Genomic DNA, 144,179 nt, shown 5'->3' with positions numbered 1-144,179 from the left:
CATCAAATATTTGTTATTACTTGCACAGATAATGACACAATTAAAATAAACAGACATTCCATTAACACATACAACGGAACAGCATGAGACTTATCAATTTTGAAATTAATGAAGTTGGATCATACGGGCTTGATTCTAAATGGTCTTTGCAAAACAAAATCCTTTTGAAATGTTAAGCTTGCTTGTCTCAAAAAAAAAATTAGAAATGAAAGCAATTAACAGAGCAATCATGAGCATATCGACTCCAAAGGAAACCCATCTGAATTCCAACGTAAGTGTGCATAAGATTGCAACGTTACAATGCAGACTGGTTAGCTCTCTCTCGCTCTCGCTCTGTGTGTGTGTGTGTGTGTGTGTGTGTGTGTGTGTGTGTGTGTGTGTGTGTGAAGATACTTGTTCTATATCTTACTATGGCCACACCGAGGTCATTGAGTCTGTTCCCAAATCTGTTCATTACAAACTAGAGTTTGGGCTGATTTCTTTTAATTTGTTTAGCCAGCTTTTCTCATTAAATTCCTTCATGTCCGACGGCCATAATGGAAATGTCTCCTCGGCCATATTTATGGCACCCCAACTAGTTGCAAAAGTTCAAGGGCTGTAATTGAAATTCTGCTGAAAAGGTGCAGCCAGGAAAAAAAAAAAGCATTAGAGACTAAACTGAGAGGGCCCTGAATTTACATAGGTTCTAAATTCAATCCCCAGCATTTCCAGGTTGAGCAGACAAAAATCCCTGCCGGAAACCTTGGAGAGCTGCTGCCAGTCAGTGTGGACCTAAATGGATGAATAGTCTGACTCAGTATTAAGCTGTTTTCTAGAACACCCGTTCTGAAACAACTGAGGATGCAATCCTAACCTGTGCTGGTACAGCCAGGCTGTTGTGGCCTGTGTTGTGTCCTACAAAGGTTGGGAGGCTGTTGATGGTCATCTTGTGATATTTTCCACCTTACCTTTTGTAATACCCCAGCCTGCCCTATGGGGCTACTCAGATCTACACCAGCTATTTAGCTGGCACAAATCCGAACAGCCTATGTATGGTTGCCCAGCCCAAGAGTGGGAGTTAGGAATGGCATGCATTTCCACTGCCAATTCCACCCCCTCCCAAGCCCAGTCCTCCCCCATTCTGCTCTACCCTGCCCAGAAACACCCACTCTCCACCTTTAGAATGCCCTCCTGCCACCCTCTCCCACTCACTGCACCAGCCGGTGCAAATCTACCTTCCTCAGGTTCAGGAACTGGATCCAGCCTGGGTAAGCTAGTGCTGGTGTCTGCACTGGCCCAGCCAATTCCCGTATCAGTGCAAACATGCTTGATGGGACATTGGTGGGTGACACTCAAGGGGCCTGAGCCAGCACAAGTCATCATTTGAATTGGGCTGCCGATTGGCTCCCAGTTTGTTTCCAGGGTTGCTCTCACCTGGAAAATCTTAAAGATCCTTGGTTCAGGGTACCTGAGTACCATCTGCCCATTCATTAAAATCTGCATCAGGGACCTTGCTTCAATTTCCCTTTCCATTTGAGGTAAAGCAACAGGCTCCCCGGAACAGGACACTTTCCTGGTTTCAAAACTCCCCTCCAGGGGAAGGATAATGTGCTCCCTTGATGAGTGTTTGCAGCAACAAGTGAAGATGATTTGATTTCAGATGGCATTTGGGGCCCTTTGAGGTTTATGGTTTTTTCCATTTATGTTTTTTTTTTCCCCTGCACAGAACTATATTTATTTGTATTCATTTTTATTAAAATATGTTGTGTTTTTCTTTTCTTTTTTACTACTGTTGTTATTTGGCTGTAAACCAACCTGAAGGTGCTTCAGGCCAATGTGGAAGAGTATAAATATTTGAATGAATAAATAAATGAGAAATGCAGACTTAAATACCTGCCTGTCTTAACCATTCTCAAACAGTCTGTCCCTTTGTCACACTGTAGTCACTAATAAATAGATACATTGTTTACACTAATTTATAATAATTTACTACTACGACTCCTATTTTTATCACTTTTATTATTATTATTATTAAAAATCAAAGGTTTCGTCATGCTCCGGCACTAGGAAACTGAGCTCAGGGTGGTGATTTGCAGATGAAAAACAGAAGTTATGTAAATTACAGCTTTCCAATTTTGCCTCCTTATTTAGAGTTAGTGAAAATGGGGAGGGGGAGATTTCAGAGATCTTGGAGGGAGCAGGTGAGGCTCCCCCCATGGATGGCTATGCTGCTTCCCACTAAGTGGGGGCAGATGCACTTTTTAAGGGGAGCGCAACTGTCCCTTTTAATCCCAGTATAGCATCTTCCCCCCCCCCCCCATCCCTGTGACTGCTTCCATGTGCTTCTTTTTAGACTGCAAATCCCTTTGGGACAGGAGTTCTGTTTTTGTTATGGTAGTTAATTTCTTTGACAACAGTAACTGTTTTGCAAACTGTTTTGTGTGGCAAGTCAGAATATGGCGTGCCCTCTGCATCTGCAGGTCCCGTATCAGTGGATTTAACCATCCGCAGATACAGAAGTGCCACAGAGATGCCTCCAGATAAGGGCCTTACCTGGACCCTCTGGAGGCCTCTTCTGGGTCACACTGGGTCCATGACCCATTCTAAAATGGGTCACACTCCCTCAAAATGGCCCACAGAAGCACCCAGAAAGTGACTTCTTGCAGATGCAAATTCAAACCCAATAACCAAAAAAACACATCGAAGCAACTGCACCTTCTGAGGTCTGCTGAAGGGGCAATAAAAAAAGCACAAACCTAGGTCTGCTGAGGGCAATAGAATGGGTTCCCAGCCTACCACAACCCAGAAGAAGCTTCCAGAGGCACCAGATAAGACATTGAGGCAAGCATTGGGTGCTGAACTTCAATAAGAATAGGCCTTCAGTTTGGCTGTACTTGTCGTAAGAGGCGACTAAACAGCCACCGGGTAGATGGGACTCGTCAGCCTGGGAAGGTAGTTCATCTGAGAGAAGGAAAACTCTGATCCCAAACCTCCACTGCCTTGTGGCTACATCCAGTTATGGAAAAGGCTTCAGGAGTCAACCTTGAGGCAAAATCCGGAGCCGGAGTCCCTGAGGCAGTTCATGGCTGAACACAGTCACATTCTGGCAACTCCTGCAACGCTGCTGGAACCAACCGTATTGGCCTCTGCCTTTCCATTGGACCATTTCAGCGACATGGAGAGAGGGGATTTTCTGCATGGGTAACAGTCTATCCTCCATATCTACTTTACCCAGGCTTTGCGCACTGGAGAGGACACTCTGTTCCAGAACCACTATTCAGAGTGCGATACCATAGTCTTCCAAGACTGAAGGATGCCAACAGGTGGTTTCCAGTACCAAGCCCATGCAGATAAGGGGAGAGCCCACTGTATAAACATTCTTAAGGGTTATCATTGTAAAATGTAATTGAGCTCCTTGTTTCTCCTCTTTCTCTCTTCCATTGCCCTAATGGCATATCTGATTCCTTCACTGATCTTCCTTTTCCCACAAAAACAAAAGCCAAAACACAAAAACAGACCAAAACAACCTGCACATGTGACTCAACAAGCCAAACTTTCCCACCCTTCCCATCAAGTATGGGGACCTTTCAGACAATAAAGGAACTTCCTTTTTTCTGCCTACCTGGGATGACAAAGAGGAAAGGGAGGGGTTGTCAAGTGCCTGAAGAGCAGCCACAAATGACTGGTGGACCGTAAGCTGTGCTAACATGCAGGCTACCATGCAGTCTTTCTCAAACAGTGGGTTGGGACCCACTACGTGGATTGAGAGCCAATTTCAAGTGGGTCCCCATTCATTTCAATGTGTAATTTATTTTTAATATATTAGGCTTGATGCTACCATGGTATGTGACTGCATTTGGGGAAATATTACAGATCTTTTAATAGGCTATGATGCAGGCCCATAGCCAGGATTCTAGAGGTGGGGGGCGACTATTTTTTCAAGGGAGGCAATGATGTCAGGTATCTCTACTGGTGGGCAAAATGAAAGGATAAGTCTGGAGAAACATCAAATACCCGAAACTCCCCCAAATTTCATGAAGAGAAAATAATGTGGGTCTTTTTTGAAAGATACATTCATTATCTGTAAAGCAATGTAATAATAATTTGCATAGAATAAATGCATCTCTGCATGCCAGGTAAAATGTATTGCCCACATAGAAATAACATGCAACATATCCTTTCATTTACACACCAGTGCAATACACAGGCCTGCAACCCTGCAAAAGTAAAACATATCACTGGGATGCAGGTAGTATTTACCTATCTAACACCTATATAGCGCATATCTAGCACCTATCTAGCGCCTATTTAACACCTATATAGCACCTATACAATGCCTATCTAGTGTAGTGCCTATACACCTATCTAGCACCTATAGAGCACCTATCTAATGCCTATCTAGCACCTAACCAGCGCCTATCTAGCACCTATCTAACACCTATATAGAGCCTATCTAGCACCTATTTAACACCTATATAGCACCTATCTAGCACCTATCTAAAGCCTATCTAGTGCCTATATAACACCTATTTAGTACCTATATAGCACCTATCTAGGCCCTATCTAGCATCTACATAACGCCTATCTAACGCCTATCTAGCACCTATTTAACACCTACATAGCTTTCCCAGCAGGAATCCTCCCAGCTTTCTGAGAGTTGAACCTCCTTAGAACCAGGGGTGGATCCAGTGTCTGTTTGGGAAGGGGCCATGAGCACTACCTTCAGAGCCCAGGTCGGTAGACCTGGGCTCTCGACTTGGAGCCCAGGTCTACCAGCTGGGTAGAACTTCCTGTGCACAAAAAAATGTTGCAAAAAGGGCTTCAAATCACCCCCAACTGACACCAGATTAAACAAAGAGGACAGATTTGGAAAAATTGCTAGGGGGGTAAACTGCTGGCTCGGGGGGGGCAAAGCCCCCCCACTCCCCTAGCTATGGCCCTGCTATTATATATATGCTTTGAGTAATGATAGTCAATGGGGCTTACTCCTGGGTAAGTGTGGATAGGATTGCAGCCTTCGGGATGTTTGGGTAACTTTTGGGTAACAGATCAGAAACTGCTTGGGAGAGTTAGGTGGGTTCTTTATTTTCAATAAATTTTTAAACATATACTTTTCGTAAACTTTTAATTTACTTACTTATTTTGATTTTATTTTGTCATGCAGGGATGTTAACAATTTTCCTGCTTGATGATGTCACTTTCCAGCTATAACATCACTTCCTGATTAATGACATCACTTCCAGTGGGTCCCGATAGATTGTCATTCTAAAAAGTGAGTCCCTGTGCTTAAAAAGTTTCAGAACCACTGCATTAGAGAAACTGTGCCTATAAATGCATCTAATCCACACAATTTATTCCGGCATCAAAGTCTTGGCTTTCTAGTTGTGGACTTTGGATGTTTTTGAGCAGATTTCTGCTTTTTACAGCCCCTGATGCTCATTTAGGATCAAAGGTTTTTCAGTGCTATGACAGAGAATGGTCACGGCCTCGATGGCAATAATGAACCATTTCTTCTTGCAGGCCAACTCAGTCATTCGCATACTAGTCTGCCGCTTGCCTGGTTTTGGCATTTGGATTTTGCTGAATTAATCATTGGACTTGGCTGGTATGCAGTGGGCCAAGACAGATGGGATTTTAGATTTAATCCCAAATATAGATGCAAACCAGTGCAGGATATATCTGATGTCCTCAGTATTCACAAAGTGGTAATCAAGAATAGCTTACTAACAAGCTGGATGGTGGTTTGGGAATCTGTGTGCTCCAGTGACTTAGCCTCATTTGTTATTTGTTTTCTAGGTGGACATGTTTCCTCGGAACCCTCCTCTGATAAGGAGAACTCTTTGGGGTTCTTTGCACTAAAGGCTGAATGGAATTTCTTAGAGAGAGCACCAGGGTGGTGTAGTGATTCTGGAGTTAGAAGATCCAGGAAGATCCAGTTTCAAATCCACACTCAGCCATGAAGCTTCCAGGGCTTTCAGCTTCAGCCAGTCTCTCTCTCTCTCTCTCTCTCTCTCTCTCTCTCTCTCTCTCTCTCTCTCTCTCTCAACTTCACCTACCTCACAAGATTGTTGTGAGGATAAATGGAGGGAACTAACCATGTACCCCACCCTGAGCTCCTGGGAGGAAAGGTGGCATTGAAATGTGAAAAAATAAATGAAAAAAATAAATTAGAAATGCTTAGTGATTCCATTGTGGGGCTTCCTTGTGTGCTTTCAGGTGTCCAAAAGGTCATGTTGAAACAATGTGACCTCATTCATTGTGTTGGGAATAAGCCTTACTCTGCTCCACTTCATTGGCTGCCACTCTCAGGGAAGGCGAAGGACCTGAAATGTAGTAACATCCCATCTCTGTGGTTGGTGGCAGCCACAAAGTCTGGAGGAGAGGTTCTCCTGCCGCATGAGAAGGGATTGGAACAGATGGCTGGAGTGGTTTCTTCCACTTCTTGGATTCCACAACAGAGCTGGGTTCCCTGCCATGAATATTCCTTCTCACATACACCCTGCCTCTTTCCTGGTATATTCTAGCTGTGCTCTGACAAGGTACCCCTTGCCAATACATGTCATTTTAAGCTTTTGCCATCTGTTCTGGCCCCCAGTTACAAATTCACGATGAACACAGAACAGCTGAAATTCCTAAAAAGGGTTTAAATGTATGTACAGCTATGAGTTGGACATGTAGTTCAAAAACTGGGGTGTATTTTCTTTATCCCATAAAGCAGTGGTTCTTAAAACTGTCTCCGCTCCCTTGACCTCCTGGGCCATTGGCCATGGCTCCCCATTAGGGCTACAATCCTATACATTGTATAGGGTGGCAGGTTTTTCACGAGGATTCCACAGTTCCGCTGGCTGGTTTCTGTGGCTCCCTGAGCAGCCATGGCTCACAGACTGTGAACCACTGCCATAAAGCGATACATCCAAGAGAGTTGTTCTGTTGTTCTATTTTTTTTTTCCTAATCTCAACAAGAAAGTGGGTAAATCCTGAACAAAAAACGTTCTGGTTTCCTTTGTTCCCAGACAATATTTTCGATGGCAAACCTGCAGACTTGAAGCAGGTTTAGAAAAGCATTTTAATAAAGTTAGTGAGAGATGCTCAACACAACCCTGTAACAGCAAGATTTGGAGTGCTTTCATATATTCCTCAAGTAGCCTACATGAAAGCAGTTCAATTTTCTCCCTGCAGCCTGTCTCCGAGACCAGCATTTACTATACTCCTGTTCTCAGGTTAATCGCCAACTGCTTGAGTGGCCAGATTCTGCTTGCTCCCAGTGCTATTATATTTATTTATTCATTTCGTTACAAGCACCCATCTCGGGAGCTGCGTCTCAAGCATGAAATTGTCACTTGTGCTTAGGAATGGTGCAGAATCCTGTGCGCTATTGCTGCCATCCAGCCCCATGACTGTTTCTCAATGCAAGATAATGATGTCTTATGTAATGAGAGATAATCATGGGGTGCGTTATTGCAAACTCTCCATGGGTGTTCATATTTCTTGCTTCACATTCTAATTTGACAAAAAAAAAAAAAAAAACACTCACACTTCCCCACTGTTATGTGCTGGTCCTTGGAATCTATCAAAAGCCTTGCAAAGCGTGCTGTTTTTTTCCCCCAGCCCTTTTTGCAAGAGGCATAAGCGGCGATTGTGGAGTCTCTGGCCACTCACTCCCCTTGCTCTACTACATCACCCCCACCCCACACTCCTGCTTGCTTCCCAGATCCCCCAGGCACCCCCCAAGCCTCCCGGAGCAAGGGAAGCAAGTGGCCAGAGACTTTGTTCCCTGCTGCCCCTTTTGCAAAGAATGTCATTTTTTCCCCGGTCTTTTTTGCAAGAGACGCTTGTGGTGATCGTGGGGGGGGGGGGGGAATTGTGCAGGCAGGCAACCAGACTATTGCCACTAGTCAGCCTGCAGCCCAGTGAAATTGCTACCCCACACCCCCCCCAGCTACATCACTGGCCTGAGGCAATCCCCTCAGTTGGCCTCATGGATGGGCCGGACCTGATTATAACTGCTCCATTTGGCTCTCTCTCTCTCTCTCTCCCTTTCTAAAGATACCTGCCAATTTCTAATTGGTTCATTATTACCTAAGCCTGAAAGTTTGTTTGACTTAAGCCGTGAAGGTCTGAGGCCTGTATCAAACAAGAGCCATTTTTGCTCTACCCTCTCCAGTGTTTTTCACACTGCACCATTCCCCAAAATCTTCTATGCCTTTTGTAGTTTCAAACTCTTTTTAACTAATAACTTGAGCCCTCTTTGCCCTCTTCGGTATTATTACGAGTATTTCAAGGAATGCAGCCACCATTAAAATGAAAAGAGGATGTGGGTGGGGTTTTTTTGGTAGCTAATTCTGGCCAGAGGGGGGGCTTGAAACTGTGATCCTTATAGAGCAGAGGAAATTCTTTGAAACCTGCTGTGATAGCTTGTCCCTTTAAGCTCCTTTAGGAAGGGTTACCTGTTCATGAAGGTACTACTTCAAAGGAAGGCACAGGGACACCACTCGTGTAATGTCCAGGGTCTCTCTGAAGACAGCTGCAAATCTCTTTCTCCTATCTGGGCATGTACTGGAACAATGGAAAGCAATGGCATAGAGGGAAAAATAAAACTTTCCTTGGTACTGAGCATTGCATGTCTGTAGAAGGCTGTTATTTTAAAACTTGAGATGGACTGGCATATGTGTTCTTCTCTTTGGAAAATACCCCAGATTTTCCTTTTGGCTAAACATGTAAAGAAATTGAAAAACAAGAGGAAAGCTTCCAAAGCTGCTTTGGGAAATAGCTGCTTTCTCTTTTTAAAATGACTCCTCCTTCTCAACCTAAATGAAAAAAAAAACACTATTTTTCTTTGGCACCTTTTGAAGATTTTCTTTGTTTAGTCTTCTAAAGATTGATGGCAAGGATGGATCCCTTGCTTGTGAGCTAAACTTTAAGAAAAAATATTATCCACCCTAACTGGGTTAAAGGCCAGGTAAGATTAGAACTAGGGGCAATGGGAATGGCATGGCTGTTATTGAATTCAGGAGACATGTGTTTTCCTTGTCTCTTCCTGATAATGACTAGTAATCCAAAACATATTAGGACAAGGCAGGTAGTTCTCCCCCCCCCCCCCCGCCCCAAGGCTTTGGAACAGTGAGATCTAGATCAGTGCCTCCCAAACTTCGGTACCTTAAGGAGGGTAGCAACCTGACCAGGGACACATAGTGGTATTAATATGGCACTTCCAAGTTTTGCTGCTGCTGTCACCACTGAACATTGGTGGCATGTTCAGCAGTGAAACACAGAAGTACTGTACCAACTACACTATAGGTCCCCAGTCAGGTCACTACCCTCCTTAAGGGGGTAGCATCCCTGAAACACTGTGCACTCATACCTTGGGGGGTCACAACCCCCAGTTTGGGAAACACTGATCTAGACCCTCTGAAGGGACCCCAATGCTATGCTCCAACACCCAAGCTTTGGAAAGCACATTAACACACCAGTCACTCCCACAGCACCCTGGAGCCAGGCAGTCCACGGGTCTCACCCTGTTCTCTATCAGTACATGCTATGCTTCGCCATTGGGCCCTGCACCCCTGGCTGGCTTACTAGTCAGCGGTGAAAAGCAGTGGCAGCAGGACTTTGAAAATGGGCACAAATGTGGTTTAAAGACCAAATGCTCTTATGTCTATAAAATATTCCAAAGCCCAAGCCTATGCATGTCTACTCAGAAATAAGTCCCATTATAGTCATAAGAACATAAGTCCAGCTTCCTGTATCTCACAGTGGCCCACCAAATGCTTCAGGGAGCACACAAGACAACACGCAACCTGAGTCCTAGTGCCCTCCCCGGCATCCGGTCCATATCTTGTTGATAGGGCTTACTCCCAGGTAAGTGTGGATAGGATTCAGCCCCAGTCTCACTCACATACGCATACAAACAAATAGCAGCAGTGGAAGAACAGACATTGGGAACTGGGACTGTCCTTGGAAAGTTAAAGATAGATGGAGCTTAGCTTGATAAATTAACACAAGTCTTGGTTACAGACAGATGAAAATATTCTAACAGGATCTTTGAAGGACTTTTATTATTGTTTTAAATGTTTTTAATAGTTTTTATTAGGAAATTATGGCAATGCTGTTTTGCTTTTAATCACATTTGGGGGAGAAATTATCCTAGCAGGTTTATTATAAAAACAAAACCAGGAAGCTACGATAGATGCCTTTAAAGTAGTTAAAATAAATCAGGAAACATCATGTGTTGGTACTTCCTCAGCTGCTCAATCAAGAACAATCCCTGAAAATGGCCAGGCAGCTGTCTACCCCTCTCCTGATGACTATGGTGGACTAAAGCCATTTGCACATCATGTTATACAGTACATGCATACACGCGGTTTTGTGTGGACTGGCAGCACATGCATTCACTTTACACTTGAACTCAAGGGTACATCCTGCAAGTGTAGGGTACAGCTTGAGTACATTTCTGTACATAGAATGTACATGCAAACTATGTCATGTGTGAATAACCTTGTGACTGTGCAGAGAAAGCTCCCGCAGTCCCTATTTGCTGCTCCCGCCCACCCCGGTAAACAGTGTCCCGGTTTTGCCTTTGGGGTGGGTACAATGAGTTCAGTGGTGCATAATTCAGACTGGTTGGCAACCTTCAGTCTCGAAAGACTATGGTATAAGCCTACAGCACCAGGTATTCCCAGGCGATCTCCCATCCAAGTACTAACCAGGCCTGACCCTGCTTAGCTTCCGAGATCAGTCAAGATCAGGCATGTGCAGGGTAACAGTTGCAGCAGCCAAAAGTATTGGCCTGCAGTGGAAGAGAGGCATGTCAAGGCATCCTGTTTTACCAAATCCTATGCCTATTTACTTCTGATTAAACATGCATACAATCAGACTGCAAGCATTCACTCTATTAAACATGCTTAATTGCAAATTATGTATAATGGACAGCTTACTAATACACTCTGATTCTGAAACCAGTGCAGGACAAACCTTTGCAGAGTAAATGAGAACAGCATATTGCAAGCAGACAAAGGCCTGCAGCTATGTGCAATGAAGTAAGGGAGGGAGCTCTGTGATCTTTGTTGTACACAATTTACCCTCGTTTGGTCTGTGAAATGCTGGAGGTAGTCAAAGACAGAGAGACAGAGTCCCTTTACCTTAATATCTGTACAGATATGGGAATGCTGGCGAGTATAGTCTGGCATGCACAAGTGAGAACATTTGCACCTAAGCATGCCAAATGGCAACTAGGACATTCTATCTTGAAGCTGCAGTTGGGTGCTCCATCTCCTATCAATCAACTCCAATTCTGGGGACACTGATCAATCATTAAGGTTCATTACTGTCCTCCTACCAGATCACCAACCCTGATCAGGCACATCTGTAAGGCAAATCGGTTAACAATGGTGCTGAGTTCAGGTTTCTCACCAGGTTCCCCTGCAATGAGCATGATCTGCTATATTCCACTCAGCAGGCAGGACTATAGAGCCAGAAAGGTGAATTTACAGCTAGCTCCCTGATTCAATTTTCAAAGGGAAAGCCTGAGTGCTGAAATCTCCAATAGTTCTGCTGGCAGTAATTCCTTTTCATGAAGCTAACAGGGCTTGGAGCATTTCCCCTGTTCTTAGGGTGGTCCAGTTTAGATACCTTTGAAGAACCCCTGCTCTAGCGACTCACTTTGTTGTCTTGGAATGTTTTGCATAGAAAAGCCCCCTCTCCACCCACCCCCTGTGCTCACACCTTGCACCCACAGTGAATCCTCCTCTGTGCTGCGTTCCATGTCTGTCTTCATCACTCAAGGTAGAATTGTTTTTGGCTGTACAAATAGAGGGATGCCACAGCTATCCATCAAGCATATGTGTGCGGCATTAAGGAGCAGAACTCTGTACTGGCGAAACTGTGCTGAGTTTCTCTAATGTAACCCACCTGGCTCCATTATAAAACAGAAATATAGGCAATGTTTGATTGGAAGGACTGATGAAGTTGGAAAACACTGGGAGAAGCTGGGAGCCCTAAGGACCCCTTTCCTAAATCATGCCTGTTGTGACTGTTAAATGGATTGGTCCAAGCTTCTGTGACTTACCTGTAGAGTTCTACAGATAAGGACTGGCCAAAATTTGATTATTCTCATTGGCAGTAGTAACCACCGAGACTGCGCATTAGCCAAAATCACCACCAGTCCCTGCCCATCAATCAAGAAGGGAAGAGAATTCCTGCCTTTATCTTCAGGTTCTCCAGCACTGGAAAAGCTCATTGCAGCTGAGTGGCACCAGACACAGGCATGCATATATAGATCAGGCCTTTGAAGACCATCATGATTATGCAGACATAAAGAAAATATTAGTAAAATAATATTACTATTGATGTCAGATATTAGTTAAATATTAAATATTAGTAAAAGAAGCGTGTTTTAAAGAAAATAAAATATTTCTTTATGTAATTAATCTGTGGAACTCCTTGCCACAGGATGTGGTAATGGCACCTGGCCGAGATGGCTTTCAAAGGGGATTGGACAGGTTTCTAGAAGAAAAGTCCATCACAGGATGCAGACTGTGATGGGTATATGCAACGTCCTGGTTTTAGAAATAGGCTACCTCAGAATACCAGATGCAAGGGAATGGCAACAGGATGCAAGTATCATCTGTTGGGCCACTGTGTGATACAAGAAGCTTGAACCATGCAAGGAGTCGATGGGATGGGACAGAAACAAAGAGATCTATTTATCCATTGAGTATGGTCATGATCTTGGCATGTATGAGTTGCTCTCTCCGATTTTCGTAAGAACACATGAAGAGCCCCATCGGGTCAGGTCAAAGGCCCAACTACTCCCAAATCAAGTGTCTTTGCCAGGGTACCGGATGCCTCACAGCAAAGTCCTGTGCTGATCCCCCATAAACTTACCAGTGGCAGCTCTTCCTCCCCCCTCCCATCCAATAAAAGCATCACTTAGAGGTCTAGGATAGTACAGGTGCCTATGAGGGATGTGTTGGCAACCTTCAGTCTCGAAAGACTATGTTATCGCGCTCTGAATGGTGGTTCTGGAACAGCGTCTAGTGTGGCTGAAAAGGCCGATTCGGGAGTGACAATCTCTTCCACAACGGGAGCAAGTGCAGTCTGTCCCTGGTCTGTCTCCCTGGCTATGGGCCTTCCTTCTTTGCCTCTTTGCCTCAGTCTGTTGGCCAAGTGTCTCTTCAAACTGGGAAAGGCCATGCTGCACAGCCTGCCTCCAAGCGGGCCGCTCAGAGGCCAGAGTTTCCCACTTGTTGAGGTCCACTCCTAAGGCCTTCAGATCCCTCTTGCAAATGTCCTTGTATCACAGCTGTGGTCTACCTGTGGGGCACTTTCCTTGCACGAGTTCTCCATAGAGGAGATCCTTTGGGATCCGGCCATCATCCATTCTCACGACATGACCGAGCCAACGCAGGCATCTCTGTTTGACACAACATGACACAGGTCATGGTTCAGGATGTGGACTCACCTCCCTGCGTTACAATCTCTGTGCATGAACTGGAGGTTGTCCATGACTTTGTATACCTTGGCTCAACGATCTCCGACACTCTTTCTCTCGATACCGAGCTAAACAAACGCATCGGTAAAGCAGCTACCACGTTTTCCAGACTCACAAAGAGAGTCTGGTCCAACAAGAAGCTGACAGAACATACCAAGATCCAGGTCTACAGAGCTTGCGTCCTGAGTACACTTCTGTACTGCAGCGAGTCATGGACTCTTCGCTCACAACAGGAGAGGAAACTGAACGCTTTCCACATGCGCTGCCTCCGACGCATCCTCGGCATCACCTGGCAGGACAAAGTTCCAAACAACACAGTCCTGGAACGTGCTGAAATCCCTAGCATGTATGCACTGCTGAAACAGAGACGCCTGCGTTGGCTGGGTCATGTCGTGAGAATGGATGATGGCCTATGGGGGATACACCCCTTTAAATGGGGTGCCAAGTTCAGACATGGCATGACCAGCTCATACCATTGCACCCACCAGCACTGGGCAGTTCAGAGCCATGGAATCCTTCTGATGGATGTGAGCCTTCAATCAATGCCCAGCATGGTGAACTCTGCCACCACTCCAGCTGAAATCTTCCCTGTTATGGATTCCCAAAAGCCCTCTCTGTGCCTGTATCTTTGAGACCTGCCTAGCAAAGTGTCCCTCCACTTTGCTTTCCTCATCAGATCTAATTATTAGGTAGGGACAATAGCAAGATTAGGAATACAATGGCCCTTCCCTTACATTTCAATTTCTATTATTCTGCCTACAGCCAAGCCAGCATTCTCGCCAGAAATAGCCCATTGTGTTTGATCAGATTGCCATTTCATTAGTATCACTGGGCTTCTGTTATCATAATAAATTGGGAGTGCCCTTTCCGCATGTCGGGTTCTTTCAAGTGCTTTGGTTAAGGAAATATTGAATATCATTTCCCCTCTTTCTGATTCATTTCCCTTTCTGCCAACTCCCTGGGGGAACAAAAATAAAATAAAAGGTAGACTCTTTGCTTAATTTCCCCTTGAGTGAGATGTCTTAGCCAAAGGATGGACCCCCCCCCCCCCACTTATTCTCAGGTAGTTTTAATTACAATTTTTAAAAAGCATTTTTAGTGGGATAAATGTGGTCCTTAGGCTACAATGATAAGGCAGCAGTTCCTACTTCCAGCTTTGCAGGGCTCATCAAAGCGACACTTGAAGAAATGAATCTTCTTCATCCTCATACACAACTGGGGTCCATATGCACAAAGAAGTTTATTCGAGAGCTCCTTTCAATTTGAGTGCTACCGTTCTATTTATTTTGGCCCATTCAGAGGGTCCCAATTAGTTTCTAAAAACCCATTTGTTTACTTTCTTTAATTAAAAAAAAAAATCTACTCAAACTTGTTTATCACCTCTAGGACTGCAACCAGAGGCATAACTCGGGTGAAGCCTGAGGGGCACCTGCCGCAGGCAGTACGCCAAAGGAGGGGGTGCATGACTGCCCGTCAGGCTCCGCCCTTGTTAAGGAGGAGGTACTGGTGGTTCCAAACAACACAGTCCTGGAACGTGCTGGAATCCCTAGCATGTATGCACTGCTGAAACAGAGACGCCTGCATTGGCTCGGTCATGTCGTGAGAATGGATGATGGCCAGATCCCAAAGGATCTCCTCTATGGAGAACTCGTGCAAGGAAAGCACCCTACAGGTAGACCACAGCTGCGATACAAGGACATCTGCAAGAGGGATCTGAAGGCCTTAGGAGTGGACCTCAACAGATGAGAAACCCTGGCCTCTGAGCGGCCCGCTTGGAGGCAGGCTGTGCAGCATGGCCTTTCCCAGTTTGAAGAGACACTTGGCCAACAGACTGAGGCAAAGAGGCAAAGAAGGAAGGCCCATAGCCAGGGAGACAGACCAGGGACAGACTGCACTTGCTCCCAGTGTGGAAGGGATTGTCACTCCCGAATCGGCCTTTTCAGCCACACTAGATGCTGTTCCAGAACCACCATTCAGAGCGCGATACCAGAGTCTTTCAAGACTGAAGGTTGCCAACAAAAACTGGTGGCTTCACACCACCTTTCCTTCTCTTTCAAAGGGGAGCTTCTGCAGGAGAAGGAACAGGGGGGCAACAGCACTGCAGAAAGCACCTCCTCCTTTGGTGAGAGCCCAGCAGTGACTCCTACAAGGAGTGCAACTGCAGTTGCTTCCAGGTTCTCCCTGGAGGAGGAAGCACTGGTGGTTTTGCACCCCTGTTCCTCCATGGTGTCATGTGACGTCGTGACAACACTGTTCAAAGTGCCAGGGCTACAATGCATAGCTGCCTCAAGGCAGGCACCATCTTTAGTAGCTGCTTGACCCTGGGATACAGCATCAATGTGGGTTAAAAAATGGCCACTACCTCACAGGTCCTTCCTTCATAAGAAAGTGCCAAGACCTCTCAGACATCCCCAAATTAAATCAGCATCACCTAACTCATTGTAGAACTAGAAATGGGTGAAAACTTTTATTTTTCCATGGATTCCAGTGTTTTCCAAAGTTAGAAGTGCAGAAAGCGGTGTTACATGTGTTTATCAAAATTTGCATTATAATTATAAATTATAATCACTTCAAAAGTGTACTAGGTAGGTGATATAGGTGGTATAGGGTCTGCAGATGCAGCCACCGTCATTACCCATACAGCCCCCATTAAATAATAAATAAAAACCAAATAAACCAAATAAAACAGTTTTCTTTTTTGCAGATTTCTGGGGGTTTTTTTGTTTTCTTTTTTCACAAAAATGAGAAGTGCAGAAAGCAGTGTTAAGTGTTTTTATTTTACTATCACTGTTTTCACCCACCTCTGTATATAACATAGGAAGGAAAAGGAGGAGGTTGGCTAGAACTGAGAGTAGGCCCCATCTTTCACATAGTGTACACATGTATATACTCACACACACACTGCAGGATGGGGAAAAGGAAAAAAAAAAAGTAATTTTCTGGGTCCATAATTTTCTAGGCCATATTTCTTAGAAATAGGGAAGTAAGGCAATCCTATGCATGTCTACTCAGAAATAAGTCCCATTGGGTTTAATGAGACTCACTCCCAGGTAAGTGGATTGCAGTCTTAGTAGCAGTAACAGTTATCCTGCACATGCCCGATCTCGTCTGATCTCGGAAGCTAAGCAGGGTCAGGCCTGGTTAGTATTTGGATGGGAGACTGCCTGGGACTACTGGGTGCTATAGGCTTATACCATAGTCTTTCGAGACTGAAGGTTGCCCACTCACCAGGACAAACTGAATTTAGTTTATATCCATCGCTATGACAGTGTTCTCCTCAGGCAGTCGTTGAGGGCCCATGAGACATGGGAGGATCTACTCCCAGTTCTTGCATTGCCCCATTTAGTCACAACAACACAACTTTCTTGGCTGAGAGGGTCACTCTCTTGCCACCTCTCCAGGCTGTCCCACCCAGAAATGGAAGTTCTCTCCCAGGCATTCTTCCATCTTCGTGGAGATCTCCGGGGGCAATCTCCCATTTGGGGACAGGAAGAATGGAGGAGAGGGTATATCAATATCACTGCCTCCTCCTGCTCTTCTCCCTGTGTGCAAGTGGAAGCCTACCTCATATTGAACTTTGAAGGACATTCACAAGGGAGACAGGCACACTGGGAACTTTGCAAAGGGTTCCTCAGACCCAGAACCAACACTGTCCATCACACAAGATCTTCCAAGAAGGCAAAAACAGGGACAAAATAGATAGTGATTTTCCAGGGAAAGGAACCAGAAAACAGAGACTGTGCCTGGCAAATAGGAAAAGATTTAGCACCTGTCACCCTTGTCTTTGCAGGAGTGCTGCTTCCATGTCTGATACCATTTAAAAAATACAAGTTGCCATACGGTGTGGACTTATTCAGAATTTATGTCTCTTTAACAGATATTTCTTTAAGGTTGTGTAATTAATAGAGAAAGAGACCTAAACTTCAGCTAGAGATAGATTTCAGATGATGAGCGGAAAGGCTGTTTAACACATCAGAAGAATTTGCAGCTTTTTATATATAATCTTTGAAAAGAAATGCATTTATTAATAGGGAGTTCAGAAAGATCTAGCTATCAAAAACCAGGGGATGGTTTTATTTCCTGAAACTAAAAATCACAGACTTCCCCCCCCCCCCCAAAAAAAAAAAATCATATTGAAAAAAAGCTCTTCAGATGTTGGGGAGGGAGGGAGAAGGAATCCAATTTAATGAGGGTGAAAAGTTTACGAAATTAAGGGCAGAGGCCTAAAAAGGACTTGCAAGGGACATGAAGACCTCAGTGACAAAGGCAGAATACATACCTAATCCACAGGAAATGAAGTGATGTAGTGGAAACCAAAAGCAGTGCCTTATTAGGATTTGATAATCCTTCCTTTGGGATTCTTAATTACACAGGGTAGTTCAAAGCTGGGTGTACATCTAGCAAGACAAAAAAAGGAAAAGAGTGCTGCAAATATAAAAAATAATTTGTTTTGCCTTTGGTGTTTGCTGCTATCCCAAGGGAGGAGGGAGAGGGGCGCAAGCAGGATTTCTTTTTTTACTCATTAAGTTGCAAATTCATCACCTCATTTATTCCAGAGTAGTTCCAGTGTGTTTGCTAGGATTACTCAGGGACAGATTTACCCTGAGGTACCCTAGGCATGCACCTTAATATTTTAGAGACCTTGAGACGTTTGATGTTTGAAAAAAGAAAAGGCAAAATAATCCTCCTTAATGAGTAGATGTTTGTAAGAATAATATGGAAAGGAGAGGCCCTTACTGACAAGTGGGTTTTTTTTCATTCTTTTGAACTAAGAACTCTCATCTTCCTTGACAATTGCCAAGTTATTCTTGAATTTATGCATGATTTCTGTGGATGAGAATTAGGGACAGAGTGCAACTCAGGGGTCGATCATCCTATAGTGGTACCAGGGGATTTACAGCCAGGACACATGTGTCCTGGTCAAATGTGTGCCAGGCATTGACATCCCTAGACACATCTGAGTCACATCTGTTTTGTGTGTGTGTGTGTGTCATTTGCATCCCACTATAACTGGGCAACAAACAATTATAGCTAGGTAACACACCCCATGTTATACATCCTAAGCCTCTTATCCCAGGCCTAACCATAATCCTACCTTTACATTTTAAAAATAAAAAAGTACATCTAATATAAATATACCTATATTGGGACACAAATGTCTAGGATTCAAAAAGGAGGTAAACAAATGTCCAATATTGGGACACATTTGACCAGGCCACTGTTGTCCAGAATGCAATGGGCCTGTCACTTCCTATGGCACATAGAAGGTTCCAGATTTGCTCCTGGTATAGCCAGGTAAGGCTTTGAAATACCACTCTAAAACTCCTACCAGTCAGTGTTCAGAACATTGAGCTGGATAGACCAAAAGTCTGACTCAGACAATGCAGCAACTTTATATGTTCAACTCCTTCAGTGGAGCACTTTCCATAATGCTAGGTTGTTTACCCTGTATTGAATCACATGCCCCCCCCAACAAGGTTTTCATTATCGTTCCCATCATGAACACAAGCTATGAAGTTGTGGAGCACTCCTAAGGCCACCAGTTCTATCACTGCCAGGAAAGATACATGTTGTTGTGATAGAATTCCATAATATCACATCAGCCACACCATTCAGCATGAAGAATGATGCACTTGGTATCATTTTTATTTTTAAAAAAAATAATTATGCACCAATTTTCAAAAGTTCACAAAATGGTTTACATAGCAAAATAAATATTTTCCTATTTCAAAGGGGTTCATGCTGTACAAAAGATGCTGAAGAGACCAGAGCAAACAGCTAGAAGAAAAGATGCTGTGTTTGGGTGAAGAGGGACAGTTACTTTCCCCCTGCTAAATTGATTTGAAAGGTACAACCTTACTCAGCTAGCAGGATGAAACCACTTGTAGCGTTTTAGGAGATAGCCATAGTGTAGGAGTTGTCCTAGAATCAAATCAGAATCTCGCTTCATGTGGTTGGGGACTTAGACCTGGGCTATAGACATGTTATGTTTTATCTGCTTTTAAATTATGTTTTTAGGGCTGGGGATAAGAATAGGCCCTCAGTTTGGCTGTACTTGTCGTAAGAGGCGACTAAACAGCCACCGGGTAGATGGGACTCGTCAACCTGGGAAGGCAGCTCATCTGAGAGAAGGAAAACTCTGATCCCAAACCTCCACTGCCTTGTGGCTACATCCATTATGGAAAAGGCTTCAGGAGTCAACCTTGAGGCAAAATCCGGAGCCGGAGTCCCTGAGGTAGTTCATGGCTGAACACAGTCACGTTCTGGCAACTCCTGCAGCGCCGCTGGAACCAACTGTATTGGCTTCTGCCTTTCCATTTGACCATTTCAGTGTCGTGGAGAAGGGGGATTTGCTGCATGGGTAACAGTCTATCCTCCATATCTACTTTATCCAGGCTTCGCGCACTGGAGAGGACACTCTGTTCCTGAACCACCATTCAGAGCGCGATACCATAGTCTTCCGAGACTGAAGGATGCCAACAAGAAGAAACCTTGTTTTGTAAGCCTCCTTGAGTCCCTTCAGGGAGAAAGACGGGGTAAAAATAAAGTATAATAATAATAATAATAATAATAATAATAATAATAATAATAATAATAATAATAATAATAATAATAGGCCCTGATGCAAAAATTAAGCCTGGAGAAACCATTTGGACATGTTTGCTGAATTTTATGGTTGTCTGAGTCATCTTAAGAGTCCACACTGCAGCTTACAATATTAACAAAAATAAAAAATAAAACCATAGAATCACAATATCAAGAAAACAAGCAATAAGCAACAGACCAAAGGCTGCAATCCTATCCACACTTACCTGGGAGTAAACCCCACTGACTATAATGAGATTTACTTCTGAGTAGACATGCCTAGGATTGGGCTCTCAGTCAATAAGACCCAGGCATTCACTAAAAGATGAACAGGTCTTGCTGAGGGAGAGTCAACATGGCTTCTGTAAGGGTAAGTCTTGCCTCACGAACCTTATAGAATTCTTTGAAAAGGTCAACAGGCATGTGGATGTGAGAGAACCCATGGACATTATATATCTGGACTTTGAGAAGGCGTTTGACATGGTCCCTCACCAAAGGCTACTGAAAAAACTCCACAGTCAGGGAATTAGAGGACAGGTCCTCTCATGGATTGAGAACTGGTTGGAGGCCAGGAAACAGAGAGTGGGTGTCAATGGGCAATTTTCACAATGGAGAGAGGTGAAAAGCGGTGTGCCCCAAGGATCTGTCCTGGGACCGGTGCTTTTCAATCTCTTCATAAATGACCTGGAGACAGGGTTGAGCAGTGAAGTGGCTAAGTTTGCAGACGACACCAAACTTTTCCAAGTGGTAAAGACCAGAAGTGATTGTGAGGAGCTCCAGAAGGATCTCTCCAGACTGGCAGAATGGGCAGCAAAATGGCAGATGCGCTTCAATGTCAGTAAGTGTAAAGTCATGCACATTGGGGCAAAAAATCAAAACTTTAGATATAGGCTGATGGGTTCTGAGCTGTCTGTGACAGATCAGGAGAAAGATCTTGGGGTGGTGGTGGACAGGTCGATGAAAGTGTGGACCCGATGTGCGGCGGCAGTGAAGAAGGCCAATTCTATGCTTGGGATCATTAGGAAGGGTATTGAGAACAAAACGGCTAGTATTATAATGCCGTTGTACAAATCTATGGTAAGGCCACACCTGGAGTATTGTGTCCAGTTCTGGTCGCCGTATCTCAAAAAAGACATAGTGGAAATGGAAAATGTGCAAAAGAGAGCGACTAAGGTGATTACTGGGCTGGGGCACCTTCCTTATGAGGAAAGGCTACGGCGTTTGGGCCTCTTCAGCCTAGAAAAGAGACGCCTGAGGGGGGACATGATTGAGACATACAAAATTATGCAGGGGATGGACAGAGTGGATAGGGAGATGCTCTTTACACTCTCACATAATACCAGAACCAGGGGACATCCACTAAAATTGAGTGTTGGGCGGGTTAGGACAGACAAAAGAAAATATTTCTTTACTCAGCGTGTGGTCGGTCTGTGGAACTCCTTGCCACAGGATGTGGTGCTGGCGTCTAGCCTAGACGCCTTTAAAAGGGGATTGGACAAGTTTCTGGAGGAAAAATCCATTATGGGGTACAAGCCATGATGTGTATGCGCAACCTCCTGATTTTAGAAATGGGTTATGTCAGAATGCCAGATGCAAGGGAGGGCACAAGGATGAGGTCTCTTGTTATCTGGTGTGCTCCCTGGGGCATTTGGTGGGCCGCTGTGAGATACAGGAAGCTGGACTAGATGGGCCTATGGCCTGATCCAGTGGGGCTGTTCTTATAAAAGGCAAAAGGAACTATTTATAAGAGTTTTAGAAAATTAATAAAAAGTATTAGCCTTGGTTCTAAATATTAATAATGCCAATGCTTTGCAAATGTGCCTGACAAATCTCCCACAGACTGTGTGGGAGAGGGGAGAACCACAGAAATTGCCCGGAAGTGTCACCACTCATTTCATCTGCAGAGGTGGGGACACTCAAAGAAGAGTGTCAGAAACAGATCTCAACGATCAGGCAGGTTTAAACATTATCTCAATACAGCACTGCAGAAATCTAGAAGGACCACTGGGGTATTATTTCAGATCATAGTTTCCTTGCCTGATGGTTTTGAAATTTGCATCTTTCTATTCCAGCAGTGGTGGTTGGCAACCTTCAGTCTCGAAAGACTATGGTATAAGCCTACAGCACCTGGTATTCCCAGGCAGTCTCCCATCCAAGCACTAACCAGGCCTGACCCCGCTTAGCTTCCAAGATCAGACGAGATCAGGCATCTGCAGGGTAACAGTTGCAGGCCATCATGCTAACAAGCAGGAACTATATGAATGGGTAGAGACACTAGGGTGATGATGGGTCAGGCGAAATAAAGAATTGTGAGTCTGCAGGTGGCTTTGTCTACCCATAGGGTGGTGTTGAGCTGCATTGCAGGATGTCTAAATAGCCATGGAAGGTGACAGAACATTTGGGGTGTGACAGGACACCACATCCTACAACAAGAGGCCAAAGCAATCACTTTTCAAGATGTTAAAGACTGCAGGTCAGTGTGTATGTGTGTTAAAAGCGCTCATACTTTTTGTTTTTGCTTTTCCCCTTCACCTCATTTCTTTCATCACCTCTACCTCTTATTGCTTTTCAGAAACAAATGGAAACAGCCCTTGTCTCAAAATTGCCTGATAAGTCATGTCATGGCTTCTAGTGCTCAGTGGATGTTACCGTATATACTTGACACAACTATATGGACTGTGATGGGTCAGGTAAATCCAAAGTGGAGTTGCTGTAGCTACGCCAGCCACTTCTCCTCTTACCACGCTTGTTTACTCAGAAGGAAGCCTCACTGAATTTAATTGGACTTCCTCCCAAGGAAGTGTGCATAGGAGGACTGCTGCCTTAATGAACCCATTCAGCCCATCTTCCACTTAAAGGCATTGCAAGACTCGTTTCTATCCTTGCTTGAGAGGCCTCAAAATGGGGAACCATCATTTCTCCAAAGGGCTATCTACGCAAACAGCAAAAGGATGTCCTGAATGTTCTCCCATAATCAGGACCAATCTACAAAGCTAAACTCTGAAGTACAGTGACATGGCTGGAGTGGATTATCAAAGTCAACGTGCCTATGAGATTGCATGATATACGACATCTCCATGGCCCCAGAATGGGAGGCCAGAAATTAGACACGTACCTCTTTGTGCAACATGTTTTTTTCAAGAATTGCTTAAATAGCTATCTAAACTTGAAGGGCTGTCTTCCCTGACATAGTTCAACCTGTACCCTAAGATCTTTTTTTTTTTTGGGGGGGGGGGGGGACTTTTGCCAGTAGCTTAGCTACAAGGGGTGGCGTAGTAAGTATTGAAGATGCCGCAACATGCTGTGTAAGCGGCTTGTACCATTTGCCATTGAAGCCATGCTGGGCAGCAACGGCACATCTCTCCATTGTCTGATGCAGGCACAATCCACTCCACACACAGCAGTTATTCAGTTGTTATATTTATTTGCTCTGAGTTCCAAAGCCGGGACGCAGCTCAGACTCCCTGAGTTCTAACTCTCTGAGGGCCCAATCCTATCCAACTTTCCAGCACCAGTGCAGCCAAAATGCAGCCCCAATGTAGGGAACAAATGTTCCTGTACCTTGAGGAGGCCTCTGTGACTGCCTCCCCACCACAGGATGCAGTGTACACCCCATTGGCACAGCTGCACCAGTACTGGAAAGTTGGATAGGATTTGGCACTGAACCAACTCATCATCAAAACAACTTAGAACTCCTCCTTTGAGAAGGAGAATCCCAACCCCCAGACCCAGCATGTACTGGGAAAAAGGAGAGTCAACATACATACAGACATTCCAAAGTTGCTCAGAAGTAGCGCTACCCAAGGAGTTCTGCACAACCAGGAGATTTGCCCTCTCCAACTAGGTACACCCACCATATTCTTTGCAATCAACCCGCTGGTTTCTGGTCAGACATACAGTAACAAGTTCCCCCATGCAATAGATCTCAAATGGAATTGTAATTAGTCCATGGACAAGTATCCATCTGGCCCCTTAATGCTCATAATTAGGAGGCACTCAGAATTCTCTCAGTGCCATTGCCTAGTTGTGTAGAGAGCTTAGGCTGCTGATCTATTCAGTGATTCATTAAAACAAAACCCCCCCAAAAAAAACATAAAGCGGATGAACATGAATATAGATAGAAAAATCTTCTTTCAGGGTGAAAGACAAGAGCCTGCCACTGTTTAGAACAATGAGAATTTTAAATCACAGCGAAATGCATTTTACCTTCATCCCCATTCTGGGAGTTGTTTGCAGCTGTTAGTATAACAGACTACCTCTTTGAGATGAGATCTCTGTTTGAAAGCAGCTGTCCTGGGGCTCCAAAAGGAGGACATTAAACAGGCATCCAAGCAACATTCAATGGCAACATTAGCCCAAAGAGCTCTGGGATCCATCACTGAGAATATTCCAGGAAAGAAAGCTGCCTTTCAGACTCCTGTGCTTTAAGGAACGTGTGAACAGTGCAGAATCAAGAGGAATTTTATCAGGAGTACAGAGCATGGGTGAAACAGAGCTATGGAAGAGCGGTGATGGGTGGAATGGGGCAGAGAGAGGGCACAATAAGGCAAAGGAACGGCAGAAACAGCCGGAAAGGTCTCCAGAGCCTAGGTCTACTGGGCTTCCCATTATGGAGTGCAGGTCTACTCACCTGGTAAAGCTGGACTCCCAATCAGTCCAGACTTCATCTTTCAATTTACAAAAGGCCAGCTGAGATTCCAGGAAACTTCTGAACCCCTTCCATTGGCTCCTGGGTCCCATTTTGACCATGGACCCAGGGACAATTTATCATCTGAACCCCCCCCCCCCACAGAGCCTGGCAGGAACCCATCTGAATCTTATATGGGCAGTTTTCTAAGAACATTCTCCAGGTGTCCCTTCCTCCAGAAGTTAGGTTGGTGGTAACCAAAGATTCTGGTTGGTGGTAACCAGAGATGGAACCTGTATTCTATTGTATTTCAGTGGGAATTATATATTATTAGTCTACTTGAGTATTGAATCCTAATATCCTTGTTCACAGTCCTCCATGGATATGTTTCCCACTCCCTTCCCAAATGAGAGTTTGGAAGGAAGGAGCAAAAGTCATGCAGCATGGTTGGTTTGCTTTTTACTGTTAAACAGCTGCAAAAAAAAGGGGTCTCCACAGGTTGGGACAATGACAGGGTCCAAGGGGCCTTTAACCCTACCCCTTACTGAGGTCATAAGAACATAAGAACAGCCCCACTGGATCAGGCCATAGGCCCATCTAGTCCAGCTTCCTGTATCTCACAGCGGCCCACCAAATGCCCCAGGGAGCACACCAGATAATGAGACCTGCATCCTGGTGCCCTCCCTTGCACTGGCCTTCTGACATAGCCCATTTCTAAAATCAGGAGGTTTCACTTAAACATCATGACTTGTAACCTGTAATGGATTTTTCCTCCAGAAACTTGTCCAATCCCCTTTTAAAGGCATCCAGGCCAGATGCCTGGAGTTCCACAGACCAACCACACGCTGAGTAAAGAAATATTTTCTTTTGTCTGTCCTAACTCTCCCAACACTCAATTTTAGTGGATGTCCCCTGGTTCTGGTGTTATGGGAGAGTGTAAAGAGCATCTCTCTATCCACTTTATCCTTTCCATGCATAATTTTGTATGTCTCAATCATGTCCCCCCTCAGGCGTCTCTTTTCTAGGCTGAAGAGGCCCAAACGCCTTCCCTCGTAAGGAAGGTGCCCCAGCCCCGTAATCATCTTAGTCACTCTCTTTTGCATCTTTTCCATTACCACTATGTCTTTTTTGAGATACGGCTACCAGAACTGGACACAATACTCCAGGTGTGTCCGTACCATAGATTTGTACAGTGGCCTTCTTCACTGTCGCAGCATATTGAGTCGACACTTTCATCGAGCTGTCCACCACCGCCCCAAGATCTTTCTCCTGATCTGTCACAGACAGCTCAAAACCCATTAGCCTATATGTGAAGTTTTGATTTCTTGTCCCAATGTGCATGATTTTACACTTACTTACATTGAAACGCATCTGCCATTTTGCTGCCCATTCAGCCAGTTTGGAGAGATGCTTCTGGAGCTCCTCACAATCACTTCTGGTCTTTACTACTCAGGAAAGTTTAGTGTTGTCTGCAAAAGCCACCTAGCTCCTCAACCCTGTCTCCAGGTCATTTATGAAGAAGTTGAAAAGCACCGGTCCCAGGACAGATCCTTGGGGCACTCCGCTTTTCGCTTCTCTCCATTGTGAAAATTGCCCATTGACACCCACTCTCTGTTTCCTGGTCTTCAACCAGTTCTCAATCCATGAGAAAACCTGTCCTCTAATTCCCTGACTGTGGAGTTTTTTTAGTAGCCTTTGGTGAGGGACCATGTCGAACACCTTCTGAAAGTCCAGATACATAATGTCCACGTGTTCTCCCACATCCACATGCCTGTTGACCTTTTCAAAGAATTCTATAAGATTCGTGAGGCAAGACTTACCCTTACAGAAGCCATGCTGATTCTCTCTCAGCAAGGCTTGTTCATCTGTGTTTTGAGATTCTATCTTTGATGTGGCATTCCACCATCTTACCCAGTATAGGTGTTAGGCTGACCGGCCTATAGTTTCCCAGGTCCCCCCTCCTTCCCTTTTTCAAAATCAATGTTACATTTGCTATCCTTCAATCCTCTGGCACTGTGGCCATTTTGAGGGACAAGTTGCATACCTTAGTCAAGAGATCTGCAACTTCATTCTTCAATTCCTTACTAACTCTTGGGTGGATGCCATCAGGGCCTGGTGACTTATTGATCTTTAATTTATCAATTAGGTCTGAAACATCTTCTCTTTTAAACTCTATCTGACATAATTCCTTGGTCAGGAGGGGCCGTTCAGGCAGCGGTATCTGCCCAAGGTCTTCTGCCGTGAAGACAGATACAAAGAACTCATTTAATTTCTCTGCCATCTCTAAGTCTCCTTTTATCTCCCCTTTCCCTCCCTCACCATCCAGAGGGCCAACAGCTTCTCTGGCAGGTTTCCTGCTTCTAACATATTTGAAGAAGCTTTTATTGTTCCCCTTAACATAGATGGCCATGTGTTCCTCATAGTCTCTCTTGGCCCCCCGTATCACCTTCTTACATTTCTTTTGCCACATTTTATGTTCCTTTTTATTCTCCTCATTAGGGCAAGACTTCCATTTATGGAAGGAAGCTTCCTTGCCCTTTACGGCCTCTCTAACTTGGCTCGTTAGCCAAGTGGGCACCTCCTGGACTTAGTCAAGCCCTTCTTCCTTTGCAGTATACACCTCTGCTGGGCCTCTATTACTGTTGTTTTAAGCAGCCTCCATGCACTCTGGAGAGATTGGACTCTTTTTACCTCCCCTTTCATCTGCCTTCTAGCCAGCCTCCTCATTTGAGGGAAGTCCACTTGTTGGAAGTCAAGGGTTTTTGTGAGAGATTTGCCCGGTATTCTTCCCCCAGCGTGCATGTCAAAACGGATCACAGCATGGTCGCTGTTCCCCAATGGCTCGGTAACATTGACATCTCAAACCAGGTCCTGAGTACTGCACAATATTAAATCCAGAGTAACCTGTCCTCTGGTGGACTCCATGACTAGCTGTTCTAAGGCAGTCATTTAACATGTCAAGGAATCCGGTCTCCTTTTCGTGACCGGAACACAAATTGACCCAGTCAATATGAGGATAATTGAAGTCCCCCATGATTACAACCCTGTCCCTCCTTGTAACCTCCCTGATCTGTTTCCTCATTTCAAGGTCCCCTTCCGGTTTCTGGTCTGGAGGACGATAGTATGCCCCCAATATTGCATTGCTCCTCAGGCCTGGTAATTTAACCCACAGAGATTCTATGGTGGAGTCGGACCCGCCTTCAATGTCTAATTTGCTGGATTCTATCCCTTCCTTAACATAAACAGCCAACCCACCTCCAACACGCCCCTGCCTGTCCCTCCTGTTGAGTTTATAGCCCGGGATTGCGGTATCCCACTGATATTCCGCATTCCACCAGGTTTCCGTTATGCCCACTATGTCAATGTTTTCCCTTGTCACCAGACATTCCAGTTCTCCCATCTTTGCTCGGAGACTCCAGGCATTTGCATAAAAGCATTTGTACATGGAATGCCCCAGGACAGGCTGCTTATTCGCTCCTTTGTCCCCGCATCCTCTCACTGTGCCAAACCGTCTATCACATCCCATCACACTACCATTCCCCATTTCTTCTCCTACTCTGCCTTTGTCTTGTTGTTCTCTAACCTCCCCATCATCCCACAGGGATGAGGAGTCCCGAACCGGATGCCCCTCGGCTCCTGTCGCCCTTCCCCCAGGCATCAGTTTAAAAGCTGCTCTGCCACCTTTTTAATGTTATGCACAGTGCATAACACATAATGTTATGGAGCAGTCTGGCTCCATTCTGGTTCAAATGAAGCCCGTCCCTCTTGTACAGGCCCTGCTTATCCCAAAACGTTCCCCAGTGCCTAACGAATCTAAACCCCTCCTCCCTACACCACCGCCTCATCCACGCACTGAGACCCCTGATCTCCGCCTGCCTCGCTGGCCCTGCGCGTGGAACAGGTAGCACTTCAGAGAATGCCAGCTTTGAGGTCCTGGCTTCCTACCTAATAGCCTAAATTTGGCCTCCAGGACCTCCCGGCTACACTTGCCCACGTCGTTGCTTCCGACATGCACCTGGTCCAGATCAGTCAGAAGGTTATGCTATTTTCTAAGGAAAAGAAGCTTCTCCGTGACACCCATGAAATTTTTTTTCCCTTCCAAACAACATGCGTGGCCGAGGAGGTACAGCTCAAGGGCATTTCCCTTTCCATGATAAGGTTTTGATCCACTGAAGCCCCACTGAGCAGTTATTAAATATTGGGGGGGGGGGGGGAACCAGCATATGCTTGCAAATCATATGCTTAAAAGAAAGTGCAGTTTGACCCAGTGGCATCACTAGAGGGGCGCGGGCTGCACCAGGTGATGGGCACAGGGGTGGGAGATAACACCACTACTGGTCAATATTTTTTAAATCTTGGTATTTTTGAATAATGCCATCATGTTATGTATCGTTTGATGCAGAACTGCATGCAAAATGCAATGAAACAGACCACGTTGAAATACTTCTATTCTATCAAAAGTTATAGCCAAAAAACCAGCGGGGGTGAGGCAGTGGTACATCACCACGCCCACCGCCCAGGGTGTTGCATGAGAAGAGGTCCATCATGGGGGTGACACACTGGCCTCTCACACCAGGTGATGCAAACCCAGTGACGCCACCGGTTTGACTCTTGGACTGTAAGCTCCTCAGGGCAGGGATCTTTCTCTTTTTACTTACGATATTCTATCTAGTGCCATGGACATCAGTGGTGAATTCCATCACAGCCACCATGATCGCCTAAACCCTGAGATGGGCAGCTTTGAGGAGAAGTGGGGGGAAACTCTGCAGAAATCCCCCAGATGGTCATTAAATAATAAAGCAAATACAAAAGAGAAAAGTGAAGGCGCTGAATCTTGAAGTGGTTGGCGAGGATAAGGCAGATAAATCCTGAGAATAAAAGCTACATGGGGAGACGATAACAAACAGTAAAATAAATATGAAAAAAAGACGAATTTGGGCTGCAGGGAGGGAACACGGCAGTAAAAAAATATAGTACATCTCTTGAAGGAAAAATGGAAAACTGGGAGAAATAAGATAAATACCAAATGGGGAATAAATCAAAAGAATGGTACCTCCAAAACAATGATGGGGATAAAACTTCCCCTCAAACAGAGACATGTGGAGGAAGACAAATCTGTTGTGACTAACAAATACAGAGATGGTGGGAAGGATTAAAGTCAACGCTGCAGGACAAATAGACAGAGTGCTACTGACCACTCCAGTTTTCGAGGAAGATAAAAGATATGGCACACTTGTATCTTTTTTATATTTTGATGTCTTCTCTGCCAGGCAATGTTTGACTCCTGGGGTACATCTCAAACCTGTGCCTGCCTTCTTCCCAGCTGTCAAGCTCTTCTATATATAACACTTGCATCGGGTACAGGAGGCCAGCATGTCACCCCCATAATGGACCTCCTCCCATGCAGTGGGTGGGGTCAGATACAATGTGACTATGGGCACAATCCTAACTTGTGCTGGAACAGGCAAGCCAAGAGGCTTGCACTGTATCCAGCAAAAGATTGTGGCAAGCAGCAGCTTAGCCAGAGGCAAGGGGAAACTCTTCCCCTTACCCCTGGGTAAGGGCTGCTGGCGCCAATGGGTCTCCTCAGACTTGCGCCACTTCCTGAGGTGGCACAAGTCCGAGGAGAGCGGAGTGGCTTGAAGCTGCTCCGTTCTCCCCAGTGAAGGGGGTTGGGATCCGGTATAATTGCCGGATCCCAGCCCCACCTCCGGCTCTCCACGTGTCCACCCCCGGGGCCACCCTCCCTCCCTCCTTCTCCCCGCCTCCCCTACGCCTACCTGTCACCCTTGTGTTGGCTCATCCAAGCTGACGCAAGGAGCCGGGAAGAAGCCAGTGCGGAGGCCTCCATCGGCCTCCACAGGCCGGTGCTTGCCTCCCATGGAGGCACAAACGCGCTTTACGGCACGTCTGCGACCCTCCCAGCCCGGCCCAAGGGACTTGGGCCAGCTGAACTCAAGGTTTGGATTGCGCCCTAATACCAGTAAGAGGCCCAGGGTGGACGGGAGGGCTTTTTGAGCATGCATGTTTTGGAGCTCTGCCCCCTGAGCCGAGCCTCCTACCACTGTTTCTTGTGTTGCATTCCTGGTCTCACTGCCTGGTGGCAGGTGTCCAAGGATCCCACAAGTACCCCCAAACACCACTTGAAGTACCACTGGTTGAGAAACGCTGCTCTATATCCTTCTCTACTTCCTTCTCGCAACAAGCATGCAACCTCAGGTCATGGTTAACAATTGCACCGAGCGTACATGAAATTCCACCTACGCAGCAAACAGAGTTGGCTTATTTTCTATTCCTTCACATTATTTTTGACAAGGTAGAGCAGAGTGTGGAGTGCAGGCTAGGAGAGAATAGGTTGAAAACTCTGGCATGTGGCATCCTAGCACAGCAGGTGTGTGGGTGAGGGGAGGGGGACAGCATATGCGTGACCCACCTGCCCTGACAATACAGATGATGTGTAACTTTGTTTCCTGGGGGACAGACGTGTCCAGCCTGGCATCATCATTCACACACAAGGCAGCGAATGAGTGAGTGATGACTCACTTCTCACCCCTATTGACAGCAGATAAATCCCCAGGCCTCCAGATTTTTATGGCATGTGTGATTTATGCACCTATGCTCTTTCCTTTGCAGAGCTTGTGCTGCCAACACAGCTCCCAGGTCTCTCATTCTCTCGACATCTGTTCACCTCATAGGCACAATCTCTCTCATAGGCTACCCCTATAAAGGAGAAATAAATAATAGCAGAAAACATTACATCCTTAGATGATTGTCGGGCACTCAGTCTCCCCTGTTTTTAGACCCTAGCATGAAGCCTAACTTTATGTGAATGACACAACAACTGAATGAAAAGCAGGAACATCACATTAATTTCTGTCAGTCATCTGTGATTTCTACTGTATAGACAAGGGGTGTCACACATAAGGCCTGCGGGAGCTCTTTAAGGGCCCAATCCTATTCAAATTTCCAGCACCTGGGCGGCCACAGTGCAACCCCGAAGGTAAGGGAACAATTGTTCCCTTGACCTTGAGAAGGCCTCTGTGACTGCCTTCCCACCACAAAATGCAGTGCACCTCCCACTGGTACGGCTGCACTGGCACTGGAAAATTGGATAGGATGGGGGCCTAAATGTCCCCCATGAAAACTGGGCTCCCATGAGCTGCTCTCAGATGCTGAGCTGCAAAGTGATGCCTTGACAGAAGTGGCACTGCTGAAAGCGTACCCTGCATGGTAATTGGGCTCTCCCATATCTTGAAAATATGGTCAAGATTTGCATATTTTCTCTTCTGTCATTTGCAGCTAAGTTCCTAAGTGGGGGGGAAAAATGTGCTCATTTCTGGCCATCACCTGCTGAATTATGTCACTTCCTGGTCAAAGATGTCACTTTGGGCACTTGGCAGGTGCCATGAATGCTATTCGTCCTGCTGCGTGAAATGAGTTTGACACCCCTGGAATAGATGGCCAAGTGGCTGGAGCAGCTCCTGAAACCATTTAAATGGCCTTATGCTCGCTTCTGTCCCTTAGGACAGGATATGCCCCCCACCTCCACTGGCCTGGCACAGATTTATGCTGGGGTCTGCTGGAGTCTGTTTCTGGGTGGGAGACCAGAGGAGGGAGCATAGCTCAGCTATAGAGCCCCTATTTGCATGCAGAAATGCCTAGGTTTATGTAGGAAGTCTGTGGCTTCATACATTCCTGCCAATGACGTGTCGTCAGGGGAGGCAGAGCCTCACCAGATCGAGCAAGTAAAATAAAAAGCCCAAAGACCCAATCAGTTTTTAAATTTTTTTTTTTTAAAAAAAAGGTTTTTTGCTTTTCCATCCTTGCTTTTCCTCCCTGCTCCAGCACAGACAGTGAGTTAAAGCAGTACACAAACACACATTACAGTACACAAAGACGGGCTAGGTGGAAAATCATGGCTGGCTTCCAGTGAAGCAAAGGCAGGCAGCAAAGGCATCAGGGTGGCTATTCCAGCAATTGTTGGGGAGGCAGCAAGCAGAGTGGCTTCAGCAGGTTAAGCTGCAATCATGGTTGACTTCCTGTTATTTTTTTATTATCATTTTAAAAGCAGGATGCCTACACAGCAAACTCTGGGGAGGCAGCAGGCAGAGCTGCCGCAGATCTCCCTACGTATATAGATAGAAAAGCAGTAGGGAGCCTGCACAAGCTAGCCTAGCCTGCTGCTGTACAGTACACCATAGGAGGCAGCAGGCAGAGCTGATGAAGGAAGGGGGCATGACTTAAATCTTTGCTGTCTGTGGCTCTGGAATGGGGGAAGGTTTTGTTTTTGTTTTTTTTTTACAAAAATTGCAGTATTTCTGGAGAGGGAGGGAAGACTGTGAGTGTGTATTCATGGGGTATTCATTGGGAGGGCACCAAGATATAGGTCTCTTGCTATCTTGTGTTCCCTGAAGCATCTGGTGAGCCACTGTGAGATACAGGGAGCTGGACTAGATGAGACTTTGGCCTGATCCAGCAGAGCTGTTATGGCTGTGCCCCCCCCCCCCCGGGGCTGGACCTCACTTCACATCACTGATCCCTGCAACCTGGAACCGTATTTATGCAGCCTTGTGTTCCACAGAAGAAAGGCAAGGAACAAATAAAACTAGCTTGGGAGCTGGATCAGGTCCATTGTTACCAAAAAGGGCTGTTATGTTTTAAGGGGAATTATTATAGTGCCCTCATTGGAAACTGCAAGATTGCAGGCTAGATAACAAGACAGCGTAATGCAAAGAAATTCCTCTTTAGCTTGAAAAGAGACTGGGAGAAAGATAACTTTCAACAGGATTATATTTTTATTGCAAAAACACACAGGTATACATAATGCATGTGGAAAAATGGTAAGTATATGTCTACTGGAATCCTAGTGCTTGGATCCAGTGTACCTAGCTTTATGGTGGTTGCATGTGAAAAGTATTTGGTGCATCCGAGGAAATTAGGAAAAGGGAAATTTGTAGGGAAGGATTTTAGGGGTCTCTGATCTGCCAACCCAGTTACTGACTAAAGATGGGGAGAGAAGAGGAGGAAAAGGGGGGGGGGAGAAGGGAAAAGGTTCCAGACGCAAGGTATAGTTACCTGTCTTGAGGAGCAGATGGATGGGGGGAGGGAGTCCTGGAAGGAGGACCTCTGCCTTAGAGGGGCAGCCAGAGAGAGAGAGGGAGCACATGGCAGGCTTCTCTTAAAAGGGTTTTTGCTGACCTGGATGCTGACCTGAATGACCCGGATGTGGCCTAGAGCTGTCCTGGATGCGCATGCTCACTACACACAGTGGGACACGTGGAGCATGCAAGATCAGGAAGTCAGCTACCGGCCATGGCTGACCTCCTGGGGGGGGGAGGCGGTTTGCATATGGCACTTAAGAATGATTAAGCTACAACAAATGAGACATATAAGCAAGGATTTACAGTGATACTCTTCCAGACTCCTTGACTGGGGGATGGGGATGTGGTCACCATGAGCTTGACTTGACTTGATTGTCCTGTGTGTTGAGGTTTAATGGGTTTGCATAACAGCAATTGGATCAGGAGACCCTTTTGCATATATCTCTTAGAACAATACACTGCATACGTTGACCTGCAGGGAAATGGGGGTTGTGTAATCCATGTGCATGTGGTTTTAACCAGGGTTTTTGGAAAAGTGTGCTGGGGAAAGTGTGTCCTGTGCTTTGAGGTTTGGCCTGCATGAGTTTTAGTCCATAATACATAACCAGATATAAAAATCACAACTTAAAAGGAAAAAGGGGATTTTCACATAACACCATAGGTTGATCCCTGGTGTGCATGATAAGAAAACAGACCCTGTACTTGACGTAGGAATACCTGGTATATGGCTTAGAATATAGCATCATCAATGTTATAAACACAATGTCTTCCTTTACCTTGTCTCATCCAGTATTTGCTGCTGTCCTGGCTATTCCTTTAAATCTGTTCCCTGATTAATGTATTTGTAGGCCCTGGTTGGGAGCTGATATTATGACACGTCCAAGCTTCAAAATAAACCTCTCTCTTGAGATGGGGTTATTTTATTGGGTGCATCAAGCCTGAAAGCAACCTCATCCATCTTCAGAAATGCATTTTCCCATTTGCTGTATAAATACATATATGTTTCCCGGCATCACACCGCTCGGTCCGGCCAAGAGACGGAAAGGGACAGAAAAATGCAGCTCTGCTGTTTCCACTCTTGTAAGAGAATTGACACAAGGGAGCTTTGTGGCCTGAGCTTATACAGAATTCTTTGGTTAAAAAATGGACATGATATAATTCAGAGCTGCACTGGTATCATGGAGAAAGTGAGGAATACAAAGAAATCTTCTGGGTCCAACACACCATTGGATTAAAAGACATGAAGTACAGACTAACGCTGAAATTGAACAGCAACGTCTTGTTCAAAAGGAGGCTGGGCAGCCAAAGGAAGCCAAAAAGGGGATCTGGGAACCAAATTCACATTTGTAGGGAGAAAGGAAGGGGCCCCAAGGAAACTTTGTACCTCCTGATAACATTCTTCTCGGTGGCTCTGACAAATGGCTTCTGAGACTTAAAAGGATATTCAAAAGTACTTTGTGGTACTGTATGTGGAGATGCAGACCTTGGCCTATCAAATATTTACTCCTGGGAAAGCTTTCCTTGATCCCATAGCCATGGGCCACCTGCAGGTAATCTATTGCAGCAGTGCGGTTTCTCCAAGTTGAAGCAGAAGCGTTTGGCAGATCTTGTATTACAACCCACAGTACAACTACATCGTGTTTGTTTGTGTGTCTTTTTTTTTTTTTTTTAATCACTCTTGTTAATTTTTGGAAAAATGCCCAAGCCAACTGAAAGCTTCTCTCAGCTGCTTTGCATTACTGTTGCTGGTCGGAGATGGATGGCTCTTAATTGGGCCTTGTCGTTAACTCTAATCATGTACACGATTCAATATCAAACCTAGCGGCACTCTCTGTTCATTAGCTTCCATCTTCTACCTTTCACCAACAGTGTTAGGAAATACATACACCTGCTTCCTGCAAATATCTTTGCTAGCATTGGGGGGGGGGGAGAATTATCTATTGATTAAAGAAAATTTGTGAAGCTTTTTGAGATAAATTTGAGGTAGGGATGTGTGGCACCATCGTACAGAAATTGGGGTCATTGTATTGAAACTCTTTCTTGCTTTTATCTCAAGAGTTTCTTCCAAGCAAGAAGCTCCATATTCACCTTGAAATTGCACTTAAGGTCAAACCCAGTTCTGTCGGTCTGGACCCAGTTCTTATCAGCTTTCGCCACTGTAGTGGAAAAGCGCAAGATCCCTTGTGGAGTAAGGGTGTGGTGTCAACAGTGGTCCTTGCTCAGACAGGTCCAGGAAGCATGAGGTTAAAACCTAGGTTTTTAGCAGTGGCTGTGCTGCACAGCTATACCCACTAAAGCAGTGTTTCTCAAACTGTGGGTCGGGACCCACTAGGTGGGTCACAAGCCAATTTCAGATGGGTTTCCATTCATTTCAGTCTTGTAGTTTTAATAGGTTTGATGCTACATGGTATGTGACTGCATTTGGGGACATGTTACAGATCTGTACTTTTAACCCGCTACTATGTATATGTTTTTAACAATATAGTAAATGGAACTTACTCCTGGGTAAGTGCGGGTAGGATTGAAGCCTAGAATTTATAAAAAAATTTCTGCTTGATGATGTCACTTCTGGCCATGACATCAATTCTGGTGGGTCCTGACAGATTCTCATTCTAAAAAGTGGGGCCCAGTGCTAAATGTGTGAGAACCACTGCACTAAAGGCAACAAGGCCCTCAAGGATAAAAGCACCATCTGGAGGAGGGAGAGTTTTGTGGGTAGTAGGAGGAGGAAAGGTTGGAGGAAGGAAGGAGAGAGGACTAACTGACTAACTAGCTGATGGACTGACTAACAAACAAGTAGACTGACTAACAGACTGGCAAATTGACTAACAGACTGGTGGACTGACTCACAGACTGGCTAAAAGACTGGCTAACTAACTAAGCGAACAGAGACTGAGTGGCGGAGAGCGAAGGGGGTGCTGCTTTACCTAGCAGAGCTGCTGCTTGGGGAACTGGGAGAATAGACCCTGCAGCCCCACAGGCAAGCTACCTGCTGTTACCTTCCCATTGGTGCTGGGGTTCAGTAGTGGTTTTCTACACTGATAAAATGAAATCTTGATATTTTCGAATAACACCATCACATTTCATACCAATTAATGTGACATTTCATGCAGAATGCAATGAAACAAACCAATGTTGAAATATCTCTGTTATATCAAAAGTTATAGCCCAAAAACTAGCGGAAGCAGTGCAATGGTACATCACTGTGCCCACTGCCTGTGGCATTACCTTGCCCACTGCATGGGAGGAGGTCCAGCATAGGGGTAATGTACTAGCCTCCCGCAACAGCTGACACAAACCTCACTGGTGCCATGGCTTCAAGCAAGTACTTCTAAATTCATCTAAATTTAGATTTCTGTTTGGTAAATTTGGTGACAGCTCTTACAAGGCCACATCTGTATGCCTTTATTCCATTCCTTATTATGCAGATGGGCAACTGCGGTATCAAATGGTTGGCAACCTTCAGTCTCGAAAGACTATGGTATAAGCCAGGGGTGTCCAAAGTTTTTGGTAGGAGGGCCACATCATCTCTCTGACACTGTGTCGGGGGCCGGGGAAAAAAAGAATTAAGTTATATTTAAAATTTGAATAAATTTACATATGTTTACATAAATGAATATATTAAAGATGAACTTATATGAATGAATGAATGAAGGTCTTGCAATAGCTCAAGGCCTATAAAAGGTCTTGCACAAAGCAAGGCTGGCCTTTCCTTTGCTGCCGCTACTGCATCACAGACATGAAACAGCAAGCAGTGGAGGAAGCCCTCATCCCACAGCTCACACGAGAGCTCAAACAGTGGCCCTCACACTGAGAGCAGTTGCGTCGGGCCAGTGCGGGCTCCAACAAATCTCCGAAGGGCCAGAGGCTCATTGGAGACTGGGGGTTCCCTTAGGGCCACATTGAGAGACCTGGAGGGCCGCATGTGGCCCCAGGGCCGGGGTTTGGGCACCCCTGGTATAAGCCTACAGCACCTGGTATTCCCTGGCGGTCTCCCATCCAAGTATTAACCAGGCCTGACCCTGCTTAGCTTCTGAGATCAGATGGTATCAAATAAGCTCTAATATATTCTATGGGCCAGCCTTCTCTATAAAATACCTGGCACTGTAAGCTTCTGCAGGTATCATTGGGTGTGTTAACTCAGGCAACCAGAATCAGCAAAAATCATTTTTTTAATGGCAGGAAGCAGGATCTGACATCAAAGTGACTCGGCAGAAAAAGTGTCATTTCTCCCTGCATTCCGGGAAATATGATACCTTTTGTGAGTCCCAACCTTTCAACGCAAATACTCTGCAGGGCAATAAAACCAACCCAGAAAAGATCCGAGGAGGTACACTTAATTTATCACATGATGTTGACTTGATTCGTGGCCATACACTAGATCTCTCCAAGAGAGGTCTGGATGTAATCCAGGCTGCAGAGGATAACAAGTTGAAAGCGTCCCTGTCATCTTTTCTTATAACTATAGGTCCAAGATTGCAAGGGAAGGGAAGAGAAATGTGGGAACCCGGTGATAATGTGTGTGAGCCCTGATGCTGTATCTGGACCAGGAATAATATAGCATTGGGAAATCAAAGTGACAAGCAGGAACACAGACTTCGGCATGAGAAATGTTGGCTTGGTTGGGTTTTGAAAGCAAGGAGAATTTCTCCTTTCCCCTCAAGATGGATTAAGCGAATGCAAGGAACTGATAATTTTCAACTCCCTTTGTAATGTGCTATGGCTTGTCATGTCCCACGGGGGCATCTGGCCCGTGAGGCAATCGCTCTGAGAGGGTTTACGGATGCGATGCTCCCCTTAACGAGGGAAAGTAGAACCACTAAGGGCCTGTTTAGATTACAGAAATGGAAAACACACACACGACTTTTCAGAAATTTTGCTTACCTAAACTCTTCACCACCTTCAAAATTCCTAACTTCTTCTAAGCAAGGTCCTTCCAGTGGTATATCTAGGATGTGGCAAGTGGGGACATTTACCCTGGGCGCCATTTGAAGGGGGGCGCCAGGTGTGGATTTACCCATATTGGCCTTTTCAGCCACTCTAGAGGCTGTTCCAGAACCACCATTCAGAGCGCGATACCATAGTCTTTCGAGACTGAAGGTTGCCAACACACACCAATGGCACATTTCCGCAACACAGCCAACGGCGTGTTTTTGCACCAGTTTCAGAGGACCATCAAAAAGAGGTAAATGTCTGCAGAAAAAAATTCTGGAACTTGATTCCAGGTAGTAGGGAGCTTACAGGACCTGCCATTGATACATGGGGCTGCAGCAGGCCAATCTCAGGTGCAGAACACTATTTTTCATTTCTTTTTTTAGGAGCGCTTGGCATCTGTTGCAGTGAACTAGCAGCCCAATGCTCAGCGTGACTATCTCCCAAGGCCAGACCGTAGCACTCCCAGGAATGAAAACGACACACGGCAGATGTCCTCCACCAAATGTCCTTTACTATGTACAGTATATACAGATCAAGGCAGACTTGATAAGAAAAATTCACAGACATCCCAAAGATTGCAATCCTATCCGAGAGTAAGCGCCATTAACTATCATTAGTTAATTAGTTAATCATTGTTAAAAGTATATACATAGTAGCCTGTTAAAAGTACAGATCTGTTATGTTTCCCCAAATGCAGTCATGTACCATGGTAGTATCAAGTCTAATATATTCAAAATAAAATACACATTGAAATGGATGAGAACCCACCTGAAATTGGCTTATGGCCCACCTAGTGGATCCCAACCCCCAGTTTGAGAAACACTGATGTAGGGCGCAATCCTAACCAATTTTCCAGCACTGACATAGCTGTGCCAATGTGGTGTGCAGTGCATCCTGCAGTAGGGAGGTAATCAAGGGGGCCTCCTCAAGCTAATGGCATTTTTTTTGCCTTACCTTGGGGGCTGCATTGTGGCTATGTCAGTGCTGGAAAGTTGGTTAGGATTGCACCCCTAGTTGGTCAACCACTTTCTGGTGTTCGGTAGTGGGGAAAGAGGGTGGAAGTCCCTTCTAACATACACAGCTCCCACTCAACCAGGAATGTAGCTTTGCCTTAATTAAATAATTAGTCAAGTTCTTTGAGCAGTTCAGATGAAGAGTGTTCTGCGAGAACAAAGCTCTCTTCTCGTTATCATTACCATCCTCACTGCCATCCCAATAGTGCCTGAAAGATCAAAGAGAACATAACATGAATGAGCATCAGTGCATGGTTCTGTTGTTCCTATTGATTTTTTGAAAAGCACTTTTCATGTGTATCAAAGTGCCCAGCAATAGATGCACCAAACAATGCTGCGGAATCTATAGCAGTCAAACTATTTTTTTTTCCCAAGGAGAATGCAGATAACAAAGGAACAGTCTGTTGGAATGAGAGTAAGAGATTAATTCTTTGATGCTGCACAAGCTGCCAGTCATCATTCTTGCAGAAGGGCCAGGCGCTTGTGGGTGCGAACAGGGAACAGAATTTGGGTGCATGGCATGAGAACTTAAAAAAGAGCTATAGCAGTTTAATGACTGGGCAGTGCTTGCAGGGGGGATGACAGCTATTGCATTCTCATTAGAATGGGGGCCAGTCTTGTTCCAGAAGAAGTTACAGAGATCACAAGCACTGGGGTGTAAGTCTGTGATGACAGTATGGCCAAGAAAGAATGCCAGATGGCCTTCAATTACTGCTAGAAAATGAGCCACTAAGGAGAAGGGAAAACAGTTGGGTTCTGTATTATTTATCTATTGATTTAATTTTTTAAAACATATGCCCTGCCTTTCTCCTAAAATACTGAGTGACTTACAGTATAAACAATTTAAAAAATTGAAATACTACAAATGAAAAGCAGCAGGTATGATTTTTAAAAAGACAACACCACCATGAGACAGCAGCACAAACACACACACGTCAAAACTGGACAGCATGAAAGCAAGTCAACCCCAGAAGGATGCAGAAGGTCTACCTTTAGGGCAGGAGGTGCGGTCTAGAGCAGTATTTCTCAGACTGTGGGTCGGGACCCACTAGGTGGGTTGCGAGCCCATTTCAGATGGGTCCCCATTCATTTCAATATTTTATTTTTTTAATATATTAGACTTGATGCTACCCTGGTCTGTGACTGCATTTAGGGAAATGACAGTAGATGGGACTTACTCCTGGGTAGGTGTGTAGGATTGCAGCCTAGGATGGTTAAACATTTTCTTGCTTGATGATGTCACTTCTGGTAATGACATCACTTCTGGTGGGCCCTGACAGTTTCTCATTCTGAAAAGTGGGTCCCAGTACTAAATGCCTGAGAACCATTGGTCTAGAGCAGGGGTGTCCAAACATTTTGGCAGGAGGGCCACATCATCTCTCTGAAACTGTATCAGAATAAATTTACATAAATGAATTTATTAGAGATGGAACTTATATGAATGAATGAAGGTCTTGCAGTAGCTCAAGGCCTATAAAAGGCCTTGCACAAAGAAAGGGCAGCCTTTCCTTCTCTACCACTGCTGCATGACAGATGTGAAACAGCAAGCAGTGGAGGGAGCCCTCATCCCACAGCTCAGGTGAGAGGTCATCCGGCCAGCATGGGCTCCAGCAAGTCTCTGGAGGGCCAGAGGCTCATTGGAGACTAGCAGCTCCCTGGGCGCCTGATTGGGAGCCTTGAGGGCCGCAAGTGGCCCCCGGGCTGGGGTTTGGGCACCCCTGGTCTAGAGGAATAGCTGCATGAAGACTATTGGAAGCTAAGCAGGCACAGCCTGTGTCATGTCTGAAGGAGAGCCCAGAAAATCACTGAAAGCTAATGTGTCCCTTGGTGGCAGAGAGTGTACAGCAGGGGTGCTCAATAGGTGGATCACGATCTACCAGTAGATCGCGAGGCAAAATGAGTAGATCGCAGAGTGCCGACCCCCCCCTTCAGGTGCCTCTGAGAGGAAACGCCGGGAGTAAGCCCCATTGTACTCAATGGGGCTTACTCCCAGGTAAGTGTGGCTAGGATTGCAGCCTCACAGCCTAATCCTAGGCATGTCTACTCAGGAGTAAGTCCTGTTATACTCAGTGGGGCTCAAGGTACACCAACATACATTGTACACATAAATGTTATACGTTATGATGTAACATTGTAAAAAAAACTCTGGTAGATCTCCGGGCCTTGCTGGGTTTCAGAGCAGCTCTCGAGCCAAAAATGTGTGAGCACCCCTGGTGTACAGCATTGACTAGAATGTTGGTGACAAGATCAATACAATTGGAAAATACCCCACTGATTTGTGGCTTTGCCTGCAGAAAGTTCAGAGTTCTTATGAGTATTCCTGCAGCTCAGAGAAAGTTGGCAAATACACTTGCTGGAGTTTGAAGGGTCCTATATACATATACATCCTATATATGTATAGGATATATACATAGGATATACATCCTATATATTCTCCATCCTATACATCCAATATATTCTCCATATATACTCCACTTTGCTGGATCCTTGAAGGAGTTTGAAGGATCCTATATACATATTTGAAGGATCCTATATACATATACATCCTATATACATTGAAGGATCCTATATACATAGAACATCACTGCAAAGACCCTTACTGGTCTATATACCTGCCTATATAAACCACCTTGAGCAATATCCAAAGAGTATTCTGTGGAGGAGAAAAGGTGTGTGTGTGTGTGTGTGTGTGTGTGTGTGTGTGTGTAAGTGTAAGGTTGCAACCAGCACCTGAATTGTCCCTAGAAACACTGGTAACCAGCGCAGCTGCATCAACAATGGTGTTGCATGATGATTTGAGAGGGCACCTGTTAGGACACCAAAGAAAGCTACATTTTGAACAAGCTGAAGCTTTCAAATAGTATCCAGTCCAGCCCAAAGCATGAATGCCAGAACCCAGCATGGTTTTTGTCCCTGACCTGGACAATAGGCAAAACCATTGTTCATGCAACACTTCACTTTAATCCAGGCCTTGCCTGATCCCAAGAGATTGAATTAGACTGTTCAAGTGTGTACCGCTTCATCCCAACCTCAGCTTCTGTGGATCAAGGATTTCACATCTGTGACTTAGATCAGCTTTGCTTTCAGTCTGTTCCTAACATGACTCTTGTGCCCAAAATCGGTTGCAGTGAGCATCTAGTTTCTCAGCTGAACACATCCCACATCAACAGCATTCTCTCTCCCACATCAACAGCATTTGTAAGTGGCATGGACAGTGCCAGAGAAGCTCAGATGTGTGGTGTGTTTAGCACTGTAGTACAGGTTGCTGCTGCTCTTTAAGCCTAATTCAGAGATGCAAGTCACAGGCATGGAAATTCAGAAGGAGATAGAACAGCCTCACCCTGGCCCAGGCCTGCAGTTAATGTTAATGTCCAGTTACTGTATCCCAATTAATAGGTACAATTGTTTGACAGTCTTAAGAGAGCTCGAAAGGTAACAGGAAGTGGGGGGCTGAAGAAAATAGGTGCTGGCTGAGAAGTGGCATTTAGGGTTAGAGTCAGATGAGACAGGATTCCCTTGGAACTCATCTGGGTACTTGGAAATTGACCCAGGAAGAGAAGCTAGGTGCAATTTAATCCCCCCCTCTCTCTCCCCCCCCAATGGTTTGTGCAAGCCAAACTCAGTTTAGCCACATAACAAAGAGACTTGCTTCCACCTTTCAATCCCTTCACACTGCAAGCATAGCTGCAGTGGCACTTGGCAAGAGAGGCACACTGCCGATTTGTTGCTTTGCTACATGCATCCATCCGGGTTTCTTGCAATGTTTCTCTTAAAAGCAGGTTTGCATGTGAGTCATCAACTCCCTGGGAAGATCTGAAGGATAGGCGCCGCCACAAACACTCATCTAGAGAGAAACGTCCTTTGTTCTCAGAGCAACCAAGCAACACACCACTGGCCCGAAGATGTAAGAAATCAAACAGTTTTTAATTTTGCATAGACTGTCTACGTCTCATTGCAAGCCCATCTGGAATTCAAAAGCTTGCACTTCTTTTTTTCGTTTAAGCAAGAACCCACTGCCTTCCAAAGAATCAGGGGCCTGCAGCCAAAGATTTAACAGGTTATATGAAATCAATACTTTCAGTCTTCCTCACCTCTGTGGCTCCTGGCCATGTATATCTCCCATCTCTGCCTCTTTTCTTTTCTAGCATGCCTTCTCCATTCATATTCTTCTTTGGCCTTCTCCTCATGCCTTCATTTCTCTGGACAATTCATTTCCTAGATCTCCCCACACACACACACACACACACACACACACACACACACCGTACTTCCTCTAGGCCTGCTGCCTTCTTTGATCCTTCAGTCTGCTCTGCACATTGCAGAAATCTGCATGCCTCCATCAGTACCAGCAGAAGAACACCAGCCTGCCCCTTTCTCCTGTGACATAACAGCACCCAGCAAATCATTGCCACCACAAAATCCTTTAGCTCTTTACAATATAGATGGCCATAATCCAGGTGCTCGCAAATATGTACTGTAGAGCAGGCATGTACACAAACATTTTTCAGATTTGCTCCTGCAGTTCTACCACCAAACAGACAAACCAGGCAGCAAACAAACCACAAATTCAACATGTCTCTTTTGAGAAAGGGCTGCGAGAGACAGAGAAAAAATAAGAGTCATAACTCTGTGCATGTCATCCTCAGAGCACGTTAGAGGCTTCCAAGATTACAGCCATATCTTCTCTCTATCCTTTTATATAATGCAAACTGTTAACTCTCCCTTCCAAGATGACTTTTTTCCTGAGGAATCTTGACTGCAAAGGAGTAAGTAAATCGGCCAAATCTATTTTAGGAGGTGGAAGTCAGCCACCCCTGCCCTCCTATAAATGGCTTGATCTACACAAAAAGGTGTTAACACCTCTTTCTGGGCTGTACATTTTCAGCCTGCACATGAGTATCTTTCACACTGGAACAATGAGGGGTCACACTTATTGGCACCAGCTCTGGCCTTTAGGGTTGACAGGTTGCTTGCATGGTGATGTCGTAAGTCTGCAGACCTTTGAAAAATGGAGAGGGGTTCAGATCAGGCGCACAGGCAGAGTTCTGCAGGCAGGGCTGGACTAAGGATTGGTGGGGCCCAGTGTGAGCCAGTTTTGTGGTCTGTAAACACCCCCCCCCCCGCTTCCCCCCCAATCACCAAGCAGTTACCGTGAGGAATGACCACAGAAACCTCAGGCTGGTGATCCTGTACATGAGGCATAGCACCCAGAAATAGTTGGCAGTGTAAGATGACATCACTTCCAACTGCTTCCAGGAGGCCCATCTTGGGCCATAAGGAGGCCCACAGAATGCTCAGTGCACCTCAGCATGCATCACTCTGTGCTGGGGCATCAGCTATAGAGCGAGCTGGCAGGAGCAATGGAGGCCATCCAAAGTGCAGGGCCCAATTCAGTCTAAATCACCCTAAGGCCGCCCCTGTCTGCAGGAGGCCCCAAATATCTTAATTAAACATTGCCAGTTATTGGCCCATGAAAAAAGCATAAAGCTGGGGAAATTGTGGTTTGTTCTGTTTGCCAAACTGACAGCCCTACTGGCCAAGCTCCTCTGTAAAAAAGGCAGACATATATGATAACATATAATAAAACACCTCAAAGTGGGCAATCGCAGCCTGGCTCTGCACATGTAGAAATAAAGTTCCTTTGCATGGAAAGTGGCAGGGTTAATATGCCGGCATAAACTTTGGCATTTTCCTACCTAGCAATTACGAGGTAGGAAGCAGCTGCCACTGCTATGCCAACAACTGAGAGCACAGACTCAAGTTGTAATGAGAAAGCAGAGAGATTCCAGTGGTCCTTGCAAACCCTTTGGCATTATCCCTTACCTGGTAGTGCCCATTCATTCTCACTATAGAAATAACTTTCAAAAGACATTGTAATCGCTTGGCTCTCCATCTCAGCTTTCCTACTGACAACAGACATTCTCCGCTGTCCCCATCTGTTAGGGGCTGTGGAGCTTCCTTCAAAGAAGGGAGGCAGGCAGGCAAAATTCTTTTGGTCACACAACAATCCAATCCAGAGAAGGGAGAGAAGGCCAAAAGCATCCAGAGCACTGTGGTACGAGATAAAAGAAGAGAGGTCTCTTGGAGCCAGGGTTGATTTGTAGCCTCCAGCAGTTCTCTGGATGTTTAGCCTTGAATGCTTTTTATTCTCACAGACATACACAGGCACTTGTCAGAACCATCTGCCATCTTTCTAACCAACACTAACAGTGCGGAGCCCTCTGGGGAATCAAAAATCCAAAGACACTTGAGAGTTTATCCCTCCTGGATGGCCTGCGTCTCCGTTATCTAGCAGGAGGATGCACTCTTGATGGATGGCCAGCTGTGTTAAAGGAAGGAAAATGGGAGGAAACCAAATTCTGTGAGCAGAAAAGGGTTTAAAGCGGAGCTGTGTGTCACATAGCCTCCAGGTTCAATATTCACTCAGAAAGAAGTACATTAAATGGAGGGAAGGAGGTTCCCAAAATGCCAACAATTGAACAGTTGTTTTTCTGCTGTTTGGGACCCTTTTGTTCCCCTGGCTGCCGCTGCTGCTTCTTTGACATCATTTTCCTTCTTCATCTTCACTGCCCCTCAGTTCAGCAATCTATTCTGCCCTTTAAGGCCCAACTCTTTCCAGCATTCCAGCACCGATGCAGTCAATGGGGAGTGCGCTGCAGCTTGAGCCAGGAGGGCAGTCATGGAGGCCTCTACAAGGTCAGGGAGTGTTTCTTCTCTTACCTTGAGGCTGCACTGCAGTTGCATTGGTGCTATTAGGTTGGATAGGATTAGGTCCTTAATCTGATTGGCTGCAGCAAGCCCTTGGGTAGGGCAACCCTAGTCCCCATGCCTTCATGACCAATATATGGCCTTAATAGGAGGACTTATTATAGGGGGACCTGGACAGTTAGTGTTGGAGTAGCATCATCAACTGTGCAGGTGGTCCTCCAGGTTGACATCCCCAGATGCTCAGGCTGGGCAGTTTTTCTTGGACTATGGGGCAGGTTTACCTGATATATTGGATGGACATCAGTAGGTTTCTGCATCCATAGCCTGGTATGGGCAGAGTTTCCAAGCGATTTGGGACAGCAATATGGGGTATGAAACCAGATTATGGGGGGGGGGGGTTTGACGCCCTGGTGTTTCAAGCTCCTTGTCCTTGTGCTACTCCTAGTACAGAAGGCAGTTATGGGTAGGGCAACCCCTCCAAAGGCAGAAGGCTTCCCTACTACTAGGAGACAAATCTGCTCCCAGGAATAAATCTGGAAGAGTCACTATGTGGATATAGCTGGATGGTTATTCAGGGAAGCTGGTTCAACCCACTGGCTTTCCCCATGCTAGGAAATCACAACACCCTTTTGTCAGACCTGATATAAATTCAGACTTCAGGAAGACTTTAGCTCAAGAGAGGTGGGGAAGTTTGCAGCAAGGTCTTCTCTTGGATATATTCAGGATTTAGGCAGCAATGCACACTCACTTGGGAGCAACCCTGCTTAACTCACTGGGACTTACTTCTGGGTAAACTTGCATAAGATCAGACTACCTATTGCAATAAAGCAAAAACAAAATGCCACAATGTATTTTAAAAGCACTGTTTTGGCCCATATTTCATAAAAATCAGCGATGGAAGCATTCCAGGGGGGGGAAAATTGCATGCAGCCTGAAACACAGCGCAGGAGGGAGGGACCAACCCCTCCTCACTGCCCTGAGTAAATGGCATCTCTGATGAGCAACCTAAAGGTTTGGAAATTTGCAAGCCATTGTGAAAGTCCATCAGCATGGTTTCAATGCCAGAAAGACAAGCAAAAGATTTGCAAGGCAACGGATTGTGACCCTGCCTGGTTGGACTTTGACTGGTTACTCAGCCATTAACATTCATGGTGAGCTAGGTAGGCATTGGGGATTTCACATATACCAGGAGGAAAAACAAAAAGAAATGAAAACTGTCAGGGGTCGAGCCCTTGTCTGACCCCTGCCTTACCTGGCAGCAGGCCAGGGGCAAAACTGCTGGGCCATAAAGCTACCACCACCTCTCCAGCTGACCAGGTAAGACGTAGGGCAGCTGGGTGGGAGAGACCATCCCCCCAGGGCTCACCTGACCTGAGCAGGGCCGGGTCACCATTAACCACCAAAGAGGAGGGAAGCAGGCCAGGGTCAGAGCCCCTTTAAGCCTAGAGAGGGAGGAAGGGGAGGAGCCGGGGTGTGGCTGGGGAGGATAAAAGCAGGGAGGCCTGGGATGACAGGCAGTTCTGGAGAGGAAAGGCAGGAGGCTGGAGCCCCTGCCTGAAGACCAAGGACCTCAGGTCCTGCCTCCAGGGAGGAGGACAAGGGTGTCGTGAACCCCCTCCCCCTGCTTGGTCTGAGGCTTCCCCTGCAAGGAACCCCAGGGAGGTGGACTCCCCACCCAGGGGTCCCATGAGACCATCCAGCCGACCCTCGGCAACCCACCAGGTGATGCCCTGAGGACCCCCCTTTTCGGGGCGCCCCTCACAAAAACATTATGATGTGCGAGTAGGTTTCCGATAATGGAACAATGTAATAGTCAGGGACTCTTGGGTATAGTCTTATCTCTGTGATGAAATACTGTCATCTCAGATGACCATACATATGAAGTTCCTGACTCAGTGTCTAAAATGTGCAACCCAGACATGGACAGCCACCTCTTTATTTAGGGCAGGGGTGAGTGAACCCCGGCCCGCGGGCCATTTGCAGCCCTCAGGGACTCCCAATCTGGACTGCAGAGAGCTCCCAGTCTCCAATGAGCATCTGGCCCATCGGAGACTGTTGGACTCCAGGCTGGCTCGCGACTGCTGGTCGTGACCGCCAAACGTGAGCTGTGGGCCGAGATAGAGCAAAGCCTTTTATAATCTCCATGTGTTTTCTGCTTTTCCTGGGCATTATTTTAAACCACCCCCAAACTGCCTCTGATCAACCTATGTCTCCATGTGTTTCTGGCTTGGTCTGTATGTTCTCACTGTGCAAGAGGCGTGTAGCAAACAGTTCATTGTTCTCGTGGTTCTACATGCCTGTATTATAGTTCTCATGTGTATTATAAATAAACTCAGTAACATTCATTCATTCAAGTTCTGTTTCTAATGTATTCATTTACATAAATTTATGTAAATGTATTCAAATCTGAAATGTAAATTAATTCTCTTTTTTTTTTCCCTCCAGCCCCCAACACAGTGTCAAAGAGATGATATGGCCCTCCTGCCAAAATGTTTGCCCACCCCTAGTTTAGAGCATAGATGTCTTTCCTCTCTTAATATATTTTGCTAAGGGGTGTTCTTTTTAGTGTCTGTGATTCACCAGCTAAATCTTGGTCCCCACTTGTCGTGGGATTTGAATAAGGACAAAAAGATACTCCAAATTTCTTTGGAAAAGCATTTAATAGCCACTGGTCCAAAGCCCTACCTTGCACATTTGACAACTTGCCTCTTTCTCCCATATGAAATGGGCATCCCCATTCAGGCTCCTTGAGGCCATGCAAATTTAACACCAGTTCTTTAAAGAGACTGAGGGCCCAATCCTATCCAACTTTCTAGCACCAGTGTAACCACAATGCAACCCCAAGGTAAGGGAATAAATGTTCCTATACCTTGACGAGGCCACTGTGACTGTCTCTCCATTACAGGATGGAGCACACACCCCATTGGAATGGCTGTACCGGCGCTAGAAAATTGGATAGGATTTGGCCCTGACTTCCCTTCTTCCAGGCTAAAAGAAAACAAGGGGGAAAGGGGCAGGATAAAAATTAAAACTCTCACTGAGTGAGAAGATTTTTCCATGCTGAGTTTTATCTTGTTACCTTGATCTTATTGCAGCCAGTGCGCTGGGTTTTACTAAGGATGGCTGGGCTAAGTGCACTGTGGCAATTCTGAACTTGGATGCTTCTGGGCTCCAGCAGTTCCTCAGAATGGAGCCAAACATCAGAAAAAGATGCTCACATTTTACGTGCATAATAAATTGGGGTTGTGGAACCCAGAAGATGATCTTTTTCACACTTGCACATTCTGTTTGCTTAACTTGCATGGCAAATCCATTTTTAATATCTCAAGGAGGTCAAAAAGTGGAGAAGTTGAGAAGGAAGACACTGCGATAAAACAAAAGTGAGATTACTGAAAAAATGCCTCCCTCAATTACACACATAGATCCTTTAAAAGTTTGTGTCAGTTTCATTGTCACCAAAATGAATTAGATTAAGCTAATTATACAAATGAAGGTGAATTACACAAAACTGAGGTCAAATTGAATTAAAGGGTATTCATCTGTGAAGTTGTGCATTTCCATGAAAACTTTGTCCAGTAAATGTGGGAGGCACTTCAGTGAGCAGATTTGCAGAAACCCAGAAGTAACTTCCCAACCCAGAAGTAACTAGTGATTATATCATCACAGTTACTTCTGGTTGTACTTTGAATAGGTGGACCATGTGAAGAGGTGCAGTGGAGGACAAATGTTAAGAAACACTGTCCTACAGCATCTCCAGCAGGTGCATCAAGCCTCTGCTGAAACATCTCCAGTGGGGGGGAATACCCCACCTCCCTCTGCAATCTGTTCCGCTATCGAACTACCCTTACTGTCAAGAATTTCATCCTGTTCTCACTGGCTGCTTTCCTGACATTAGGTTGGCAACCTTCAGTCTCGAAAGACTATGGTACAAGCCTACAGCACCCTGTATTCCCACGCGGTCTCCCATCCAAATACTAACCAGGCCTGACCCTGCTTAGCTTCCGAGATCAGACAAGATCCATGCACAAAGTGCTGTATAAGAATGAAAGGATAGGTCAGTAATGTGGGAGGCTTACAATCTAGGTAACACCACAAGGGAGATAACTGAAAGGGGGAGGGACATGGAGACAGGGCTAAGTGGGGGGAAATATGCAGTTGCTTCAGTTACATGAACTTGCATTTGGACTTCAATCCTCACTTTCCTGGGAGTAAGTCCCATTGAACACAATAGGACTTACTTCTGAGTAGACCTGCTTAGGATTGTGCCCTAAGTTACAGAAGGAAATGGACAGTAAGCCATTGTGTAAAATGACTTCAAGGAAAGCACCAAAGAGTTGTCAGCCTGAAAGTGTTCCAGAAGACAGCTCCAGGAGTTGGTTACAGGTGTAAGGGTGGAGTTGTTGGAAGAAAGAGTTGACAGAGGTGGGCCTGTAGGGGCAAAAGGTCAAAGACTGGAGTGCAATGGGGTATGAGATCAACGAGATTAGAGTGGGCAAGGCATGGCCATGGAAGGAGCTTAGGTTGGATCCATTTGCAGGCAGGAAATATGTGTAGAGGGTGGATGGAGGCGGGGGGGGGCAAAATGATCCGATAAAAGTCCAAGGAGGATAAGATTGCAGTAGTTTTATTTTATTTATTTATTGGACTTCTAATCCGCCTTTCTCCCCGAAGGGCACCCAAGGCGGTTAACCAAGGCGGCACCTAGTTAAGGTGAGTAACCACATTTTTTCACTGCTTGTGCACCCTCCCTCTCTCTGTCACCTTCTCCAGCACCTGAGCGCATTCCTGCTACAAAGGAAGCCAATCAAACTGTACTTAGGAGCTGCATTAGGTCTTCCCTTTGACCTTTCCACACAGGTAAGGCTACTGCTTCCTGGAGCTAGCGCTCTTCAAGCAATTAATGGCAAACCACCAATGTTTGGAAAGATCACGCAACTTAAAACCGTTGAGGAAATGGACTCAAGGTTTAATATCCGCTGGAAGAACTTGCATTTTGTTCTATTCCCCTTTTCCATGCGTCAGGTAAACACTATCTCTTTGAACCTTTTCCACTCAACCATTTGGCGTTCCCAGCCTCTGCAATCCAATGCCCTGGAAGAATCTGTAGCCTTCAGTGAATGGAATTTAATTCTTTCTACCCTCCTCCCACTTTCCAGATCAGGAACTGTGTCAGCAGGGTACGTTACAACAAGAGACTTTATTCCAGCTTATCCAACACTTGGCAAGTTCTGAATCTTAAGGAGAACTGTTTTGTACTACAAAGATTAATGCTCTTCACTGAATACTAAAAAAAAAAAAAAATACAGAAAGGAAATTGAAAGAGGATTTCTGAAAGCATCTTGCAGAGCTTTCTTTTTTTTCTTTTAAAAAATGCCTTTTTTGGGGGGGGAAGCCCAACAAAAATGGTATCGTGTGTAGACTTGTGGTATTTCTTTTCTTTTCTCCCCCCTACCCACCCCTCCTTTCCTCTTCTATGGTGCTGGTAACACAATGATAGAAATAGTAACTAGAAAGGTAAAGGCCATTTCTGAAGAGTACTTATTAATCAAATGCCAAGAAGCGGGGAACAAAAAAAAACCCTCCAGGGCTAGAATCTGTTCAAAATGGAAATAGCTCAATTGTATATATAGATGGAAGTGAAAGGTGTGTGAGGCAACAGCTCTGAACTTTAAAAATGTAACATCCCTGTAAGTATCAAGGTAAACCACACAAGCCTCAATTGAGCTAATCAGAAGTTTTAAATAGCATTAAGAACAATTTAAGGTTTTAAGGCTATGGGCAATGACTGCTTTTTGTTTGTTTGTTTTTTAAATCTATGTAAAGCAGCTAGCCAGTTCCTAGGATCCTGGGGGAGAATTGCATCTTATCAGAAACATGGCACTGCTTCCCAAAACTGCTTGCCAGGAATTACTCGGTTTCTCCAGGATTTTGCTTCATTTTTCTAATGTAAATGTTCATCACAGGCTAGTTTGGGGGCAGCCCTTGGGCTTTATCGACCTTCTCACTGGGTTTCACCTTAATACAAGAGGGAAAATCCAGTGGAGCTTGACTCAAATTGAGTCTAGAGTCACCGTTCCCTGTGACTTTTACTCAAAAAAGGGTCGCAACGGGGGCATTTTCCAAGTCGCCAAGTCACCCCTTCACAACTCTAAAGGACTTTAAAAACTGCCATGGAGAAAATGGGGCTGCTGCCGTTGTGTGTGTGTGTGTGTGAGAGTGAGAGTGAGAGAGAGAGTTCACTTTAAAGACTCCCTGCTGCCCCATCCCATCTGTAAAGAAGTAGGATGGGGTAGGAGGACTGCATGAGAGCAGGGACAAAAGCGGCAGAAATTATGATCCAATGGAGAAGAGAAGGGGCCCAAAAGAAATTTTGTACCCCCTGATAAAGATAAAAACTCCTCTCAGAAGCCCTGGCTAGTGGCAATTGCCGTTTTACAGAGGCACATATTGCAACATAACAGGATAGGCTCCTCTGTTCCAGTGGAGAACAGATACCAAGTGTCATTACAGTTCTTTGTTCAACATGACACAGCCACAGTCTGTACCCTTGGCCTCTGCCTGCAGTGGGGATTGGTATACTTTTGCTTTCGTCTCCTGGTATCATGGAACCTTGACTAGTACAAAATGCCCTCTAGACATTCTTTTCACACTCACACAAAATACATAAAATGGAATGCATATTACTTTGTGTCCATGGGGGTCTGAATCGAATAGCTAACAGGTTCCTGTGGGACATGCTCAGTTAACTCCACTCATGATAAAGGTCTTTATAATAAAAAAAAAAATCCACTCATGTCCCAAGCACTGATGAGTTTTCAGGCTTCCTGATTTGTGGAAAATTGTACGACATCCCACCGGAGCTTATTAAGCAGCCTATAGATAGACAGCCGGGTATCCTAGCAAAATATGCATATATGCCATTCAAAAGTTTAAAGAATTACTAGGCAGTTACATACATTCTTCTCCCTTATCCCCAGCAACAAGGTTAATAGAGGGGCTATTTCCAGAACATAATGGTAGACGCAAACATGTTCTTTTTCGTGTGTGTGACTGGAATCTATGAAATAGGTGAAATTTATATGAATATGAAGTTTCTGAACATATATTATTCAAATATATGAAAGCATAATGAGGAAATGATACATTTGAGCATGTGCAGAAGGTTTTTCTATCATCACTCACATGTCAGAGCTGCCTTTCTCAAGCCAAAGTCCTATCAAAATTCGGTTTTCAATCTTGGACCTCTAGGAAACCCATAAGCCAGAAGTCAGCAACCATGGGGCCAGAGGCCATATCTGTGAGTAGATGGCAAACTTCTGAGTTGTGATGCTACCCTTCACTCTACTATGGGCTGGAGGACATCAGGTGGCAGATCACATCTGGCGCCCAGGCCAATGTTTTTCTACTTCCTGAAGCGGGAAGACACTCTCTCCTGTCTCCAGCATTTTGGTGGCTCAACGGTATACTTTCCCTAGCCATGGAGGTTCTATTTGAATATGTTGTAAGGAGGCTGTGTGGTTATTGTGAATGAACCTATCACCAAAGTTTTGCCCAATGGCTATGCCCGATCAGAATCTAGGGTGTGGCAAAGGAATGTTACTGTTCCCTAAAAAGTAGTAGATTTTTTTTTTTATGGGAACTATCCAGAGGTCTCTCTGGAATGTTCTACATGGGAAAAGCCATCAGAGTTTTGGTAAGGTAACACAGACATCCCTTCCAGCTATAAGGAAAGGGGGCTGAGAAAGGGGGCTAAGGAAGGAGAGAGAGCTGATAGCTGAAACAGTGTACTCTTGGAGAGCAGGAGTGACTTTCTGGAGGTCTGATATAAGGTACTAGACTTTCCCTCTGAGGATTCCACATGCTGTTTGTCTGCACCCAATGCTCAACTTGTATTCAGGTGTGCACCGCTTAACAACCTTCCGCTTAATGACAGAATTACGACAGTGGTCAAAACACAACAACGAGACTCTTAATGAAGCAGTCAGGACTCCCATAGCTTGCAACAGAATGTCTGTTTGCAAGAAGAGGCAATCTATCTCCAGTAGCCTGTGCAGCCAACTAGTTTCTGGCAGGGAGTGTCTGTTTACACAACAGAGGCACTATATTGGGATGAATATTTGCTTAATGACCTAATGTTCGCTTAATGTCCTAATCGCATAACAACGGGGATAGGAGAACATATCCCCATTGTTAAGTGGCACACACCTGTATTTGAAAACAAATCAAATATTGCAAGGACGTCATATCTCGCCTCCAAAGGACACAAAAACCCAGCTAGTGCTTCTCCTCGACCTTCTCATCACTGGGGGAAGTGAGTAATAACACACATCAGTTGAGCCTGCTCTGAGACAAGTATTCAGGTCAATCTTTCCTGTTTCCCCAGGGAGGCTTCCAGGGTCCTGGCCTCCTGATAGGACAGCTCTGAGGAGTAGGAATTCAGGCAAGGGCAAGAGTCCAAAATCCAAATGCCTAATACCTTTGTTCTGGATCCCTTCTCTAGCAGAACATAGGATTGACATGGCTTGTCTAAGTTTGGGTAACAGAACACCAAGCAGACCCCTTACCTCAAGCTCTAAATCTACAGAACCAGCATGCCCAATCCATTTCTGCTCCTTACCCGCCCAGGCTGCCAACTGCAGCTACGCCATGGACTGTATAATTCAATAGATCTGCAGATGTGTCTTGAGTCAATTTTAATTCTATTTAAAGGACAGTCAATAGAGCCCTCTCCGGGGCTTTCAGAAAGGGATTTTATATTCCATTTAATATGCACTATATTATGTAGCAAAGAGGAAAGAATGCATTTTACTGTCAATGAGACAGAATAGGATGGAGGTTCGGAAACTACTTTGAAACGCTTCTGCTTCTTTCTTTTCAAATACAGTCTGAAATGTTCTGACAAAGAAAAAAAAGATGAGTGTGTGTGTGTGTGTGTGTGTGTGTGTGTGTGTGTGTGTGTGTGTACATATAAAATAATATAAGGAAATGACTTGCATGCACCATAAAAGCAATCCAGAAAAAATGAACTTGGGAAGTATTTAGAGTATAGCAAGATGTCAGAATCCGGCCAGCTGGCAAACCTGAAGAAGTGTCCTCAGTTCAGTTCCTGGGGACAGAGAGCAGCAGGAGAGGATGCTGCTCTGTTCATCTGGCAAGGACAGATGAACTTAATATAAGTTCTTATATTAAGATAAGTTCTTATATTAAGATAACTTAATATAAGTTCTTATATTAAGATAACTTAATATCTGTCCTTAATATAAAGGACAGATGAGTGCCAGGAACTTAATATGCATACTAGTACTGACCAATCAAAAGCAAAATTGTAGCAAAAAAGTGGTTCGTCCCAATTAAGAACATAAGAACAGCCCCACTGGATCAAGCCATAGGCCCATCTAGTCCAGCTTCCTGTATCTCACAGCGGCCCACCAAATGCCCCAAGGAGCACACCAGATAACAAGAGACCTGCATCCTGGTGCCCTCCCCTGCATCTGGCATTCTGACATAACCCATTTCTAAAATCAGGAGATTGCGCATACACATCATGGCTTGTACCCCGTAATGGATTTTTCCTCCAGAAACTTGTCCAATCCCCTTTTAAAGGCGTCCAGGCCAGTCGCCATCACCACATCACCGCAAACCGCAAACCACCACATCACCGCAAAGAGTTCCACAGACCAACCACAATTCTTGACCAAAATTTCTCCTTAGATTTCAGAGGTTCCAAGTGCCTGGTCTTTTGTCCCAAGTAGAACCAATGCACTAGCATTTTTCCATTACTTGGATTTTTAAAAAATAGTTATGAATGCCACACCAAGCTTTCTTGATGCATAATTAACAAGATGTTTCCATTCCCTAGGTTCCTTCATATCTTTCCCCTTTTCCTTCAACATGACCTGTGCACATGTATGCTCTGATAAAACACTGCAGCAATATTGATGGGATTGCACAACATTTCTTCCTGTGCAGGGTTTTGCCAATAGGAAGGCCAACTTGTGTAAACTGATAAAAAGCTCCAAAAAAAGACAATTGTGATGTAATTGTGCATACTATAGCAGGGACGTCAAACTCATTTCATATGGAGGGCCGCATAGCATTTATGATGCCTGCTGAGGGCCGGAAGTGATGTCATTAGACAAGAAGTGATGTCATTAAACAGGTCATAACCAAAAATAAACACTTTTTTCTCACTTAGGAACCCATTAGCTACAAATAACAAAAGAGAAAATATATGAATCTTGATCATATTTCAAGATATGGGAGAGCCCAATAATCATGTGGGCTGCCCTTTCAGCATTAACACCTCAGCACTACTTGGCAGCTGAAATCCCGAGGACCATATAAAAAGCTTCCGTGGGCGGCATCTGGCCCCCGGGCCTTATGTTTGACACCCCTGTACTATAGTATAAAGATTTTTGCAGTGTGTGTGGTACTTTATCAGTGTGCAGATGTAGGAATGCTTAAAACTCAATATAAAACTAGTCTTAAAGCGATAATAAACCAGTGGTTCTCAAACTTTTTAGCATCAGGACCCACCAAAAAATGTTTCACTTTGCCAGCCTCTCATACCTCTGTTGCTATAATGGTGATTGGGTAGCAGTGCTCCCCCCCAAGCAGCAGCTTGTTTATCCCTTAATCCACATAGCTTAATCTACCCTGTTAGTTTCACAAACCCCCCAAAATTGGGCTGTGACCCACTGGTGGACCATGGAACCACAGTTTGAGAACCACTGATATATACAATCAAATGTTCAAATAAATTAATAACACAGGCCAACACACATTTTGCTTCCTTAAACGTTACACCAATTCCTGGGTATATCTGGGATGCCGATTCTAAAAATGGCATCCGTTTTGCCCCATCACGTCTAGTTTTGGAGATATAGTATAGCCTCTTTAGTGAATGGTTCAAGCAGCTTCCTCATGAGGAAGGCTACACCATGGCTTCCTCATGAGGAAGCTGCTTGAACCATTCACTAATGAGGCTATACTATATCTCCAAAACTAGACATGATGGGGCAAAACGGATGCCATTTTTGGAATCGGCACCCCAAATTCATATCAAACCACCATAAAGTTTGGGAAAACTTTTCTGACCCTCAATTTTGTAGGCCTGTTTAATCTTTAAGAAAACTGTAAACCATGGATAAATCTGTGCAGACAGCTACATCAATCAGAAACCATTCTGTGAGATAGGTGGCCACAACAACCTTTGAAGAGACTCCCCCTTGCCAGATATAGAAATTCCCCAATGCGAGCAAATGCCACTCTTTGGAGCAAGAGCTCTATGATTAAAGCCTGAATTTCAGATTGTCAGAGGTTTCCTTCAAATCTGTTTCGCTTCTAGGTGAAGGTTACCAGGACATATCTCGGAATGAGCCAATATAGAACCCATTTCCTTTAGAAGCTTCCTCTTCTTCCTCGGAAATGAGGAGCAGGAGGTGAGGCCATTAAAATCTACACTGACCCCAAGGGATTGCAGTGAACACACACACATGAAACAGAAACCACGTTCTTCCCCCAGGTTCTGTCTCAGGTGGAAACAGTCCACTTCAGTGTTTTACACCAGATGCTAGATCACACATTTGTTCACAGGCTGGTGCATTAGATTGCAAGGAGTTTTGCCTTGAGCAAAATCAGCACACTGGGTAAGATTTGTTGCTGTAATATACCTAACCAGCAGTGCTTCTAAGAACATGGAATTCCTGAAATTCAGTTGCCACAACCCAGAGGGAACAGCAAGCTATTTACATGCCCCAGAACTTTGGAATTTCTGTTCTACTCATAGCTGCCTCTGCTTCATCACCACTACAGATGGTAACAGACTGACTGCTCTCCATGTGCTTGCAATATGTCAAGAGTATTCAAATCACTTATCATCACTATCCCACTCATGGTGACTTTGCAATATCATCTTTTCAGATCTTAGGAAGAATTACAAAACACATGTTGCCCTCAGTTTGGTAGATGGTTTATCTCCTTGTGGGATGAAGTCAATGTAATGGGGGAGTTTAGACTCTAGGAAGGAGGTGGGAGGAGGATACAGAGCTCACCTCTTTCAACTGGATCCAGGACTGGTCCTTCCATAAGGACAACTGAGTCAGGGGCCAATCCTATCCAATTTTCCAGCGCCTGTGCAGCCATGCCAATGGGGCATGCACTGCATCCTGTAGTGGAGGGACAGTCACAGAGGCCTCTGCAAGGTATGGGAACATTTGTTCCTTCACCTTAGGGCTGCATTACGGCAGCACCGGTGCTGGAAAGTTTGACAGGATTGGGCCCTCAATCACCTACTGTGGCAGACGAGTGGGAACTCCGGCTTATTTGTCTCCATCACTCCTCCTCTAACTGCTTGGATTTAAAGAAGAAGAAAGTAACAGGGTGGAAGTGCTGGAGACAGTCTAGTCCACCACTTGTCTCCTTCATATTTCCACTTTCACACAATTTTCCTCTTCTTTATTTTAATTAGAGAGTGGAAAGAGGAAAAAAATGTTGGAGGAAATTAAAAATAGTTTCCTCTTTGGGGGGAAGCAGGGTAGCTTAAACAGCAAACCCCCCCCCCTTTGGGCATCACCCAAGGGAACCTCCCTCACCTGGCTGACTGCTATTCAATAAAAAAGACAAAGAGGCAATGGCTTGTTAAAGTTGCAAAAAAAGAAGTTATTTACTTACAGTTCCATTGAGTGTATATTTACAGCATCTGATTAGGATCAGAGGTTCAGCTAACACTTAGAGATAGCAAGGCCCTGGAGCTGCCTTGCCCTGCATGCCTTGTGCTCAAGATGGCCTGGGCATCAGAGCCCTGGTGTGCACATCTTAACAGGTTGGTGGTCAGAGGACAAGAGGAAGTGCTCAGAGGAGAAGGGAAGGATAAAGGGTTAGGGCCGCACCCCACAAGGATCACAGAGAGAACAGGTAGAAAGGTCAGAGTCACTGGGTCATAGCTTGACCCCTTCTGGACAGCACCCTGCCCCCTCTGGACAGCAGACGGAGTTGCACCAACTCCAACAAAAAAGTGGCACAGGTGGCAGCCAGTGCTCCACCAGGTAAGGAGAGTGGCATTCAGTGTGCACTACTAGGCATAAGAGCATCAGAAGAGCTGTGCTGGATTAGGCCCAGGGCCCCTCTAGTGCAGCTTCCTGTATCTCACAGTGGCCCACCAGATGCCTTCGGGAGCACCCAAAGCAACAAGATCCCTGCTTCCTGTTGCCACTCCTTTGCACCTGGCATTCTGAGGTAGCCTACTTCTAAAACCAGAAGGTTGCATATGTCCACCGTGGTTTGTAAACTTTCCCTCCATCAATCCCATTTTAAAGGCATCTAGGCCAGGCGCTGTCACCACATCCTGTGGCAAGGAGCTCCATAGATTAATTACATGCTAAGTAAAGAAATATTTTGTTTTGTCTGTCCTGACTCTTCCATTGCTCAATTTTAGTGGATGCTCCCTGGTTCTAGTGCATCCAGATGTCTTGGTCTGGCTCTGAATATATCATCTTCCTATCTCCATTGCTTATGTCCTTTCACACGAGATGGATGAAAATCAGAGAACTGAGGGCACAATCCTAACCGGGTCTACTCAGAAGTATATCCTATTTTGTTCAATGGGGCTTACTCTCAGGAAAGTGTGGTTAGGATTGGAGCCTAAATGCTTAATACAAAAGTAAAAGTTCAGTTCAGTGTCCGTACTCTCCTTAACATTTCAACTCCAGTAGTTGACAGAATCCGCTATGAGTCCATGCCTCTTGGATGCTTTGCGAAGTGATGGGTGAAGGTGATGTAATCTGCAGATGAAAAGTATTGATAAAGAGGCTCATATTTCTCTAGCTCATTTAAAATACTCCCTCGAGGAATTGCAAAGAGGTTATCTTGCTAGGGCAACTCCCATGCAACTTAATAACAGTACCAAAAAATTCCATTGCAGAGGATAATTCAGGGCACAGTGAAATTTGATCCTAACACTCTGTGTATCGATTGCCAGATTCAATGTCATCACTGCAGTCAAAACATGAGTTTTATGAGAAGAGGCTCTCACAGCCCATGCCGTCAACATATCTACCCTGAAAAAAGCTGAAGGTGGATCAGACAATCTGGTTATTCCCTCAACAAATCTTTCCAGCCATTGGGTGGTGGCAATCAAATACAACTAGATTTTTTGAAGAAGACAGTGATATATAAATTTCATGGTCAACCAACAAGTTGAAAAAGTCTAGCTTATGCTAGCAGCTTCCCTTCAACTCTTCAGAGAACCTAAGTTGCCATAAATAGTCATGTTTTTTCAGCACCCAAGAGGTGAAACTCTCGTATTGGTGCTGTGGAAATATACCAAAGAAGCAACAGATATGGGCATCATGAATGATTCAGATCAAGATTACATCATTGCTTTTGAACAGAGAACATTGAGCAATAAAGTCAGGTTGTGCCTAAGTACATCTTGTTGGCATCCTTCAGTCTCGGAAGACTATGGTGTCACGCTCTGAATGGTGATTCTGGAACAGAGTGTCCTCTCCAGTGTGCAAAGCCTGGGTAAAGTAGGTATGGAAGATAGGCTGTTACCCATGCAGCAAATCCCCCCTCTCCACGTCGCTGAAATGGTCCAATGGAAAGCCAGAGGCCAATATGGTTGGTTCCAGCGGCGTCGCAGGAGTTGCCAGAAAGTGACTGTGTTCAACCATGAACTGCCTCAGGGACTCCGGCTCCAGAACAATGTACAATAAAAGGCGCAAATCTAAGTCCTTTGCACGGGCCTTATAAAGCACGTTTGAGCCTCCATGCAAGTAAGCTGCGCCAGTGCGAGGAGGTGCGCTGGCCCATGGAGGCCAGATCCAGCCTCCGTGGTGGTAGCAAGCAGGTGCGTCAGCCGATGCTGTGGTCTGAGAGGGGCAAGGGGAAGGTGAGGAGGAGGAAGGCATTTCAGGGCAGATGGAGGACAGGTGGTGGGTATTCCTGGGGGTGGGTGGGAAGCAGAAGGCAGGGCCAGGACAGTCAACAACAAAACCTTTATTAGGCATAAACATTTGATAGGTGAAGACTCTACAGAAACCGTAGAGAGAGTATAAGCCTAAGTAGTACCCAAATATATGTATATGTGTGCACCTACGTGTACACACAGAAATGAACGTACATTACATTTTACATACAAACATGAATTATTTAAAAGACAGGAAACAATCAGTTACTCTACAGATCTTGCCAAGATGTAACCTACTCAGTGATTACTTGGTACAGAAAGCTTGGCTCGATTCAGAATACTCAAATTTAGGAACTGTGCGACTGGGAGGGTTGTATGCTCTACATCACTCATCACCTGCTAGAAGGAATTGAATTATATCTTTCTCAAAATGCCCTGTTTTAGGATGGAGCAAGGGAGAGAGAAATTGCTGTCTTAATGCTTGACATCTGGGACAGTGCAACATAACGTGTGTGGATGTTTCTACTTCGCCTAAATTGCAGCTACATAAACGGTCTTCCCAGGAGGTGTTTCTAAATATGCCATGTAAGTCATTAGAGGGGGTCACATTACAGTGTGCCAAGGTAAAGGCCCTTCTCTCCAGGGGGTGTGTTAGGAGGGACAGATATTTTGGTTGTTGACCACTTGTGATTTTAAGTTGAAAATTCAGAGGGGAACATTTTTTCTGAGCTGCGCCTAGAATCTCTTGCCTTTCTATATCATATAGTCTGGTTTTCACAATCTGGTGATAACCTCAGGAGAGGGAGCTCCTTGTAGATCAACCTCAAGGCCCATCTGTTGAGTTTTTTTATAAAGTAGAACTAGGCAAGGGGAAGCAGGCAGGGCCAGGACCCGGCGGTTATACCGAACCCTAGCCCTGTTTCCCAGGCAGCATGGAGCAGTTCCAGGCTGCTCCATTCTGCCTGGCTCTGCGCCACCTCAGAAGGTGGCACTCACTGGCATAGCTAGAGGGGGGCGGCACACTAAGTTTTGCAGGGAGCCTCCCTGCAGTGTGCAAGCGGCTTCTCCCCCTCCCCTTGGGAGCCATTTGCCTCCATTTCCCCCTCCCCGCCCACATGGCTTCAAAAAAGAGGGGAGGATCTGCTTACACACTGCAGTGAGGCTAAACAGAGGTGAATGGCTTCAAAGGGGAGGGGGAGAAGCCGCTTGCACACTGTCGGGGGGGCTCCCTGCAAAACTTAGTTCGCAGCCCCCCTCTAGCTACGCCAGTGGTGGCACAGATCCAAGTAGACCCATTGGGGCCACTACGGCTCTCCCTGGGATAAGAAGAAAAGTTTCCCTGGCTGAGCCACACACAGCTCCAAACTTGCATTTGATACAGCGCTGGCCTGCCTTTTCCAGCGCAAGTTAGGATTGCACTGAAAGCCTGCTTTGTGCTCTTGAATGGGGTACAATTCACAATGAAGCTGCAACTCTGCTTCTGAAGGAGGAATAATGCGCAATTAAGCCAATTGCACATGCAATGCCCAGCGTCACATGCACAAAGCATGATTCAGGGATCGTTCATTTTACTTCATCTAAAAAAATGACATCACCAGATACGAAGGCACGATTCAGGAAGGCAGGAATATTTGCAAAATGAAATGGGAAAGTTTCATGCGTCTCTGAGTCTGACTTCTTGGTGGCTTCCAAAGGTGACTCTTGCTGGGGGAAAGGGTTATCAGAATCCAACAGCAGCCTTCTGCTATGGAATTCGCTTTCGGAACAAAATCAATGTTTAGATAAATTTTAAATAAATGTGGGGATCTTAACCAAATCAGTTGAGTTTATTCTCAGTAACTTCAGCTGAAAACGTATGGCAGGCTGATGACAAATGCTAGGATAAGTTCCATGGAGCAGATATCCTTTTAACTATTGGCAGCCCGTAGCAATGGGGCAGACAAATTAGGGAAATGAGCTATACATAACATAAGAACAGCCCCACTGGATCAGGCCATAGGCCCATCTAGTCCAGCTTCCTGTATCTCACAGTGGCCCACCAAATGCCCCAGGGAGCACACCAGATAACAAGAGACCTCATCCTGGTGCCCTCCCTTGCATCTGGCATTCTGACATAACCCATTTCTAAAATCAGGAGGTTGCGCATACACCTCATGGCTTGTAACCCGTAATGGATTTTTCCTCCAGAAACTTGTCCAATCCCCTTTTAAAGGCGTCCAGGCTAGATGCCATCACCACATCCTGTGGCAAGGAGTTCCACAGACCAACCACACACTGAGTAAAGAAATGTAGAAAATGTAGTAAAGAAATGTAGAAAGGCTCTGGAGCATCAAATGCAGTGGAGTCCATTGATGAGCGCTGGCATTAGGCAACTCAGATCCAGGGGTTCTCTGCAGTGTGCTTTGCATGTAGAAGTTCCTGGGTTCAACCCCTGGAATCTCCAGTGAAGGCTTGCAGGCAGTGGGGCTGGGAAAAAAATCTTCTTCCTGACAGAGATGCTGAGAGGCCAGGTAGGGCTGCTTAGGGCTCAGAGATCGGTTATAATGATCTGGTTCAAGAAAGTAGCTTGTTCTAAAGTGTCTTGTGTTGTTTTCTTATTAACAGCCAGTAGGTATTATCAGCTATTGCTTTCATTGATTTTGCTCTAAGAAATGCCCCTGAAGAAGGAAAGTCAAGGCTTCTCTCTGGGGAACAGGATGCAGGAACTTGTATGCAGGATAATATTTGCTTAAGCAAGAGAACTACAGAATTCTGTGGGGGGGGGGAAGGTAAAGAGACAGCAGCTGTTTCTCACTTAGCTGCTCTTTCCACAGAACATTGCACACAGATACTGAACACAGATACCACTTAAAGCATAGTGCATTGTGGATCTATTCCCATGAAGCAGTGTTTCCTCATACATTCTGAAATTAGCCTTGTATTCATTATTCTGTGCCAGCAAAATGCACATCATTAGGATGGTGTGGTATGTGTGTAGAGGGCAAGCTTCTATATTATAAGATCTCCTAGAATAGGGGTGTCAAACTCATTTCATACAGAGGGCCAAAGTTAGCATTCATGGGGCCTGCTGGGGGCTGGAAGTGACATCATTAAGCAGAAAGTGACATCATTAAGCAGATGATGGCCAGAAATGAGCACTTGGTTCTCACATCAAAACTCATTAGCTGCAAACGACAGAAGAGAAAACGAGCAAATCTTGTTCATATTTTCAAGATAGGAGAGAGCCCAATATATAATCACACTGGGACTGCCCAGTTATAACAGGGGTCAGATAAATTACTTCCAGGGGCCGCATTCGGCCCATGGGCCTGATGTTTGACATCCCTGTCCTAAGAGATGAAGAGCTGTGCTGACAGAAGCCATATTGCACTTCACTGTCAGTGAGGCCAGGTCAGTCACAGTCAGGGGTGGAAAGCACATTTTAACCTTACTGTAATATTCCTCTCAATTTTTCCCCTGCTTGGAACTAAGTAGCAATTACACATTTCTTTGAAAACCAGGGGCAGCATGGTGTAGTGGTTACCATGTCAGTCTAAGATTGGGGAGACAAACTTAATTTTTACACTACGAATTTATTTTACACTGCCCTTCTTCCAAAGAGCTTATGGTGGTGTAGTACATAGTTTCTCCAACCCTTTTTACTTCACAACAACCCTATGAGTTAGGGGAGACTGAGAGAGATAGTGATTGACCCAAGGGCACCCAGGAAGCTTCATGGCTGAATTGCAATTTGAACCCAGATCTTCCAGGTCTATGCTCAGTTGCTGAACCACTACACCATCTAACTCTCTAACTTCCCGTCCTTACTCAGCTGTGGTTGTATTACCTCAGCACCTGTTACTATCTCTCAAGCTACCTCAAAGGGTGGTTTAGGAGATGAAAAAGTGGGGGAGGAAAGAACTACACACTTCACCCTGAGCTCCTTGCAAGCAAGGTGGGATATAAATAGATACATATTAATAATAATAATATAGGAGAAAGCAATGGTGCATGTGTCACTGGTGTGTGTGTGTAAAACTGTCCCCTCCCCCAAGGAATTCCAGGTTTAGTGCAGTGAGCCTCACCACCATAATGAGGTGTGGTCTGGAGGTTAGAACATAAAAACATAAGAACAGCCCCATTGGATCAGGCCATAGGCCCATCTAGCCCAGCTTCCTGTATCTCACAGTGGCCCACCAAATGCCCCAGGGAGCACACCAGATAACAAGAGACCTCATCCTGGTGCCCTCCCTTGCATCTGGCATTCTGACATAACCCATTTCTAAAATCAGGAGGTTGCGCATACACATCATGGCTTGTACCCCAAAAAATCCCAAATGGGATTTTTCCTCCAGAAACTTGTCCAATACCCTTTTAAAGGCGTCTAGGCTAGACGCCATCACCACATCCTGTGGCAAGGAGTTCCACAGACCGACCACACGCTGAGTAAAGAAATATTTTCTTTTGTCTGTCCTAACCCGCCCAACACTCAATTTTAGTGGATGTCCCCTGGTTCTGGTATTATGTGAGAGTGTAAAGAGCATCTCCCTATCCACTCTGTCCATCCCCTGCATAATTTTGTATGTCTCAATCATGTCCCCCCTCAGGCGTCTCTTTTCTAGGCTGAAGAGGCCCAAATGCCGTAGCCTTTCCTCATAAGCAAGGTGCCCCAGCCCTGTAATCATCTTAGTCGCTCTCTTTTGCACCTTTTCCATTTCCACTATGTCTTTTTTGAGATGCGGCGACCAGAACTGGACACAATACTCCAGGTGTGGCCTTACCATAGAAGGTTGAAGCCTTGCATGAAAAAGCGAATCAGGATAAGCTTGGGGTCTTACCTTAAATGGGTGACCAGATGTCCCTGCAAGAGACGAAGGAAGGGGGAGCAAGAGGTGGATATCCTGAGAATCAGTTTGAGGTGTGTTTTGCTACTGCCTGTGGAAGCTTGGAAAGTGCAAGAGCAGTACAGCCAGGATGATGACTGCACCATGAAGGGAAACATCTGGAGAAGTGGAGAATCCTATGAGTTTCTTTCATAGAATAATAATATAATATAATATAATATACAGTATTTATATACCGCCTTTCTTGGTCTTTATTCAAGACTTTATTCAAGGCGGTTTACACAGGCAGGCTTATTAAATCCACGCAGGGATTTTTACAAATTGAAAGAAGGTTCTCTCTTTCAAGAACCACCACATTCAAGATGTTACACTCCGATCTGGTTTAACATTCTGGCCTCCATCCTCCCATGCTCCGAGCAGATGGAACAGCTCAGCTGCAGCTTGCTAGCTGCTTCAAGGTCGCACGGTGCCGGTGGCCTCGAACTGGCGACCTTGTGGATGTTAATCTTCAGGCAAATGGAGGCTCTACCCTCTAGACCAGACCTCCTGCCCATTTTTATAATACTTATAAAAACCTCATTTAAAAGGCAGGGTGTTATGGTCAGCCTGCCTATGTAAACCTTCCTATGTAAGTCTATGGAACTCAAGTCTATGAGTCTTCAAAAAAGGCAGAATATAAATATTGTAATAATTTATAAATAAAATGACATCCTGGATTCAGTTTCTTGGTCATGCCAAAGAATTTAACTAGATAACAGTGCTGTTCACTCATTGGGTAGGTAGAATGCACATACAGGAGTCAATAGGCTCACATTTGCTTGCCGTGAATGACTGTGCTCTCATTCATTTTAAAAGTCAACACAGCATTTGGAGCCCTTGAAAATGTAAAGTACAGGCTTTGTATAAAACTTGTAAGCAGGATGAATGTAAAACATGGCTCTGAAGGACAAAACAGATCACGGGTTCAGATACATGGGTACAGCTCAACCATCTTGTGTACACTAAATTTATTCAGATGTTCAACTTAAACCTGGATAGAGCAGGGATGGGCAAACTTTAGGGATCCTGGTCCTTTAACAATTGTATAGAACAGTGTTTCTCAAAATGTGGATCAGGACCCACTAAGTGGATCGTGAGCCAATTTCAGGTGGGTCCCCATTCATTTCAATATTTTATTTTTAATACATTAGACTTGATGCTATCATGGTATGTGACTGCATTTGTGGAAATGTTACACATCTGTACTTTTAACAGGCTACTCAGTATGTGCTTTTAACAATAATAGTAAATGGGACTTCCTCCTGGGTAAGTATAGGAAGGATTCAGTCTAGGGTTGTTAAAAATTTTCCCACTTTATGAAGTCATTTCCGGTCATGACATCACTTCCGGTGGGTCCTGACAGATTCTCATTCTAAAAAGTGGGTCCTGGTGCTAAAAGTTTGAGAAACTCTGGAGGAATTTCAGAAGGTACAGCTTGTCATCTTAGTGCAGATGACAAGCTGTACCTGCTGAAATTCTCTGTCCCACCCAATTGTTAAAGGTCAAGGGTCCCCAAAGTTGAAAGGTTGCCCACCCCTAGGATAGAGGGAGAAGAAGAGCATATGGCTAGCCACTCCTTCAAGTCAATGTGTCCTGGGAGCTGCTCTCCCCACATTCCTGAATCCTGACTAGCTGGGATTCTAGAATGCAGGCAGAAACTCTCCCCAGGTTCAAAGCTGCTCTCTGTGTATGTGCAACCTCCTGATTTTAGAAATGGGCTATGTCAGAATGCCAGATGCAAGGGGGGGCACCAGGATAATAATAATAATAATAATAATAATAATAATAATAATAATAATAATAATAATAATAATAATAATAATAATATACAGGTATTTCTATACCGCCTTTCTTGGTCCTCAGATTTCTCCTTAGACTTTATTCAAGGTGGTTTACATAGGCAGGCAATTTTTAAATCCCCGTAGGGATTATTACAATTTGAAAGAAGGTTTCTATCTTTCAAGAAACCACAACATTCAGATGTTCCTTTCTTGATCTGGTCGCACATTCTGGCCTCCATCCTCCCACGCTCAGAGCAGATGGAAATAGCTCGGCTCAGCTTGTCAGCTGCTTCAAGGTCGCACAGTGCCGGTGGCCTCAAACTGGCGACCTTCGGATGTTATCTTCAGGCAAATGGAGGCTCAACCCTCTAGACCAGACCTCCAGGATGCAGGTCTCTTGTTATCTGGTGTGCTCCCTGGGGCATTTGGTAGGCCACAGTGAGATACAGGAAGCTGGACTAGATGGTCCTATGGCCTGATCCAGCAGGGCTGTTCTCATGTTCTTACGTTTAGGGAATATAGATGATTTCACAGCATGGGGGGGAGGAGTTCTGGCTGAACGCCTGTATATGGATTGTCCATGCAGTGCACACTGTAGGAATAGGGCTAATGAGAGAGTGGGACAGAATGTCACATCTACTTACGGTTGGCCTACGTGTGCCGGGAAAAGTGCTGGGGCAATATCACTTTGCATTCTGCAAATTGCAGAGGTGCAGGCAAAGGTCTATGACTTCCCCCCAGGCCAAAGCCACGGAGCAAACCAAGGCTGACTTAAATTCCACCAGACAATTTTTTTCTTCTTTTGCTAGGGAGCACTTTACAGTTTAGAATAAATTACTCTGTTACATTTGGGGGGTAATTAGCATATATCAAAGAATTATTCAGCCAGGGTAGTTACTCAGAAATGCATGTAGACCTCTCTCCTTTTTTTAAGCACAACTGAAGCACATTTACTTTTCTATTATGCCTTTGAAATTAAGTTATATGGCCCTAATAATAGCCTCGGCTTTTAAAAAGAATGTGGTGTTTAAAGAACAAACTCTCCAATGTCGCCGGCTCGGCATATTTGTCTTGCAGTTAATTTCTACTTGCTGTTGTAGTATTAGATGTTAACATGGTAGTTTTGTTTAATCTGCAGCTCCGTCGCCCATGGCTGACTCCAAACCGATCGGCTCGCGCCCGTTGATGAAAGTCCTAATTCATCCTTGTTAGTGCAATTAGAAGGAAATTGGATAACTGTACCGCATCTCTCCAAAGGTCCACAAGAGGGTGAATCTTTTCCCCTGTGAGGTTAAGCAGGCAGTGTACTTTTGACGGATGGAGGCAGAGAGGTACTTGACTTCCCCTTGTGAAGGGAGGAAGAGAAAATTAATTGAGACTTCAAGAAGTTTTGAAGTGGATATTGAAGGTGTTTGTCCTCTTTCTAGGGCAGCAGGGAAACATCAACGAATCTAATTACAATATGCTCGTCTCTTGCAGGTACCGATGAAGCTCACAGCCCCACCTCCAAACCGTCTTCCTCTTGCCCTTCGTCAATGGCCTTGAATGCCATTTGATGTAGCTTCTACAAAAACACTACTTTCTGGTTGATTCTTGTTGCAATTTAACTCAATGGTCAGTGATGTTCATGGTGATGGTGGGGAAAAAACCAGATGAATAGTTTTTAAATTATAGGGCTGTAAACAATGTTTTTGTAGATCTGCGGTTTTTGCACTTCCTGGATGTGAGAACATTGAATAAAGTCCTCTTTTTAGGGCATTAAAAGCAGAGGAAAGAGGATTATTACAGGTCTTGTGAGAGGAATCTGATTTGAAAACCAGAACGGTAACATGATTCTGAGCTCAGTAAGGAAGGGAGATGGGTTTAGTTAAAATCCATCTTTCCTGTTTGCTTTGCCTGGCCTTCGAAACAGAGCAAGAGACGGCAAGCCTTGCACTGCAGGATAGGCTGAGGGCAGGATTTGAAAGTAAAATGAGCACAGTTGGAATCACAAAGGTAGGAAAGGAACTGCCCACCAGGACAGAAAGGAAGACCTAGATATAGATAAAAAGAAGAAATTGGTGGAAAGGAACACTCCAGGCCTGGCTTCAGATAATGACTGGGAAACTTTGGGCTCATAGAAACAGATGATAATTTCCTCACACAAGAGGCCTTCCTTTTGCCAGGAGATTTTACCATGGTGAACAGAGAATGCTGCAAACATTCACGGAGACATTAACTCCATACAAATGTTTGCCATGCATTTCGGCAATTTTCAAGCTTTTACTCTGCTTTTCTCTCAGGAGACCTGCAATGGCTTACAGAAAGCCACAATAAAACAATGCAAGCCCAACAAAAGGAAAAAAAAATAAAAACAAATACAGCACATTAAATCTAATTTTGAGCAATAATTCAGCAGTAGAACAAAGCAGCACATCCATGGAGAAATGAAGAGCATGAAAAAGGCTTAGCTGACACTAAAGGCTTTTTCTTAAAAGCCAGGTTTTCACCATACCCCTGAAGGAATGTCAACGTAGGGGTTTGAGTGTTTGGTTAGAAGCTGTGAGAACCAGGTTCAATTCTCTATTACAGTGTTCTTCAACCTTGGGGTTGGGACCCCAATGGGGTTGTGAAGCCTCAGTTGTGGGGTCACAACAACTTATAGAATGAAAAAAGTTGAAGATCACTGGACTAGAGCACCACCAGATAAAGGGAGAGGCATCTGGTGTACCCCTTAAGGCACCAGGAGATTGTGTCCCAGTCCTGCTCAGGTTATTAGCAATTGTGCTAAAATAGCTTTCACTAGTACCAGGCTTCCTGGTGAATGCCAGGCTTTTCCACTCTCTCTAATAAGAATATTTGGTTACAATAAATAGTGCTGGGAGGGTGTAACAGGGGCAGGGGATGGGCAGTGATAGGGGTGGGGCAGGACCAATGGTGGATCCTCTTTCTTTCTTTCTTTCTTTCTTTCTTTCTTTCTTTCTTTCTTTCTTTCTTTCTGTTTATTTGGGTAATGCCATGAAAAAGTCTGAAGACCACTGCCCTATTACAAGAATGAAGTGAGCTTGGGCTAATCAATCTCACGTTCTTGGAAATATCTGTCCCACATTCAAGCAAAGTCACTAATGTCCAAATGTCTTTTGTTGGCCTTCCACCATTACTGTTGGAGGTAATGTGATGGATCACCCATTGGCTGAGGGTCCATGCCAATCAGAAGGCCCACCTCTCTGAATCAGTGAGACAAGCAGTGCCCAGTGCACCACGTGGAAGAGGATCGCCACAGGGGGTCCAGGGCAAAGCTCTACCTTACTGGCTGATCTTGGGTTACCAGACCACAAAGCAATAGCCAAGGCATGGATCAGGCTATGTGCAAATCACATCACAAAGCGAAGTAAGGAATCTTTGAAAATGCCCTGAATAAAGATAAAACAAATGATAAAAATCAAACAAAAGAATTGTGTGACACATTTTAGTTGCATGCCTGCTGACAGCATTGCCAACTTTTGAACCTGCCCTTGTAGCTTCGACTTTAAGGCTATTTGCAGGCGATACGTTAGCTCTATAAAAAGTTTTTGCATATCAGACTTGTGCTAAAAGAAAAGCAGCATGGAAAAAAAAATAGTTTCCACACACAAACATGGCCCACGCTTTCTTCTGGCCAGTTGGCAACCTCTCTTGGTCAGAGTGTAAAACACAGAGGAAGAGATAAATAGGAAAGGTTAAATTGCCTCCTTCCAATTGGAGCCTGGAAATAGACAACTGTTCCTTTAAGTGCCTCTCAGCAAGGATTCCATAATTGTCTCTGTAGAAAGTAAGAGTTCCCCCTAGTGCAGAGTGATAAATCACGGATAATAATAGCTCTTTCCAAAATAATCCTCAGGCAGAAGAAAAAACCCAACAGAGAAGGTTGTGCGGAGTCAAAATGTGGCACCTGGATCTGCCGTTCAGTGAGCTCTATAAATATACCCAAGTGTTGTTTCCTTTGTCATGGGTGTTGACATAATGTATTATTATTATTACGACTCAGCTATTAGGACTCTAATGCCTGTATTTTTTGGTCTCTCTTTCCTGTCATCTTTTCTCCTGGTGCTTCTGATCTACCACCCAGCTTGGCACATCGCACGGCAAACGTTCCTTCTGCCAGAACAGAGGAAAGGCACATGTCGCCTGGCAGAGGACCTCCATTTCAGTGCTGAGCCCAAGAAGCCAGAAACGGGATATAAAAGAGCCCCAGAGCCCCGAGGATAATGCTGCAACATGTCGCGTAAGTGGACCTAGACAGAATTGCCATGCAGGAAAGCTGAAAGGTGCAGGTACTTGGAGAGGACTCAGAGATCCACACAGCTAAGGTGAGGTGAACATTTGACAAATGCCTAGACCAGGGGTGGCCAACCTTTCAACTTTAGCACTTTTATCTTCCTGGGCCTTTAACAATTGTGCAGAGGAGGGAATTTCAACAGGTGCTGAAATTCCCTCCTCTACACAATTGTTAAAGGACCAGGAATCCTAAAGTTGAATGTTTGGCCACCCTTGGCCTAGACCAGGGGTGTCCAAACCCTGGCCCTGGGGCCACTTGCGGCCCTCGGGGGCTCCCAAGCTGGCCTGCAGGGAGCCCCCAGTCTCCAATGAGCCTCTGGCCCTCCTCCGGAGACTTGCTGGAGCCCATGCTGGCCCGATACAGCTGATCTCAGCATGAGGGAGGACCGCTTGCATGAGCTGTGGAACAAGGGTTCCCTCCGTTGCTTGCTGTTTCATATCTGTGATGCAGCAGCAGCAGTGAAGGAAAGGCTGGCCTTGCTTTGTGCAAGGCCTTTTATAGGCCTTGAGCTACTGCAAGACCTTCATTCATTCATATAAAAGTTCCATCTCTAATAAATTCTTTTATGTAAATTTATTCAAATTTTGAATGTAGATTAATTTTTTTTTCCTGGTCCCCGACACAGTGTCAGAGAGATGATGTGGCCCTCCTGCCAAAATGTTTGGACACCCCTGGCCTAGATCTAACCTGGAAGCATTTATAGACAGGCCAGCACAAGGGGTACCAATGTTGGTGTTGAGTGGTTGGAGATATGCTGGAACCTGGGAGGGTATTGCAACTATTTCAGAGTTCTTGCTACATCTTTGAGTAGCTTGCTACACAGGGCAGTGGTGGGGCACAGAATGGAAGACCATCAGACTCTAGACCAGGTTGCTTCTGCCATTTCACTATTCAGAGCCCCTTTCAGATGTTCTGATGGACAGACGATGATGGGAGAAAAGCTGGAACACAGTAGCAAATTCTGCCTCTATTTATTTAACCCCATTGCTGTTGATGGTATATGTACAATGAAAGACAAAGTCTCGATCCTGAGGGATCGGAATCTAGAAATGGGCACAAGGCAGACAAAAGAAGGAAGGAAGGAGGATGGAGGCAGGGGTAAGCTGGGGAACAAAGCAGGTGAATTGACTTATACACCTTATATGTTAACATCTGTAGACTGATCTGATGCATGAGTAGCATCGGATGGCAAGATGGTAAGTACTGCAGACATCACAGTGTGCCATGTAAGCGGCTCTTCCCATTCACCATTGGAGCAATTTTGGGCAGCTACAGCAATGTACAGGCACTCACCGAACCAAATAGCCTCTCCTGCTAGGAATGGCTCTGATGGTGAGTGAGAGAAGCCCCTTACTGAGCACATTGTGACACCTGCAGTACTTACCATTTTGCCCCCCCAAGCTATGCTACTGTGACACATACAAGTGTATGCCCATAAAGGGCTCTTGCCACATGACTTGGAACCACAGAAAAACCAGAGTTCTCATTACATGGATAAAAACATGTACATGTCATGCTTCTACAAACATATTAAAGAATTCGCAAAGGTTGGGGTCCAAATCTACCACCTCAACTCCATTCCCCACCAACTCTCATTCATTAGAACAGTGGTTCTCACACATTTAGCACCAGGACACACTTTTTAGAATGCGAATCTGTCAGGACCCACCAGAAGTGAAGTCATAGAAGTGATGCCATGACCGGAAGTGACATCATCAAGCAAGAACATTTTTAACAATCCTAAGTTGCAATCCTACCCACACGAACCCAGGAGCAAGTCCCATTGACTATCATTGTTAAAAATATACACATAGTAGTAGCTTGTTAAAAATACAGGTCTGTAACATTTCTCCAAATGCAGTCACATACCACGATAACATCAAGTCTAATGTATTAAAAATAAAAAATTGAAATGAATGGGGACCCACCTGAAATTGGCTTGCGAACCATGTAGTGGGTCTTGACCCACAGTAATAAAGTAATAACAACAACAACAACAACAACAACAACAACAACAGGTATTTATATACCGCCTTTCTTGGTTTTATTCAAGACTTTATTCAAGGCGGTTTACATAGGCAGGCTTTATTTAAATCCCTTATTAAATATGGATTTTTACAATTTGAAAGAAGGTTCTTTCTTTCAAGAACCACTACATTCAGGTGTTTCATTCCGGTCTGGCTTCACATTCTGGCCTCCATCCTCCCACACTCAGAGCAGATGGAATAGCTTGGCTTCAGCTTGTCAACTGCTTCAAGGTCGCACGGTGCCGGTGGCCTCGAACTGGCGACCTTGTGGATGTTATCTTCAGGCAGACGGAGGCTCTACCCTCTAGACCAGACCTCCTGCCCAGTCTGAGAAACACTGCATGAGAACTTCTGAAAGGGGCTTGAGTGAAACCCAGATTCATTCTGTTGCCAGACCATAAATATGGCAGCCTACTTTCACACATGTGTGGTCCCTTGCTAGCTAAACTGGGTCCTAAACTTTGCAAGGAAAGTTCCATTTTTCTCCATTGCTGTGTTGTCTATTTATACCACTGCACAGTGTGGCCCGGGAAAAGTTAGAGTAACTCCTTGGAAAACAAAACTAACTTAGAAGGCTTCATTAAATACCCAGCATGAATTCCAGTGACAGGGGAGGAAATGAAATAACACCAGCATGACTGAGGCTGGTTGGCTGAAGCTAGAAAGGTAAGTCTGTGAACAAATGCTGCAAGTTCAGCATCTTAATCTTAAGGTCATGTTATTTGTTGTTGAGAAATATTTGCGCCACCAGGAAACATCAGGAAAAATGCTCACGACTCCAAAGGGTTGAAGCATTTCAGCAGAAATCATGGTTCGCCTGAAAGCAGTCCAATCAAGCGCCAATTTTATTTTTCATTTGTCATTATATATTCTCCAGTTAAAATATTTTCATTCGGAAAGCAGCCTGGCTTCTTTGCAGTTTGCATTCATTCCCATTTCAGTGGCACAAGCCAGAGAACATGTTTGAAATAAAGAGGGGGGAAAAATGCCTATATCATGTGTAAAGAAGTTTAACTCCCTCTCTCCCCCTCTCTCTTCCACCTCCCCACACAACAGTATGGAAATTGTTAAGGTACGACCACAACAAAGAGAAAGCCGATATTTGGCCCCCACGTAGTTCAAGACACTGTGGAAACTAGAAATTGGAACAGCTGGCTAAATGAATATCCTTTTTGATCTCTCAGGGCCAAATCCTACCCAATTCTCCAGCGTTGGTGCAGCCATGCCAATGACCTGCATCCTATAGTAGAACAGTCACAGAGGCCTCCTCCTCCCTTTCCGCAGAGCTGCATTACGGCTGCACCGGCACTGGAAAGCTGGATGGGATTGCGCCCTCCAGGCCAAATCCTATCCAACTTTCCAGCCCTGGTGTAGTCATGCCAATGGGGTGTGCGTTGCATCCTATGGTGGGAGGGTAGTTAAGGCGGCCTCTACAAGATAAGGGAACATTTGTTCCCCTGCCTAGGGGCTGCATTGCAGCTTGCACCAGTGTAGCAGTGACTTTTGGGGAGCAGCCAAAACTCGGGGGTCAGGTTGCTGGATGTAGGTGCAAGAGCAGAAGCAGTGAAAAGTCAGACAGAAATCAAGAGACAGCAGGTAGATTGAGGGTTGAGAATGCAGAGAAAGAGATGCTGTTTTTACAAGACTTCTCACTGCCGTTTTTATTGTACTTTGCAACATTAATAAGTTACATTCAGTTCCCAGATTGTGCCACATCAGAATCGCATACAGGGGCATGAGCAATGGGTGCTTCTTTCCAAGTGTCGTATCAGCTCACACTTCAGCCTCAGGAACTTAGCACCTCCTTCGGTGTGCCATTGGGGGGGGGAGATTTGCCTGCCTTGCCATGTTACCAAGCCTTCAGTGTGCTTCTGCATAAGCACTAAAACACCACACACCAGCACTGGAAAGTTGGATAGGATTGGGTCCTAAGTCTCTTACTCTCTCAAAAGATTAAAGGCCCAATCCTATCCAACTTTCCTGTGCTGGTGCAAACATTCCCTTACCTGGAGGAGGCCTCCACAGGATGGCTACCTGGCTACCACAGGATGTAACGCATGTCTCATTGGCACGGCTACACCAGTGATGGAAAGTTGGATAGGATTTGGCTGTAAGGCAGCACCCTGCCTTGAAAACCTCGTCGTCTTCCAGAGACCCTATTACTAGCATTATGGCATCTACCACTATCTCTATCCAAATCTCAACCCTGTGTGTTGTTGCCCCTCTTCCTGGCTTCCCTTGTCCCATTCCTTCCTCTCTTGCTTCTTTCAAACCTCTCTTCTTTTCCCAGAAGTCTTTCATCCAACAGCCGACTGCTTATGTGATATTGTAACTAAGCCTAAGTATATATACATGACAAAACAGCTCTTCTTCTGATCAAATACAGCAAAAGGAAAAGGAGAAGAGGACAGGATTTTGCAGGCTGCTGCCAAGTCAAATGGCAACAGAAGGGGCAGGAAGTGGAGCAGGTACAGAGAGGTGCAGAGAGCAGGGGGTAAGTGAAGAGCTGGGATTGGCAGGGGCAACATTTGATATCCCACCTGAAGTGTCCAAGCCTTGTGAGCTGTCATTTCATCCTATTTCAGGAAGCAGTTGATCACCTTTTCTTATGACTGTCCTCACAGTTGGGAATTAGGTTGGCGCATGAGGAATCCCACTGGATAACTACATTTATAATGTGTAGTAAGTCTATCTGACCTGCCTGATGGAATAGTTGTTCCAATGGTAATGGTGGGAGTTTTGCACCTAGGTTTAAAGGCTTTCTCTTGGACAGCTTCAAATTAAACTGCAAACGGCAATATATTTAAAATACAGCAATACCTTGCACATTTCTCTGGCTAGGGAATGGATGAATGTCAAAGCATAGCCTTATTTAGCTTGCAAATTTATTTTGACTTGCAAAACATAAAAAAATAAAATGTAGAGGTGGTATGAAGGAAGGGGAGGCAGACTTCCAGGCATTGGGGGAGTTTGTTCCCAGTCTTCATCCTGGAGGTTTTGAGAGCAGCTCACAAGAATTAAAGGCACAAGACAAGCACAGCAACATTGATAAATGTCATGAAAATCAGACAAAAGAGAAAAGCATGTGGATGAAATTTGAAATGGAGTTATAATTGAAAACTGTTGAAAGCGCAAAGTGATGAAATTCAAATGGATGAAAGTCATAGTATTGCTATATAGGGTGCCCGCAAAGTTCCTATGCCCAAACTTGTGTGGATTTGGGATTGAAACCACTGAAACCTGCATAGGGACATGGTGGCCACCCTATGTATTTGTTAGGGTTCCTTTTTGTAGCTCATAAGAATCTGGAGCTGTGGTTCTCAAAATTTCTACCACTGGGACCCACTTATTATAATGACAATCTCTCAGACCCACCGGCAGTGATGTCATTAACCTAGAAGTGATCATTGTTAGAAGTGATATCATCAAGCAGGAAAATTTTCAGCAATCCTAGGCTGCAATCCTATCCACACTTACCTAGGAGTAAGCCATCTTGACTATCATTGTTAAAAACATATACATAGTGAAAGTTCAGCTCTGTAACGTTTCCCCAAATGTAGTCACACACCATGGTAGCATCAAATCTAATATATTAAAAATAAAATATTGAAATGAATGGGGACCCATCTGAAATTGGTTCGTGACCCACCTAGTGAGTCCCAGACCACAGTTTGAGAAACACTGACATGGAGAATATCACATGTGGTCTGAACAGCCCCCTACTGGATAGGAAAGTGAAGAGAGACTGAAAATGGGACAACACGATCTTGGCTGTTCCAATCTCTTTTAAATTATTTGCTGCCTATCACAATACATCGTATCTCCTTCCAACTCCTGAAACTTTTCTGGCTTAAAACAAGCCTTTGGAAGGCTTTAACTGGGTTTTGGTATCTCACAACAGCCTTTACCAACACCATGTAGGATTTCTTACCGTATGGATACTGAGCACAGCAAATAAGTCAGTAGGTACCAAAGTGTTTTCCAGAGCTGCCAAATTTGGGGGGGGGGGGGCAGTGAGTGTTTTAATAGCTGCACGATAACAGCTATTGTCAGGTGAAGCTTTTCCCATCTCGTCTCCACGGAGGAGGAAAGTTTCAACAGCTAGATTTGTTCCCTGCAGTGCAATTGCTAAAGACACAAAAGCCCTTTGCTTAAAAAATGTGCGATCCTAGCTGAGAGGGCAGCCCTTCCCTGCTGTTTGCTGGAGTAGGCCTTACTTGGCTGTAAAGCCCCATTGAACACAGTAGGGCATGCTTTTGAGCAAATATGTGCAACAGTGGCTTGTGTTTCTAATATAATTTAAATGGCATATTTATAATTCCGGCTAGTAGGACTGTTCTGTTCTCCAAGACTTCGGTCTCCGCACGCAGCAGAGAGACTTAGTGCCTCAGTGACCTTGGAATGAAGTAAATGTATTTTTTCCCCCCTCACACTCACAGACAAATGGAATTTCCCTCAATCTCAATAACTCTTCAAAGTTCAATCCTTTTGATATTCAAGTTCAAAAAAGCAGACATGTGAAATATTGCTGCCTTAGACTTGCAGGTTTCAAAAGGGGTTTGAGAAGCTGCAGTGGGCTACATGAGGCTAGTAATAGGCCTAAGAAATCTTTAGAAGTCCCGTAGGACGAGATAGAACAAAAAGAGGGATATGATATGATCTCTAGTGCTTCGACAAACAAAGCCTTCTTTTCAAAATGCATTTGGATCTGAGCAATGTCCTTGTGCTTTTTGGTAATAAAGGCTGGAAGTAGATGACCATTGTTGAGGGAGATGAAAGTGGTAGGAAAAAGGACAAAGCGATCTTTGAGCCATCCCTTTTTGCCCCACTATTGATTCTGATCAAACAGGCTTTGCATATTTTGGAACTGTTGTCTGAAACAGCCCAATTCCTATTGGCTGGGAGTTCCAACGCCCCAGCATCCTTCATTTGCATGCCTCACCAGGGTAAATTAGGAACCTGACCAGCAGTGCCTGTTCACACATAGGTCAAGAATTTTTGGTTCGGCTGCTGGAGGAGGGGTACAAGAGAGCAGGGATCCAACCACTCTGTCTTTTGTCTTCTCCTGTTGTGAAGTTAGGCCTTCACTGTTGGCTGGACATTAGCCAGGGAGGAAGGTGCCTGTTTTGGTGGGCTTTGAAGATTGTTGGCTTCATGATATTTGTAACCCAATAGGGTGGAGACTAAGGGCCAAATCCTATCCAATTTTCCAGTGCTGATGCAGCTATGCCAATGGGATGTGGACTGCATCCTGGGGCGGGGGGGGGGCAGTCACAGGCTTCCTCAAGGTACGGGAAAATTTATTCCATTACCTTGGGGCTACACCAGTGCTAGAAAGTTGGATTGGGCCCTGAGCCAGTAGGTATTATAATGTATTATATGTTTGAGAGGGTAGGAGCTACTTACTTGTTGCATGTCTGATATTGTTATATGCCACTTATTTTTTTTTTTTTCTAATTCTTTCCATTGATAAATTGGTTATGTTAACTTACCTAGCTGCCTCTCTGTGTTGTTAGGTCATGACTTCACAGGACCCTGAGTCTTGCTCCTGGGTGTTGCTTGGGGTGATTTTTCCTACAGAAACACACAAGTTCCCTGGAAAATATGTTTACGGAAGGAGTACATGTACAGTGAGGGACATTTATATGCTGTGGTTAACAAAGGACTTAAAGACAGGGGGCACACTATTGTCTCCGGCTTAAGTTCAGTAGCATGATAAAAAGACGTGAACTGCAGGTGAAAATATTTCCTAAAAACACATTGATTGTGTAAATATTTGTTGTGCAAATAAAATTTTTATCTTGTTCAGTGACATGGTATCCCGCACTTGCTGCTGATTTTTCTGCCCTGGTTATTGTTTGCTTCTCCCTCCTGAAATAATTGTAGGGGTGTTCTCAACCATTTGCAGTGGTTCCCATACTGTGAGCCATGGCTCCCAGGAGGCCATGAGAACCAGCGAGGGGCACTGTGGAATTCTTGCAAAAAATCTGTTGCCCTATACAATGTATAGGATTTTAGCCCAAATGGGGAGCTGTGGCCAATGTCTCAGTAGGTGAAGGAAGTTACCAGTGGAAAAGGTTTGGGAACCACAGACCAATTGGAATTATGATGTCACACTTCAGTTCAGCCAATCAGACTTTGCTATATGATTATATCCTTAAGGGCAAATGAAGTTAACTAAAAACGAGGGCAGTGCTTTCTGGAGTCATTAAATCATTGACCCTGGTCAAACATGAATTATCCAAAGAATTATATAATCATAAATTATTCAGAGATGGCCTCAACAAGGACAAATGAAGTCAACTGGGGGGGGTAAATAAAAATTAATGTCACAACGAATGAAAAATATTGATACATGGTGGAAAGTTTCAACATTGCATTAAAGATCTCCTCAAAAAAAATCAAGTAGCTTTCTCTCAACCCTAAGTTGTATAAAATTTAAAGCATAACCTTTCTAAAATTGGAACAAACTTCATTGGGAAATGGATGATTATTGAAGAAAGTTCTTGGCAGGTTATGTCCAGTGGGTCATTGGTGATTTCAAAGTACTGCAAGTGTTTTGGGCCCAGTTGTCCAACAGTATTAATAAAAGCAGTAGGAACTTCACCATTCTGTACCAGCGGAGAACCTGTCTCTGTATATGCATAAAATAATTGGACAATCAACAAACCAACATTATTATTTCTGAGCCATTTTTACAGGATAACAGCCATCCAAAGAGCACTGCTGAAAGCTTTGCGGTCAAGAATTGGGTGTCATTCCACCAGGACCTATGATTTGCCTGAACCTTTTGTGTATGTTAAGAAAAATATTTACGAGACACCAATTTGGCCCTAAAAGCAAAAACGATTCAGACCCACAGGTCAATCCCGCTTTTCAACCTCCAAGGGGCGGGCTGAGGGGGGACTTGGAGAATTTGGAGGGCAACGAAGTGGCTTTCAATGTCTTTGCGTGCCTATCAAAAATAAAACAAGACAATCATGTTGATGATGATAAAAGCCATTACGTCCAAAAGGCAAAAGTATGCATGAGGTTTTCTTAGATGGCTAGATGTCCTTGTGTCCTTATTAGTTCACATAAGTCATGGAACAAGGACCTGTGACTTAAGAAAAAAAAAAGAAATAAACACACATGATTAGATGTTCATTTTGGCAAATGAGAGATGTATTGGAACTGTTTGATTAGGCATAGAAAGCTAATGGGAACTCTTAAAATGTTTTCTTTTTATAGCAGTTGTTTGGTCATGGATCATCTACATTTATCTAATAAATCTTGCATATGAATAAATAGATTTCAAGCAGTGCATTTGACACCAGGGGAAAAGCCTCCAGTATAATGGTTGCTCAGCAGGATCCAGGCAGGCTCAAGTGGATAGTGAAGAGGTTCATTATCAGCTATGGACAAAGATTTACTGCTAATTACGTAAAGTACAGAAACGTACAGCTGGCTTAAGTCCTCTCTGTTTGGGAGATGGTGATGTAGAGAAAAGCTTTTCAACCATCTTCCCAAGTTCAAAAGTTCTTTTGACTTTAGGTAGACCGGTTGACAAAGATCTGTTTTTTTCATTAAAATCAATTTCTACTGTGTTCTTCATCAAGAGTGAAATCCAGATCAGGACCATAATGGGGGAGGGGGGGGGCTTTGTCCCCAACCTGGATTATGAAGAATGTTCCCTCTGACGCAGAAGGATAAGTTTAGAAGGGTGCCCAAGTTTTGTTTTTTTAAATGTTGGCAACCTTCAGTCTCGAAAGATTATGGTATCGCGCTCTGAAAGGTGGTTCTGGAACAGCGTCTAGTGTGGCTGAAAAGGCCAATTCGGGAGTGACAATCCCTTCCACACCAGGAGCAAGTGCAGTCTGTCCCTGGTCTGTCTCCCTGGCTATGGGCCTTCCTTCTTTGCCTCTTAGCCTCAGACTGTTGGCCAAGTGTCTCTTCAAACTGGGAAAGGCCATGATGCACAGCCTGCCTCCAAGCGGGCCGCTCAGAGGCCAGGGTTTCCCACTTGTTGAGGTCCACTCCTAAGGCCTTCAGATCCCTCTTGCAGATGTCCTTGTATCGCAGCTGTGGTCTACCTGTAGGGCGCTTTCCTTGCACGAGTTCTCCATAGAGGAGATCCTTTGGGATCCGGCCATCATCCATTCTCCGAGCCAATGCACAACCGAGCCAATGCACGACCGAGCCAATGCATGACCGAGCCAACGCAGGCGTCTCTGTTTCAGCAGTGAATACATGCTAGGGATTTCAGCACTTTCCAGGACTGTGTTGTTTGGAACTTTGTCCTGCCAGGTGATGCCGAGAATGCGTCGGAGGCAGCGCATGTGGAAAGCATTCCGTTTCCTCTCCTGTTGTGAGCGAAGAGTCCATGACTCGCTGCAGTACAGAAGTGTACTCAGGACGCAAGCTCTGTAGACCTGGATCTTGGTATGTTCCGTCAGCTTCTTGTTGGACCAGACTCTCTTTGTGAGTCTGGAAAAGGTGGTAGCTGCTTTACTGATGCGCTTGTTTAGCTCGGTTTTTTTAAAGAAGCATCCCATTATGCCAGTAAGCCACACCAGTCCACATCAGTCCACCATATATACTAGTCACAGTATCTATTTTTCTATCAAAATGCCATTTTTCTATCAACATGCAGTTCTACCAATTGCCAAAAGAAAAAAAATAAACCAGCCATGAAAAGGCAAAGCTAAGTTCTTGTCCTCTTCTTGCAACTAGCTCTGGAATGCTTTTAAGGAAAGTTAAACATCATCCATAGGAGAGAAGATGAGGAATGTTCTGAAATGCAAAAGCTTTTTTTTTTGAGAGGAGATACACATACCAAAGTGTGTTTGTGAGTGTGTTTGTGGAAGCAGGAGGGAGGTGGCTGCTTATTTTGACCTCCTCAGTCCTTCACTTACATTTCAAGTGTCCTCATCTCTCAGGAGTTTTTTCAAGTCCTTGTGATTGAAGCTGCAGCTTCCAAATGCTGTGCAAAAGAGCTTTTTTTTTTTTTCTTCATCAAGGTAACCTAAGCAATTCTCCTGGGTTAGGAGACTGACTTAAGTTTAGAGAGAATTGAAAGAGCTTAAATAAAAAAAAATATCGGGGCAGAAAAAACTGGGGAATGCATTCCTTCCTCTGAGAACAATGAGTTTTTCCACTGAGCATGTGTGTGTACACACACAATATCTTGGTCAGATTGCCAAGTCTGTATTACAACATTGGAGCGGTTTGCAGCTTGGCAGCTTTGACAGCCCCATAGGGAGTGCAAACAACTGTTGTTAGAACCAATGTCAGGCCTACTATCAGTTCTTCGAAAATACTATTGTTATATAAAAACATGACGACAATCAATTGAATAGTTTTTAATTAGCTAATAATTCTCCTTTCAACAAACTCACAGTTTAGTCAGTCTATTAAAATGGAAAATTATTTCCAAATTAAAGTTCACTACAAGTACCTTTCTGAGAGACTGAAGAATGCGTATGATATCTTGCATTGTAATGAACAGAAGCTGCAACTCACTCTTAGAAAGAAATTTAATCATTACTATTTTCTTCCTCTTACAGACTTTTAAATATCATATATATGTTTTAAATATTAATTGCCAATTATAGACCGACTAAGGTCTGCAATTAGAAATGGACTAAGGGCCCAATCCTATCCACCTTCCCAGCACAGGTGCTGCCGCAATGCCGCCCCTAGGTAAGGGAACAAATGTTCCCATACCTTGAGGAGGCCTCTGTGACTGCCTCTCCACCACACAATGCAGTGCACGCCCCATTGGCACAGCTGCACCAGGACTGGAAAGTTGGATAGGATTTGGCTCTAATTGACTTCACCAGTGTTTCTCAACCAGTGGTATGGTCACCACCAGCAGTACTTAAGGCATTGTCTGGTAGTACTCCAAGGACACCTGGACACTTACCGCCAGGCAGAAAGACCAGGAACGAGACACAACCAACAGCAGTAGGAGGCTCACAGCCCAATCCTATGCATGCCTACTCAGAAGTAAGTCCCATTAGAATAAGTTGGGCTTACTCCCAGGAAGAGTGACTAGGATTGGGCTGTCAGTGGGCAGAGCTCCAAAGTATGCTTTTCCACGCTCAAATAAACCTTCCCATCAACCCTAAGCCTCTTATCGGTGTTGATCACATCGCATCTGACCTCCCAATCCAGAAGTAACTGGTGATTATGTCATTCCCTGTTACTTCCAGTGGTAATTCGAATAGGTGGAGCATGTGAAGTGGTACAGTGGAGAACAAATGTTGAGTTAAAACTGGACTACACGGATCTGTCCCTGGCGGCCGGGGATAAGAATAGGCCCTCAGTTTGGCTGTACTTGTCGTAAGAGGCGACTAAACAGTCACTGGGTAGATGGGGCTCACTAGCCTGGGAAGGCAGCTCATCTGAGAGAAGGAAAACTCTGATCCCAAACCTCCACTGCCTTGTGGCTACATCCAGTTATGGAAAAGGCTTCAGGAGTCAACCTCTGGAGTCAAAAACTGGAGCTGGAGTGCCTGAGGCAGTTCATGGCTGAACACAGTCACGTTCTGGCAACTCCTGTGACGCCGCTGGAACCGACCGTATTGGCTTCTGTGTTTCCATTGGACCATTTCAGCGAGGTGGAGAGGGGGGATTTGCTGCATGGATAACAGTCTATCCTACATATCTACTCTACCCAGGCTTCGCACACTGGAGAGGACACTCTGTTCCAGAACCACCACTCAGAGCACGATACCATAGTCTTCCAAGACTGAAGGATGCCAACACACGGATCTTGGTTTGGCCCAGCAAGTCTAATAATCTGTTAGTGAAAGGATTGTGTTTGTGTTCTAGTTGTCGCAGCTCTGCCTTGGTTTTCAGCAGAAAGACAGGATCAGGTCCTTTTACTAAATAAACACGATAAACCTTGAACACACTGAGATGGTGATGTATTTTTTGGATCTTTTTTTTTTTTTTAGCTGTTCTGTTTGATGTTGTTCCTTTGCATTTCCTCCACGTGCTCTTAGATGCCTCAGTGCCTGTGATGTTTTGGTTCCTTTTGCTAATTTCTCGGTGCTGCGTCCTTTCATCCTTGGTTTGGGTTCATCACGCTTGATCCCGAATCCGGCTGTGAGACAGAGAGATGCAGGAAAGCAGATAGCTTGTTGGCTGCAGGGCCTTCTGTTATTTCCATTTAAAAGACTATTATGACATGGCTGTCTTGGCACATTTGCATAATTAAAGGTCTACAACATTGTGCCAGTATTATTATAAACAAATGAAGAAAGTGGAAAGAGAAGGGTCCAAGTTATCCTGTGGGGGAAAACAGTTATTCCCCACACTTCAGAAGCTCCCCTTTGTTCTGAAGCTGTTCAAGATCCAGTGGTAATTTCCTACCCCGGGAGCACATTTCTTGCAAGAACTCTATAATTTTTATTAGACATTGTCACCAGCTGCCTGATGCCTTACATCCTCAAAGTAAAATTGTCACTAACCATCTCCTTCCAATGGGCAAATAACCCAATCCTAACCTGCACTGGAAGAGGCAGGCCAGTTGGCCTGTGCCGTATCCAGCACAGGTTAGGAGGTGGCTGCAGCACAACTTGGAGTAAGGGCATATTTATCCCCTTACCCTGTGTCATATGCCAGCCACCCCATGGGGCTACTCAGATCTGTGCCAGGGAAATGGTTGGCACAGATCCAAGCAGCCCAATGTAACACCAGGCTGGCTGGGAGGGGGATTACGATCCAATCTAAGTTGACCAGACCAGTCTCACCCCCTCCTGGGTCTGATCTGCCCACCAGTCCACCTTCCCCTGCTCTCCTCCACCCCAAAACAGCCCTGCCTCACCCTCCCACTACCCTCTCCAACCCCCGCCCCGATGCCAGGCTGGGTTGGCCAGCAAAAAATTCACCTTGGCCAGGTCCAGATTCGGCATGAGGAGGGTGGCACATCCTCATGCCGGCCTAGCCTACTCAAAAGGAAGCAAGAACATGCTTTATGGCATGTTCGTGACATTCCTGGGCTGGCACAAGTGACATGTGCCAGTCAAAGACCAGATAAGGATTGTGTCCGAGGTTCAATATTATCCCTAGAATGAATCAGGGTGAAGCTTCATTAGGTTACCCCAGATAATTTTCATTTCTTCACCCCAGTTACGTTTTCTACCCTGCCACACCATTTCTTTATGCTCGAAAAAAATATTCAAGAGGACTTCTGAATTACCTCTCTTCAAATGCAAGCAACGTGGAAGGTTGGCCCAAAGTGATCTGTGCAAAGCTGGGGAATAGCTCTGCTTGTTAGACCTTACTGAATTTTACACACACTCACATGGGAATAAGTTACACCAAAATCAACAGATCTTATTTCTAAGTACACATACACTGCACTGCTGGATGAACGTGCTAGTGGAGTACAAAAAATATGGCACAAGTCATAATCATGCACATGTGCTTAAGTGCATTTCTGCTTGTGTTTTTAGAATATATGGTGATGTATGGCATGTCTTCTGACACATCCCAACTTCTAATGTCACGCACAAGTGAATTTTCCTGAAGTTCATTTGTAAACATCACATAATCTATCTGGGGTAACTAGTTACCCCTCTAAACAAAAACAAAAAAAGTAATTTGTTCCCTGCTTTTGAATGAAGGTTAAACCCTATCAAGTTATCACCTCAGCTTTGCGTGGGCATTTTGAGGAAGTTGGTAGGATTCCCTATTTGCATTTAAATGGAAATATTTCCACAGCCCTTCTTTCTTTAAAAGAACTTCATGAATATATGAAGCTGCCTTACGGAGTCACACCATTGGCCCATCTAGCTCTATACTGTCTCCATTGGCAACACCTCTCCGGGGTTTCAGACATGAGTCTTTTTAGCCCTCTGAACAGGGCTATGCTGCAAATGAGCCCATTTGCATTGGGCAGTGCATTGGGGCTAGAGCAGAGGGGGCAGCAAACAGATGTCCACTACCTGCCCTCACTCCACGGCCACTGCCCTCACTCCACATGTTTCAATCCTCAGAGAGTAGGAATCTGGCTCCCTCCTAATGAGGATATAGGTATTTCGTTCCATTTTGGGTAGTCCTGTTCATGAGCAGAAGCTTTGGGGACAAATATTCTCAGGTTGCAATCCTACACACACTTTCATGGAAGAAACTCCCATTGAATTCACTGAGAACTTACTTCTAAGTAGACACGTATATGCTTGCACTGTAAGAAATAATGCTATTCAAATCTTAATCTTAATCCCTTACAGTTTCTCTTCACATACACTAGAGTAGTGATTCCCAAACTGTGAGTCAGGACCGACTGCTGGGTTACGACTTGATTCGTGGTGGGTTCCCAAAGGAAAGATAATTAATTGCTTCAAGCCTTGAGGCTGTTCAAAAATCAGCTACTGTAGCTGCTAATTACCCCACAAAGAGCTCAGCTCCTGCAGTTTGCAAGCATTCGTAAATATAGGGAGATAAATGTTCAAGGGTCTTTTTTCCTGGTTATTATAAATAAATAAAATATTATTTCTTTCCGGATATCTTTTTTTAAAAGTCTAGTAAAACTACGTGGGTCCAGGTAGTCTTTTTAAAAAGTGATTAAAAGTTTGGAAACCACTGCATGAGAAACCTAAAAGTGCGTTAGAAAACGAGTGTCATAAAGATTACTCGGCAATTATTTTAAACGCAAAATATGAGAGAACTGACAAAGTTCCAAGCATAAGGGAGTGGGAACAGAAGTTGTTGAATTTTGCTGCAATGGCTAAAAACAATCCAATTATATGAGAAAGAGAGACAGAAGATGAGGTCCTTTATGAAATATTGGTTACTATTTATACCATTTTGGAATAGTGAGAGCAATGATGACTGAAATGTATTACATGTATTTATTTTTTTAAACTTTATGGGATGAAAACTGAGCAAACAAGTTTGTATATTTTCAAAAAGTTGAAAATGTAAAATAAAGAGTGATCTGGGAATTCTAAATGATTTATGAGCCAGAGGAGTTTGCGTTAAAATCAGAATGCTCACATTTCAGGAGGAGGTAGAGGTCTAATATGGTAGCTTCTCAGTACATTTCCGTAAGCCTTCCCAAACCAAGAATAAATGGTTTGCAGCTCCAAAACCCCAATTCTTCAAAGATTTTCTTGGGGTCATGCCTCGGATAGGAGCAGGGTTGGCTTATCCATTAGGCCTATTGTTTTCTGGATGACCTTTCTCAAGTACAGCAAGTCCTCACTTAAAGTTGTCAATAGGATCTTGATAACTGCAACTTTAAGCGAAACAGCTTATAACGAAACCAATTTTACCATAGGTAGGCTAATTGATATACATAAACAATAAAAAATAATTGATATACATAAACACGCATTCTCGGCATCACCTGGCAGGACAAAGTTCCAAACAACACCGTCCTGGAACGTGCTGGAATCCCTAGCATGTATGCACTGCTGAAACAGAGACGCCTGCGTTGGCTCGGTCATGTTGTGAGAATGGATGATGGCCGGATCCCAAAGGATCTCCTCTATGGAGAACTCGTGCAAGGAAAGCGCCCTACAGGTAGACCACAGCTGCAATACAAGGACGTCTGCAAGAGGGATCTGAAGGCCTTAGGAGTGGACCTCAACAGATGGGAAACCCTGGCCTCTGAGTGGCCTGCTTGGAGACAGGCTGTGCAGCATGGCCTTTCCCAGTTTGAAGAGACGCTTGGCCAACAGTCTGAGGCAAAGAGGCAAAGAAGGAAGGCCCATAGCCAGGGAGACAGACCAGGGACAGACTGCACTTTCTCCCAGTGTGGAAGGGATTGTCACTCCCGAATTGGCCTTTTCAGCCACACTTGACGCTGTTCCAGAACCACCTTTCAGAGCGCGATTCCAGAGTCTTTCAAGACTGAAGGTTGCCAACAACAAATACATAAACAAGAGTTATGTTCCTACAGCATATTTCTGGTCACAAAAACATCACCAAACTTATAAATAAGTGCCAAGGGGAGAGAGTGGGGAGGCAGGAGACGGGTCCAGTGGAGTTCAACTCCACTAGATCCTGTCCATTCATGTGGGGCTCGGCACCCTACACGAATGCCTTTAATTTACTGCCAACCTTTCGGTCAGCGGTAAAGTGAGTAGCCCCATTGTGGGGTTGCTTCCCTTACCTGGAAGAAGGGGATGAAAGTCCCCTTCTCCTGAGGCACCTCCAGTGGCAGACTGAGGCATGCAGGATGCAGCAGCAGCTGTTCTCGGTGTCTTACAGCCTGGGCTGTAAGTGGGAATCTAATGGAAGTAGGTGATTGCAATGAATCCAATATATAACACAGGCCTACAATGAATCAATCAATCTATCATTAAATCCATTTTTAGTAGCCAAAGATGTTTGAATGAATTTAGAATATTTTGTGGAATACTGACTCAAAAAAATGGCATTGGTTATGCCCAATTGGTTCTAGTTTTGTGAGTACTGCATAGTGAACCTTATACGAAGATTCAAGCAGCTTCCTCATGAGGAATCTGCTTGAACTGGCATATAAGGTGGCTATGCTGTGCTGCCCCCCAAAAAAAAACTAAAGTCAATCGGACAAAACCAATGCCATTTTTGGATTCAGCACCCCAAACGTACCAAAGAATAGGCTTAACTTTTATAACTAAATATGTGAATGCTTGTGTAATGAACCACAAGATCAACTGAACAATATCCGAGTCTGAAATTGTAATGGTCATAAAGACCTATCACATTTTGGAACCTTCCCAGCAACTGCCCTAGTTTCACTAGATTCCAGTGGTCTAGTGGAAACAGAGGGTGCTGGGCACTGAATGGGCGGGAGAGGGATGAGTTATCTGATTCTACTCACAGATGAGCTGCAGGTAGTTGAATCTAAAAGGTGTAACAAAATGAGTGTGATTAAGAGGCATCATGACAGTTTGAAACACCTGGCTCATAACCTTTAGGAAAGATTTTAGTTCATTAGCTTGACATATAAATTGCTAATTGGCTATAGGGCACATTTTTGTACAGTATCATCCATGAGAGTAGCTCTGTGATGGGTATCCTCTCATAGCTACCATGACAGGGCTATACAGAATACAAGAGTGGTATCCACAAGACCGTACACCTCATTTTCATCATGATAGAGTCTGTCATTTTCCTATGATGACCCAAGGCCAACTCCATTGGTGCCTAACCATGAAATGCTCTCTCCAGGGAAGTAGGTCTGAGGGAGGGGTGGAATTTGCTAGGTGACGGACACTTTCTTGGTAGGCAGAAGGTCCCAGATTCAACCCTTGACACCTCCAGATAGGAAAGAGGAAAAAAAAAATGAGTCTATGAAATTCTGAAGAGCTGTTATGTTAGCAATCCTTTTTTTATAACAGTTTTATAACACTTTCCTCTGCTCCATCTTGGAGACCATTTAACTGCCTGCTTAAGGCATGGCTTTTAAAGAAATTCTTGTCTTCATTGGCGCATTTGAAATTATCCCTGATCTCTCCTATAATTAGGATCGGCTCTGTCATTTCTACTGATTACTTTTAATTATGCCTTGTTATAATAATTAGTTGTTTGTTTTATGGCCCTTTGGCTGGTTTTTCATTATTTTATTGTTGTCAATTTTGGATTCTCTGAAGAGCGTAGTGGATTTAACTGAAAGGGGTTTCTGTCTACCAGGATTTCTGTCATTAGGGTTTGTGTCACCTGGTGCAGGAGCCAGGATGACACCTCCATGATGGAGCTCCTCCCATGCAGTACACAGGGAAATGCCCTGGGTGGTGGGCTTAGGAATGCACAATTGCCCTGCGCCTGCTGGTTTTTTTGGCTGTAACTTTTGATAGAATAGAGATATTTAATGTGGCTTGTTTCATTGCGTTCTGCAGGAAATTACACATTGAATGATATATAACATGATGGTATTATTTGAAAATATCAAGTTTTACAAAATTTTGGCTGGTAGTGGTGTCACCCCCCTGTGCGCATCAGCTGGTGCAGCCCACAGCCCCTTAGTGACGCCACTGCTCTCTACATGTACACATCTACAAAGCATTTGTTTCCTCTATTATGTGAAATAGACTTCAGTTCACTTTGGATAAGGGATCGAGAATTTTAAAACCTGAAACCCACATACTGCTAACAAGTCATGCCATCTAGCAGTTGAACTTAAAACAGGGCAGGTGCTTGGGAGCATTTTTTTTTGGGGGGGGGGGGTAGATCAAGCAGGCTTGAGGCTTGATTTGTTGTTGTTGCCGTTTTAGAATTCTGCCACAGGAAATTGTGCGCAGAGATGACAAGCGGCAAGCAAACAGGGTCCCTGCCCCAGCATTAAACCATTTTTGCCCAACATTGCATATAAGCAACAGGGACCAAATGTGTACACGTGTGGGCTGGGCAAAAATGAGTTAAGAAGATGGGCTTCCACCACTCTGCAAGCTACACAAGAGATTCTTCCAGATTGCAAAGCAATTGTCAGACCTGCAGGGGGCTCCCTTGGGCTACAGTGTAATTGTCTAGGATTGCTGCTCCAGACAGATGCTGAGCCAACAACACACACATTGCCTGCGAATGTAGCCAGATATAAATTGTACCTATGCTACCAAGGATCTGTTACCAAGTGTGAGTTACTGACAAAATACATGTGGGCCCATTTTACCTGTGGATTCAGAATGTGACTCACTGCAGGTTTTGAACCTGCAGTGGAGGCCTCATCTGACTTCCTGGACGCAACCAGAAGCACCTTACAATTGCATCCAGGAGACTTTTTGAGGCCCAGAGCTGATGCACAGCCTCTCCAGGCCTCAGAATGCTTCTGGACACAACCGGAAGGTGCTTCCAGTCATATCCAGTGGTCAGGTGAGGGTCCAGACCTGTGGATTTGGTTATCCACATGTTTTGGCATCCACTGGGGTTCCGGGGCCAACTGTACATGCTTGACCTTACTGTAGTCAACCTTATTTTTGGAAGATGGGAAACTCATGTGCTTGATCGTGGTATTGAGATGAGATGAAATTGTTCTTGTGTTTCTGGGTAGGCACTGGCCAAGCATCTGTTACGGAATGAGCCACTAGGAATTGGCTGGGGAATATTATCATGTTGTGTTCAAACCCATACTGAGAAAGAAATCTGCCAAGTAATTCACAGTTGTGTGTGATCATTCTGAATTTTAGAAAGATCATCCTCAAATCCATCTCAGCCTGGAAATATTGCCATTGAACTCTACCTCTCCTTTCCCATAGTTAGTGCCATTCCTGTTGTGCGCTATTTGTGCACATGCTGCTTTACAAAGTTTGAGAAGACAGATCCTTGGCCCGAGGGGCACACAAACACACTTCAACTACTGGCAAGCAAAGGTTTTTGTTTTTTTTAAAAGCTAAAAGTTCTTACACTGTTCTGATGTCTAGCAACAGATTTAGCATCATTTCATAGATCACAGGTGCCTTTGTGCACTAATGCTTCCATTTACATTAGAAAATAACACAGGACCCTGCTGACTCAAATGAAACCATTTAGGCTAGATCTTTACCCATAATAGTCCTGGTAGCGTTCTGTCGATAATTTGTAGTAAATTTAGTAATTTGATTTGCAACTCTAAGCAATTAGGCCAAATACCAATTCCTTCATTAGCAAGCAGTGGATTTCTTTTATTTATGGGGAGGTGCTATTGTTTCTAAATCTCTCTTCCCTGTGTTGGCTAATGGAAAAAAAATGTACCAAATGTTTTAAAGAAATCTTTATTCACTTAAGTCGTTTGTTAGTTAATTGCATGTAAATGAGAACTAATTATTTTTGGGCTGGCATTGAGGAAATCCTTGTTTCCTTTGAAGAGCAATAAAGTTGCCTGAGGACCCCTTGTTTCCCCCACCCCAAACACAACCAACACCTGACCAGCTGCTATCTGCTTGATCAGGGGTGTTCAAAGTTTTTGGCAGGAGGGCCAAAAACATTAGCAGTAGTACACACAAACATTTAATGTCTTTATTATTGTATTTATATACTGCCTCTCTTGAATTTCTATAGCCTCACAGCAGTTTACATAGACAGGTTGACCATAAACTCCACTTTTTCAAATGGAGTGTTTATAAGTTATTATATGAGAGAAACTTCATTTCTCCAAATGCTTCCCTTCATGGTGCAATCTGACTGCACAGCTCTTGTGCTTTCCAAGACAGTTGAAACCCACACCTGAGGGCATGTTTGCAGGACGTTTTCAATGTCTTGCTAGTCCACATTCCTTCATCCCTAGCCAGTGGCTTCTAGTCACCCATCCAAGCTGAGGCCCAAGCTGATTGTTGTTGGCATCCTTCAGTCTTGGAAGACTATGGTGTCACGCTCTGAATGGTGGTTCTGGAACAGAGTGTCCTCTCCAGTGCGCGAAGCCTGGGTAAAGTAGGTATGGCGGATAGGCTGTTACCCATGCAGCAAATGCCCCCTCTCCACGTTGCTGAAATGGTCCAATGGAAAGGCAGAGGCCAATACGGTTGGTTCCAGCGGCGTTGCAGGAGTTGCCAGAACGTGACTGTGTTCAGCCATGAACTGCCTCATGGACTCCAGCTCCAGATTTTGCCTCGAGGTTGACTCCTGAAGCCTTTTCCATAACTGGATGTAGCCACAAGGCAGTGGAGGTTTGGGATCAGAGTTTTCCTTCTCTCAGATGAGCTGCCTTCCCAGGCTGACGAGTCCCATCTACCCGGTGGCTGTTTAGTCACCTCTTACGACAAGTACAGCCAAACAGAGGGCCTATTCTTATCCCCAGCCCCCAGGGGAATACTGCCCAAGCTGATACTGCTTAGCTTTTTGAGGCAAGGTGGCAGTTCAACCTCCAGATCCCACCTCCTGCTCACACATAAAGACTACAAAGTATTCTCCCGAGGAAAATGGATGTTAAAGACTACGAAGTACTCTCCCAAGGAAAATACCGAAATGGGTAACCACCTCTGAACCCCATTCGTATTCCCTTAAGTTCTACCATGAAAGGAGGACAAGGTATACATGTAGTCTCTTTGTTTAAAAAAAACAACCCAAAAAAAAAAAACTCTTATAGGTATTTTAAGGACATGAGTGGGGAAAAGGGAGCTGCCCAATGATGTCAACCACTGATGCTGGCCTGGATTGGGTTGATTTTTTTCTCCATTATGTGCTTTCAATAAGTAGCCCCCGGTCCTAGCCAGACATCAAAATTTTAAATGAATAATTGAAGCTGCCTTGCACCAAGTCAGTCTGTCTAGGTCAGCACTCTCTAGCTTGAATGACAGCTAAGTAAGCCCAAGCATTTCTGTGTTCCAGCCAAAATTGAAATGCACACTTCATGACATCTGCAAATATGGAGCTTTGCAACTTGATCTCTCGCAAAAGCATTTGAATGTGCCCACAAAGGGTTGAACCTCTGCAATAACTAACCACCCGTTCAAACGAAGGGAACCTTCGCAAACAGTTGATTAGCTGACCATCTGTTGGCAACCTTCAGTCTCGAAAGACTCTGGTATCGCGCTCCGAAAGGTGGTTCTGGAACAGCGTCTAGTGTGGCTGAAAAGGCCAATTCGCGAGTGACAATCCCTTCCACACTGGGAGCAAGTGCAGTCTGTACCTGGTCTGTCTCCCTGGCTATGGGCCTTCCTTCTTTGCCTCTTTGCCTCAGACTGTTGGCAAAGTGTCTCTTCAAACTGGGAAAGGCCATGCTGCACAGCCTGCCTCCAAGCGGACCGCTCAGAGGCCAGGTTTTCCCACTTGTTGAGGTCCACTCCCAAGGCCTTCAGATCCCTTTTGCAGATGTCCTTGAATTGCAGCTGTGGTCTACCTGTAGGGTGCTTTCCCTGCACGAGTTCTCCATAGAGGAGATCCTTTGGGATCCAGCCATCATCCATTCTCACGACATGACCGAGCCAATGCAGGCGTCTCTGTTTCAGCAGGGCATACATGCTAGGGATTCCAGCATGTTCCAGGACTGTGTTGTTTGGAACTTTGTCCTGCCAGGTGATGCCGAGGATGCCTAGGATGCAGCGCATGTGGAAAGCGTTCAGTTTCCTCTCCTGCTGTGAGCGAAGAGTCCATGACTCACTGCAGTACAGAAGTGTATTCAGGACGCAAGCTCTGTAGACCTGGATCTTGGTATGTTCCGTCAGCTTCTTGTTGGACCAGACTCTCTTTGTGAGTCTGGAAAATGTGGTAGCTGCTTTACCGATGCACTTGTTTAGCTCGGTATCAAGATAAAGAGTGTCGGAGATCGTTGAGCCAAGGTACACAAAGTCATGGACAACCTCCAGTTCACGTGCAGAGATTGTAATGCAGGGAGGTGAGTCCATATCCTGAACCATGACCTGTGTTTTCTTAAGGCTGATCGTCAGTCCAAAATCTTGGCAGGCTTTGCTAAAATGATCCATGAGCTGCTGGAGATCTTTGGCAGAGTGGGTAGTGACAGCTGCATCATCGGCAAAGAGGAAGTCACACAGACATTTCAGCTGGACTTTGGACTTTGCTCTCAGTCTGGAGAGGTTGAAGAGCTTTCCGTCTGATCTGGTCCAGAGATAGATGCCTTCTGTTGCAGTTCCAAAGGCCTGCTTCAGCAGGACAGCAAAGAAAATCCCAAACAAGGTTGGTTCAAGAACACAGCCCTGCTTCACTGTGCTTCGGATGTCAAAGGGGTCTGATGTGGAGCCATCGAAGACAACAGTGCCCTTCATGTCCTTGTGGAAAGATCTGATGATGCTGAGGAGCCTGGGTGGACATCCGATCTTGGGGAGAATCTTGAAGAGGCTGTCTCTGCTGACCAGGTCGAAAGCCTTCGTGAGATCTATGAAGGCTATAAAGAGTGGCTGTCGTTGTTCCCTGCATTTCTCCTGTAGTTGTCTGAGGGAGAATACCATATCAGTGGTGGACCTGTTGGCTCGGAATCTGCACAGCAATTCTGGATAGATGCTCTTTGCAAGTACCTGAAGCCTCTTTAGTGCAACTTGGGCAAACAACTTTCCTACAACGCTAAGGAGAGAGATGCCGCGGTAGTTGTTGCAGTCACCCCTGTCGCCTTTGTTCTTGTACAGCATGATGATGTTTGCATCCCTCATGTCTTGAAGTACTCCACCTTCTCTCCAGCAGAGACAGAGGATTTCATGCAGCTCAGTGACGATGATCTCTTTGCAGCACCTTAGGACTTCAGCAGGGATGCTGTCTTTTCCAGGGGCCTTGCCAAAGGCAAGGGAGTCCAGGGCCACATGAAGTTCTTCTAGGGTTGGTTCACTGTCAAGCTCCTCCAGCACAGGCAGGCACTCAATGTTGTTCAGCACTTCTTCGGTGACTACATTTTCTCTGGAATATAGCTCAGAGTAGTGCTGCACCCAGTGTTCCATCTGCTGTACCCAATCCTGGATGACCTCACCTGTGGCAGACTTCAGAGGGGCAATTTTCTTCTGCGTTGGACCTAGGGCCTGTTTGATACCATCATACATCCCCTTGATGTTGCCCGTGTCTGCTGCTATCTGTATCTGGGAGCAGAGCTGGTGCCAGTAGCCATTAGCACATCTCCTGGCAGTCTACTGGACTTTGCTGCGAGCAGCTCGGAGGACCTGCAGGTTGCGCTCACTGGGACAGGCCTTGTATGCTGCTTGAGCTCTCCTCTTTTCCTCAATGACTGGTGTCAACTCCTCAGAGTGGGCTTCAAACCAGTCTGCCATCTTGTTGGTCTTCTTGCCAAATATGGATAAGGCGTTGTTGTAAATGGCATTCTTGAAATGTTCCCATCTGTTGGATGCATTTGCGTCGGCTGGGCCTGGAAGAGATTCCTCAAGTGCTCATACAAATTCCTCCACTTTTCTCTGATCCCGGGTCTTGCTGGTATCAATGCGAGGTCTTCCTTCCTTTTTCATGTGGTACAGTCGCTTTGTTTGCAGTTTCACTCTGCTACACACCAGGGAGTGGTCAGTGTCGCAGGCAGCGCCCTGATAGCTGTGTGTGATCTTGATGTTGGGAAGGCTGGAGCATCTGGTGAGAATCAGGTCGAGCTGGTGCCAGTGCTTTGATCTTGGGTGTCTCCAAGAGATTCTATGTTGGGGCTTCGTGTTGAAGAACGTGTTGCTGACACAGAGACCGTGATGACCGCAAAACTCTAGCAGGTGTTGGCCATTTTCGTTCATCTTCCCAGTGCCAAACTGACCTAAGCAAGTGAGCTACGGACTGTTATCAGCACCAACTTTAGCATTGAAATCGCCGAGGATAAACAATGGCTCTTTTATGGGAATCTTCTTGATAGTGGTGGCCAGGTCATTACAGAATTTGTCTTTGGCTTCTGCTGGAGATGACAGAGTCGGTGCATAAGCACTGATGAGAGTGACAGGTCCTGCTGATCACTGGAGCTGCAGGGACAAAATTCTTTCACTTCCTACAGTAGGTGGGATGATGGCTTCCAGCAGGGTATTTCTGACCGCAAAGCCAACGCCATGTTCCCTGGTTTTGTTTGGTGGTTTTCCCTGCCAGAAAAATGAGAAATTTCTCACCTTGACAGATCCGGAATCTAGCAGCCTCGTCTCTTGAAGGGCGACGAGGTCCATCTGCAGTCTGCTCAGCTCCATGTCGATGACAGCTGTTTTGCGTGGTCTATTTCTTGCAGGTCATCAGAGAAGCCAGGTGTCATTGTCCTTACATTCCAGGTGCCCAGCTTTAGGGCAGGAGTTTTCTGTTGCATGGTGCATGGTGCAGAGTTGTCGATCCGCTTGTCGGTTTTCACCCTAAACCCCACGCACCCCGTGAGGTTAACGGACCGTGGTGAGGCAACACCTTACTGACTGGGGACTGCCCAGCTTAAGGTGAGCGGTAGCTGCCCAATGAGATGCAATGATCTCTCCCACCATCGGAAGCAGCCCCTGGCGTCACGCTCTACGCCAATCGAGTGAAGACTTATAACCGGTAAACTGCTGCTTCCTGTGTTGTGCTGATGCCGTATGGCGAAGTTCGAGTGTCCTCTCCAGTGCGCGAAGCCTAGGTAAAGAAGGCATGAAGGATTTGCTGTTACCCATGCAGCAAATCCCCCCTCTCCACGTTGCTGGAATGGTCCAATGGAAAGGCAGAAGCCAATACGGTTGGTTCCAGCGGCGTCGCAGGAGTTGCCAGAGCGTGACTGTGTTCAGCCATGAACTGCCTCAGGGACCTGATTTTGCCTCGAGGTTGACTCCTGAAGCCTTTTCCACAACTGGATATGGCCACAAGGCAGTGGAAGTTTGAGGTCAGAGTTTCCTTCTCTTAGATGAGCTGCCTTCCAAGGCTGACGAGTCCCATCTACTCATCTATTTGCTCACCAGAGGTCACATATCTGTGGGCCCATTTGACCCTGGTGATGAGCATTCAACTCAGGAGAAGTTTAATATTTTGAGCTGTACTGTCAGGATGCTTGCAACATTACCACAGGCAGCAGGTTGCCAGGGCTTCAGGCTGGGGTCTTTTTTAGCCCTGCCTGCAGCTGATGCAAGAAGACAGAGCAGAAAAAAAAATTAGGGACAATTTTCCTGAGCAGAGGAATCTGTCCTGGTGATATGAAAGAGAAGGGAAGTGGAGGTCATCCAAAAGGCAAAAGACACACCTGAAGGAGATCCTTACAGAAAGCAACAGTCGGCACTTTGAAAATCCCAGCCTTGGAGGATAAAATGTGCTTACATCCTGCCTCAAAGATGTGCGAAGCTCTGTGAGCAGAGAGCTCTTCAGCTGACTGTGCCCTGGCTCCTTCCAGCCTCCAGCTGCTTAAAAGGGCAGCTTGAGCAGCAGCTGATCTGGCCAACACAATGGGATGACTTTTCCCATGCAGGCACATTCATATGCAGGGCAGGATTTGTCTCTGATAATCAGAGCCAGAACCAGGAAAGTTAAGTAAGTTTCTTTTTTTTTAAGGAACCCCATTACAGATCAGCTGGCTGTGAAATGCTGTACCTACCCTGCACTTGGAACACAATCTTCCAGTAAGAATACAAAGGCAAGAGACATTTGGAGATGCTCCCAGCAGAAGGGAGGAGATTTACTGAAGGGAAAGGGAACAGGGACAAGAGAAAACAGAGGGACAGAATATTCAGACATTATATGGAAAGTGCAGCATCAGGGGGATTTCAGTGTGCAAGGAGAGTCTGCTTTGGCTCCGTGTTGGTACCAGGTTGCTGAGACTTGGGGCAGCCACTGGCCCAGGGGCAGATCCAAGAGTGGGTCATGGATGCATGGCCACTCCAAACTGTCATGCCAGTGGGGAAGAGTGCCTGTCAGGATGGAGAACAGCCCAAGGTCTACCCAACTGGAAGAGGTGGCTCCACCGGCAGGTAGATCTGAGCTTCAAGTCTGGGCAGGAACTCTGGTCTACCTGCCCAGCAAACCTCAGCCATGAAGGTCCCAAGTTCAATTGGGAGCCCAGCCCTGGTTGACCTGGGCTCCAGAGTTAAGGTAGTGCTTGTGCCCCCCCCCCCAAAAAGAAAACACACGCTGGATCTGCCCCTGCACTAACCTCAATCCATGGCACCACTTGGTCACCGATAATATTGCATTGAAAATACTGAAAATGAACCGGCATAGGAAGATTCACTGGTGGGTTTGAACCCTCAGCCAGTGCACAATCAGGCCAACCTCCAACATCTCCCCCCACCCCATACGCCTTCATCTCCCCCCACCCCATATGCCTTCTCCAGGGCTCCATTCATTAAGTCCCCATTATAAATTCATAAACATCCTGTACCAGCTCCAAATATCATCCAGTATACTTGACCTCCAGTACCCTAGGAGGTCACATCCCCTGCCTCCCTGTTCAAATATCATGCCATCTTGATTCCCTGCCATTAGCTAGCAGCTGCAGGGAGGTGACTTCTCTCTCTGGTTGGAGAATTCTGCTCTGCTACTCCAACTGCCAGTTGCAAACCAGAAGGGAAGACTTTTCTGGCCCCCGCCATCAGCCAGATTGCTTGCTTTTAATTTTACTCCCTACTTTGATAGCTGATTTTTATTTTTATTTTTTGTATTTTGATATGGTGATGCTATTATGCTGGTGTGTGTGAGAGTGAGAGAGAGAGAGAGAGAGAAACTGTGTGATTTACTAAGGAATTTTATTGCAAGCTACCTTGAGGGGGTGTATTCTTGGGAAGAATGAGCATCTATGTTTGAAAAATAAACAGGGTCATCGATATTACTGACTGGCAAACACCTACTCATGTAGATCACAGCATTTACTTATTTTTAACAAAGCCAGCTGCATCTATCCCTTGTACCACTGCCAATATGTTTTGGGCTCCTTCTGAGCACAAATATATTGGCAATGGTACATAAGCAGTAAGAGCTTATGACAGAATCATTGTTTTCTCCTTTAAGTGATGGTTAAAAATGCAAGAAAAGCCCTGCTGGATCAGGCCAAATGTCCATCTAATCCAGTATCCCATTTCCCACCGTGGCCCACCAGGTGCCCTTGGGAAGGTCACAAGCAGGAGAGAAAGGCAGGCTTCTCTCCCACCATTGTTCCCCTGCAACTGGCATTCAGAGGCAGCCTGCTGCTAGATCTGGAGGCAGCACAGAAGTTATTTTAACTAGTGGCCATTGTTAGATCTGCCCTCCATGAGTTTGTCCATATCCATGAATATGACCCTTAGCATAGCTAAGGGTAACGAGCCTGGATGAGTTAGGGTGGTGGGCAGGAATGGGTTGGGGTAAAAGAGTGGCAGCAGAAGGGGAGGCAAGACCATGGAGCATTTTCAAGGCAAGAACAATAAGAGGTGACCTGTTTTTCTAACTTAGGCTAGAAGAATATCAAGCTGCCTCCACACTGTGGCTCAAGAAACCATTGGCTTGATCTAGAAAATCTTTTTCCCCACTCCTAGTACTGCTGCTGCCACCCAAACCACCACCAACCTTTCAGATATGTGTACAACCAGGAAAAATGCCAAATACCTTAACTGACAAATAGCAGTGTGCTTCCCACCCAGGTTTTGAGTCCCGGGCACTGCATATAACAGAGAAATGAAGATCAAAACAGAATCATTTGAAGAAGGCATGGCTATTATTTAACCGGGGGGGGGGGGATAATTTAATCAGGACAAGCCAAGCAACCTGCTAATTCACAAGGTAATGAGCAACTAGGAGCACATAATGAGAGACCATCAGTCACCGCTTTGGAAAGGAGCCAGAGCAATAAGTGAAAGAACCCAAAGATCGATATGAATATGGAGACAGCCAGAACTTGTTGCAAGGACATACCTCTATTCAGGCCTGCTTTAATTAACGCTCTTTTTGATTGTTGGACAAAAGCCTCTTCATACAGCTCAGGTAGGGCTGACCCCTTCTGCAATCCACTGAACAGGCACAGCACCTTTGCCAGGTGGCAGGTCTGGATTGTATTACAGAGTAGTCCACTGTTATTCACAATGCTCAGTGGTGACCTACCAGTAGAGTGGGTTGAGCTGTTCAAAATGAATTCAATTGCCAGAGGAAAGCTAAATGAAATTCTCATGTTACCTTTTCACAGTGCCATTCCAGGAAGGCTGCAGAAAGGCTTTGTGAAGCTGGGGGGTGAGCAGTGGGGAAGGACTTAAGACGTTGCATGACATGCAGTATGTCAACAGCATTCAGGGAGGCCTTGGCAAACCTGGTTGTACCCCAATAAAGTCACTCCAGCACCAAAAATACATGAAGGCTATGGGCACAGGGTGTATCAGTAACCACTAGAGGGCCCTTTGGAGAGCTCTGGCCTCATAATGCTGATCTCCGAGGATGGTTTGTGAACCTACAACTGGGCAGGAAGTGTGGTCTGATGGTTGAGCTGCTGGAGAGCCAAGGAGGAACAACTGTGGTCATGGTCTCATTTCTGGATGGGAGATAGAATGCCAGGCTGATAAGCTGCTGTTCCCCTGTGCAAGGATGACACGCAAATTCGTGAAGTATTCCATATTTTTATACTAAAATTGGAACGATAAGCTGCTGTTACCCACTGTGGTAGGATGGCATTGCTGCTGAGTTGATGAGCCACTGAAGTGAGAGAGTGGGGAAGTGGATAAGAAGGTCAGCTGGCAAAGAACAGCCTTGAGGACCTGTCTGGGCTTGATAGTTGCCTGCTGAACCTTGATGGCATGTAGCAAGAAGAGATAACCACACTGTGTACACCTGGAGAACCTAGGGTTCTAGGAGTCTTCTCCACAGAACATATACTTGTTTAAAAAGAAAAATTGAAAAGTTGTGGTTTAGATTAGCCTGCCTATGTAAACTACCTTGAATACTATGTAAAAAAAAAAAGAGAGAGAGAGCAAGAAGAAGAAGAAGAAGAAGAAGAAGAAGAATACAGGTATTTATATACCACCTTTCTTGGTCGTCAGATTTCTCCTCAGACTTTAATTCAAGGCGGTTTACATAGGCAGGCAATACTAAATCCCAATAAGGACTTTTACAATTGAAGAAGGTTCTGTCTTTCAAGAACCACAACATTTCAGATGGATCTTTTTATGATCTGGTATCACATTCTGGCCTCCATTTTCCTCCCACACAGGCTGACAGCGGCCAAAGAGCAGGTGGAAGGGTTGCCACCACCCAAAGCTCTTCCGAAGAAGGATGGGATAAACAAGTAGTAACTAGATGGATTTTCATTCACAGTAAAGCCCAATGCTTACTGCTTAAAGTACCAGGTTTACTCTGTAAGTTCTGCAAATAGCTAGAGAAAAACAGATTGATAGAAAGCAAAATATGGCAGATGCCCTGGAAGCCAGAAGGGCAAGGTGAAAAGCAGGAGAACCCAGAGAAAAAGCACTTTCTCCAACCACTGGAGCTGCAAGCAGGGATGCCTCAGCCAAACCAGCAAACACATAAGCTTTTCTGGAGTGCTCTGGTTTGAAGGAGGGAAAAGAGAAAATGTGCTTTTGTTCCTACGGCATTTTTCCCAGTGTGCACTTTTCTTAGCAAAATGCTGAGAATAGCACTGTGACTTAGAGAGGAAGAGGAAGATTCTGGACGCCCTGCTAAATCCCCCCCAGGGATCAAATCCAAAGTGTCTGCTTTCAGGAGATAAACAGAAAGCTGTGCTCCTCACAGGAATGGACAGTGGCTGAGCAGAGCGCTAATCTCTTTGAGGTCCCATCACCATGTCAAAACACAAGGGTGGGGGAAAGAAATCATTCCTGGAGGCAACACTGCAACTCAAAATACTCCAAGAAGCTCATGTGAAAACATCTCTGGCTTGTGCAGCATAGAAGAAGAATCAAGGAAAACAGATTCTTAACCACTGCTTCAAGACTGGTGACAGATGATAAATGTGGGTCTGTAGTATGCTCTGTGTTTGAGTTCTAGGACCTCATACACCACACTTCCTCTCCAGCCTGCATGTTAATTTTGAAGCTTGCTTTGGACAGGATTGCACTGCCCTTGATGTTTCATAATATCTCATGCAACAAACCTGAATCTTTAGCTCTGCCATTTCTTCAGCTGCCCAAGTTCGCTCACTTCCTTGCAAGCTCCCTCCTGAAAACCCAAGGCATAGCTGAAGGCAATGTCCCAGGGCACAAACCCTGTTCCTTTAAATTCTTGCCTATTTTAGGATGGCAGAATGGAACTAGCCCTATTCCTAGATGAACCTATTCCAGGAGAAAACAGTTTTATTTTTTCCACAGATTTCAGTGTTTTCCAAAGTTAGAAGTACATAAATTGGTGTTATGTGTTTTTATTCAAAATCTACATCATAATTATAATTGCTTTAAACTTATACTAGGTAGGTGATATAGCTGGCATAGTATCAGTAGATGCAGCCACAGTCATGACCTATGCACCCCTCCATTAAATAAAAAACCAAATAAAACAGATTTTTAATGCAGATTTTGTGTTTTTTTAGAAAAATGAGAAGTGCAGAAAGCTGTGCTATATGTTTTTATTTTGTTATCACTGTTTAATCCCACCTCTCCCTATTACATTAATTAGGAGGCCTATACATGCTGTAGAAATTATCCCACTGTACCCCTAACTACCATCTTGTAAAGCAGGCTAGTATCTCTGCATGGGGGAGGGGTTAAGACTGAAAGGGGGTGTAGTTTGTTTTAGGCTATCTAGTAAGTTCACGGCAGAGTCAAGATTCGCATTAGGGACTTCATCACTCATGGTTCAGGGCCCAATCCTATCCAACATTCCAGCACCAGTGCAGTAGCAATGCAGCCCTGAGGCAAGGGAAAAAGTGTTCCCATACCTTGAGAAGGTCTTTGTGACTTCCTCCCCACCACAGGATACAGTGCACACCCTATTGGTACAGCTGCACCTGCACTGGAAAATTGGATAGGATTTGGCCCTCAGTCTCTTAACTGCTGTGCTACCCCAACATTTTACAGTCCCCCATCCAAAATAGCTTCTGCTTCCCTGTGGTTATGAAATTTAACCTTGAGCTGCAACTGGTACATGTATAATGGACCTTTTTGCTCAAGACTCCCCCACTTCCTTCTAGTGCCTTGTTGATCAGTTGAATGATCAGAAGCAAGAAGTCTTAGCACTTGAAAGACAGCCATTTCAATTCCCCAAAACACATTTTTGTCACTCAGCTTGTAACCATAGCCTCTAAAAAGTGGATAGTTTTGAGTGGTCAGTATTTCAAAAAATGAAGGTAATTTCATCCTGCACAAACTGGAAGACAGGTATCATTCCCGAACATCACAGTCCCCATAGTTTCTGACAAATCTTTTAAATAAGCACAGCCTTCTCAATGGTGCTCCATCAGCTAGATGTTGGCTAAGGAAACCAATCCCGAGCACCCCATTAAAGAGGTGGTCGGAGTTTGTTTGGCCCTGGCCAGGACACGAGAGTCCTGTCCCTACCCCAAGGGGGAGGTGAAGGGGGCGGGGTCTGGCAGCCACGGCAGACCTTTAAAAGGGGACGAGACCCAGCCCTCTTCCTCCTTGTGCACGTGGGCACCGTGGGAATACCCGCCCGCCCGCCCTAGAGGCAGTCTGAGTTTAACTGGTCACCATTTGGGGCCGGGTAGGAATTTTTTGCTGCCTGCCAAGATTGGCCAAAGGGCAGGCAGTTTTTTTGCCTACCCCAGACTGTTATGGGCCAGGGGGTTACACCCCCCCCCCTGTTTGCAAGCTGCCATTGGTCACTTTAGGAGGGCAGGTGGTGCGGGTTAGGAGGCGTGAATGGGACTTTGGCATGCACCTTCAGGCGGCATAGGCAGGGCAAAACCCTATTTCAGTCCTCAGGGGCTTGGCGGCACGAGGACGTAGACGGGGCCCTGGGCCGGGACCGCGGGGCACACCTCAGAGGCTCAGCGGCTCGAGGTGGCGCAGTCTGTGGTCCAGCTGCCTTCCCCTTAAGGGATAGACATGGATGAGACGCGCCGTCCCAGTAGCGGGGCGCGACTTGGAGTCGGGTGCATGCCCGCCTGGGGGCAGAGGTTTCTGGTACCGCCCAGAGGTCCCTCCCCGCACCACAGGGGCTTTTGCTGCCTTGGATGCTGCAGGTCTCAGCCTCTGCTTCTCTTGGTAACATGAAATAAAGTTGCCCTTTCTCCCATATCTGTTGTCTCGAGTGTTCATTGGACAGTGCGGAAACAAACTCTGCTTCTTGCATGATTATCCAGTACTTTGGCTCCCATTCACTGCTTGATATTTTGGTCCCACTTTGTAAAACAAAAACCAGCCATTTTTTCCTGCTTTCTTGGTATTAGTGGACATGTATAGCTATCACCTACTCTTATCACTTTCATGCATGGAACAATGTGGGGGGCCCAGTTCACAAAAAGCTTATCCCAGTTACGGATTCATTCATCATTAAGTGGCACCAAGTGTTTGCTGTTTTTACTGCCACAGACTAACAAGGCAATCCCTCTCAGATGTGACATGTGTCATTTGCACAATTTATGCAACAGTATTCAACTTTTCTTGGCATAGCATTCGGTGCCAAATTAAACACAACTCTGCTTAATAAGCTTATTGCTATTCATTAGCTAATTGTGAATTGAAAGAAGCGATTTTTTTTTAAGCAGAGGAATTATAATCAAGACAGAAGCATAATAAGTACTAAGTTTATATGGTGTCAGGATGCCATATTTCTTATTGAGAATTTTGCTCCATATCAATGGACAAATTTCATGATGGAGGTAGGCATACTAGAAAAGGCCTTGAGAGTTGACACATCTCTTCAGAAAATAAGGAAAGAAAAAGGTCAGAGACTTGTTCACCCAGCCTACCAAGGTCAGGAAAAGTCTCTTAAAAAAAAAAAATCAGTTACCATGCATTCCCCAATAAATACAGCTGACAACAGGTATGGGATTAAATGGGCCACTTTATTAAATTACAACAAGAGCAACAAGGCAAAATAGGTAAACAATACCCAAACTAAGTGCGGGGTTCTAAATGGGGGAAACGGCCCTAGCCGTCTACGTCCCCCAGTCTCATAGGGCGTCCACCCGACTCCAGGCGTAGCTCAATTATTACTAAGCCCGCCTTTCACCGTCACCCGAAGAGGGTAAGTCAGCCAAACTGCTATGCCTTCAGGTCACCCCTGCAAGGCCCCCAAGTTCAGACAAGGGGCTAGCCAGCCTGCCTCCCTGAGCCAGTCAAGCATCTTGGGAGCGGTTCTGGTTCATCCCTGCCCTTGCTGGCTTAGATTGGACACCGGAACTGAGCCAGGTCTAGTGCCTGCGCGCCAGATCAGGCTCAGTTGGCCCGCCCCCTAAGGCCAGCCATCCAATCAGCTGGCAGCAAAGCCCTGCTGCCGGCTGATAGGGGGTCAAGCCTGGCAATCATTGCTAGCGTGCCATACAGGGACGCTAGCTGCCTTTCTCTCTCTCATCGGAGACATAGATCAACACAGCGCAGGCAATCTAAGATCATGGAGAAGGTCTCATAACACAAAAACAGTTCCAGTAAAAAGGTCCAGGAACCCAAAACAAATGATGGTGACACCAAAGATATGACTTCAGAACACTAGAAGTAGAAATCATTCCTGACCTTGACATGAAAAGAGTAATTGCTGAGCAAGCAGTCTAAGTGGGGTGCCCTCTCACCACATAAGCCTCAAAATCAGGATCTTAGGCAACAGAATTTTGCATTCACCACCGGATGCCTGAATGATGCTTTTTAATTTATTTTTAGTTGGTTGTGTATTTTTGTTTAACTTGTCATCACCTATGGGTTTTTAGGATTACTATATTACTCCTGTGCTGGTTTTAAATGATCTAGATTTAACTTTTTTTTTAAATCATTCTGTGCTGTGTTTTAAGTTTTATAAGCCACCTTGAACTTTTGGAAAGGTAGGGTATAAGCATTTTAAATAAATAAATAAATAAATTATATCCTGCCTTTCCATGCCAAAGCAAATGCCCAAGGCAGCTTACAAAGTTTCACAATAAAATGCACAATGCATAAAACAATAAGTACAGGTCATGCCTCGTTATCCACTGGGATTCTATTCCAGAACTCCCAGTGGATTTAAAAAAAAAAGATCGGTAGATACCAAATCAGTGGAAAAATAGCTTTAAAGACCCACTTCTGAGTTTCTTGCTCCTCCACTGTCACCCCAGGATGCATTGGTATAGACACTACTCCTCATTCAGCCACTATATTGGGTGAATAATGAAATCTAATGGAATGAAATTATAATTATTTAACAGTGCGAAGGTAGAAAATGGGATTTTGGTGCTTTTTTCCTTGTTACAAGGCATTTAAAGGTGGGTCTCAGAATTAATGGTGAGTCATATCAGTGGTTACTGAGGTCCCACCTGTAAAATCATTAATAAAAAGAGGAAAAAACCAGTAGAACCATTGGGGAAGGGTAACTACTTGGTCTGAAAGAAGCAACTGAGTCACAGCACTATTGCAAGGGAGAGAAGGCAGACATCAACCCATCAGCCTAACACCAGATGAAACAGTTATGTTTATCACAAGTGTTAACAATACCTCCCAAAGAAACGTCACATACTTGGCCAGTGAGGAAGGCTTACAGCAGGCTCACAACCTGCACCAGTTAGCAGGGTATGATAAAAGCCATACAAAGAAGCAAGTGAAATAGCCTGGTCTTTTGAGAAATAGCCTGACATCATGCCCAATGACAAACCAGTAATAGCAAGCAGGTTAGCTCTTAGATGGGAAAGAGCAATGAGTAAAAGCAAGCTGCCTGGGCAATACATGGGGAGAAATAAGCAACAGCAAGTGGGTCAGTATGAGAAAAAAAAAAAAAAAGCCACCAACTTACAACAGCTCAGCTCTTGCACAAAAGCAAGCCAGTCAGCCCAAGGAAGTTCTGCACCCTTTTGTTAAAAAAAAAAAACTGCCAGCTATTCAGAATATCATACAAAAAATGCAAATCCAACTTCTCAGGTCAGTGTCCCCAACATGCAATATCACTTTTCCACGAGGCAGAAATATGTGTAGAATAATAAGGAAGGCTCTACACATCCCTACGTGAAATCCTGCTCAAATTTCCTGCAGTATCAGGGCACAAGCCTAACCAGGTCTACTCAGAACGAAGTCCTATTTTGTTCAATGGGGCTTACTCTCAGGAAAGTGTGGTTAGGATTGCAGCCTCAGGGCCCCATCCTATCCAACTTTCCAGCACCGGTGCAACTGCAATGCAGCCTCAAGTTATGGGAACAAATGTTCCCATACCTTGAGGAGGCCTCTGGGACTGCCTCTCCACCACAGGATACAGCGGACACCCCATTGACATGGCTGCACCAGAATTGGAAAATTGGATAGGATTGGACCCTCAGCCACATAAGGGAGGTGCAGAAATAGCAAGGTAATCCTTACAGGATTTGTAGGGGCCAAGGGCGTAAGGGCAAACGTGACTTTCCAAAGCACCCGAGAAACCACACCATGTTTACAGAGAAATGATGCAAGGTCACCACACAGCTTATGAGTTAGCTTAACGGATCCACTAGTCTTTACAAAAGACGCCTGCTCACCTCCTTACCAGCCCTTGAAAAAAGCCCCCACAAAAAAACCTCGTGCCTATTCCTGGAAAATTAAGATCTCTGAACCACAAAACATGCATCAGCAGACTCGCCACATTTCACCTCCAAAAGAAAAATTAAGCTCCTGGTCCAAATTAAAGATCCCACCAAGCCCATTTTCACCGTAGCAGCATGATGTAATGAGGGTTCTTATTTTAACAACCTCAAAGGCTTGTGTCTGTCAGCTTTTCTTCCAGGCAACTAAAACCTAGTTCTATTTTCTTTTTCGTTTTTCCTTTCCCACAAGCCCTGAGCTCTCAAGTGCTTGCCTTTAATCTTATTTCTGAGTTCCAAGCTGTGTTGTATTAGCACCTCTTTATTTCTTCTGGTGTGTTTGACAGCCAGTTCAATGTGGTGAGAATCCTCTTTTGTGCTAGAGAAATGGGGGGGGGGGAGTAGAAGTTGGGGCAGCAGTTTTTTGTTTGTTTTTTGCTTTTCCCCCTTCCCTGAATAATGACTTCCGGTTAAAATTATCTCCAAACTGTCATAATTATAGAAGTGCCATTTCTGTCTTTACAGGGGGGAAAGGGGATGTGCAAAATTACAACAGCTGGTTTGCTAATTCCACCCTTGCTTGGCTGTCAGAAAGTTAGAAGGACAAATTTTAGATAGTGAATGTTTAGGGTAGCTTTAGGGAAATGGCTACAAAATGACAGCCTAGTAAAAGAGGAATAGGTTAGTTGGCAACCTTCAGTCTCAGAAGACTATGGTATCGCGCTCTGAATGGTGGTTCTGGAACAGCGTCTAGTGTGGCTGAAAAGGCCGATTCGGGAGTGACAATCCCTTTCACACTGGGAGCAAGTGTAGTGTGTCCCTGGTCTGTCTGTTTTCTCTTGCATGGTGCAGAGTTGTCGATCCGCTTGTCGGTTTTCACCCTAAACCCCATGCACCCCATGAGGTTAACGGACCGTGGCAAGGCAACACCTTACTGGCTGGGGTCTGCCCAGCTTAAGGCGGGCGGTAGCTGCCCAATGAGATATAATGCTCTCTCCCACCGTCGGAAGCAGTCCCTGGCGTCACGCTCTACGCCAATTGAGCGATGACTTATAACCGGTGAACTGCTGCTTCCCGTGTTGTGCCGACGCCATATGGTGAAGTTGGAGTGTCCTCTCCAGTGCGCGAAGCCTGGGTAAAGAAGGTATGGAGGATATGTTGTTACCCATGCAGCAAATCCCCCCTCTCCACGTTGCTGGAATGGTCCAATGGAAAGGCAGAAGCCAATACGGTTGGTTCCAGCGGCGTCGCAGGAGTTGCCAGAGCGTGACTGTGTTCAGCCATGAACTGCCTCAGGGACTCCGGCTCCTGATTTTGAACTGGTTGAACTGATTTTGACCAGGCTGAACTGGTCAGCCTGGGAAGGCAGCTCATCTGAGAGAAGGAAAACTCTGATCCCAAACCTCCACTGCCTTGTGGCTACATCCAGTTGTGGAAAAGGCTTCAGGAGTCAACCAAAAGAGGAATAGGTGAAGAGCAAAAGGAGAATTTTGATGGATTAATGCAAAAGTATGTCCAGGGCAGCATCTGGGAAGCCCTCCCTCTCTCAGTGAAGTATGAAGACAGTAGCCAAATTTAAATGTTGCACTACACCCCACTGGCATGCCATAGTCTCTCTTAACATGTAGGTTCCACTCAGTTAAGTTGGCTGGTAGCCATTTATATATTTTTCACATTTTCATACCATGCTTCCTCCAAGCAGCTCAGGGTGGTGAACATAATTTATCCTTCTTTTTGTTCTCACAAGGTAGGTGAGGCTGAGAGACAATGACAGGCCCAAGGGCACCTAGGAAGCTTCATGGATAAGCAGGGATTTGAACCTGGTTCTTCCCAATCTAGGTTCAACTCCCAAACCAATACACCATCCTGGCTCTTTGATTGATCTGTCCTCCAGGAACGTGTCTATTAAGACATGTAAACAATGCGATCAGCACCACATCCTCCTGGGACAGGACGTGTCATAAAAGAGAGTCGCTTTATATGATAAGTTAATGTGTATTTGGTCCGAAGATGTTCGGCTTGCCATTGGTAAATGGAAGCCATAGAGGAGGGACTTATCAGGTCTCTAGGGGTCTCCAAACTTTTTGGTCAGAGGGCCGCATCAAATATCTGGCATAATTTAAAAAAAAATTTAAATATAAAATTTAAATAAATAAATTAGAGATGGAACTTAGATGAGTGAATAAATGAATGAATGGGCTCATTCATTCAACCTCTCTGGCCCTCAGAACACCCTCCAGACACAACCAGAGCACAGCTCTGGTTGTGTTTAATTGAGTGGGCCAGAGGCTTTCAGGGGACAAGAGCCTGGCTGTGGGCCAGATAGAGGCTTGCTGCAGGCTGCATCTGCCCCCGGGCCGGAGTTTGGAGACCCCTGATCTAGACTGCATGGGTCAATGCCTTTCCATGATCACCATTAATATAAGTTCTCTTACAATTACCTTCTCCCCATACCCAACAATTATAAAGTGATTGCAGATGTAGCCCAAAGAACCTGACTAGGCTCCCACATGCAGTAGAGACTTGAAGGGCTGCAATCCAGTCCTCTCTTCCCTGAATACCTATCTAATGGTTACCAATCCTTTCTTACTCCTCCCAGACCTGCACTGTCCTGCTAGTTTCAACCAAACGACCCAAGTTCCTAAACAACCCTTCTGCTTCATAGCATGGAGTGAGCAATAAACAAACAATTTTTTAAAAAAATCTAGCAGAATGGCAAAAAAAATTCTTAATTGGCCCCAACCTTATATTGTTTGTATATATAATAGGAGTGCTGCATTTCTCACACAACAGGTGCATTCAGGTGGAACAGCTTGCTAAAAGGCCATCTCCAGCCCTGTACATAATTCTAATCAGCCCCAAGTTGCAAGTGAATCACTTGCTCTGACCAGGGCCAGAGATGGACTGAGGCTTGAAATCCCTTCAGGATGAGACTGGCTCTTCCTCCTTCTCTAGAAAGTGAAGAAGCTTCAGCCCTCTGGCCTTGGGTCTTAGCTTCCTTCTCTCCTTCATATCCCTCCTGAGTTCTGGCCAGGGCTTGTGTACAGGCTCAAGGGTTCAAGGGGGCTCCAGCCCTGGGGAATCTCTGATACCTCACTATCTCCCAGCTGGTAGGATGGGTCTGAGGCTAAACCAGGGGTGCCCAAACTTTTTGGCAGGAGAGCCACATCATCTCTCTGACACTGTGTCAGGAGCTGGGGGGGGGGATTAATTTACATGTCAATTTGAATAAATTTAAATAAATGAATATATTACAGATGGAACTTACGTACGAAGGTCTTGCAATAGCTCAAGGCCTATAAAAGGCCTTGCACAAAGCAAGGTTGGCCTTTCCTTTGCTGCTGCTGAAGACAGCCTTCGTCCCACAGCTCACACAAGAGGTCAAACAGTTTGCCGGCATGCTGAGAGCAGTTGCATCAGGCCAGCATGGGCTCCAGCAAGTCTCCAGAGGGCCAGAGGCTCATTGGAGACTAGGGGCTCCCTGTGGGCCTGATTGGAAGTCCTCAAGGGCCACAAATGGCCCCAGGGCTGGAGTTTGGGCACCCCTGGGCTAAACCATTCAACTCAACTGTTCATCCATAATCAGGGCTGAACTTTAGCTATTGCTGAGGCCTGGGATTGGACCAAAGAGCTGTATGTTTACATCCTACTGATTGAATCTTCTCCCTACAAACAGTGAGCTTTGCTTGCTTTCAACCACATCTTTGGCTCAGCCTTTTTGACCTGACAATTGCATAGCTACTAGCCAATTCTGGTTCTGATCCTTCCCATGAACTGACTTCGTCATCCGGCACCAGCTCAAGTCAGAGACAGCTCCTTAATGCAGAGAAGCATGAAAGTGTCTCTTCAAGTCCCTTGTTTGAAGCAGTAGCTTTATTGTCAGAGAATGAAAAACAAGAACAAGGATAGCCAAAACAAAGTCCTGCCAATACTCTTCCCCCCCCCTTTCTTTAAAGGGAGATACCACTATACAAGGCCTGCTCTACTTCTCTGCTGCTTTTGGTTTCCAACAACCATCTTGTCGTTTGCTTTTTGGCTGTAATCACTTTCACCTAAAGTACGTATTACAAAGTGTTAATGTCTTCATTTAATTTTCCTGAGCAACATTAGTGGTGATTAGGGCTAAGCAAGATAATGTTCTGCTAACAGTGTGAGGTGCTACTCCAGTGTGAAAATCCTTCACAAGCTCAGCTATTATGCAGGTTAATTAAAACAGAAAAATTGGCCTATATAGAGAGCATGTAGACTTTGCAAACTTTACAAACTGGATGGCGGGGGGGAGAAAGCCTTTTGTGAGCTTTAGGTTTAAAAGTGTTCAACAGTGACTTTTTTTTAAGAAACAGAATGCAGGTCACTCAAAATATCAGGCTTGTTTTCCAGTACTGATGGAGTGATAAGAATCTTTCATAAAAGGGAGGCATCAGTCTATTTTAGACTAGGAAGGATGTGCATTAATCGTTTCCTGAAAGGCCTTTCTTCTTTTCAATAAACCGAAAAGGAGATGAGACACAGCAGCTTTCTCAATACAGCCACATCAGCATGTGAAACATCCTCTTTAAGGCTGCAATCCTATACAGACTTTCTGGGGAGTAAGTCCTATTAAACATAATGGGACTTACACCTTAGTAGACATGCCTAGGACTGGCCTGTAAAACTTTGTAACACCATAGTACTCTTCTGTAGCTCCGTGTTCAAGCATCTACAGTCAGTTCTTTTTATCTTTTTATCTGCTAGGGTTAGGTTCCTGGAAACCCTAATGCAGGGGGTGCTCACACTTTTTTGGCTCGAGAGCTACTTTGAAACCCAGCAAGGCCCGGAGATCTACCGGGGGGAAGGAAGCGTCTGACAGACACTCCCTTTAATGTATGGAGCCCCTACTGGAGTCTAGTCAGTTTCGTCAGTTTTGTTGCTGCATGCCTGAAGAGCAGCTAAAGTGTCAATTTCAGTGTCAGTTTAGTGTCAGCTATTCACCAGGATTTCCTGCAAAGGAAATCTCATCCCTATAGCACAAAATTTATTATTTTACACCAGACCAAAATTTCAGATGTAAATCTATTTGCACTAATGAGCACTTGGGGGTGCTATCAATCTTACTAAACCAATCCAGTATTAGGCATTACTGTCTTCTGCTCTCACACCTCTCCCACCCCCCCTACTCTACATAGTGTATAACTTAACAACACCTCCTTCATTTGAAAGGAATGGAAGAGAGAGATCTGTAATTAAAATACATGTGTATTTTACATATTTGCATTTCATATTGATCTCTGATTACTTCCAGCCCACTCACTCCCTGCGTTACTCAGTTAAGAAAATCCAAGAGCTTTGCTGTGTAAATAAACTGGTTGAACGTGGACCCTGCCCCACACTGTTCCCTCTACTTATATGCACCCACTTTGTAAACAGATGCAGATATTTCGAGAGAATCCTGTATGTTCACAGGCATGCACCTATTTCTAAATCACTGCAAAGCAACTCAAAAGAAACCTGAGAGATTTGTCTATTACCATCACAAGGTATATAAGAACAGAACGAACATGTTCTCATTCCAAAGGTGACAACTGGCTTGTTTTCCTCAAACATCTAGGATGACCTAATGCCTTCTACTAGAGTCTAAGGCACACAGAAGCAAAAGCAGGATACTTTTTCTTTTTTTCAAGAAGCCGAGCTGTTTACTAAAGGTGTAATGAGATAATAGGGTACCTGGGAGAGATTCAGACTCCTCCAGGGAAGGATAAATACCTTGAGTAAATTCCCCTTGCTGCTGTGTCTTGTCAACCACTTATCTCACTTAAAAGGAACTGTTTAAAGATGAAACTTACAAAGCACTTGAAGGAGAGGGGTCAGCGAACTGCTGTACAAGGTCATGATGATGACAACTTTATTGTCAAGGGTGGTATCTAGAGGCAAGCCAAGAAGCAAGAGGATGTCTATAAACAGCTCAGTCTGTGCTTGGAAAAAGGAATTGATCAGATATAAGAATCAGGTCAGAGTTAGCAGCTTTATAGGACCAGGTAGAGCCCTATTGGAGCCTTATGTCACATGACCCCTGCTGAGCTGGTAGCTGTAGTGGCATCCTCTGGCCATCTGTAGTGGTGATGCTAACATCCAACAAAAGCAAGTTAGTAGCTCCTTCCACTTGCAAGCTAATAAAGTGCTGCAGCAATTAAAAATCTGGGTTTCACTGCTAGATTTCCCAGGTCAAGAATCTTGGATTTATAAACATGTGTTTATTCTGGAGGCACACCACACATTAATTTCTCCTTCCCTGTTACGTGAAAATCCCCTTTTTCCTTAGTTGTGATTTTATATCTGGTTGCAGGCCAAACTTCTCACAGGCCAAACTTCCAAAAACTCTGGTCAAGCTACAAGCTCATGGCATTGTATTGTTTTAACCCAGTCACTGTTTATGCAAAAGTGTCTCCTAATCCAATCACTGTTTATGCAAACACATTAAACCTCAACACACAGGTCAAAATCAGGTCAAGCCACAAGCTCATGGTTACAACATCCACCTCTCTAGGAGGAAGAAGTCTTGCATAGTAAATCATTGTTTTTTAAGTGTCTCCTGTTCATTGCATTGTTTTAACTCAATCACTGCTTAAGTACTCTATGCAAATTTGAACTGCTTTCCTGGGTTAATGTATTCATTGTGTAAGTTCCCCCAGCTAGGAAGAATTTTGCTGATAATCCTTTCAATGTTTTACATATTCGTATTATCCCCTGGGGGCTGGGGATTAGAATAGGCCCTCAATTTGGCTGTACTTGTCGTAAGAGGCGACTAAACAGCCACCAGGTAGATGGGGCTCGTCAGCCTGGGAAGGCAGCTCATCAGAGAGAAGGAAAACTCTGATCCCAAAACTCCACTGCCTTGTGGCTACATCCAGTTAAGGAAAAGGCTTCAGGAGTCAACCTCAAGGCAAAATCAGGAGCTGGAGTCCCTGAGGCAGTTCATGGCTGAACACAGTCACGTTCTGGCAACTCCTGCGACGCCGCTGGAACCAACCGTATTGGCCTCTGCCTTTCCATTGGACCATTTCAGCGACGTGGAGGGGGGGATTTGCTGCATGGGTAACAGCCTGTCCTCCATACCTACTTTACCCAGGCTTCGCGCACTGGAGAGGACACTGTTCCAGAACCACCATTCAGAGCACAATACCAGAGTTTTCCGAGACTAAAGGATGCCAACATGATGATTTACATATTGCAAGTACCCCACTGTGTGTAGTAAGCAAGCACATCCAGGTCAGCTCCAGGTCAGCAAAAACCCTTTTTAAGAGAGGGCTGGATGCCACATGCTCTCTCTCTGACTCGCCCTCCAAGGCAGAGGGTCTCATTCTCAGGACCCCCCCCCCAACTGCTCTGCAGGACAGGTAACTATCTGCTGCCTGAAACTCTTCCCCTCCCTTTTCTCCCCTTCTCTCCCCATCTTTAGTTAGCAACTGGGTTTGGCAGACCAGGGACCCCTAAAATCCTTCCCTACAACCGTTCCCTTTCTAATTTCCTCAGATGCACCAAATACTTTTCACATGCAACCACCATAAAGCTAGGTACGCTAGATGCAAGTACTAGGAACCAAGAAACATATACTTACCATTTTTCATGTGCATTATGTTTACCTGTGTGTTTTTGTAATAAAAATATAATCTTTTATTAAAAGTTAACTTTCTTTCAGTCTCCTCCTTAAGCTAAAAGGGAATTTCTCTGCATTATGCCGTCTTGTTATCCAGCCTATGGTCCTGAAGCTTCCAATAAGGGCAGTGTAATTATTCCCCTATACAAAACAGCCCTTTTTGGTAACATCCCCTTCTCCATATCCCTCACCAAAGTAGTAGTAGTCGTCGTAGTAGTAACTTTATTGCCATTGTGCTACAGCACAACGAAATTTATGCACCTTTGAGATACAAGCATAAATATATACTACAATTCCAACAGTCACACTCTACACACTCACCCACACATTCTATACAACATGCATCATAATATAAAAACAGTATAACAGACCATAATGCCCAGGAGCATGGTAACAACTATATCACCTTATTCAATGTAATTATGGCTGTGGGATAAAAACTGTTCAGTATGCTCTGAATGCGCACTCCAAATTTAGCATAGCTTTGCTTTGTCTGTGCCTTTTACTATCCGCTTTGTTAGCCAAACTTGCAAGCAGTTCTCACCAAGAAGACTTTATAGGCAGGAATCTACATGATCAGACTGCAATCCAGCCAGTATCCACAGGCCTGAGCAGCACAGGGGTGGGGGAGGATGATAGGAGCACAGGGGTGGGGGAGCATGATAGTCATCCATGCTACGGTGACATCGAGGTTAGATTATTGTAACGCGCTTTATGTGGGGCTGCCCCTGAAGACGGTTCGGAAACTGCAATTAGTGCAGAATGCGGTGGCCCGTGTGGTCACTGGAGGTAGGCGGTTTGACTCTGTCAGCCCGCTTCTCCGGGGGCTACATTGGCTGCCCATTCGTTTCCGGGCCCAATTCAAGGTGCTGGTTTTGACCTTTAAAGCCCTATACTGCTCTGGGCCAGGTTATCTTAGAGATCGCCTACTCCCGTACAATCCGGCTCGTCCTCTCAGGTCATCAGAGAAGGCCTTTTTACAAGTGCCGCCGCCTAAGGAGGTATGTGGGGCGGCGGCAAGAAATAGGGCCTTCTCAGTAGTGGCACCAACGTTGTGGAACTCCCTTCCCCTTGACTTGAGACTGGCTCCCTCTCTTGAGTCCTTTCGATGAGGTCTGAAGACCTTGTTGTTTAACCAAGCCTTCTGACGTTCTGGCCTTTTTAACATCTTTTATATATCTTTTAGTTGCTTTTTTACAGGCCCGATTCCTCTAAGAACTGCTGTTTTATGCTCTTTTATTCTGACTCTTCTGACTACTGTTTTTATGGGTTCTGCTAATGTGTTTTTTAATATGTTTTTATCTGTGAAATTATGTTTTAATTTGTTTTATATGTTGTTAGCTGCCCTGGGTCCCTTTTTGGGAGAAGGGCGGGATAAAAATAAAGTTTTATTATTATTATTATTATTATTATTATTATTATTATTATTATTATTATTATTATTATTATTATAGGAGGGTCAGAGGTGCAGAAGGGTGTTTTTGGGTGGGTGAAAAGCAGAACAGGGGATGGACCAGGTCAGAGAGGGGGTGGGAATGGCAGACTAGGCTCCTGCCTTATCCTAACCCCCTTCCTGGGTCTTGCAGCACTTCGCTGGCCTCCTAAATAGCTGGAGCCGCATAGGGCAGGCTGGGGCTTTGCCCAGCTTGTTAAGGGAAAAATATTCCCTTACCCTGAATAGACCTCCAACCTCCTCTTAACCTGTGCTGGACACAACACAGGCCTTACAGCCTGGCTGTGCCATCGCAGGTTAGAATTGCGATGTCACGATACATTTGCCATTCAGGTATACCCATATGAATAATTCCCTGCCATCTGCTCCCAGTTTTAGGAAGTGTAAGGAGTTAGGAATATGCTAAATATCTGAATGGATAATTCAAGTACCCTTCTAATTGTTATTGATATTGCTATCCTACCATGGAATTTTCTAATCCTTTTGTGACACTGTCTCCCTCAGCCATTATTACTTATTGACAGAGAACAGTTCAATTCTGTGTTCTGCAGAAAATTAATTCTTAATATTCCTTTTAACCTACTGCATGACCATCATGTTGGAGAGAGACTGCTCCCGTATGCAGCTGATGAGTTTTGGGCTGCTGGCCATATAGCCAGCGGCAGACCTGGAGGCACCTCCTCCCCCTTTTGTAACCAAGAAACAGACGTATTCACCCTCCCTTCCCTCTTTCGGGGGGCAATTAGAGCCCGTTGTATTCTGTTCATGGGAAACACTGCCGGCATGGCCAAATGCCCATTTTCTGGGAACTGGGAGAAGGATTTTTGCCAGGTTGGCCCAAGTGGATTTGTGTGTGTGTGCCTGTCTTGATCACACAGCAAAGATTCCAGCCTAACTTTCTGCGTTTTCATTTGTGTACTTCAGTTAAGTTTCTTTTAATGGATTGTCTGATTTTTCTATCTGTCCTCCACTATTCCTTCCTTCCTTCCTTCCTTCCTTCCTTCCTTCCTTCCTGCCTTCCTGCCTTCCTGCCTGCCTGCCTGCCTTGTCCTGTTTATAGGGAGGTTCCAGGGCAAAGGCTCTTTGCATTCAAATTATTGAAATTCATACCTACAGCATGAACACACTGTTGAATGCAGGGTTGCTGTTCAGCCCCTGTGAGTGTTTGTGCAGCCAGGGGAGGCAAAGGTTAAACTAAGGGACTTTAGAGAACATCTGATACAAACTGAGACAGGTTTAACCACCACTTTCTCTTACCTGCAGATTTCCGCATTTCTGTTAGGAGTTTCTGAGAATTAGATCTGCAATTCCCAGGACTCATGGGGAGAGTCACCAGCACTGAAACTGGTAGCACCCATTTATCTCCTTCCCATTGACAATGAATGAGAGGTCCATTTTGTCTGATCTCCCACAATGCAGCCAAATGTCTGCCTCTGCCAAATCACATTTACTCAAACTATTCCTGTTTCCAGGATCAATTCCTATTCTTTTGTTTCAATACCTAGTAAAATCACTACGGGTATTTTGACCATGCTGTGAAGCGCTTGGAGCACTCGGAAATCACTATACAAATGCTGCTGTAGCAGGAGTTGTAATAGCAATGTCAACATGAGTATTATTGATGCCTTTGGGCCCAATCCTATCCAAATTTCCTCACTGGTGCAGCTGCAATGCTGCCCCAAGATAAAAGAACAAATGTTCCCATACCTTGAAAGGGGTCTCTGTGAGTGCCCTCCCCACCACAGTGCACACCCCATTGACACAGTTGCACTGGCCCTGGAAAATTGGATAGGGTTGGAATAACATGGTCAGATAGAGCAACAGCTATTGCAATAGAGTGACGGATATTGTGATAGATGGGTGGGTATTGCTATAGAGCGATGGGTATTATGATAGATGGTGGGTATCACAATAGGGCAATGGGTATTGTAATAGATGGTGGTGTTGCAATAGAGTAGGGGTGTCCAAAGTTTTTGGCAGGAGGGCCACATCATCTCTCTGACACTGTGTGGGGGGCCGAATTAGTTTACATTTCAAATATGAATAAATTTACATAAATGAATATATTAAAGATGAACTTATATGAATGAATGAAGGTCTTGCAGTAGTTCAAGGCCTATAAAAGGCCTTGAACAAAGCAAGGCTGGCCTTTCCTTTGCTGCTCCTACTGCATCACAGACGTGAAACAACAAGCCGTGGAGGGAGCCCTCATCCCACAGCTCACTTGAGAGGCCAAACAGTTGCCCTCACGCTGAGAGCAGTTGCATCGGGCCAGTGTGGGCTCCAACAAATCTCTGGAGGGCCAGAGGATCATTGGAGGCTAGGGGCTCCCTGCGGGCCACATAGAGAGGCCTTGAGGGCCACAAGTGGCCCCCGGGCCGGGGTTTGGGCACCCCTGCAATAGAGCAATGGGTATCACAATAGAGCGACGGGTATTGTGATAGATGGAGGGTATTGCGATAGAGTGACAGGCATTGTGATAGATGGTGGGTATTGAGATAGGGTGACTGGTATTGTGTTAGATGGTGGGTGTCACAATAGAGTGATGGGTATCCCAATAGAGCGATGGACTTGCAATATATAGATAGGTATTGCAATAGAGTGACAGATATCATGATAGAGAGACAGGTATTGTGATGGATGGGTGTTGCGATAGAGAGAAGGGTATTGTGATAGGGCAACGGATATTGCAATAGATGGGTATTGCGATACATTGACGGGTATTGCAATAGCGTGATGAGTATTGAGATACATCAATGGGTTGCAATAGCATGATAGCTATTGCGACAGATGAGTGGGTATTGCGATAGAGTGATGGGTATTGCAATACAGTGACAGGTATTGTGATAGCACGGTGGTCATTGCAATATATAGATATGTATTGCGATAGATAGATAGATAGATAGATAGATAGATAGATAGATAGATAGATAGATAGATAGATAGATAGATAGATAGATAGATAGATAGATAGATAGATAGATAGATAGATGGATGGATGGATGGATGGATGGATGGATGGATGGATGGATGACATCATTACATATGCCTTGCATCACTGGACACTACAAAGAGACTTGGAGAACAAGACATAGGACTGCTCGTTTTGGCAGGAGTTCCACGCCTGTCATCAATTCTTGTTCCAGGCCGTAAGGTGGGTGAAGACTTGTCCAGGTCCATGCCCACAGCTGAATACTCTTTGGATATTGCAGAATGACATCCATCCATGACTCCCTCCACAGGCATTGATGACTGACAACCTAGCTCCAGGCAAGTTTCAGTCTGTAGTGACCCATTACTCTATTTTATGCAGCCAACAACTTTTCACATTTCAGGTAATAAAAATCAATTGCTGGCTTCCAATTAGTGCTGTTGCAAAAAAAAAAAAAAAAAAAAAAAAAGTTAAAGCACCCTAGCAGTTCAGCTTTTCAGGAAGGTTGGCGACAGACTCTTAATAACTCCGAACACATATGGTTCCTTATTCCACTGAGCGCATTTTTAGGGCAAACTTCTCATCCTGCTTCTGCTCTCTAGACTGAAAATAGACGCCTGGATTTTGGGATGAAATGCACAAGAGTTGGCTTGGGAAAATGTATTCAATTAGAAACTTCAGCTGCCAGGAATTTTTTATTTGATGCATATGCTGCCTGTGATCCGATGCTTTAAAAAAAGAATAAAAAAAGAACTTGTTTGAGTGAGCAGAAGGAAAGGATTGCATTTTAACTTTGCACATACTTTAAACTTTTATGGGTACTTCAAACAACCTAAATTAAAATTCTGCAGCTCCAGCTTGAACAACCAAGAAGTGAATGTTCCATCAAGGTCTATGATTCATTAGAATGAATGTTATTGGTTGAAGAATACTGACAGGTAACACTGATGTAGAAAATCCAAGATCCATAAAGCACAGAGGGAGAAGATAATGCCGTCAGTCCTTTGGAAGAAGACCAGAAGTCAAGGGCTGATGTCTGTTGGTTAGGAACCAAGAATCAGATACAGCACAATGCTTCCATGGTGTGCTAAGACCATAAACAGAAATGGTTTTGCCAATCCTCTGCCTGACTCATAAACTATAATAGGGCGCAATCCTAACCCCTTATGTCAGTGCTTTCCAGCACTGATATAAGGGCAATGCAGCTGAGGTAAGGGAACAAACATTCCCTTACTTTGAGGAGGCCTCCGTGAGTGACACCCAACTGCAGGATGCAGCACACATCCCATTGGCACTGCTATGCTGACATAAGAGGTCAGGATTGTGCCTTTAGAAAGGCTCAGAAGGTATCTTGATCTGCACCTAGTCCTCCTGTTCAGACTGAAACAAACAAACAAACAAAAGCCGCATCATTCCTGAAACCCATATGATCTGATTTGTCAGCATGGTATGTTTCCTAAAAGACAAACAACACATTCTGGAATATCACATGGTACAGACCTTCCACCGAATGCACAATTTCAGATTGTGGCCAAATGATTGCAGGGCAGGCTTGCCCATAAGATGGCATCAGATTGGCATCACCTGCCTCCATCTGCCTGCCCATCTTTCACCACTGCTCCTCCTTCTCCTGCTTCTTAGATTTCAAAAGGAAGAATGTTGAGCTAGAGCACATTAATGCTAGTCCATCACACTACTCTCCTCCACACCTTCTCTTCTTTTCCCTACTCCTTTTTGGGACTAAACACATGGACTGGTAGGAGGAGAGGTCGCAGTGAAGGCAGTGACTTACACCATCTGTTAACGGGCCAGCATTTGACATGTGGCCACAGGTGTAGGGAGGCTTGAGGGTTCACATGTTTAAATGCTTCATCTATGAAAAAAAAACTCTAAGCTTTTAGAAAGCTAACATGCTAGAGAGAAGGTTTCCAGGCTAGCCTTTCCTCTGACATGTTAGGTTTTCTATGTACAGGATGCTGGAAGGGGGGTTACGGGGGAAAACAAATATGCATTGTTCTTTTCTATTCCAATCAACATACTAGGCTATTTAGCACAGGTCTACTTTCTTGTATTTGTATCACAAGCAGAGGTTCACTAAGAAAAGCCTGGTCATCTGCAGAACAGCAGGGGAGATCACTCTTACAGGACCTTGGACAGCTCCCAGATAGCATGGTGTTCAGACAAGTTTAAGAGAGATGCTTTACTAAGGTCTCAATCTACAACAAATTACCTTTCCTGGACTCTACCTTCTGCCTAGAGAGTGAAGAGGCTCGGAGTCTTGCACTTCACTTCTTCTGGGTCATATCCAGCCCTACTCATTTAGCAGGATTGGCATACAGGTCCTAGACATCAGGAGGTTCCTCTCAGTAGCAGGTTTTTCCAGTGGTGCAGAGGTCTCAGACATAATGTGCGGCGGCAGTGAAGAAGGCCAATTCTATGCTTGGGATCATTAGAAAAGGTATTGAGAACAAAACAGCTAATATTATAATGCCGTTGTACAAATCGATGGTAAGGCCACACCTGGAGTACTGTGTCCAGTTCTGGTCGCCACATCTCAAAAAGGACATAATGGAAATGGAAAAGGTGCAAAAGAGAGCAACTAAGATTATTACTGGCCTGGGGCACCTTCCTTACGAGGAAAGGCTATGGTGTTTGGGCCTCTTCAGCCTAGAATAGAGGTGCCCGAGGGGGCACATGATTGAGACATACAAAATTATGCAAGGGAAGGATAAAGTGGATAGAGAGATGCTCTTTACACTCCCACATAACACCAGAACCAGGGGACATTCACTAAAATTGAGTGTTGGGAGACTTAGGACAGACAAAAGAAAGTATTTCTTTTCTCAGCATGTAGTTGGTTTGTGGAACTCCTTGCCACAGGATGTGGTGACGGCATCTGGCCTGGATGCCTTTAAAAAGGGATTGGACAAGTTTCTGGAGGAAAAATCCATTACGGGTTACAAGTCATGATGTGTAAGTGAAACCTCCTGATTTTAGAAATGGGCTATGTCAGAATGCCAGTGCAAGGGAGGGCACCAGGATGCAGGTCTCATTATCTGGTGTGCTCCCTGGGGCATTTGGTGGGCCACTGTGAGATACAGGAAGCTGGACTAGATGGGCCTATGCCTGATCCAGTGGGGCTGTTCTTATGTTCTTAACTACAATTCCCAGAAAGCCTTGCAGGTGTCTTGTTATCTGGTGTGCTCCCTGGGGCATTTGGTGGGCCGCTGTGAGATACAGGAAGCTGGACTAGATGAGCCTATGGCCTGATCCAGTGAGGCTGTTCTTATGTGCCCCAAGAACTTCTGTTCCAGCAATTTGGGGCAGAGGGCTGCCCCCAAAACTTCTGTTTCAGTGATTTTTCTCGATCTGAACCAGTGTTTGAGCCTGGAACTGGATCCAGTGCTGGTCTCATTTCTTTGTGTTTGATTCAGTGTGTGTCCCATTTAAGTATGTGATGACAGGCCAAGAAAAAAAAAATCATAGTGAACTAGAAAACGGATGCCTGCTCAGCCCTTGGGACTTTGAAATGCATTCCTAGCTTTTGGAGTGAATGTTCCACATCACAGCTCTAAAGCATGACTCAATTCTGGAAATTTTTGATCAAGGAACTCTGAATTGTGATAAGATATCAAAGGGAGGGGGTATGAAGATGCTACTGCTCTAAGGCAAGCTTGGTCTTTGGTCTCTGTCAACCTTCCAGAGGTAGCAGGAGGGCACCTCTGTTGCCCCCAGGTTTTTCTCTCTTCCCATATCTAGTTTCATGATCTTAAACATAGCCAAGTTGTTCCTTCAATCACCGAGCTTGCAAACAGGAAAACAGAGGCATTTGGAAAGAAAGTCTCCATAAGAACAGTTTGCCCCTTTGGCTTGATTCTGCCTGTGGCTCCAAAGAACTTTTAATAGAAATCTTCAGAACAGAATGGGCTACAGCTGTTTGCCTTGATAAATATATTTTATGCTACATGCCTCAGCTGCCATCTGTTTGCTGATATGAGCATTTCTGTTCTGCAGCAATGGAAAAGAAGCTTTCAAAAGAAATTTCAGGAGATGAGTTTAATAACAGGTATATAGTAGGAAAAGAGGGTAAAGCAGGCTGTCTGTGGAGCCCTGTGCCATTTGACTGTGCCAAATCCACCTGCCAAGAACCAGGTAAAATACATTGTGTACAGTATGTTATGAAAATGGCCACAGTTCAGTCAACAAAGCCTCTCCATTCCAGGGCAGGCAAGCAGAACCTCCAAGTGTAGAAATGGTACATCTCTGTGTCATAAACATAGCAGAAGAAATGAATATGATTTAATTCTTGTGTTTCTGTCTTTGACTCAACCCTATCCCATTTATCTTATGCCCTGTTTAACTCTTTGCTTTTCAACTTACAGAAACCGGTTTCTTCCCTGCTAGATAAAACAGGTTCAATGTTCATTTCTGGGGGGAAAAACATTGGTTTGTTCCCTGTATATTAACTGGGATTGCACAGGAAGAATGGTTAGCTAGGTAGCAGAAATACGCCAGGGTAAAAAAAAAAAAGTTTTGTTTGACATTAATGAGGTGAATGTGTACAGATGAAAAGAGTTATTCATGAATTTGTTGTAGGAGTCATACAGATCAAAAAGAAAGGATGTAAATATTGCCTTTGAGATAATAAGAAAATAACTTTAGAATGTCATAGAGGACTCCTTCTATTTTGCACAGTCAAGAAACAAAGCTTAAACAGACCATGAACCCAAACTGGGGCAGGTGAAATACAGGGGGAGATTTCCACACCTTATTCCTCCTCATTTCTGGTTCTGAGCTTCCAACGTCTGGGTGACAATCTATGATTAAGGCTTCACTCCCTGAATAAGCTCCTTGATGTTATCTTTGTGTGTGTGGCATTGTGCCTGTTAAAGCTAGTATTATCTAGACTTATTTTATGCCTTAAGAATAAAAACAGTTGCTTAGAAATACTTTATTGCTTGAGTTTGTTGTATAAATTTCATTGTCAAATATATGCCGCTGCTGAGCTCTCAGTAAACAGGTATTTACTACTGAATGTGGGCTTCACACTTATTGCCCATCCTCCTAAGAGCCTCATGGAGGGGGTGCGTGCACCCTCAGTCAAGTGGATCAATCAAAGGGGTCATAGAGGCTATTCAAATAGGGGATATTGAATAGGAAAGTATTGAACCATAGGTGAAAAATCTACCTTAAAGGCTGATTGACTCAAGTAGGTGATGCAAACCTGAGCTTTCTTGATTCTTTTAGGGGTTGGCAATGATCAGCTACAGTCTGTAGCTTGGAGACAGCACAGCATCACCCAAAGAAAAGGGGGGAGGAAAACCGCTACCTTGGCCAAAGTAGGAAACCACACTGAAAAGGTTGCTTAGAGTTACAACCTGTTGCAATGTATTGTCAAATAAAATGTGGTGTTATCTATATTCCAAAGTCTTATTTGGTGTCTTATTGAGGCATTTGGGTAAACAATTTCCTTAGTAGCTGATGTCTACTCTAAATATGAGAGGTGTGAGCACCTCATCTTTAGAAGGCAAACTGTAACATCAGAATACCTAATATCAGAGAAAACAACAGAGGAAGGACATCAGCATCCAAAAGCATTTGACATTTTTGGAAAGCACCCAAAAGCATTTGACATTTTTGGAAACAAAATGTTGGTCTAGACCAGAGGTATCCAAACATTTTGGCAGGAGGGCCACATCATCTCTCTGACACTGTGTTGGGGGCCAGGAAAAAAAAAAAAGAATTAATTTACATTTAAAATTTGAATAAATTTACATAAATGAATGTATTAGAGATGGAACTTACATGAACGGACGGTCTTGCAGTAGCTCAAGGCCTATAAAAGGGCTTGCACAAGGCAAGGCCGGCCTTTCCTTCGCTGCCGCTACTGCATCACAGACATGAAACAGCAAGCAGTGGAGGGAACCCTTGTCCCACAGCTCACGCAGGCAGTCGAACAGTCGCCATCATGCTGAGAGAAGCTGTGTCGGGCCAGCACAGGCTCCAGCAAGTCTCTGAAGGGCCAGAGGCTCATTGGAGACTGGGGGCTCCTCGTGGGCTGGATCAGGAGCCCCTGAGGGCCACAAGTGGCCCCAGGGCCTGGGTTTGCGCACCCCTGGTCTAGACCAGGGGTATCAAACATAAGGCCCACAGGTAAGATGTGGCCCCAGGAAGCAATTTATCAAGTCCCATTATAATTGGTCTCTCTCAGCTTGGGCTCTTTCATATCTTGAAAATATGAACAAGATTTGCACATTTTCCCTTCTGTCATGTTCATTTAATGAGTTTCTATGTGAGACCAAAAGTGCTTATTTCTGGCCATCATCTGCTTAATGATGTCACTTTCTCCTTAATGATGTCACTTCCAGCCCTCAGTAGATGCCATGAATGCTAACTTTGACCCTCTGTGTGAAACGAGTTTGACATTCCTGGTCTAGACGGACTTTGGATGGATCCCAACAATATATTTCTCATGTTCAGTTGCCTGACTTTGTGAAGTGTAGTTTCAGAAAGCATGGAGTGAGTCAGTCACAAAAATGTCTTGAATTTACACATCATGAAATTGGCTCCAAGATCATCTTGTGTAGTGCCAATTCGCAGCTAGCTAAATTTTATGACACTTGAAAGTCTCTTCAGTTTTAAGAGGCAATGAGCCAAATTCTTGCAGGAGTTAAGTACTTGATTCACAGCATCATGGGCACAGAATCAACAACCACCTTATCTTCAGAAAGAACCCAAGTTTAATCTGAATGTGTTATGAGAAAGATGGAAGCCTGCGGACTAGGCAGATAATTCCAACAACCAGTGAACATACACTTTGTTAGATTACAGTGGAGATAAGCACATGCTGTTTCCATCTAACACTAAGAGCCAAATCCTATCCAATTTTCCAGTGCCGGTGCTGCTGTGCCAATGGGGTGTGTGCTGCATCCTGTGGTGGGGAGGCAATCACAGAGCCTTCCTCAAGGTAAGGGAACATTTGTTTCCTTACCTTGGGACTGCATTGCGGCTCCACTGGTGCTGGAAAGTTGGATAGGATTGGGCCCTCAATCTGCAGAAGAATTCTGTCTTCACTGAAAGCCAATTTGCACTTATTTTCACCTTTGTGTAGATTTGCATTAAAAAAGCAACATGCAAATCATTTTTGCATGCAAAAGTGAATGTTCAAAATGTGGTTTAATGTCAACTTTCAGGTGTGAATGTTGACAAACACAAATGAGTTCTGTGGATATCAGAAAATGTGGATGCATGGGAGTTGGCCCCATCCATTGGCGAGTGTCTGAAAACTGACAAAGTGTATAGTTATTTACAGATGTTCATGGAATTAATCTGGGAATATCAGCCTTCACATTTGAGCATTAAAACCGCCCCCACACCTAGTAAAGCAATAAGGAAATAAATTGGATTGAAATTGGCCACAATTTTATTAACATTTTAATAGCAGTGGGGTTCCTAAACTATCAAACTTCTCTCCAAAAGCAGTGTGAATTTGATTCTATTCAGGATGTTATTATTCTTGCCTTGCTGAGAGCAGCAAGCCATTAATGAAATGGTCCCACTCCCATATCTGCCTAGGGAGGAGCAAACCATACCTACGCTTCTCTAAGGGCGCAATCCTAACCCCTTATGTCAGTGCTTTCCAGCACTGGCATAGCGGTGCCAATGGGACACGTGCTGCATCCTGCAGTTGGGCGTCATTCATGGAGGCCTCTTCAAAGTAAGGAAATGTTTGTTTCCTTACCTCCGAGCTGCATTGCCCTTATGTCAGTGCTAGAGAACACTGACATAAGGGCTTAGAATTGTGCCCTAAATTGAATAGTTTGAGGAAGAGAATGCAAATGCAGCCTGACCACTCGCTCCCATGCTGTACAGCCCCAGGGCATTGTAATCCAGCCCTAATCTCAGCTAGGTATCAATAGGGTGTCAGGTATCAGCTAGGTATCAATGCAGCTAGGTATCAATAGGGTGGTCACTTGGCACTTGTACTTTTAGCGGTGATAGGACACACAGCAAGATCTGTGAAGCTGAAAAGTATGGTGCTTTTAAGTATGGTGCTTCTACCACACTGCCCACTCTTTTCTGACCTAATATCTCAGCAGTTGAAATAACCTTCCCTGCCCCAGCCAATCTGGTGGAAGGACAAAAAATTCTTACTTAGCCCCAAAGCAACCAGCAAAACCCATTCTTCAAACGAAGTGTAGGTGAGTATTGCATCTTCACCCAGAATGAATAGCATGGAATGAGCAGCCAAGTAGCTAGGTTCCATCCTTGCTCTCTGCCTGTTTTAGGTGGCTCAAACTATGGCTTAAAAGCACCATACTTTTCAGCTTCACAGATCTTGCTGTGTGTCCTATCACCGCTAAAAGTGATGGCACCTGCCTTCCCTTTTCTGGGGAGATTTGTTGGGCTATCTCTCTTCCTGCATTCATATGGGTTTTGTAACTTCATCTATTCAGGTTTTTCATGTTAGCACTCTGCCGTTTTAAGGTTGTTTTGTTGACAACCTTCAGTCTCGGAAGACTATGGTATCGCACTCTGAATGGTGGTTAGTTGGAGTATCCTCTCCAGTGCGCAAAGCATGGGTAAAGAAGGTATGGAAGTTAGGCTGTTACCCATGCAGCAAATCCCCCCTCTCCATGTTGCTGGAATGGTCCAATGGAAAGGCAGAAGCCAATACGGTTGGTTCCAGCGGCGTCGCAGGAGTTGCCAGAGCTTGACTGTGTACAGCCACGAACTGCCTCAGGGACTCCGGCTCCTGATTTTGCCTCAAGGTTGACTCCTGAAGCCTTTTTCACAACTGGATATGGCCACAAGGCAGTGGAGGTTTGAGGTCAGAGTTTCCCTCTCTTAGATGAGCTGCCTTCCCAGGCTTCCCAGGTTGTTTTGTAGCGCAATCCTAACCCACTTTCCAGCACTGACTTAGCCGCAATGCAGTCCCAAGTGAAGATAACAAACATTCCCTTACCTTGAGGGGGCCCCCTTGACTGCCTCCCCACTGCAGGATGCAATGCACGCCACATTGGCACAGCTGTCAATGCTGGAAAGTTGGTTAGGATTGCGCCCTTAGTCTAATGCTGTAGTTTCACTGTTTATTTGTAGCATTGCTGATTGTGTTCCTGTTATGTTTTCAATTCTTCTAATTCTTTAACAGGCTGTTACCGTTCTGATTTGCTGTATAAGATACATATAGAAAAAAATGGGATATAAATGGAAATTAATAGTAATGATTTCCCTTTTGGTGGGAATTGTCCAGACATAGGGGAAGTTACTGGGAGTGATTCCATGTGGGCACATATAAATGGCTGAATCAGGTGAAGGCACCAAAAGGTAGAGAGATGAACTTAGGGCCCAGTCCTATCCAACTTTCCAGTGCCGACGTAGCCACAATGCAGTCCCAAGGGAAGGGAACAAGTATTTCCTTACTTTGAGGAGGCCTCCATGACTGCCCCTCAAATGAAGGTCACAGTGCACGCTCCATTGGCATGGCTGCATCAGCACTGGAAATTTGGGTAGGATTGGACCCTTATTCAGTTGAGATTCAGACTCAGCCAGCTCATCCTGTACAGTTGTCTCACGGCCCAATCCTATCCACATTTTCCTGGGAGTAAGCCCATTGTCTCTAATGGGACTTGCTTCTGAGTAGACATGCATAGGATTGGGCTCTCAGGCAGCAGATTAGTGGGCACAGGGAGAGCTTCCTCTACCAGTCCCCAGTTCCTAAGCCCAGTGCCCACCAACTCAAGCACCAACATTCTTCCACTTCTCATGCACTTCTTGGATTCAAAAAAGAAGAGGAGAATGGAGTGGATCGCTCCTTTCCACTCCAGTTCCTTTTTTGAAGATCTTAGGGCCAAAACAAGCATGGTGCCAGACGTGGTTGCCCTAAGTCATAGGAAGCTGCCCAATACCAACTCAGACTATTGGTCAGTACAGTTGCCCCCCCCATATCTGCAGGTCCCATATCCACAGTTTCACTAATCCGTGGTTCACAAACTCCCTCTGTCACACTCATGACTAGTTTTGGTTTTGTTTGCCCTCCTGTCACTGGTTTGTACGTAGCCAAAAGGGCAAATATCTCTTATGGAAAGTTATTGTCTGCATTGGTGACAGTCATTTTGAATTTACAGCGGCCATTTTGAAGCCACCCTGAAGCTATCCACACCCATTCTGAAGCTATTTGCAGCCATTCTGATTCTATTCTGCAGCCAGTAAAGTATTAGCAACCCTCAGAATGCCTTGCACAACTGAGTTATCACGCCAGAATGCTTTGGAGCCACAGTCATTAACAGTCTGCTACTAAATTCTTGCATAAGTATAGGGTTCATTTTTATCCATGGTTTCAGGTGTTCTTTGGGGTTGGGGGTGGTGCAAACATATCCCCATGGATATGGGGGGATGCCTGTATTGTCAACACAAACTGGGAAAAGCTCTCCAAAGTTTCAGAAAAGAACTTTTCTCTGCCCTACCTGGAGAGGCCAGAGGTTGAACCGGGGACCCTCCGCTATCAGAATGTGTGTTCTACCATTGAGTCACGGTCATTCCTGTAAATGTCACAGCATTCATGAGCAGTACAAAACAGAACAAGTAAAAATAATCTTCTCCCAAATGTGGATTTTGAACTGAAAAATCCAACTGGCCAGCAACAGCTCCCCATCATTTCTCCTGGACATAATGATTGCAAAAAGAAAAGGACTAGCTGACCTCAGCAGGGGGGCACTGACTCTTACCTTAGCTCTATTAAACCACTAGGAAAATGCATTCTCCTTTGTAATAAGTCTCCGCACCATCAGAATAGTTCTTACTTCAGCTGTAACACGGTTCCACTAAGCACTGCTTCCAAATAGCATTTGTCAGAGGCCTGCAGTGGAGAAAATAACACTGAATTAACCTTGAATGTAGAAATGAAGGGAGGAAAACACTTTAAAGAAATGAGGGGTACGTAATTACCCTCAAATTAACAGTAATGAGGACAGAAAAGGAGGTGAGCACAGGGTAGAGTGAATCACCCCTGATTGCCTTTTGTGCAACTGGCCAGCCTGGGGTTACATCCCCTTTTACCTGGATTTGGAGGCACAGGAAAAAGCTGAGGTAGCAGACTAAGAGCTGGATTTATTTTTATTTTATTTTATTTTATTTTAGATAGCCTATATGTGTGCATGAAAGTGCACTATGCCCACATAGGCTTGTGTCATGTTCCAGGACAGACCAGGACAGGTAAAAAAAAAAAGTGCAGTGATCCCTTGGTATCCTCAGGTGTCACAACTCCCCACAGATATCAAAATCCATGGATGCTGAAATATGCAATAAGCTAGGGTCATGGTGAACCAAAACTTACCTGGAGGATGTGCTGGGCCCTCTGGAGGTCATGTTGGCATCCCACCCTCCTCAGAAGATCTTCCAGATGCAACTGAAAGCCACTAACATGAACAGTAAGTGGCTTCTGGTTGGGTCCTGGAGGCCTTCTGAGGTCCAAGCTCAGCATCTACAGATGTTCAAATCCACCGATGCCAAGCTCACAGATAAGGAGTGCCCACTATACATCTTTACACAATACATAACTACATTTTGAAACTTCACAAGAGCCCCCAACTTTGCCTTTCTGGTTCTTGTAGGCAAAATTTCCTGGCGCCTCTTAAGTCCCTAAGTTTAATCCATTTTGCCCATCATGTGGATAATTTCTTATTCAATCCTACAACACAGCTTGACTAACCATATGTATGTATAGTGCCTGGAGCCCTCTTAGAATAGGCACCAACATATGGAAGGGAGCAAATGGGAGCACACCAGCTCATCCTACCCCTGTGTCCATGCCTCTAAAATACACCCTTCCAAAATGTCCCCACATTCAGGGTTTGTCTGCAAAGGCAAGCACTGAACATGGGAAGAGTCCCTCCCTTTGACTAGGACTTTAAGGCCTCAGTGGAAGTGGTCCTTGGGGGGGGGGGGGGAGAGGGGAAAAAAATCTCCAGGGCTTGGGCTTCCAGGGGGCCCAGGCCACGACAAAACAAAATCATAACATCGTGAAAGCGAGTCCTTGGATACCCCTGCATTATTAGAAGAAGAAGAAGCAAAGGAGGACTATGCTGAGGTAGAAGTTTCCACTAATCAGGGATTTCAGAACCTCCATATTTGTTCTGAATCTTGGTTTTAACGGTAACTACTGGTGAACCAATCTCTCCATCCTGTTTTCTCAATATTAGCAATGCTCTGTATGACTCAGTGCTCTTTCTTCTCAATTAATTTGTGCTTTTCCCATGCAGCTTCAGCTTGGTTGGCAACCTTCAGTCTCGAAAGACTATGGTATAAGCCTATAGCACCCAGTATTCCCAAGTGGTCTCCCATCCAAGTACTAACCAGGCCTGACCCTGGTTAGCTTCCGAGATCAGACGAGATCAGGCATGTGCAGGGTAACTTCAGCTTGACTCTCTGATATAACAGTCACAATGCTTTGAACATAACCCCTGTTTTTCCAGGTCTTGTGCTTCCATCTTCAGCTTTCTCTTCCTCCAGGCACCACATCCATTCTCCAGCTTGCTCAGTTCAGCATCACCCACCTGGGAAGTGACCATGGTTTTGTCTCGTAATGGGCTACAGTAAGTTTTACGATGCAGCCTGGACTTTGTGTGTAAGCCTAGCCTCGAGAGCCCCATTTCTCTGATATGTTAGAAAAGTACTTGAGATTTCAGGTTATTTTCCTTCCTTGCTCCTTCTTGACATTTTTCCATCTCCTTTTCCGTCTGAGATGCTCCAAGCTCAGAGCCACAGAGCATCTCCCGTTCGGGACATGCCATTTTAAGTAAGTTTCATTACACTATGAGACATTTCCCAGTGCAAATTGTCAATTTACAGTAGCTCACCTTTATGTTAAATGAGTTCTCGCCCCCTTGAGTTATTAATAGAACACCCTTTTGCATTAGCTTTGTCCTTTTCCAGCAGAAATGCCCCTTTTCTTACTTGCAGGAGGACATCATGCAGAGCAGTTTTACCTGCCTTGTGCTTACACCTTGGCTAAGTGGAAAGAAGTCTTGGAGCTGAGCAAGATGCAGAGAAAAACATAACATGAACAAGGTGGCCAGTCAGGATAATTGAAGCAGGGGGACTGCTTGCTATGCTGTTGGCGAACTAATAAAAAATAATAATAACTTTATTTTTACCCCGCCTTTCTCCCCGAAGGGACTCAAGGCGGCTTACAACAGGTTAAAACAGATTAAAAACATAATTTAAAAAAACAGATAAAAGCATATTAACACATATCATAAAAACAGTAGTCAGATAAAAAGTAGTCAGGTAAAAAGAGCATAGAGCAGCAAATCATAAAAGGCCTGTAACCAAGTATTTAAAAAATATTAAAAGTTGTTGAAAAGATGTTAAAAAGGCCGAGAACTCAGAAGGCTTGTTTAAACAGAAGGGTCTTCAGGCCTCGCTGAAAAGTCTCAAGAGAGGGAGCCATTCTTAAGTCAAGGGGAAGGGAGTTCCATAGCGTTGGTGCCACTACTGAGAAGGCCCTGTTTCTTGCCGCTGCCCCCACGTACCTCCCTAGGCGGCGGCACTTGTAAAAAGGCCTTCTCTGATTACCTAAGAAGATGAGCTGGATTGTACAGGAGTAGGTGATCTCTAAGATACCCTGGCCCAGAGCAGAATAGGGTTTTAAAGGTCAAAACCAGCACCTTGAATTGGGCCCGGAAACGAATGGGCAGCCAATGCAGCTGCTGGAGAAGCGGACCGACAGAGTCAAACCGCCTACCTCTAGTAACTACATGGGCCGCTGCATTCTGCACTAACGGCAGTTTCCGAACCGTCTTCAAGGGCAGCCCCACATAGAGCGCGTTACAATAATCTAACCTCGATGTCACCGTGGCATGGATCACCGTGGCCAGGTCTAGACCAAACTAGACCAAACTAATTGATAAGGAGGCTTAAGATCAGTCTGAAATGTGGCACTGTCTGGGCCACCACAGTTGCTAAAGGGTAGCTTCTCTGGTTCCAAGAGAGACAGCTCCAGAGGCTAGCAGAGCCTATGCACCACTGCTGCCACCTCCAGCCTTTGCTATCCCCACAGGAGAATAAGCTTGATCTAGGACAGTGGTTCCCAAACCTTTATAGCACCGGGACCCACTTTTTAAAATTACACTCTTGTCACAGCGATTTTCAACCACTGTGCATGGCACACTGGTATGCCACGAAAGGTCCCCAGGTGTGCTGCAGGAATTTGGAAGAGGGTCGATTATTAGTAGGGTCCTTGGGGGGGGGCGTGTGAGACCCCATTAGCAGCACAGTGTACCTTGTCAATTGTCAAAAAATTGATGATGTGCCTTGACCATTTTGGTGCCTTGCCAGTGTGCCATGAGATGAAAAAGGTTGAAAATCACTCCTCTATTGGGAAACACCTAGCTTTACAAGTCATAAAAAAAAAGTTTTGCTTTTCCAACTGCTCAAGTCTCTGTTTTTATCCTTTTTACTTTTGGGGGCACCTTCTGGAGAATTTGTTGACCTCCAAATTCATCGGATTAGGACCATTCTGGTGGCCTTGCATTCTCCTTCACCTGGCCTTCAATAACAGCCATATCTGAGTAAATGCACACATGTGGCTCAGTTTCACTTTCCATAGGGCTCAGTACATTTTCTTTGTTAGCTATCAGCTTGTCAGTTTCACGACCCACCAACAATCAGGTTGCAACCCGCTGGTGGGTCCCAACCCAAAGCTTGGGAAACACTGATCTAGAAGCTTCTATAAAATTCTTTTCTATTGCTGCCCAAGGGAGGCTTCTTAGGATGCAACCCTAACTCCTTATGTCAGTACTTTCCAGCACTGGCATAGCGGTGCCAATGCGACGTGTGCAGTTGGGTGTCACTCACGGAAGCCTCCTCAAAGTAAGGGAATGTTTGTTCCCTTACCTCAGAGCTGCATTGCCCTTATGTCAGTGCTGGAAAGCACTGACATAAGGGGTTAGGATTGCGCCCTTAGTTGGTTCCACTTGTTAATGCCACAGCAGGGATGGGACGGGGACAACCATTTCTCCTAGAGAGAAACCCTGAAATTCACACTGAATTTCACTTTGTGAGAAATTTCAACCTAAAACATAAGCTCTGTCCTATTGCTGTCCAGGACTGTTTTCCTGGTTGGCATGGTTTGTTTAGCCACATCATTCTGAGCTTTGACTAGAGCAGGGGTCTCAAACTCATTTCATACAGCAGTCCAAATAGCATCCATGATGCCTACTAAGGGACGGAAGTGATATTATTAAGCAGAAACTGATTTCATTAAGCGGAAGATGTCCAAAAATAAGCACTTTTGCCTCATTTAGAACTGCAAATGACACTTTGAGCTGAAAACGACAGTAGAGAAAATAAGCAAATCTTGATCATATTTTCAAGATATGAGAGAGCCCAATTATTGGGCTTCCCTTTCAGCAGTGAAACCTCAAGGCAGCTCGACAGCTGAAAGCAGGTGACAGCGGTGCTGGGAGAGCCCATGGGTCAGATAAGGAGCTTCCACAAGCCATATCCAGCCTGCAAGCCTTATTATGTTTGACACCCCCAGACTTGGCAACAGTCCAGAGGCTAAAGCTCTCCTAATATCTCACAGGCTTGGGGCTGAAGTGCAAAGAAAGAGGAAGAGTGAGTCACTAGCCCTGTTACTCAATTGTTCACACTTTGGGCATCCAAAGCTCCTCTCACTCAATTCAAGCTGGTTACGTGGAGGGAGTATCACTCTTTGTGTGGTTTCATACAGGAGTATGAATAATGATTCAATGCAAAGATGACACTTGGAAAAGTGAGATTTCTGCACTTGCCGGAGCATTGTCATTTTCACAGGCTGTTATTTTCCCTCTTCTTTCTGTGGTTCCTTATTCAAGACCTATATTTTCCCCACCCTGTACTCTCCACGTAAATTCATGCTTTCCTTAGCAACCGCCACCTTGGTCTAGATCAGAAGCGCCCTTGTATAGTTTGAGGATAGTGGCAGCATTTAACTTCATTTCCATCATCAAGTTTCAGCTAGAAGATTATGACATTTATCTTTAAGAAAAGGAATAGAAAAGGCTTTGCATTATTGGATTGGAGCATTCGGGGTAGAGGCCTTTTAAATTTCTTCTCCTTCAAATTCAGGCTGATGTTATTTTATCTGCCATTTTGCTATTTTCTTCATTACTCAAGTAGTTGATCAAGTAGTTGATTATTGATGATGCAGTTCTACTGTGAACTATTTGGAAAACTATTCAACCAACCCCTTATCTGCAGGGGTTCTGCTCCAGAACCCACCCATGAAGAGTTGAAGCCACAGATATGGGCAAACACCCATCCCCACAGTCCGGGGGCTGCCCTGCCTTCTGGAGGGGAGGGGGTTGGAGGGGCTTCCAAGCCCAGCAGAGGCCAGGGATGTCCATCCCAACCTCTGCTGGGCTCAGACTGAGCTTTAGAGCTCAGATCATATGACTTCCAGTTTCATGGAGAAACCAGAAGTGACGTTTTAATGCTTTATTAGGCATTGGGATGTCCAGTGAAGCCATCCAAGCCTCTGCTCTGGGCTCTGCTCTGAGCCTCTGCTCAGGGAAGCCACCCCCAGTCTCTGCTGGACTCAGAAGCTGCTTCCAAGGCAAGGGGAGCAGATTTCCTCTCACCTCTGGAGGTGGCACGGGTGGGGGGGGCGATCCCAATCCACAGATAAGTGAATCCATAGATCTAGGATTCGTGGATATGGGGGTCCCCCTGTACACTCTTTTTAAAAATAATGCAAACTTTGAGGGTCTCTTCACACATTCAACTTTTAAGTATTCCCCTCCTCTATTTTAACTGCCCTTCTCCCATTACAGTCTTGATCCAGACTGAGGTCCCACATTTTACAACTAACATACACACTGTTTCCACTCATGCACTCTGTGTGTCTTTTACTTTGGCTGTCAGGTGACAATCAGGATCTGCCCTGCGTAATACTGTATGTCAAAAGGCTCTTATGAAATCACGAAGAACTCAGCATCATGTTGAAGTAAGTGGGATATCTCCTTTTTCCATTTCAGTGTAAGTCTTGAGTGTTTTCTACAACCATAAACATCTTCCCTACTAACAAGTTCTCAGAAGGGGAAGTGACACTTTGACTCCTAGCAGACAAGTCAGCCATTGTGATTATCAGCCTCTCTGTGTCTATCACTGATTCTGCATATCTGTCTGTTTCTATATCTTTCTCTACTCCCAAGTCCCACTCCAGAGACCTTACGGCCAGAGGTTACCAAGCACACAGGCTTGTTATGTCAGTGAGCATGAAAGTGCCAATGAATTATTCCTTTCACTAATGCCAAGCAGAGAATCATTGGCCTGTGATCCTGTAAAAATTAGCATGCCCTGCTATAAATAACCATTCTGTAATGGGTTGTCGTTGATGGCTTTTGGAAAGGCTCAGCTCATAAGAGCAAATGTTTCAATGACCAGTAATTGAAATTAAATGAAACTTGTCAGTGTTGGGTTTCCATTTACACCAGCGAGGACAAAATGTGTCATGCACCAAGAAAATACAACATCACATTGGCAATATCAGGAAGGATGTATAGCAGTGATTGAATGGCTAGCACACGGCTGGTTGAGTTGGAACCCAGGGTCACATTTTCCAATCAAGCCTTAAAACTTTTGTGTGGACTGTACCATTTTGGGCTAAAGGTGTGTTGTTATATTTTGGAATGTATGTATTGGCAACCTTCAGTCTCGAAAGACTATGGTATCGCGCTCTGAAAGGTGGTTCTGGCACAGCGCCTAGTGTGGCTGAAAAGGCCAATCCGGGAGTGACAATCCCTTCCACACCGGGAGCAAGTGCAGTCTGTCCCTGGTCTGTCTCCCTGGCTATGGGCCTTCCTTCTTTGCCTCTTAGCCTCAGACTGTTGGCAAAGTGTCTCTTCAAACTGGGAAAGGCCATGCTGCACAGCCTGCCTCCAAGCGGGCCGCTCAGAGGCCAGGGTTTCCCACTTGTTGAGGTCCATCCCTAAGGCCTTCAGATCCCTCTTGCAGATTTTGGAATGCGCCACCATTTTTCATAGAGGAAAAATAGCACCTAGCATCTGTATGTAGCATCTGGATGTAGAAAAATAGCACCTCAAAGATAAGAGTAAGGTGAACCTTTCTCCCTGAGATGCTATTTTTCTACAGTAATGAACTTGGGTGGATTTTTGTTGTTTAGTGATGCTGCCAATGTTTAATTCAAACACAGTCCAGCATCCATAGGTCCAAGACACACTGGTGAGATGGTTGGTGGAATAGTGGAGGAAAAGGACAGTGATGACAAGAATGCCGAGGTTGGAATCAACGACAATTTACACCTCCCAGCAATCCACTGGTTAGAGAAGTAGCATCTGACATCCCAACTGCAAGCACTGGCATGCTTGGGTCAGTCTTGGGTATCACAGAAAGAGGATCCTCTGTTGTTGTTGTTTTAGTTTTTGCTGCCATTGAAACCACGTGAAAGTTAAGCCATTTCTGCCCCATGTTGCATATATGCAACAGGGACCAAATGTGTATACCTGTGGGCTGGGCAAAAATGGATTAAGTAGAGGAAAGTTGCTTAGGAGGAGGCAATTGGAGAGGCAGGGGAAAAAATGCCTATTTGTGGAGGACTGTTAGAGGTCCCAGTTTGGACCTTGTTGCACTCTTAGGGCACAATCCTAACCCCTTATGTCAGTGCTTTCCAGCACTGGCATAGCGGTGCCAGTGGGACATGTGCTGCATCCTGCAGTTCATGGAGGCCTCCTCAAAGTAAGGGAATGTTTGTTCCCTTACCTCAGAGCTGCATTGCCCACCTCAGAGCTGCATTGCCCTTATGTCAGTGCTGGAAAGCATAAGGGGTTAGGCTTGCCTGCCTGCCTGCCTGCCTGCTTCCTTCCTTCCTTCGGGTGCAATCCTAACCCCTTATGTCAATGCTTTCCAGCACTGGCATAGCTGTGCCAATAGGACATGTGCTGCATCCTGCAGTTGGGTGTCACTCACAGAGGCCTCCTCCAAGTAAGGAAATGTTTGTTCCCTTACCTCAGAGCTGCATTGCCCTTATGTCAGTGCTAGAAAGCACTGACATAAGGGGTTATGATTGCGCCCTTAATAAAATCATCAATGGTGCAACACAGTTCAGAACCGACTTATCAAGAACAATTATGAGTGGGGGATAGTTCACTTTTTGGGAGCAGAATTCTAAGGTTGACTGGGATGGCCTCACCCATCACTGGTTTGTTTGTTTGTTGGCTTGTTTTTGTAAAGCGAGCATTCAGACATGCAATTCACACCCCCATCTCACATGCAGGTGGTATAGTTCCCAAGGCAGCTCAGGTCTTCTGTGTAAAGAAGCCTTCTGTTTCTTTCTTTCTTTGCTAAATTTAGATGCTACTTTGCCACCATCAAGGACACACAATTCCATTTTTCCCATCCTCAATGTCACTTCAGACACTCTCAGGGAAAAAAACAAAAAACTGACAACACTATGTGTTAAATACAAAACATATTTCTATATACAGTATGATACTGTATCTAGTAAAACAAACTCAACAATGAAATTCAACAGCTGCAGCAGAGATCTCTGGTTTCCTCTCATCTACCTCAAAGGGCCTTGACCAGTCTCCTGGAAACCAAGGAGACAGCCCGATGCATTAAAACACACAGAGCACTGGTGCATTGCCATACATACATATTAGAGCCAGTGTAGTACGGCAGGTAGCATGTCAACCAGAAGTGAAGAGCTGGTTTCGGGAGAATAGGCAACAATCCCCCTGATGTCAGCTTAAACAACTCCCATGTAACTTGGCGTGTATGGCCTAATTGCAAGTAACAAAACACCGACTCTCGTGGGGGAAAGGGTGTTTTGTAGCAAATTCACAGATGAGGGAACCTCTCGTAAGAAGGGCTGATTATTCTTGCTTTCTAACCACAGGGAATGCTTCTTGAAGCACAGCTTTGGCTGTTCATATACTATACACGTAAACATGGCGGACAGGCATATGCTTCAGGGTTTTGTTCTGAAGGGCAGGGGGCAGAGTGGCAGTAGGGGAGGGGGGGCAGAGGAATGAAATAACTGTGTTCCTAACAGGCGGTGGCAATTTCCAGGCACTTCAGAAAGGCATGGTGAAACACACCCATTTCATTATCCCAGCAAAGAGACCAAATACACAGCACAGTGGGTTGCTGAAAGGATTAATATGGTGTAATTATTAAAACTGCTTTCTATCGGAGAACCTCGTGGCACTTTAGAAAGCATTAACTAATCTGGCTGCGTAGCACTTCTATGGGGCGAGCCAAATTAAAATCTGTGAGTGCTGGTGGGTAAACTGAGGCATGCCAAAATGATAGAAGGTGCTCAAAACTAAACAAGGAAACAATATTGTAACATGCAATGACCTTTTTTTGGGGGGGGGGAGTAATAGTCAACAGCCCATAATGAGTGCTGGCTACCCAACACATCATCAACTTCTTGCACTGTTTTAGTATTTACAACACAATGCTGGTGGTTCAAGTCACTTATGAAGAGGCATAAGTTCCAGCCTCCTGTGTTTTCCCCTGAAAAGAATGTTTGCACTGGGGGGTTGGGGTACTTTGGGCCAGGTCTCCTGCAACTGACTCAAGCTAGGAAGGGTTCTGCCCCATGATGTTTTGAGGTATCCCTGCAATTCCATCCTCTGGCCCAGTGATTTTCAGTCTTATTCATCTCATGGCACACTGACAAGCAGCTAAAATTGTCAAGGCACACCATCTGTTTTTTTAACAGTTGACAAGGCACACCACGCTGCTGGTGGGGGGCTCACACCCCCATTGGCCCTACTAATAAATGACCCTCCCCCAAACTCCCATGGCACAGCTGCAGACCATCTGCAACACACCAGTGTGCCATGGCACAGTGTTGAATATTGCTGCTCTGGACAGCTCTCCAGCCTCTGAACTAAATACCAGAGAAGCAGACCAATAAAATCCCAGCTCCAAATCATTTGCTTCAACTTTTAGTCAAGAATACGTGATGCAGTGAAAAGGCAATGAAGGGGGCAGGCATTTTTTTCTTCCCCTTCCCACCCAAGTTCCCCCCATCAATCACTTTGCTGATTTCCCCAGGGATATCATTATTACCTTCAAAAGTGCTGAGTCAGCACTGATGAACCACCTTGCAGGGAGGGAGGAGGTGGATAATCAACCCTCCAGGCTCCTGCTCCAGGAGTTCTTCTTCGCTACAGAGTCCTTTGCTGGCTTTTAAACTATCCCTGATGAGCTGAAGGTAGCAGCTGTATCCCTCAGGGAGGCAGAGTAATGTATCAACTGCGTGTTCATTCCCCTTGGTGCCTATAATCCTCTAACACCATGCATAATGAATTCCAATAAGGACGAGAGCACTAGATACCAGGTTCTATTATGTTTCTAATACACAAGAAGGAGATCTAGAGGGCTTACTCCAGAACCTCAGGTTCAAAGAGCTTTCTATCCAGGAGAGGAAACTGAACGCTTTCCACATGCGCTGCCTCCAACGCATCCTAGGCATCACCTGGCAGGACAAAGTTCCAAACAACACAGTCCTGGAACGAGCTGGAATCCCTAGCATATATGCACTGCTGAAACAGAGCCGCCTGCGTTGGTTGGGTCATGTCGTGAGAATGGATGATGGCTGGATCCCAAAGGATCTCCTCTATGGAGAACTCGTGCAAGGAATGTGCCCTACAGGTAGACAAGGACATCTGCAAGATCTGCCCTACAGCTGCGATACAAGGACATCTGCAAGAGGGATCTGAAGGCCTTAGGAGTGGACCTCAACAAGAGGGAAACCCTGGCCTCTGAGCGGCCCACTTGGAGGCAGGCTGTGCAGCATGACCTTTCCCAGTTTGAAGAGACACTTGGCCAACAGTCTGAGGCAAAGAAGGAAGGCCCATAGCCAGGGAGACAGACCAGGGACAGACTGCACTTGCTCCCAGTGTGGAAGGGATTGTCACTCCCGAATTGGTCTTTTCAGCCACACTGGACGCTGTTCCAAAACCACCTTTCAGAGCGCGATACCATAGTCTTTCGAGACTGAAGGTTGCCAACAAGCACTGCCACAATGGACTAGAAATTCATCTGAGTTACAATATAGAGTTCTCTGCAAATCTGTGAAAGATAGCCAGCAAGTAATTAGGAGCCTGCAGAAACACCTTAAGAAATGTGTCATAGAAAATTGTTTCAATTTCCCATGCAAGTTCTCAGATATTTCTTTCAGAAGGAATTCTGCTATACATTTCAAATTACGTTTTTGTCATGAATTTAGTGCCAGCTATATAGATGTGCAGAAGCTCCCTGAGAAATTTCAATCGTATTTAAAACAAAACAAAAAAGCCTCATTGGCTTGCCTTGGAAATTCTGTGAGAAAGAAATCCCAACATCCCCTTCTGATCACATGAAACTGTCTTATAACAATTTGGACCATTGAGTAGTTCAGCATTATCTGTGCTGATTTGCAATGGTTCTCAAGGGTTTCAGACAGAAAACTTTCCCAGCCAAACCTATGAATGATGCCAGGGACTGAACCTGGGTCTAGCTATACGCAGAGAGAATGATCTACCTCTGAGCTATAGCCTTAATAATGGAAGTGACACAGGAAGCAAATTTCAAGTCTCTAGCTCACTGGAAAATGAGTGAGTTAACCCAGGGGTTCTCAAACTTCCCCCTGCTATGACCCACCTGTTGTACAGCTGAGGGTACCACACCCCACCTCCTTCTCAAGTGCTGGGCCTCCACAGGCCTCTGGAAGCAACCAGAAGTCATTTTCACAAACCTGGAAGCAGTAGTGCTGCTAAGGGGATGCAGGGGCTGTGGGACACACTGGGTGATACGTGGGGGAGGTGACTCCACCACTGCCCAAAATTTTTAAAATCTTGGTATTTTCGAATAATACCAACATGTTATATATCGTTAGCTGCGTAATTTCATGCAGAATGCAATGAAACAAACCACATTGAAATATCTCTATTCTATTAAAAGATATAGCCAAAAATAAAAATAAAAACCCAGCAGGTGTGGGGCAA

The 144,179-nt window shown here is 45.0% G+C and overlaps 1 long non-coding RNA gene and 2 pseudogenes across 2 annotated transcripts; 1 reads left to right on the top strand and 2 right to left on the bottom strand.

Moving 5' to 3' along the window:
• Positions 1-10,633: 10,633 nt before the first annotated feature.
• On the bottom strand, positions 10,634-10,753 carry LOC136662937 (5S ribosomal RNA; annotated as a pseudogene).
• Positions 10,754-22,168: 11,415 nt separating this feature from the next.
• On the bottom strand, positions 22,169-22,285 carry LOC136662816 (5S ribosomal RNA; annotated as a pseudogene).
• Positions 22,286-71,783: 49,498 nt separating this feature from the next.
• LOC136662357 (uncharacterized) lies at positions 71,784-126,596 on the top strand. Of its 2 annotated transcripts, none has more exons than XR_010794978.1 (3): positions 71,784-71,914; positions 72,076-72,231; positions 121,391-121,460. It is a non-coding gene; the product is annotated as an uncharacterized lncRNA (long non-coding RNA). The 2 variants fall into 2 exon arrangements; XR_010794977.1 differs by lacking the exon at positions 121,391-121,460 and adding an exon at positions 126,424-126,596 and having other exon boundaries at positions 71,785-71,914.
• The last annotated feature ends 17,583 nt before the right edge of the window (positions 126,597-144,179 follow it).

Source organism: Tiliqua scincoides, chromosome 11, assembly GCF_035046505.1.
Source record: "Tiliqua scincoides isolate rTilSci1 chromosome 11, rTilSci1.hap2, whole genome shotgun sequence".
In the NCBI taxonomy this organism is placed as follows: Eukaryota; Metazoa; Chordata; class Lepidosauria; order Squamata; family Scincidae; genus Tiliqua; species Tiliqua scincoides.
Note: the sequence above shows the minus strand (reverse complement) of the source record. Positions and strands in the feature narration are given on the sequence as shown.